At 38.9% G+C, this 122019-nt stretch overlaps 2 protein-coding genes and 1 long non-coding RNA gene across 4 annotated transcripts; 2 read left to right on the forward strand and 1 right to left on the reverse strand.

Moving 5' to 3' along the window:
* The first annotated feature begins 3940 nt into the window (after nucleotides 1-3940).
* On the forward strand, nucleotides 3941-26884 carry CNRIP1 (cannabinoid receptor interacting protein 1). The gene is made up of 3 exons (XM_007189765.2): nucleotides 3941-4135; nucleotides 6229-6379; nucleotides 25879-26884. Exons 1-3 carry the CDS (start codon nucleotides 3957-3959, stop codon nucleotides 26041-26043), a joined length of 495 nt encoding a protein of 164 aa, XP_007189827.1. The 5' UTR covers nucleotides 3941-3956; the 3' UTR covers nucleotides 26044-26884.
* Nucleotides 17324-24376, reverse strand: LOC103003164 (uncharacterized). Of its 2 annotated transcripts, none has more exons than XR_003624068.2 (4): nucleotides 24145-24376; nucleotides 21305-21484; nucleotides 17698-17834; nucleotides 17324-17411 (listed from the first exon to the last, which is right to left on the reverse strand). It is a non-coding gene; the product is annotated as an uncharacterized LOC103003164 (long non-coding RNA). The 2 variants fall into 2 exon arrangements; XR_003624067.2 differs by having other exon boundaries at nucleotides 17698-17848.
* A 36060-nt stretch (nucleotides 26885-62944) lies between the features above and the next one.
* On the forward strand, nucleotides 62945-118260 carry PPP3R1 (protein phosphatase 3 regulatory subunit B, alpha). Its single transcript, XM_057558802.1, has 6 exons — nucleotides 62945-63368; nucleotides 90669-90708; nucleotides 107125-107301; nucleotides 108402-108461; nucleotides 110058-110242; nucleotides 116124-118260. Exons 1-6 carry the CDS (start codon nucleotides 63366-63368, stop codon nucleotides 116169-116171), a joined length of 513 nt encoding a protein of 170 aa, XP_057414785.1. The 5' UTR covers nucleotides 62945-63365; the 3' UTR covers nucleotides 116172-118260.
* The last annotated feature ends 3759 nt before the right edge of the window (nucleotides 118261-122019 follow it).

Genomic DNA, 122019 nt, shown 5'->3' on the forward strand with positions numbered 1-122019 from the left:
TAGGTTATTCATATTTCAGTCACAATTTTTTAGAAAGATTTTATTTAACAAAATTATCAGAAAAAGTAGAAAGCCATCTCTAAGAAATCTAGTTGTAATGGAATATTTATTTACATTTGTGGAGAAAAAGTGAGTACTGTTATCCCGATTGTTCACAGATAACATCCATGGCAGGAAAGGGCAAGAGTTTTACTCGGATGTAAATTTCTATGCTAAATTGGTCCAGAACAAATGCAAGCAAGAATCGGGATTACGATCACCACCGCTGAGCCAGAGTCTGCCTTGTGACTATGTGAGTAGGTAACCATATTCCCCCAAGAGTCTAGCAGACAAACAGGAGTCTTATTGCTCATCACCAAGGCTACAAAATCTCTTGGGCCTAAGGCAGGACCTGGATTCTTCAGAATTGGTCCAGGAGGATGGTTTTGTCTTCAAGTCTAGCAGATGAAGCTAGGAGAGGGTCTTAGTATAAATGTACAGTGATCTGCTTGAGATCTCTGATGCTGAGGCATCCTAAGGCAGGAGAAGGGAAGAAATCTGGCACATTAAAACTGATTTTTAAACAAAAGAAAGAAAGAAAGGAATAGGTCCAGCAGATGTTAAACTGTACCTTAAGATAGATTGTATGAAAAAGACAGTAGTTAAGTGTGCTGGGACTGAATTTTATGTTTATGTGTATGTACACACACACACACACACACACACACACACAGAGCTATGTCCAAAGTCGTAATGCTGATTGCTTTTGAAGTCTATAATATGAATTCAGCACAGATACTGGGACAGTAAACATGAAATGTTGTTAGCCCAATTCCTCTGCCAAGCCCACCATCTACTTGGGCTTTATTCACCAGTTTCCAGAAGAATGGTAATAATGGTTGCCTTGTTGATAGACAATGTTTAAGGTCATCAATTTGAGGTAGTAAAGCCAGACACCTTAAACTATAGTAATATATTTTCAGATAAACAAAAATAGCTATAATTTATTGTGTCTATATGTGATGGATACTCTTGTGTGTTTTATATAATCTCATTTGATTCCATCATTGAACAAAAAAAACAAAACAAACAGAAAAAAAAACAGGGCTCTGAGAGGCTAAGTACCTTGGTTTGTTCAAGGTCAGCCAGCTTGTAACTAGCAGAACTGGAATACAAACACATCCATTAGACTCCATACCCGTATTCTGTGCACATTTGTATCAATGATGAGAAATTTTCCTGTTACTTTGACATTTATTAATTCCATTTTAAGTTGCATTTTATCTTCTGAAAATGTTATTCCTAATGCAAGTCGCCCAGCATTTATAACACCTCATATTTGAAAAGTAATTTATTTTTTCAAATGCTTTCCATTTTCTCATTTAAGTCTCACGACATTGGGAAGGAAGTGTTTTAAAAAATAAAAGTCGAAATGCAAAAATTCCAGTGCCTTGCATAAAGAAACCAATTAGCGGCTGAGCCAGGATTCAAACTGAAGTCCTCTTACTCCACGTTCAACACTCTCTTCAATACACAGGTGGAAGCTGACCAGAGACTGTGGGATTGTTGAACAAAAAGTTAAGTGAAATTTCAAAAAGACTTTAAAACAATTCCAAATGGGTATCATCCTCTTTCCAGCCCCCAACCACCAGAGTAATTAACGTTAAGTTTGCTGTATACCCTCTAACTCTTTTTAAAGTGCTAAGAAAACATATACAAATTTATATGGTTTTAATTTTTTAGTGTTTTAAAATACCATGATACTACAGATATTATTTGCAATTAGATTTTTTTCTCTTCACATTATTCCAGATAAATCATATGGACGTAATTACTTTTCAAGATAGGGAAAGAAACACATAAGGACATGTTTAAAACAAGGACAGAAATTCAATTCAACAAATATTTACAGAGCACCTACTATGTGCCAGGCACTATTCTGTGTATTCTAGGGATACAGCAATGAATGACACAGGCGAAAATGCCTGCCCTCAGGCTTCCACAGTTTGCCACTGTGTAGCTGCCCCAATTTTATCATTAATAGTTTTAAATATACATGTTTGCCAATAGAACATACAATTTATTTTTAACAGTGGCATAAATCCTATAGTATGGGTATATGAGAACTTTTCCACTCATTTATTCATTGGTTAGCATTCAGTTTATGCTTGGTTTTGATTTTCACAATCAATGCTGCAATAAATACCCATGTTACAATTACATGTATCCAATTATATACAATGTAATGATGCCTTTATTTCTTTTGAAGGGCAGGTTTTTTAAGGTAGGATTTCTGACTCAAGATATATAGAGAGATAGATAGACAGATATAGATATATACACATATATATGGTTTAATTTAATTTTAATAAATTCATCAGATTACTTCTAAGAGGGCTGACTTCCCTACATCTTTACCAACACTGAATTTTAAGTCTTTTAAAATTGTGCCAAGCTGATAGGCCAAATAGTTTGATATTACTGATTCAATCTGCATTCCTCTGGCTCTTCTACTAGAGATGGTGAGCATCCTTACGTATGCTTATCGACCATTTGCCTTTCCACCTAATAATCATTGCTAATATTAGAGTCAGGCACTGGAATGTGCATTCTCTCATTTGATTCTCACAACAACCCTACCAAAAAAGATAGCATCTGCTTCCCCCCCCCCCTCCATTTTACAGATGAGAAAACCATTTCCAAGAGACAAATCACACCTTCGAGATGATGCTATTTCTAAAGAAAAGTAGTACTGCCTTGAGTAAACAAAAATCACCACATTGACGCATCCCTACCCATTCGTCCTCACGAACCCCCAGGTGTGCTCACCGGCCCTGGTACTATCCACCAGGTGGTGCTGAAGCAGGTGATCACGCTCCACTCTCTGAAGTCATTCCCAGTGGAGCCATAACACCCCTGGTTTCCCCTTGTCTCCAAAATCGCGAGCTGTCAACTGACTTCATGCTTAATATGCAAATCTAAACTCTGCGGGTGTCGCATCGGGTGCCCTGCCATTAATCTTTTGACCGATTCCTCCCCTTGGCCACTCTCACCACCTATGTATGCCTTAGAGCTATGCCAGTTACCTGTGACGGGGTTAATAGCTCATCCTACAAGATCTGTGTAAATATATGTGATTCATTACGCGGCGTCATTCTTGAGACAAGGATATGCATAATGGAAATAAACACCCACGAGAAGATGTAGCTCCTTGACTATATATTGGTTATTTTCTGTTTCTTGCACATATTCTTAGTTCAGCATGGCGTGCAGTCCACATTAGATGGAATTGCGCCTTCCCTCAGCCATGTCCCCTAAGCTTTGGAAAGACATGTTTCCTGAGATTAAAATCACTGGCTAACGGTTTCCTGCCCCGCTTCCCGGCTCCCTTTTGCCTCTCAGCCTCCTCCTGCCTGGCTGGGGCTCGATCTGCGAGCAATGGTATCCGCAGTCCTTCGCTGACCGAGGGGGTGTCCAGATTCCGAGGTCTCGCCCTTTGGTGTCGTGCCACTTAAACCCAGGACCTACCCCCTCCCTCCCAATCCTCTCCTCCGCCCGCCCCGCGCCGCTCTAGGAGGAGTCAAAATGTCCTCTTCCCCAGCTGGAGGGGATTGTAGTGCGTAAACAGGATTAACTCTCTCCCACCCAGCTGCGCTGAGCAGCCCGCGGCCTGCGGGCCGCAGCGATCCCCCTGGCGCGCGGAGGGTGAGGCACGGGGAGCGGGGGATGGTGGAGCTCGGGACCTCGGAGCTGTCCCTGGGGCGCGCTTCCTCGCCGAGGGGGGCGGGGGGTCACCGCCTCGGGAGCTGCTTCTCGGAAGCCGGGGCTGACGGCCGCGACGGCTCTGGCTCCTAGCCGCAGCCTCTCTCCACCACCTCCCTCTCCCTCCGCGCGCTTCCTCTCCGCCCACCGCGCTCCAGCCGCCGGGTCGCAGCCAGCGCAGTCCTCCGCCCCCCGGAGCCGCCGCGCCCGCAGACATGGGGGACCTGCCGGGCCTCGTGCGCCTCTCCATCGCGCTGCGCATCCAGCCTAACGACGGCCCGGTCTTCTACAAGGTGGACGGGCAGCGCTTCGGCCAGAACCGCACCATCAAACTGCTCACGGGCTCCTCCTACAAGGTGGAGGTGAAGGTGAAGCCCACCACGCTGCAGGTCGAGTGAGTGCGGGCGCGCGCAGCGGCTGACCGGCCCCACTTGGGGTACGCGGGGTGGACCGAGGCCCCCCGGGACAGCCGGAGCCTCTCCTGGGCACCTCTTGCCTCGCACCGCGCCCAGCGTGCCCAGGAGGTTGGCGGGTGGGGGGGGGCGGGTATGAGGTCAGCTCCCTGTACCCTAGGTCCCCTCCTCTGCCTTACGCTACTCTCTCCGCTGTTCTCGCTTCCCTCCACGCCTCGCGGGGTGGGATGTTTAAAACAGCGACAGAAAGCCAGGGGTTTAGGGGCTTTTTCTTTCCTTGTAAAATTTTCATCCCTTCTGTGCAGCCATCGGCGGGGACCCGCAGGCGGCCGGGGTGGGGCAGAGGGGAGAAGCTCGCCGCGGGGGTTCTCTTACCGCAGCCCCGGTCCTCCTCTGCCCCGTTCTGTGAGGCTGAAGGAAGGAGAAAGGCTGAGGAATGAGGTGTAAAGTCGGGGGCGGGTGATTATTGGGGCTCCCTGAGGGATGCTCCCCACTCCTCCATCATACCTTATGAGCCTGGGACCCCGGGGCTGGAAGAGCAAGACGGAAGGCAGCCTCCACTGCTTAGGCCTAGTTTCCCGGTTTTCCCTGCCTGGTGTTTTTCTTTTTCTCCCGAATTGTCTGTTCAGCCTGGTGATCAGCAACATCCTTACAACAAAAGGGTGGTTTTTTTAATACTTATTTATTCGTGGCAGGGTTTATCTCTTCTCTGCTACCAGAGGTTGATGTATCCAGTAGGCTTTGGCTGGAAAGTCGGTGTAGGAGGGTGCAGTAGCTTATGGGGAAGTATCCAGGGCTGGAATCCTTTACCTCTCAGCTTCCACGTTAAGCATGGTGTGAAGTCTAGTGTGGAAAGAGGAAATAAACCATCCTGTACTGTATCTACCATTTGCTGAGCTTGGGAGGTGGGGTGGAGAGGGCTTTGAATCCACCTGACACCTTTTATAGCTTAAGTGTCCTCCAGTAGTTGTTAATTCAACAAGCTTGTATTGGCCTTCTAGGTGCCAGGCTCCAACTGAACGACCTAGAATCAAACCTGAGTTGTGTCTGATGCGCTTGGTCCATTTCCTTGTCCTCATCGCTGACAGCTCCAAGCACCCATTATCCTCACATTCCGCGGTGTTCTGTGCATCTGGTGATAATCCAGACTTTTTCTTTCCCTTCTTTCCCGGCAACCCCTTCTACCAAGTTATCTGCTCTATTTCCTTCAGGATAGTTCTCTATTTTTCAAGTTAATCTAAAAACAAATTTGAGTTAACGATAAAACTGTTTTTTTGTTACACTTTAATTTTATCAAAGTTTTTCAGTGCCCTGACCCAGTGATTCTCAAACCTGAGTCTACATCGGAATCACCTGGAGGGCTCGTTAAAACACATACGGCTGAGCCCCATCCTAGATGTAGTAAACTCTAGTTTACTACATCTAGAGTGGAGCTTAAGAATTTGCTTTCTGATAGGTTGGCAGGTGATACTGATACTGCTGGTCCGGGGATGACACTTTGAGAACCATTACCCTAACATGAAGAAATGATGCCAGTGAGAATTTTTGGTGTGTGGCTGGCTTGAGGAAGAATACCCCAAACTATGGGACCCCCTGATTGTTGGAACAGAAGAAAAAACCATTAGAGAAGTAGTTCAGTGGTTCTCAATCCTACCTGTGCATTAGAATCACGTATGCAACCTTAAAATAAATTTTCTAGTGCCCAAACCACACCCCAGACCAATTGAATCCTATTCTCTGGGGTTTGAGATGGGCTGGGTATAGGTAGGTTTTTAATAGCTCCACAGATGAGAAACTAGAGAGGAAGACCATTGACAGAGTCTAACTCAGCCTTGTGCAAGTACTTTGGATGAGAATACTAATGTCAATCCAGAGAGATTAAGTAGTTGATCTAGGGTCACATGTCTGGTTAGCTGGGGAAGTCAAGCCCCCTAAACTCTCAGAACTTTCTGCCACACCACAGTGTCTCCGTTAGCCACACCCTATGGGGTTTCTGCCTAGAGTTGTGGTCCAGACCAGGGCAGGGTGCCTAAGCTAATTCCTACCATATGTGGTCAACTCAAGTCCATTGCAGGAACATTTCCATTGGTGGTGTGCTTGTCCCGCTGGAACTGAAGTCTAAGGAGCCTGATGGGGACAGAATCGTATATACAGGAACATATGACACAGAAGGTGTGGCCCCAACCAAGAGTGGAGAACGGCAGCCCATCCAGATCACCATGCCGGTAAGGCCTACTTGGGATTGTTGGAGTGTGGTGCCAAGGCAAGTGGAAACCATGGAAAAGAAAATATGAAACATTATTTCAATTCATGGTTTCATATGTGAATATATTTGTTCATAATGTCCAAGTACAATTAATTAAATGATCCATGCTTCTCCAGTGATCAGTTTCATAGTAATTTCTTATGTGGCAAAAATTTAAGTCTCTCCCTACATTTTTGTAATCTGTTCCATTGATCTGTCTACACTTATGCCAAAGCTGCATTGTTTTAAATACATTGCTTTTACAGTATGTGTTTGTGTATTTTGTAATTGGCCACCTTACTGAACTTGCTTACTAAAATCCTTCATTCGACGATCTTGGGTTTTTCAGGTAGACAGTCATAATCTACATATAATTGTGTCATTTTTTGATTTTTTTTTCCTGGCCTTCCTGCATTGGCTAATGTTTCTAGAATAATGTTGCCTACTAATAGTGGTAATCCTTGTCTCCAAGGTTTCACTGTTAGATACAATGTTAGTTTCAAATATTTATTATGTTAAAGCATCCTGTTTCTAGTTCACTAAGAGGTATTTTTTTTAATTGGGAGGTGTGTTGAATTTCATCTAATTCCTTTTCCCATCTACAGAGATAGTTTTTCTCCTTTGATATATTAATGGAATTAATATAAAATATACTTTGAAATACTAAACTTCCCTTTATTTCTTAAAATAAACCCTACTTAATGTCATTTATTATTTGTAATATATTACTACATTCAATATGCTAATATTTCATTTAGGGTTTTTAATTTTTTGTTTGTTTGGTTGATGTATCAGCAAATATATAAGGATTTCCTATATATATCAGGCACTGGGAGAAGAGTGGTGAACAAAATAGATATCCCTGGCTTCATGGGGCTTCTTATCTAGAGGAGGAAAACATACTTTATACATGATTATCAATAATAAAGTAGATAATTGTTATTATACAAAATGTAGTGAAAAAGTAGTGGTACCCTTGGGATATATACCAGGGATCTTAGTCTACCTCAAGATTTAGGGGATGGCTTTCTTGAGAAAGAACTAAAGATATGTAAGACTTGAGGGAAGAGGGAGCACTTGAGGGAAAAGGAGGTACAACGATCAAGAGCTGGGGCAGAGCAGGATGTGTTTCAAGGAATGAGTAGAAACCCTATATAGCTGGAGCAGACCGTGAGGCAGAGACTGACTCAAGATTAAGATGGAGTTAACACAACATTGTAAATCAACTATACTCCAACAAAAATTTTAAAAATTTAAAAAAAAAAGGATTAAGCTGGAGAGGAAAGTAGGGGTTCGATGTTACAGGACCTTCTTTCCTTATCGAATTTATCTTAATGCCTGTGGGAATTCATTGAAGGTTTGTAAGTCAACTTTGATAAGCAATTTACATATAAATTGTATGTAAATACATTAATACACCAATTTAAAGTATTCAGTTACATAGATTTTAACTACTGTATAATCACCACCCCAACAAAAGTATAGAACATTCCTATCATCCCCAAAAATTCCTCCATGCCCATCTGTAATCGATGCCCCCAGGCTTAGCCCTCTCTGACCTTTTTGTCTCAATAACTTAGTTTTAACAGTTCTAGAATTTCATGTAAATAGAATCGTAGCATTGTGCCTGACTTCTTTCACTTAGCATAATGTTCTTGTATAACGTCGTTGTAGCATAATGTTGTCACATAAATAGTTGGTTCCTTTTATCACTGAGTAGTATTCCTTGGGAAGGATATACTACAGTTTATTTGTCCCTTCACCAATAAATGAACAGCTGGGGTGTTTTGAGGTTATGAATAAAGTTGCTATGAATATTTGAGTATGAGTCTTAGAGTGAGAATGTTTTCATTTCTGTTGAGTAAATACGTAAGAGGAGATTTGATGAGTCACATGGTAAGTACATGTTTAACCATATAAGAAATATCCAGACTGCTGTACCATTTCATATTTCAACCAGCAATGTATGAGAATTCCAGTTACTTTACATACTTAATTATATATCAATCTTTTAAATTTGGAAATGCAAAAGACCTAGAAGAGCCAAAACAATTTTGTTTCATGATCTATAATGTAGTCTTTAAATCAGATAGCCTAAATCTTCCAGCTTTGTTTACTCAAAGTTATTTTGACGATTCTAGGCCCTTTGTATTGTTATATAGATTTTAGAATGAGCTTGTCAATTTCTCCAAAAATTGGGGTATTAATTGGGTTTGCATTAAATCTATATGCCAGTTTGGAAAGATTTGACACTTTACTATTGAGCCTTCTGATACATGAATATATCTGCCTATTTAGGTTTTCTTTACTTTCTCTCTATAATGTATTACAGTGTTCCCTGTACAGATTTTATACGTACTTTGTTAAATTTATCATTAAGTATTTCATATTTCAATGCTACTATAAATGGTGGTTATTACTAGTATATAGAAATAAAATTGATTTTTTTCTATATTCATCTAGAATCCTGAGGCCTTGCTAATCTCCCTTATTAGTCCTAATAGTTGTTTGGGATTTTCTTTTGTAGAATCCCTAAGCTTTTCTATGTATGATACTATTTTCTTTTTTTTTTTTTAATATTTATTTATTTTTGGCTTCATCGGGTCTTAGTTGTGGCATGTGGGCTCTTCGTTGAGGCTGGGCTCTGTAGTTGTGGCGCACGGGCTTAGTTGCCCCATGGCATGTGGGATCTTAGTTCCCCGACCAGAGATCAAACCCGCGTCCCCTGCATTGGAAGGCAAATTCTTAACCACTGGACCACCAGGGAAGTCCCTCATTAACATTTTATTGAGGATTTTATATCTGTGTTCCTGAGGAATATTGGTCTATGGTTTTCTTTTCTTGTCATTGTCTAGTTTTTGGTATCAGAGTAATAATACTAGCTGCATAAAATTATTTGGAAAGTTGTTCACTCTACCGTTTTCTGGAAGAGTTTGTATAGAATTAATATTATTCTTTTTTAATGTTGGATAGAATTCACCAATAAAGGCATGCATTTCACTTTGTCTAAAGGTTTTTAGTTACAAATTCAATTTCCTTAATTGATATTGGGCTATTCAGGTTTTATTTCTTGAGTTAATTTTTTTAATAAATTTATTTATTTATTTTTGGCTGCGTTGGGTCTTCATTGCTGCATGCGGGCTTTCTCAGTTGCAGCGAGCGGGGGCTACTCTTCGTTGCGGTGCACAGGCTTCTCATAGCGGCGGCTTCTCTTGTTGCAGAGCACGGGCTCTAGGCGTGAGGGCTTCAGTAGTTGTGGCACGCAGGCTCAGTAGTTGTGGCTCGTGGGCTCTAGAGTGCAAGCTCAGTAGTTGTGGCGCACGGGTTTAGTTGCTCTGCGGCATGTGGGATCTTCCTGGACCAGGGCTCGAACCCGTGTCCCCTGTGTTGGCAGGCAGATTCTTAACCCCTGTGCCACCAGGGAAGTCCCTTGAGTTAATTTTTGTAATTGGTCTTTGATATCATTCACTTATTTAATTAAATTGTCAAATTTGTTGGCACAAAGTTGTTGGTAATAATCCTCCACCATCCTTTATGTCTTAGGATCTCTAATGATGTCCACTCTTTCATTCTTGATATTAATAATTTGCCATTTCCCCCCACCACCCAGTCTAGCTAGAGATTTATCAATTTTATTGGCTTTTTCAAAAACCCAGCTTTGTTTTCATATGCTCCACTGACCCATTTTTCTGTTTCATTGATTTCTGATCCTATCTTTTTTTTAAAGTTAGTTTTTATTTGTATGTTTGTTTGTTTGTTTATGGCTGTGCTGGGTCTTCGTTGCGGTGCATGGGCTTAGTTGTGGTATGTGGGATCTTAGTTCCCCGACCAGGGATTGAACCCAGCTCCCCTGCATTGGGAGCCTGGAGTCTTAACCACTGGACCATCAGGGAAGTCCCCTGATCCTATCTTAATTATTTATTTCCTTCTTTTGTTTGCATTAAGGTATTTTAATTGAGGCTATACACACACATACATACACACAGAGTAAAATGATCTCTTTGTATATTGTACAGTTCGGTTTTCCATAGTTGGACTATATGCACCTAAGTGTGCATTTCTTTGAATCTTTTCTTCTTGGGGCTCACTGAATTTCTTGAATCTGTAAGTTAGTGTTCTTCCAAATTTGGGTATTTTTAACTGTTATTTTGTTTCAAATTTCTTTTCAACTTTATTCTTCTTGTAGTTCCTCAATTACACAGTGGACAGCTTGATATTATCCCACAGATCTTTACAGTCCTGTCCAATTTTCTAAAAGAAAAGAAAATTGGTTCTTCAAATTAGATAATTTCTATTGATGTATACTCAAGCTCAGTGATTTTTTTTTCTTCTGCCATTCCCAGGCTACTCTTGTGCTTATTTTCTGAAATTTTTTCTGTCATTGTATTTTTCAGCTCTAGAGTTTTTTATTTGTATTTTATATAGTTTCCATCGCTCAAGATTCCCTATCTGTTTGCTCACTGAGACCATGTGCCCCTTCTTTGAACATATTTATAATTGCTGATTTGAAATACTTGTTTGGTAGATCCAGTATCTGGCACCATTTAGAGTAGGAATGACTTTTTTTTCCTGAATGTGGGTCATGCTTTCTTGTTTTGTTACGTGTTTGATAATATTTGATTAGAAACTAAACATTGTAGATAATATATTATTGATTCTAGTTTCTTTTATTCTTCTGAGGATTAGTCTCTTTTTAAATTCTAGCATGCAGTAACATCGCTGGAGGCAAACTAGAAATTCTGTCTTCTCAGCAGGGCAGCAGCTGATATCTCTGCTTAATTTTTTTCAACTTCCAGTTGCTGCTTTTCTAGCCTGGTTCCCTTCTTCCAGTGGAGTTTAGCAGTCAGCCAAGGAATTGGACAGTTTATACTAAGATTTTGGGATCCATCCACCCTGAGGTTCCTCTAAATTTCCAGCTGCTCTGCCAGCCCTGAGCCCTTTGCTTTGACACTTTCAAACCAGTAAGACTCCAACTTCTCAGGTTTGGGAATGCATTCAATTAAAAAAACAAAACAAAATACAACAAAAAAAACAGTGAACTTACAAATCTTATTCAGCATAATTTTCTCTTTCAAGAATAAAGTCTTCTCTTAGATGAAACCAACCCTGCTGACACCTTGATCTGGGACATCTAACCTCTCAAACTGTGAGACAATAAACTTCTGTTGTTTGGAAAAGAAAAAAAAAAAGACTCTTTACTGGTTTGTCTGCTTTTTCAAGCAGAAAAAGCCCCCTCCCACCAGCCCATACAAGCAGTTAGGGAAGAATTATGGCAGAGTTACAGTCAGATTTTGGGTCTCACCTCTTCCGTAGCTCTCTCGTTTCCAGGATTTTCGCCCTAAATTTCCAGCTGCTCTGCCAGCTCCGAACACTGTCTTCTGCCGCTTCTCGCAGATAAAGCTGCCATTTACTTGGGCCGGAACTGCCGGGGGATTGGGGAGTACCCTCAAGCAAAAAAGCCACACGGACAATTCTTAACTGTTATTGTTGAGATCTTTCAAGTGTAACTCTGGTTTCTGTCCTGCTTTTAGTTGCTTTTTTTTTTTTTTTTTTTTTTTGGCTGTGTTGGGTCTTCGTTTCTGTGCGAGGGCTTTCTCTAGTTGTGGCAAGCGGGGGCCACTCTTCATCGCGGTGCGCAGGCCTCTCACTGTCGCAGCCTCTCTTATTGCGGAGCACAGGCTCCAGACGTGCAGGCTCAGTAGTTGTGGCTCACGGGCCTAGTTGCTCCGCGGCATGTGAGATCTTCCCAGACCAGGGCTTGAACCCGTGTCCCCTGCATTAGCAGGCAAACTCTCAACCACTGCGCCACCAGGGAAGCCCTAGTTGCTTTTTAAACCCTTCAAATAGTTTTTGTTTATATTTTGTCAGATTTTATAATTCTCTGTGTAAGTTTCACCCACCAACTCCCCATTTTTAAAAACATTTCAATGTAGGACTTCCAGTTCCTGGTAATGTGACAAGATTTGCGTGTTGTTAAAATCGGTCTAGTAGCAATATGTAGATTGGAAGGGGAGATAGGCAAAGGACAATTAGAAGGTTCTTCACCGTTGAAGATGTGGTGTTAGGGTTAATAACTTAATAAAATGAATTGGGCACATTTTCATAGTTTGTGCTCTGAAACAATTTACATAGCATAGGATTTAGCTGTTATTTGAAAGTCTGACAGAGTTTCCCCATAAAAGTCAGGATCCAAAATAATGGTATTTGGAAGGAATATCCCTAACTTTCAACTTAGTCCATAATGTTTGCCTTTGGGGGGCTTTGAAGATTTTATTGAGTCAATTTTAGTTGTTTTTCTGAGGAAATCATCCATTTCTACAGAAACACATTTTGAAAGGTATTTTTAGACTTCTAGGAAAATATTTGAAGATCACACATCCAACAAAGGGCTGGTGGATCAAAATAAATCTCTTTTAAATCAAATAAGTATCCTTCTACTGTAGTGTATCGAGAATAGCATATGTAATTAGAGTTGAAAGGAAATATTAACTCGAAGCAGAACTGCAAATACTAAAGTTATTAGGATTTTATTTTTGTTTACTTTTGAAAATTTTATTGAAGTATAGTTGATTTACAATGTGTTGATTTCCTCTGTACAGCTAAGTGACTCAGTTATACATATATAGAGATATATATATTCTTTTTCATATTCTTTTCCATTATGGTTTGTCACAAAATATTGAATATAGTTCCCCGTGCTATACAGTATGATCTTGTTGTTTTTCCATCCTATATATAATAGTTTGCCTCTGCTAATCCCAAACCCCCATTCCTTTCCTCCCCTACTCTCCCTCCCGCTTGGCAACCACAAGTCTGTTCTCTATATCTGTGAGTCTGCAGGTTTATAGATATGTTGATTTGTATAGTATTTTAGACTCCACATATAAGTGACATCGTATGGTATTTGTCTTTCTCTTTCTGACTTATTTCACTTAGTACGATAATCTCTAGGATCCATGTTGCTGCAAATGGCATTATTTCATTCTTTTTGATGGCTGAGTAGTATTCCATTGTGTGTATGTATGTATGTATGTATGTATGTATGTATGTATATATATATATGTCACAACTTCTTTATCCATTCCTCTGTCGATGGACATTTAGGTTGTTTCCATGTCTTGGCTATTGTAAATAGTGCTGCTATGAACATAGGGGTGCATGTATCTTTTCAAATTATAGTTTTGTCTGGGTATATGCCCAGGAATGAGATTGCTGGATCATATGGTAGTTCTATTTTCAGTTTTTTGAGGAACCTCCATACCGTTTTCCATAGTGGCTGCACCAATTTACATTCTCACCAACAGTGTACAGAGGTTCCCTTTTCTCCACACCCTCTCCAGCATTTGTTATTTGTAGACTTTTTAATGATGGCTATTCTGACTGGTATGAAGTGGTCCTCATTGTAGTTTTGATTTGCGTTTCTCTAATAGTTAGTGATGTTGAGCATCTTTTCATGTGTCTATTGGCCATCTGTCAGAATTTTAATGAGAGCCCAAGGGCCAATGAGCTAACTTTAAGTTGTTCATTCTTTCACTGAACTGGTACTGAGCACTGGGTCAAGTGCAGAGGTGGTCACCATAGATGAGACTGTACCCCATCTTCCAGGTGGTCACAGAGCAGGAGAGCAGACCTCCCCACCTTCTCCCTTGAGCCAGTATGGGCTGAGGGGACCAGAGGTATAACTTCCTCTGGTTTTAGAAGGGTGGAGTCATACTTCTTTTGCTATAGGTGTAAACAGAACGCTAGGGAGGAAGATTAACTTATTTTAGAAAGAACTCAATTAAACACTTCTTAGTTGGATCTGTAAAGTGAGAACTTCTACATTATTTTGAATGAGAATGAAACACAGGTGTTTTTTTTAATTAATTTTTAAATTTATTTATTTATTTATTTTTGGCTGTGTTGGGTCTTTCTTGCTACACGCGTGCTTTCTCTAGTTGTGGCGAGCAGGGGCCACTCCTCGTTGGGCTGCGCGGGCTTCTCACTGCGGCGGCCCCTCCCGTTGCAGAGCACGGGCTCTAGGCACACGAGCTTCAGTAGTTGTGGCACGCAGGCTTCAGTTGTTGTGGCTCGCAGGCTCTAGAGCGCAGGCTCAGTAGTTGTGGCGCGCGGGCCCAGTTGCTCCATGGCATGTGGGATCCTCCCAGACCAGGGCTCGAACCCGTGTCCCCTGCATTGGCAGGCGGATTCTCAACCACTGCGCCACCAGGGAAGTCCCACAGGTATTTTTTTAATGTGAGAATGATTTAGACTGAGTCATGAAACGAAAGATTTTCTTACTCACCATAAGTCTGGATTGTCTATCCAGGCACCTGCTAAAAGGTTGGAGAGCCTTTAGATGCTTTGGAAGGATGTTGTAGTGACAAGGATCTCTACGCTGTAACTAATGAATCCTGAGTCCCAACAGTAAAGCCTAGATTCTTCCATATAATTTCCACTCTAGAAGAAGCAGGTGATTGATAGTTGATTGTTCCAACAATGATCGCACAGCGTTTGGTTTGAGCATTGGCCATGCATTTGTATCGTATTTGTAATAGGCTGATTCTAAGGAAAACAATTGAAATTAGAGGTTTCTTGATCATGTCAGCAGCTCTTATGTTAAATTCAAATGTTCATTCTAGTGGTGAAGCTTTCAGCTAGCCTTCATCATTATCCTACGATGTTTTTAAGTTACCAATATTTCAAACTTAAGTTTTAAAAAGTATGGGCATACCACACTCTCACAGACAACACCAAAACATTGAAATATCCAGGTAAATGCAATCAATTAAGCAGCAAGTTCCTGGATTATTAAATTTACATTCTTCACCAAGGAAAACATCAGTGGTATGGGTGCCTGAGGAAACGTCTAGAACGTCAGAATTAGAACTGGAAGTTATGAAGGTATTGGGATGTCATCTACTTCTGTAATTAACTGTGATCCCAGGCAAACCTTAATTCAATGGGCCTGTTTCCTCAATGCAAATAGATGGATTCCACTACCTGATCACTAAGACCACTGTCAGCCCTAACATGGTGTGAAAATTACAAACTTACCTTTAGGGGTGTGGTACTAATTATTTGCTGAAGAAAGTCAGATTCTCAAATACTGTCATTTAGGATCACACCAAATAGGACTGAAATCCCACAAATGTATGTAGGGTTCCTTTCTTGTCGGGCACAAACACACAGAGAAGTGTGGGGATGCATCCCAGCATTTCAAGGGCTTTGCATGAATTTTTTAAAAAATTGTAAGATACCATGACAAGAAATGTGCATAAACTTTTAAAGCACCAGTAATCCCTACATTTTGATTTGGCTCATTTTCAGATTACCTTCCACATATATACATTTTATAGTTGCAATCATTTTTAATACATATTTTGTACAACTTTCTACATATTCATTTTTTATAATTTTAAGGGTAATATAAGACTCTATCACAATATATCATAATGATTACACTCTTACCCAGATATTAGATATATTGATTGTCCCATCATAAAAAGTGCTATAATGTAAAGTTTTGTGCATATAGTTACCTCAATCTGAGTAAAAATATTTGGTCAAAAGAACTGAATCTTTATGGCTGTTCCCACATATGGCCTTTTTGGTGTTTTGTTTTGTTTTTTTTAAGTTGTACATACTATTTTACAATGTTACTAGCAACAAAGAAGTCTACTGGCTTTGTTAAAATTATGACATCATTGAGAATTACTTTAAAAAAATAGATTTTCTAATTTACTTTTCACTATCACAAGAATGAACATTTCTACATGTTAATTTTGTTTCTTCTTGTGTATGTTATTCTTTCATGTTTCATCAATACTTGTGTTGGAAATCATTTTTTTTAAAAATCACAGACTCCTAATAAAGGTAAACAATCTGTCATATCTGTCATATTTCTCTCACTATTGCTTTATTTTTATTTTCCATTGTGTAGAAATATAATTACGTTAAAAATTTTCATTTTCTGTTATGATTTCTTCATTTATTTATTTATTTATTTATTTATTTATTTTTTAAGGATTTTCTTTTTAATTAATTAATTTATTTATTTTTGTCTGTATTGGGTCTTCGGTTCGTGCGAGGGCTTTCTCCAGTTGCGGCAAGCGGGGGCCACTCTTCATCGCGGTGCGGGGACCGCTCTTCATCGCGGTGCGCGGGCCTTTCTCCATCGCGGCCCCTCCCGTTGCGGGGCACAGGCTCCAGACGCGCAGGCTCAGCAATTGTGGCTCACGGGCCCAGCTGCTCCGTGGCATGTGGGATCTTCCCAGACCAGGGCTCGAACCCGTGTCCCCTGCATTAGCAGGCAGATTCTCAACCACTGCGCCACCAGGGAAGCCCGATTTCTTCTTTTAAAATGAAGACGGTTATTTTTTCCATAGAGTTGACACTGTATTTTGGTTTTCCCATAGTTTTGGATTTTATGAGATTTAACTTTCCTCTTATTCAAACTTGATTTATATGTTTGTACTGTACATCATTTTCCAAAAGATTTAAGCTGGTATTTAGCATTTTATGAGTCCCAGCAGTAAAGCCTAGGTTCTTAAATATAATTTCCACTCTAGAAGAAGCAGGTGAATGATTGTTCCAACAACAATGATTGTTCCAAGCTGTGATCGCACAGCTTTTGGTTTGAGCGTTGGCCACGCATTTGTATTTTATCTGTAATACGTGATTCTATTACAGTTGAAATTAGAATTATTTTTTTAAATTTTTATTCATTTATTTATTTTTTGGCTGCATTGGGTCTTCATCGTGGTGCGCGGGCTTCTGATTGCAGTGGCTTCTCTTGTTGTGGAGCACGGGCTCCAGGTACACAGGCTTCAGTAGTTGTGGTGTGCGGGCTCAGTAGTTGTGGTGTGCGGGCTCAGTAGTTGTGGCTCGCAGGCTCTAGAGCGCAGGCTCAGTAGTTGTGGTGCATGGGCTTAGTTGCTCTGCAGCATGTGGGATCTTCCTGGACCAGGGCTCGAACCCGTGTCCCCTGCATTGGCAGGCAGATTCTTAACCACTGCGCCACCAGGGAAGTCCTAGAATTATTATTAATTGAAATTAGAGAAGGTTTCCTGATCAAGTCAGCAGCTATAATGTTAATTGAAAATTTCATTCTAGTGATGAAAGCCTTACATATGCTTTAACACTATTTTATGACTTTTGTCAAGCTTAAGTATTGTAAATTACAGACACAACCACTTTCACAGGTAATAAGGAAGTCTTGAGATCCCCAAGTAAATGCAGTTAATCAAGTAGGTGAATCCAGCAAGGGAAGCTGAATTAAAGGTACACCAAAGCAACTTCTTATGAGTCTAAGGTTACCTCAGAGTAGTTTATCAGATTTTTATAAATCATTGGCTAAATGATGCTAGGATAATTGGCTCTTTGGGGGAAACATCACTGCTGTTCTTTCCAGATGCCATACTTCAAAAGATACTTCAGATGGATCCCAGGGTTATCTGTAAAAAGCCAACTTTGTAAAAAATCAAAGTGAAAAGAATTAATCTAAACCTCAAAGAAATGGAAGAAATCCAAAGGTGAAAATGGAAAACTTTGATTACATAAATGTAAAATTCCTGTTAAGCATTGTAAACAAAGTTAAATTTTCCTTAAAAGGCAATTTCAGTTAAAAGGCAAATGATGGTTGGTGAAAAACTTATTTGTAACATGGATGGTTAAGCTGTGTTGCCTCGATTTGCCACTGCCCTTGCAGACACTGCTGCAGCCCTGAAGCTGAACTCAAGAAGTAGTCAAGTGCCATCTGACTTAGATCAGTGGCAGTGATCTCTCTATTCACATGATTCCAGAGGCCCTGGTACAGGGAGTTAACGATACCCAGCTCTAAAAGCTCTCCACCCACACTTCAAAGAGCAGTGCTGACTTGTATTTTAATGTGACTAATTCTCCACTCAGTTCCTCCAAGGAGAGAGCCCAAGTGGAGATTCTGTCTGCATCATGGGAGTCATTATGATAGTCTCTTTAGTAGGCAACTGGGGGGAGTTTAGAGGAATAAGGCAGGGAGGTACATGAGCTTGTTGTGAGTCTGTGTTTGCGCAGGAAGGTGGCCTTACACATGCATTCCCAAACATAAACGGTATTCCTCATCTCAGCTCTTTCTAGTATTTTGGCACAATCTGTAGCTTAATATATAAAGAATTCTTAGAAACCAGTAAGGAAAAGAACCATAGGACATGGAAAATTGAAAAATAAGCAAAAAACATAAAGAGGCAATTCACAGAAGAGATACAGATGATCAGTAAATACATAAAAATAGCTTAATTTCAAAGCTGTTTTTTAAAAAAATATATAAAATACAGTAAAAAAAAATACAAATATTGCAATGCCAGTTTTCACCTACAAAATTAGTCAAATATTTAAAAGTAATACTAATTGTTCAGTGCTAGTGTATTTCTGAAATATAATAATTTTTCTAAATTGATTTTTGGATCCTGCAAGCTTGCTGAATTCACTTATTAATTGCATAGTATTTTCTGCAAACAGTTGTTTATCTGTGAATAGAAAGTATTACTTCCCTTTTTTTTTTTTCCCCTCTTGCCTTAAGGTACTAGCTTAAGACTGCTAACACAGTGTTGTACAGGAATAGTAAGAACTGCTCTCAGTGCCTTATTTCCATCTTATAGAGAAAGGACTCAGCCTCTTACCATTGAGGGTGATGTTAGCTATAGGTTTTTTATTGGTGCCCCTTAATCAGATTGAAGAACTTTCCTTCTGTTCCTAGTTTGCTGAGAGTTTTTATTATGAATGGATGTTGAATTGCCAAATGCTCTTTCTGCATCTATTAATATGATTACATGGTGTTTCTCCTTTATTTTGTTAATATGGTGAATTACATGGATTTTCAAATACTGAACCATCCTTGAGTTCTAAGGATACATCTCTCTTGGTCCCAGTGTAATATCCTTATTATGTATTGCTGGATTTTATTTACTAATATTTCAAACAAAAATTATAAGCAAATTTTATGCATAAAACCATGAGGAATTTTTGTCTGCAATTTTCCTTTACTCATAATAATATCTTTGTGAGGTTTCAGTATCAGGGTAACAATGGCTTCACAGAATGAACTGAGAAGTGTTCCTTCCTCTGTTACGTAGAACTGGTATTTTTCCCTTAAATGTATGAATTTATCAATGAAGGCATTTGGAATCTTTCTGGGAAGATTTTAAACTACAAATTCAATTTCTTAAGTAGTTAGAGATTTAGTGATAGCTTGTGTCTTTCAAAGAATTTGTACATTTTAAAAAATGTATTAGTATAAGTTTGTTCCTCATCTAAGGATCCCACATTGTTCCTAATATAGGATCAATTGTGATAGTATCTCTTTCATTCCTAATACTGGTAACTTGCTTTCTTTTTCCTGCTCAGTTTTGCTGGGGTTTATCAATTTTAAAGACATTTTCAAAAAAAAAAAACAAACAGATTTTAGTTTCATCAGTTTTTCTTTACTGGTTTTCCTTTTTCTGTTTCATGGGTTTCTGCTGTTTATTGCCTTTCTTTTTCTTACCACTAGACGGGCTACAATTAAAAGGACCTGCAATGTCAACTTTTGGAGAGTCTGTAAATCAACTGAAACTCTCATATTGCCGGTAGGGATGTAAAATGCCGCAATCACTTTAGAAAAGTTTGAGAGTTTCTTATAAAGTTAAGCATACTTGTAAGACCCAGAACTTTTAGTCCTATCTATTCAGCTAAGAGAAATGGAAAACATGTATTTACTACTAAAACTTCAAACAGTACAGGAATAAAGAGTCTTGGAATCCAGTAGGAATTGGTAGGTCACACCACAGTAAAAGTCATAGATGCTTATTTATACTGATTTTATTTATTAAGGAAATAACACCATGTCTCTATCAATATAATAAGCTCATTCTGTGCTCCCAAGTCAGTGGATTTCTAAGTGACTCTATTCTTGATGAATTTCACATGTCTCCAGTGGATTTGGGTGGAATGGTGAGTAGAGAGAAGTACTCCGGGGATTCTAGGGCATCTGGTTCTAAGACCACCATGGAAAGTGTTTAAAACAAGTTCTTCAGATTCCTCATTTGTTACTGAGCACAACAAATGAGTCTCCTCTCTTTGGAAGCTGATGGGTTCTCTTTCACATTGGTTGTGAAATAAAAGTGTACCAAGTCTTGCAACTTGTAAGAACACTAAGGCAAATAAAACATCCAGGTACTTAGTAGAGTGTCAGTTTCAGAATAAATAGACTGGGTGGCTTAAACAGCAAATATTTATTTTTCACAGTTCTGGAGGCTGGAAGTCCAAGATCAAGGTGCCAGCAGACCTGGTATCTGGTGAGAACACTCTTTCTGATTCACAGACAGTTGCTTTCTTGCTGTGTTCTCACATGAAGGAAAGCAGAGAAAGAGAGAGATCATCCCTTTCATGTCTATTTTTATAAGGACACTAATCCCATTCATGAGGACTCCATCTTCACACCCTAATTACTTCTGGAAGGCCCCACTTCCAGATACCATCACATTGGGGATTTAGGCTTCAACATATGAATTTTGGGGAGCTACGAATATTCAGTCCATAGTAGTGTCCTAAAGCACTCTACACATGACAGTTCATAGATGTTCTTCTCACTCAGGGAGAAAAAAGAAAAACCGTTCAGTACCTTTTAGCTCATTTGCTTATATAAATAATTTGGTACATTGATTATAGTTTCTAGATAGGAATTAGGAAACCTAACTTCTTGACCTGCTTCTAGCATTAGCTGGCCGCACAATGTAGACCCTAGGCCAACTCCCTTAACCTCTCTGAATATTAGTTCTTTCATCCTTAAAATGGAGATGTTAAAACCAGTCACAACACCAATGTGGAATGACATATGTGAAAGTAATTGTATTTAAAAAAAGAGAGAACTATTAAATGCACAGAATTATACCATGTATAATTGCATTACCTGGGAGCCTGCCTGGGTAAATTTTCCTTGGAAGGCACAGATGGGTTGGAAGGGAATGGAGAGCTTGTAGTTGCTTCCTCTGTTCTTCAAGAGGAATGTCAGCTTTGGATAGCACATCTGTTCTTAGCCAGAAGAGAAGAAATCCTGAGTTAGGTAGAGAGATGCCCAGGAAATAGAACTCTAGAAGGAAGAATAGGAAGAAGGCTAATGGGAAGTTAAAACAACTAAGGTGTGGGAGAGAGGAAAACATATGCCTATTTAGCAGCAGTTAAGTTTACTTTAATAAGACCTTGGGTCCAACATTAATAACAGAGAAACAAAGTAGAAGCACCTAAACATCCCATATCTTTAGCTGTGACTTGCTGTCAACAGACTTCTATTTTGGTCTCCTGTGTTACTGAGAACTCTTAGATTGACACTTTATTAATTTTAAGGTCATTCAGGTGTAAGTGTAGTGCCTTAAGGCTTTTTGTTTTTGTTTTTTGCCTGTGGTCATGATCATCTTTGTTTGTTTTTGTGACCAACTTTTATTTATATCTGTTTCAGAAAAGGTATTGTTTTTCCCACTTATCTAGCCTGATTTCAAGCTGCTCCCTCAAAAGTTTAGCTGGTGTTTGTAAAATATTTTTATAACTTAATTTAATTCAGTTGCACTTAAAATGTACCGTGTCCTGTGCTGGTCAAAAATAATAAGTCATCTTGGTGATTTGTAAAATGAGATAGCAGTTTCTTATTACCACCAGTACCCTATTGTAAACAAAGTTGTAATATTTTCATTAGCACATATGTATCCTTAATAGAATTTATTAAATCCCTAGGGTTCAAGGGATATATATGCTAATTTTTCAGGGGTGATAGATCCATTTCACCACTTAAAATATTCTTTCTGATTATAAAAGTAACATATTGGGCTTCCCTGGTGGCGCAGTGGTTGAGAATCTGCCTGCTAATGCAGGAGACACGGGTTCGAGCCCTGGTCTGGGAAGATCCCACATGCCACGGAGTGGCTGGGCCCGTGAGCCACAGCTGCTGAGCCTGCGCGTCTGGAGCCTGTGCCCCGCAACGGGAGGGGCCGCGATAGTGAAAGGCCCGCGCACCGCGATGAAGAGCGGTCCCCGCACCGCGATGAAGAGTGGCCCCCACTTGCCGCAACTAGAGAAAGCCCTCGCACGAACCGAAGACCCAGCACAGCCAAAAATAAATAAATAAATTAATTAAATAAATAAATTTAAAAAAAAAAAAAAAAAAATCTCTTTCTAAAAAAAAAATAAATAAATAAAAGTAACATATTTATTGCAGAAAATCTAAGTAGAAAAGATAGAAAAACAATTTCTTAGAGAGCTATTGTTAATATTTCTTCATTTTCTTTTCTCTATACATCTTATTGTGTGTATTTGAACTCATAATGTATATAAAGTGTTTTAATATTTTTTCTGTTAACATTGTAATCATTTCTCTCATCATTAAAACTAAATTCCTGTTTAGTGATTATATAAATTCATAGTACAGATATTCCACCATTTTCATAATAATTTCCTAAAGTTGGATGCTTAAATTGCTTCTGGTATTTGGAAATGTTTGCTAAGTTGATAGGTGAATAATATCTCTGTAAAGTATGTATTTCTTTAATTACTAATAATATTACATTTGAATATTTTTCAGATGTTAGCCAATTTTTTAATGAACTGTCCAGTTTTATCCAAATGTTCTTAGTAGTTCTTACTAGTTAATTCATATAATATTTTATATTAAGGATATTAGCTATTTGGTAATGCTTGTAAATACTTAAAATTTGGCTTAACATTTTTTCTGATTATAAAAGTAAAATTCAATCATTAAATTTTTAAAGTACAAATAAGTACATGGAAGAAAATAAAACTTATTCCATCAGCATTAACATGTGTAATTTTAATGGAATTAACACTAGACAGTCTTGTTGGTACTCTGCTTAGTTCAGGTGACAATATAGAATACTAGAAAATTTTTATTAAATATTTACATTTAGAATTGTTACATAGTATTCCACTATACACATATGCCATAATTAATTAAGGATGGAAATTTAGTGTTCAATTTTTCACTACTCTAAACCCTTTGGTATTCTTAAGATAAATTATAAGTGAAATTACTGGACCCAAGTATGTTCACACTTTTACGTGATAAAAATTACCCTTCCAAAAGGCTGTGTAATTCAGTTCCCATTGGTACTATTCAGAATACCTGTTTCCTTGTTGCTCACTAAAAATCCATAGTTCTAATTTTTAATCAACTTTGTTGTATAGTTTACATATAATAAATGTACCCATTTTAAGTATACTGATTAATGAGTTTTAACAAACATATACATATACTCTTGTAACCACCACCCCAATCAAGATGTAAAATATTTCCATTACCCCAAAAAGTTCCCACTTGCACATTTTCATCAATCATCAATTCCCTTCTCCTACCCCAGGTAACCTGGGTAACCACAGATGTTTCCTGTCAGCATAGATTATATTCTATCACTATAAATTATATGGATATATATATATATATATATATATATATATATATATATATATATATATAAATGGAATCATATAGTACACGTATTCTTTGGGGTCTAGATTCTTTTGCTCAGCATGTCTTTGAGATCCATCACTGTTGCTGCCTGAATCACTAGGTTCTATTGTTGAGTAAAAAGCCATTTTACTGATATACCAAAGTGTGTCTATCACCAGGTGAATGATGAAACATTTGGGTTGATTCCAGGCTGGGGCTTTTGTGAATAAAGCTGCATATATGTGCACAGGTCTTTAAGCTATGACTCTCTAAAAGGAGATCCTTCATTTTCTTACCTGGGAGAAGATTTGTGGACTCTAGGTATATCACCTACTGTTTCAGGTCAAGCAGATTTCTCAAAGGCAAGCCAAACCTTGTTTTAGGGTCCGATGAGCAGGATGAGGCAATGGGGCAGGATATGATTTTGAGAGCATCTTGGAAAGCTATCTGGGGAGCACCTGATCGCCCTCCTCCTGTAGCAACCGCAAGCATAAGGCTCCCATTGCTCACAGCCCTCCCCCACAATGTCTTCTGGCTCCTGACAAGTCTAAGAACCCTGCTAAGTCAGGCCTGGCCTCCTCCCATGACGGTGGGTGGGTCAGAGGAGAAAATAACGACAGGCATCATGCTGTTTACTGCCACATCCCCTAAATAGCTCCAGGAGGCAGTGGCAGGGTCAGGCTACCCTACAGGCCACTTGAGCCCCTGCCCAATGGCCTCTAGGGTATTCTGTGCCCTCCTCAGCTACATGAGAATTGTGTGCTCATGACTCCATAGAATTCCGTGCAGTGTGTGCAGGGCCTACCTTCTGGAAGTAGAATGCAAACTTCTTGAGAGCAAAGGATCACACCTTATACAAATTTTTCTATGTACGAGGCACACGGTAGGTACTCAAATAGGGTTTTGGGTAATGTAAAATCAGAACCTGAGACATGGGCACGGCTTATAAACACTCAATAGTATTTGAAAGTTAAAGTAGGGTCTCTAACAAGCAAATGCTTCCGATAACATAGTTTTCCCTGGAATTGAAATTAACGATGGGAGGGCAGTTGTAGCTTTTGTTTCGTGTTGTTGTGCACATGTTATTTTGTACAGCTATTTTTCGAAAAAGAAACCAAAGACAATCATTAAACACCATTCCCTCTCTTCTCTTCCCAATCTCCCTTCTGTGGCAACCTCTGAAATTCTGAGATTCTAAGAGAAGTTTCCAGAACTTAAAAATGGGAAACAGCTACATTTGGGGAGTTATTTGTATTAAAGGCAATATGATAACAAATGCCATGAGTGGGATGGGAATAAGATTTTATAGAGAAATAAATGGTTTACAGACAGCTTTTCAGGAAAATCTCTCTCATAATAAAGGAAGATAGTGCGTTAGAGTAAGGGCCTAAGCTTTCAGACCACAAGAGCCTGGAGTGATTACACAGATGACACCTCATTACACAGTACATCTGTTACTAAGTCTAAAGTCATTCTGCTCGCTGCATGACAGGCAGTAAATCGGGAGACAAGTTATTGGGGGAACTTTATCTGGAAAGACAGCAGACTGAGAAGGTGGCCGACTAATGTCCTAGAGAACCATCTTACCACAGTCAGAATTCAGGCTTCTTTTATACTAAAAGGTGAGGGGCAGGGGGTGAAGGGGGGAGTTGGTTGTTGTAAACTTCTTGGTGCAGGAATCCTTTGTTCTTGCAGCTGTCCACATAGGTCAGGTCAGGATGTTCCTGTAAACTTCCAACAAGACAAATGTTATTCTCTGTTCTGCAACTTTTTATCTTTATATGAATGGGAAAGTGTTGTACTCTTAAAGGTCAGAGCCTTGAGAATGGGCTGTCCTGTATATTGCAGGCTATAGGCAACATTCTTAGCTCAAAGCAAAAGCAATAGAATACAAAGGTTGAAGTAAAAGAAACAGATCTAATATGGAGTCAGATTTGTTCTTCCCTATTACATCTCTTTCACGAACATCAACTCTTATATTTGCTCATGGCAGAATGAGGTTTTGATGGGGCGTGTTTCTCTTCCCTCAGTTCACTGACATTGGGACCTTCGAGACGGTGTGGCAGGTCAAGTTTTACAATTACCACAAGCGAGATCACTGCCAGTGGGGAAGCCCCTTCTCCGTCATTGAGTACGAATGCAAGCCCAATGAGACCCGCAGTCTCATGTGGGTGAACAAGGAGTCCTTCCTCTGAAGATGGCGCTTTCTGATGCTGTTGGACAATGTCTTCAGAGATCCACTTTTAGATAACCCAGCACAAGCCTTCACCAAGGCACACCACTCCATTGCTGTCTCCCATTGGGTGCCAATTATCTACTAGCCCTGATTATTCTGAAAGTGTAATTCCCCTCTGATGCAATGTCCCTGACATAAAAGATCATGATGTACCCTGCCCGAGAGACTCCCTTTCTGTATTCTGTGTTGGTGTTCCTGCCTCCATTTGTTCTTGGTCACGCTGGTGACCACTTGGAGGAGCTCCGTGGAATCCGCAGGCTGTGTCCCACACTTACCTTTTCCACTGAATGCTGTTTTGTTTCCAAGTTGAGTGCTTCCCTCTTTTTTGTTAAATGTTAAATAAAAAATAACAATGTGCTTGGGTTCCATCCCAAGTGTGCAAGGGTAACATGTAACTTGGGATGTTTTCCAGCTGTGTCAAAGTAGGCTTTGTGAAAATATGATGCAAACAGCAGTCAGTGGGACTCAAGTGTTGTGCTTTCTATAAACAGCTCAGCTATTTCAGGGAAGAATAATGACGAAAGAAAAGGACAAATATTTAAGAAGTGTTTATAACGTATTACAACTCAAATAATGTAAGGTATTGTGCTGTGGCCTAGTGGAAGTGGGAAAGAGCCTTGTGTGGACCACTGTTAAACAAGGTGACCAAAGTGACAGGGTTAACTCTTTGGCAAGTGACTGTGGTGTCCAAACAGGCATGCTGATGGCCTCCCTACATTCCCCTTCACTTGAACTTTGTAAAACTGTGTATGGAACTATAATCAACTTTTGATATTTCTTAATAAAGGCATTGAAAATCATCCCTGACTTGCCTTCTTAATTTGGGCAATATCTGTCTAGCAGGTGGACCTCTGCTCCAGGCCAGCTCTACTAAGATTGCTACTGAATCCAGGCTGGTACTGCTCACCACACGACAGGCCAGTAAATCAAGAGATGAGGTGAAGGGGCACAGAATGACGACTGTATTCGGAAAGCCAGCAGACCAGGAAGATGGTGGACTACTGTCCCAAAGATTAGAATTCAGGCATCTTTTACATTAAAAGGGGAGGCAGTGTGGCTGTTTGTTGCAAACTTCTTGGTGCCGGAATCCTTTGTTCTTGCAGCTGTCCACATAGGTCAGGTCATGATATTCCTGTAAACGTCCAACAAAACAAATGCCATTTTTCTCTTCTGCAACTTTTTAATCTATATGATTGGGAAAGTGTCACACTTTTAAAGGTCAGAGCCTTGAGAATGGGCTATCCTGTATATTTCAGACTATAGGCAATATTCTTTTACCAAAGGTGCAGAGCCAGCATGACAAAGCACAGGCAACAGAGCACAAGGATTAGAGCTAAAGGAATAGATCCAATATGGAGTCAGGTTTGTTCTTCTCTGTTACAAGACCACCATCTATGTTGCAGGGTGAGGGGGATATACCTGGAGTAGAATTAGCACCCTTAACTCATAGATCAATTCTGACCATTAAACAGGGAATACTCTACCGGCTGCAACAAAGCTAGCACAGGCTCGGGCTCTTGGAGGACAATCAAAAAATGCTTGTCCCTATCCTCTCTCCATTCTTCCTTCCAGGGTGACCCCTATCAGCCAGTTATGTAGCTGAGCAGCTTTAGGATGTGGTGCTGTAACAGTGCATGTGCATCAGGATGGAGACCTCCTTGCCTGCTTCCAGGCACTGCAAGGTACCTGGCACAAAGCCTGTACTCCATGTAGATTGAGGATGAATTCCCTAAGAAGCAAAGAAACATTCTCTTGAAAAGTAACAATATTGTGATGTTCACTTGGGAAGCACAAATCCTATTGGGTTGGAAAAAGTTAGTTGGGGATTTGTTTTTTTGCTGCCTGTGAACGTTCCATGTAAGAATATGCAAGGTTAATGGGACTATTGCAAAGAATCAATTTCTTGTGGAAATGAATTTGGAAGGCTGGCCTCAAACCCTCTGCACCTTTGTTACTTACCTGCAATGAGGCTGTGCTGCCAGCAGGGCACAGTAATGCCTTGGATTTGGGCTAATCAGGAGAGGTGTTAAAAGAGAGAAGTATGCTTCTCAAGTCACTTGTTTTTCCAAAATGATAGTGTCAGGCTTCCTTGGTGGCGCAGTGGTTGAGAGTCTGCCTGCCAATGCAGGGGACACAGGTTCGAGCCCTGGTCTGGGAAGATCCCACATGCCACGGAGCGACTGGGCCCGTGAGCCACAACTACTGAGCCTGCGTGTCTGGAGCCTGTGCTCTGCAACAAGAGAGGCTGCGATAGTGAGAGGCCCGCACACCGCAATGAGGAGTGGCCCCCGCTTGCCACAACTAGAGAAAGCCCTCGCACAGCAACGAAGACCCAACACAGCCAAAAGTAAATAAATAAATAAATAATAATTAAAAAAAGAAAAAGTGTCTATTAACTGCTGCTAAATATAAGCACGAATCCATTCCTAATTACTGTATTTTAAAAGCCAACACTCTTCAAACACTGAGATATTTCAAGCAATGGGTTTACTATAGACAGAGGCTTAAGTTTTATTCCAGAATATCCAGTGGAAATGCACTTATTAGAAGGTGGGGAAATGTGAAAACTACATATCTTAGCCTATTGAAACATTTGATGAGTAAATATTTTCATTTGGGAAACAAGAACTCTCAGGCTAGTGACTCATCCATCAGAGTCTTAGTATTTGCTTTGAGGGGTGGAAGCAATATTGCGGCTTTTGCCCGTTTCCATTTTTGAGTTGGGAATGACTTAAGACAGGGCTGGGGGAAATATGGCCCATGTCACCGGACACACCCTCCCACCGAAGAGCCCCAGCCCAGAAGCTGGAGCATCGAAGTCCCAGAGACACACTGGGTGAGTTCAAGTGCTCACCATCATTCTGCTTGTGGCTAAGATGACTTCGGCCAGTGGACTTCTAAAGCACATTAAGGTTTATGGTTTGTACCCCTACTTTATTCTCCTTATTTTGTTCAAATGTGTGTGTGTGTGCATGTGTGTATGTTTCCCTCGAGGCTAAGAGGTAAGGTTGAATCAAGGGAGGTGGGGAGGAGGTGGAGATGAAGTAAACAGGAAATCTTAACAGCTAATCTGCCACGTTAAGTGATCTCTCCTGGCATCTACTGTTCTACTTATGATTGGACTCAAGCCCAGTCTCTCTGGCTACTTCTCAGCATAGCTCTCCTCCTACTCCCAGATTCAAGTGCTCAGCTATATCAAGCTGCTGAGTTGTAACTTTGCCCCTCAGCCATCTGGAAGGCTATTTTTATACAAGTTGTAGCCATGTCTCTCTACTTCTAAGCATCGGTGGCTACCCAGGAGCTTGAGGAACTAGGCCATCCTTCTAATTATTATGATGACTGAAACCCTTTGGAACAGGTGGGAGAGTAGAAATGCCTTGAATTTCTATTTTGTGACACCTTGCTTATTGAGAAGTCACTTATCCAACCATCTAAGCCATCCAGATCCCAGTTGAGAACAGAAAACATGCCAAAAAGTAAAGATCTCTGTCACAGATGCCACCAAGTCCATCCACTAAAGGCTTGGGTCTTCTCTCAAAGCCTCATGACTCATATTTTAAAGACGGTTCTAACTTATAAGGTGATCTAGTTTCTGGCTCTTAGGAAATTGGAAGCAGAATAATTAGAGGAAAGAAGGCAATCTGTAGAGACAGATATACTGAAAATAAATTTTTTTCGCAGAGGACCAAGAAAAAATGTTGAAAGAAGATAAAATAAGTCAAAAACTATAATAGATAGGAACATAATCCTGAATTAAACCACAATAGTTTCTGTGGATATCAAATAACAATTGATATACATAATCATGACTCTTATTTAGGAAGATTATCCATTATTTTCAGAAATGTTTCATCATGACCCAGTGTTTAAGAGTTCAGATTCTGGAGCCAAGATGCCTCAATTCAAATCCTTATTAACTGTGTGACCTTAGACAAGTCACTTAATATCTCTGCGCTTACATTTTTTTAAATTAATTAATTATTTTTGGCTGCATTGGGTCTTCATTGCTGCACACTGGCTTTCTCTAGCTGCGGGGAGAGGGGTTACTCTTCATTACGGTGCGCGGGCTTCTATTGCGGTGGCTTCTCTTGTTGAGGAGCACAGGCTCTAGGCACACGGGCTTCACTAGTTGTGGAACACAGGCTTCAGTAGTTGGGGCTCACGGGTTCTAGAGCGCAGGCTCAGTAGTTGTGGCGCACGGGCTTAGTTGCTCCGCGGCATGTGGGATCTTCCCGGACCAGGGATCGAACCCATGTCCCCTGCATTGTCGGGTGGATTCTTAACCACTGCACCACCAGGGAAGTCCTGTGTTTAAAGTTTTTCATTTGGAAAATGGAGATAATAAAAATATTTACTTCAAAGAGTGGTTGTGAGGATTAAATAAGTTAATGTATATAAAATTAACTGTGACTGGCATGTAACATTATTACTTGGTACATTTTGTTTAAAAAGTCAGAGAGGACAAAATACATTTTTAAACAAAAGTATTAAAAATGCAAAGAGGAAAACTGAAGGTGTTTAAAAGAATATTCCATGCATGGATAATGGCCAAAGCTTGTGCTCTGGTCTTATACAAAAAATGAAGAAGAAGAAGAAGATGATGAAGGAGAAGGAGGAGAGGGAGAGGGAGGAGAGGGAGAAGGAGGAAGAGGAAGATGAGGGGGAGGAGGGGAAGGAAGGAGAGGAGGAGGAGGAAGAGGAGGAGGAGGAAGAGAAAGAAGAAGGAGAAGAAGGAGGAGGAGAAAGAGAAGGAAAATAAGAAGGAAAGAGAGGAGGGGAAGGAAGGGGAGGTGGGGGAGGGGGAAAAGAAGGAGAAGAAGGAGAAGAATGCATGTAGAGACAATATTTTTAATTATTTAAAAATAAATAGCTTGGGGCTTCCTTGGTGGCGCAGTGGTTGAGAGTCTGCCTGCCAATGCAGGGGACACGGGTTTGAGCCCTGGTCTGGGAAGATCCCACATGCCGCAGAGCAACTAGGCCCTGAGCCACAATTACTGAGCCTGCGCGTCTGGAGCCTGTGCTCCGCAACAACAGAGGCCGCGATAGTCAGAGGCCCGCGCACCACGATGAAGAGTGGCCCCCACTTGCCATAACTAGAAAAAGCCCTCGCACAGAAACGGAAGACCCAACACAGCCATAAATAAATAAATAAATAAATAAATAAATAAATAAATAAATGGATCATCACGTTTAAAAAAATTATAATAATAAAATAAAATAAATAACTTGAAGTAATGTGTTTTAAGCTATGTTAGGGAAAGACTTTCTCCACAAACAGGCTTCATAGAGTCTCTTTTACAAAGACCCAGTTCTTAATAATATGCAAACATCCAGACAGAATCAGAGAACTTAAAATCTGATAAATGTCAAGAGTGATGTCAAAAGTTCTATTTGTTATTTCTTCTTTTTTTAAAAATAAATTATTTATTTTTGGCTGTGTTGGGTCTTCATTGCTGTGCACCGGCTTTCTCTAGTTGCAGCGAGCGGGGGCTACTCTTCGTTGCGGTGCACGGGCTTCTCATTGTGGTGGTTCCTCTTGTGGAGCACAGGCTCTAGGTGCGCGGTCTCAGTAGTTGTGGCTCGCAGGCTGTAGAGCACAGGCTCAGTAGTTGTGGCGCACGGGCTTAGTTGCTCCGTGGCATGTGGGATCTTCCTGGACCAGAGATTGAACCGTGTTCCCTGCATTGGCAGGCGGATTCTTAACCACTGCGCCACCAGGGAAGTCCCTATTTGTCATTTCTTTTAATCCTCCCAACAGCTCTGTGAGGTAGGCAGCGCATGTCATATGTCCGTTTTACAGAAGAAAAATGTCTCAGATTTTGAAAAATAAGGCTCAAGTTTTAAACAGCTGATTTTACAAGAAACGACTTTATTTGATCCTCAGTTTTCTCATTTGTGAAATGGTGACAATACTATCCACTTCACAGAGTGTGTTAGGATTAAATAATATGTCACAAGCAAAACACCTTTCTTCTCTTCTCCTCATCACCCTCTTTCTGATGCATTTTATTTAAAACGACTTCATCCTGTGCCCACACTCCTGCCGTGTTTGTTTTTTTAACTGGTGCTTTTGCCTTCCTTTATTTGCAGTCTAGTAGATCAATGTCTTTCCCCCCCAAATTACTGTGAATAGATTAAGTCTATATAGATGACTCTAAATTATTGTCAATAAATAAAAGTATTCCATTTCTAGAAACTCTGTTTTCAGTTAGAAACCTATAGCTCTCTGCACAGCAAATTACTTGAAGAGGACCTTGACTCTTTGAAGTCATAGGAACTACTGTTAAAGCACTAGATAAGACTAATTCTGTTTTTTTCTTAGCAAGTATGGTATTTTATTCCCCATTTACTGACCAATGAAAAATATGACAATATTTTTGGCCTTACTCTCGTGCTGGAATAGCAATCCTGACAGGCACTCTAGCCTCTGGCCACGGTGGATTTCTGATTCTCCTTCAGGTATTCAGAGCTGGGACAGTCTCCTTGACACTGCACAGCCTGTACCCTCTGCTTGGAATGCCCTGCTCCATTTTCTTCCTAGCAGATGCCTTCAAGTGCCAACTTAAATGTCACCTCAGCTATGAAGTCTTTCCTGACTCCTCTAAAATGTGGAGTCAAGAATAATTTTGAAATCGTGTTTATTCAAATATTTTCTTTGATGAGCCCGTTTCTGAAAAGCGTCACCAGCTTCCATGTAACTTCTGCCTTTCTGAAGTTCTCTGGATGGCTTCCACGTTTTCTGACTGACTCAGTGAGAATGAGCTGACTCAATAAAAAAAAGTGATGAGATTCTAGAAAGAGCTAGCTGGCTGGCTGACTGGCTAGAAAAAAAAAAAGCCAGCAAGGAGTTTGGAATATATTAGTCTTTAATGGGTTAGTTCTGCTCCCTTTAAAGGCGACTGAAAGAAGGCAGGTAGATGAGTAAGAAAAAGCATCTGAGTTTTCTCTCTGATGTTTCTTGAAGTGAATATGCCTTTTCATGTTAGTATTATTAATGATGACGGGGTTAAGGTGTGCAGTGCTTTGAAGGAGTCTATTTATGTCAGGGTCGTCATTTTGTGCTGCCCACAAAATGTTTCCAGCCCTCCCCTGCCTAGGCACATGACAGGACTGCACTCTCATGACTGAGGTAGGACCATGTGAGAGGAGCTCAGGCCAATGAGTTGTGAGCAGAAACGATGTGTGTTGCTTCCAGGCTGAAATAGCCAACCGCCTGTGCAATACCCAGCAGAGCTCTCTTTCCCTTTGCCATGGCAACCGTCTGCTTTCAAGATGATCCATCATCCTGCATCCTGGAGTGAGAAGACATGGAGCAGAACCCTAGCCAACCTTTACTGGACCTGGAGCATAAGTGAGAAATAAACTTTTCTCCCTAAACTTTTATTGTGAAAAATGTTGAAATAGGCAGAAAACTTGAAAGAAGTGTACAACAGAAATCCACATACCCATCACCTGGATTTTATAGTTAACATTTTGCTATCATTGCTTTATCACTTATCTATCCATCCATCCATTCCTCTATGCTACATCAATCCCTCTTTTTGGAGGGGGGAAGAATGAGAAACTATTGTAAAACACTACTGAGATTTGGGGGTTGTTTATTATCACAACATAATCCAGCCTTTCCTTCTCTACAGCATCTGAGTTGCCCTGGCCAGCTACTCTCTTTTTCTGCTGAGGACCCTATAGTGGAAGTACTCCAAAAAGAAAAATTGTTTTAAGTTGGTTTTAATTGTTTTAAGTTAGTTCTAAGAAATCATTTCCTGCCAGGGAAAGTTAAAAATCCTGGGATGAGTTAGGAGAAAGATTAAGCCATCTTTTTTCTCTTATGGGCTTAAAAATAAGATAAACTCTGACTGAGCTAGTTTGGATAGGGCTCTGTTTAGAGGCGGGTTGGGGGGGATGGATTAAATGGGGAAAAGAAACGCAAAAAATCACATTCACTGTGCGCCTGTTTTGTGGCAGATATTCTATGTATAGGATCTTGTGACATCCTTCAAACCACCCCATAATACACATAAGATTTTCATTGTTAACATGAGGATATTAAGCTCAGAGAGGTTAGGCAGCCTGCTCAAAGTCACACAGCTAGTGTGAGTGGAAGAGGCAGAATGAAAACCCAAATGATTCCAATACATTTATCCTCCACTAGAAGTCAAGGAGGTATGGGGATATAGGTATATGTATAGGTGATTCACTTTGTTATAAAGCAGAAACTAACACACCATTGTAAAGCAATTACACTCCAATAAAGATGTTAAAAAAAAAAAAAAGAAGTCTAGGAACCCTTGATCTCTGACAGCCCCAGAAACTGACATTTCCCGCCCACTGAAAAGGCTGTCCACAGAGAGACATGGCCCATGAGCTAAGTAACTCTTGCTCGTCTGAGTAGGAAGGGAGAGCTGAGCCAACTTGCTTGGGAAGACAACCTAAGAACCCATTTAGAACTTGGGATTGTGAGACTCTGTCCTCATCCTGTAGAAGTAATTCAATCCTGAATGACCATTACCTTCAAATATTGAACACAGGTTATCTTCTTTAACTTTGCTATGGAGTTTAACCTTTCCCTAGTGATCTTTATGAGATTTAAGGCCTTAAAATAAAACTTGGATACTCAAAGGGACAGCATGAGGGAGTTTCCTAGGTGATGGAATTGTTCTATATCCTGGTAGTGGTGGTATTTGCATGAATCTATAAAGGTGTTAAAACTCATAGAAATGGACGCAACACACACATACATACACAGAGTTAATTTTACTGTATGTTTACTTTTTTAAAACCTGAAGACACTGATGCAAAAGGGCCCCTGACACTAGAAATCAAGCTGTCAGGGTCAAACCATCTCCACAAAGCATCAGGGAATAAAATTTCAGAGGGCAGACCACTGAACAGACTTCCAAGGGGTAGGTGCCAGTGCAGTCCTCTCCTCTTTCCTTCATTTATATAAATCGTTCCGGAAAACTGACAAGTCAAATGTTCCTCATAAACCATCGGAGAAGAGTTCAATGTTTTCCACAGATGGTCTGCTGATCCTCTGTGTGTCTTCATCGAGGCTGGAGTCATGAGGCTGAAGACCAGGCAGGCCAAGGAGGCCATGCCTGAGAAGGCAGGACCTAGCAAGTGTGGGTCAGAGAAGAACCTAAATCAGAAACTGGGTTAATTCAACTGGGTTAACCTCAGCGGATCTGAGGAAATCAGAGTCTGTAGAGCTGAGAGGCGTTTACCAGAAGGAAAGTCACGGGAATGAGAAGTCAGGGTAAGTCTAGACAGATCCACGTGGCCAAGGCTGGAACGCCTGGACTCCCGGAGAACTGGAGCTCCGCCCCCGGTGGACATCTGCTGCCTGAAAGTCCCACCTCTGCACAGGAGCCGAAGCTGTGTCCACCTCTGTCTCTGCAAGAGCCCTTTGGTTAGTGGTTTCGAGCCTTCACTTTGGCCGAATACATGTGGTCCTTGGCAGTCCCGCACAGTCTAGAGCCTGTGAATCTTTTCGGAGCTCATTTATCTCAGGAGGGAAATTGCCTGAGCAGACTTGAAGGCAGGGCTAGGAGCCACCTGCTGAAGACACCAGGGAGCATTTGGCAGGGTGGGTGGGGAAAGGAGACGGAACAGAGGAGAGGGGGCTGGGAGCTATCCCACTCTTTCCCTCCCTCCTGCATCTGGTGCCCCAGGAGCTGCTCTGAGCAATGCCTCTCGAATGCGTTGGCGTGAACTTGTACTTGTTCCTCCCTCAGGGAATGAGAGAAGACAGGCTGAAAGCTGCTAAAATGCTTGGAGAACATCCAAGGAGAGGCTTGTCAGAAATGCAATATATTAATGAAAACAGCTTGGGCCTGGCTAAATAGTGACTCTCGGAACAAAACAAACAGATGGGAGTTGACGACAATTGATCTGAAAAAGAAAGAGTCCAGCCCTTGTATACATAGAGCCTGGTGCTTCATGAGAGTCTTCACGGAGTTCACTGCACCCTGGTCTTCTTCAGCTTAGGCCAGTATTCATTTATTCTCAGGAGTGCCAACAACCACTACATCAAGGCATCCCTTATGGGCATAAGCACATTCTCCAGTGTCTGCCATCTCCAGGAACAAAGGTTCTTTTCTTTTTCTTTTTCTTTTTTTTTCAGATTATTTGCTTTGCATTAATAATCTGCAAAGGGCCTCTCACAGGCCATCGGAGTGATTTCAGATGCTTGTTAAAATGTAGATTCCTGAGCTCTGCATTTTCACACCTGACAAATTAGGTGGACTCTCTGAGAGTAATTCCAAAGCATCTGCACGGTGGTTACCAAGGGGGAGGGGGTCGGGGGAGGGATGGACTAGGAGATTGGGGTTAGCAGATGTAAGATATTATGTATGCAGTGGATAAACAGCAAGGTCCTAGCACAGAGAACTATATTCAGTATCCTATGATAAACCATAAAGGAAAAGAATATTTTAAAAAAGAATGTATATATATATGTATATATAAAACTGAATCACTTTGCTGTACAGCAGAAATTAACCCAACATTGTAAATCAGCTATACTTCAATAAGAATAAAAAGCATCTGCATTTTAACAAGCACCTTCATGATCCTTATCGCAGTGAAGTTTAGAAACCACTGCCCTAAGGTCTATTGACTGTAGTCCTTCTCTTTCTTTAATGTTCATTTACTTGTTCAACAAACCTTCATATGCCATCTACTCTGTGGGACAGGAAATGGTGAGGGTACTACGATAAATATTCCAGTTGCTCATCGCCAAATAGTTATAATTAAATGTGGTAGACGCTCTACTGGAAGGGGATACAAGATACATGAAAGGATAGAGGAGGAGCCTGCAGGAGTTGAAGGCGGCTTCGTAGATGGTATTTGAGCTGCATCTTGACAAACGATTCTCTTCAGGAGGATGAGAGAAAGCACATCTGGGGCATAGAGGGGGTGTGACAGGTGAAGGCATATGATCCGCTCCAGAAGAAGGGATTCTGGAGCACAGGGAATGGTGGAGGAGGAAGGAGGCACAGCCCTGACTGTGAGGCGCTTTGCACAGATGCTGAGCAGCTTTGGCTTTGCCCAGGCCACAGGATGAAGAGGTAGAGGGGCTGGAGCTCAGGACAGGGAACGAGGTTGGTACACATTCAGCAGGGCACGTGATAATGGCCATTCTGAGTCAAGAAGCTCATCCAAGGGAAGGTACTTTCAATGCTCACATAACTCCTCCAGCTCAGAATTTGAAAGCCAACCTGACACCGGAGCTTGTGAGCATATTGTCATGTCTGGGCCCTTTGGTGATAGTTTCTGCTGTGCTAGGGAATAGGTTTAAAGATATCTGGTAAGTCAGACAACAAGGTCCCACTGTATAGCACAGGGAACTATAGTCAATATCCTGAGATAAACCATAATGGAAAAGAATATGAAGAAGAATGTACATATATATATGTATAACTGAGTCACTTTGCTGTACAGCAGAAATTAACAAAACATTGTAAATCAACTCTACTTCAATTCAAAAAGATATCTGGGAAGTGGAAAAAATCACCCCATAATATTTAGTTTGATTCCATTTCTGTTTTTAAAAACTAAGTGCAGGGAGACAGACAGATTGGGAGAGAGACAGAGAGAAGGAGAAGGAGAGAGAGAGAGAGGTCGGGATTTGAGGAAATACATAGCAAAGGCAGGTTACTATTAATAAGGAAGAGCAGTGGGGTTGGGAGAGGGAACAGAAGGACCCTTGACAATTTACTCTGAATTCTTGCGCATTTTTAAACTGTTCTTAAAAGTGAGTTCTTACTCTGAATTCTTGCACATTTTTAAACTGTTCTTAACAATGAGTTCTATTGATGTATGCTTTTTGTAACTTTTTACAGCAATTTTTTAAAAGATACTTACACATGTTCTTGGCTGCCACTAGGTGGTACCGGCGGCAGGACAGCCTGGACGACCTTGAAGCTTCTTGGGCTCATCCATGACACCTGAATGTGGGTCTAACTTCCTAACTTCAAAGAGTGAAACAAATTAATGCACCAACTATTAGAGCTCAGGGCTCCAAGCCCCAGACTTCCCTCTTATTCCTCTTTAGATGTGAGAAGACGATTTTCTATTTAATTGGTATAAAAATATTTTCAAGTAAAAAAAAAGTTCTTTCCGTATCAATCTAAGTTGTACACAGTTTGCTTCACATATATTCAGTTCATCTCAAGATCTCCACCATACAATGATATTCCCAAGTCAAATCTTAATCAGATGCATAAAAATAATCGAACTCTTCTCTGTGATGCAACCTCATTACCCAAGGTTCCCTAATTCCAGAACCAGGCCTTTCTTTCCATCCACTTACCCTTAATTCTCTTGGGCAGTCACATCTTCCATCACCTCAATTGATGTGGGCAGGAGACAGAAATGTTACGCTTATCTTCTTTCTCCATCCCACGATAACACAGCATTTGTGATTTCAACAGGGCTCTTCAGCAGGGCTTATCTCCTCTCCTATCCTGGACTGGTCTGAACTAGCTAATGTTTTGTTCTTTGTTCTAAAGCAATATTACATTCCAAAACCACGTGCCTAAGATTCCCAATCCCCAAGATAGCGTAGCCTAGCAGGAAGCAGTGAAAATACTCACGTGCTCTCTTCAGGACACCAATGAGGCCAGCCTGGCACACAGAAGCTACTCAGTCCCAAAGGGTGGAATGCCAAGAGGTGTCTGCAGTGGCTCTCGCTTGGCTAAGGCATGTTCCTGGTCGTAATCCCCACTGCACCTGGCATGATTTTTCACCTCTTTACCCCCAACTCCCACCCCATCCTTCCCACAGGGGCATTGTGCTGAGTTGGTCTCTGGCTAAAACCCAAGAAGAAGGGCACCAAGGTTACAGAGTTGTACTTGACACTCCCTGTGTGGCCAGTTGAGCCACAGATAAATACCAGAGGGCAGAGTCAGGAACATTCCATGCAAAGGACACTAGATATTAAGTGAATATTAGCCACTATCCATCATTAATAATCGTAAAGACTACTATTCATTCGAGTTCTTGCTATTTGCCAAACCCTGTGCTAAGTATTTCATACATTTCATCTTTTTTAAAAAAATTTTTATTTATTTATTTATTATTTTTGGCTGTGTTGGGTCTTCGTTTCTGTGCGAGGGCTTTCTCTAGTTGCGGCGAGTGGGGGCCACTCTTCATCGTGGTGCGCGGGCCTCTCACTATCGTGGCCTCTCTTGTTGCGGAGCACAGGCTCCAGACGCGCAGGCTCAGTAGCTGTGGCTCACGGGTCTAGTTGCTCCACGGCATGTGGGATTTTCCCAGACCAGGGCTCGAACCCGCGTTCCCTGCATTGGCAGGCAGATTCTCAACCACTGCGCCACCAGGGAAGCCCCATTACATTTCATCTTATTTGATTTCCTCAACCACCCTGTGGTTGAGCATTATTGCTCCATTTTACAGATATGGGAACAGAGACTTGGAAACTTTCAAGCGACAGACTCAGGTTCATCTATTTTCAAAGCTTGTCTTCTTAATCCTTATCCTGTTCTGAAGCTAGTGAAGGGCTCTGATTGTTCAGAGATCTGTTTACACCCCATTTGAGAGACTACTGAGAACCCCGAGTCTTCCTCTTCCCGACCCTGCAGTTCATTATCCTCTCCAAGGGGAGAGAAAATGTCAAGGCGAGAAAGTGAATGTAAACAACCACATGCTTTGTACTAATATTTAGACTTCGTCATACACTTTTTAAAGGTAAGAACTATGCTTTTCCGTTACTTCTTGTCTCCCCTCGGCACCTCCCAATATGCTCCACCCACAACAGTTTTTTAATACTGTGTTGCCTCAGGGACTGGCTTGCCTCTTGTTCACATCTGGGGTCAAGAAGGTTAGTGATGGGATATAACTCAAGGTTTGTGATTTTCTGTGGCTCAAGATTATTTTCCCCATCTGTTTTCCCTTACCATGAATCCTTGAAAATGAAATGTCATTTGGTTTCCAAATTGAAATATTTCATCTAATCAGATGAGTCTAGTTTCACTATTTTAAGAAAAACTTATCAAGTGTGGTTGGTTGAAAGGAGTAAACAAGAATAAATCTACCACTACCTTCTCTTTCCTAGGAACTTGGAGCTGGAGCTTGTTTTCATGATATAATTAGGCAGGGACTTCTGTGACTTAATTTAAAAGCCTGAAGAGTATAATCACCTTTTTTGTTTTGTTTGTTTCAAAACAGTTTTCTTCTCTGCTACCCCCGGGTGAACCTGACTCTGCTCTTCCAAATTCAGGGATGTCAGGTCAGCAGGGAGCAAATTTGAGACTGTACAATTCCCATCAGCTATTAGCTGGGGACATCTTTCTGTCCCTAAGGTCTAAGCTAGTTCTAAAGGACAGGTTCTCTTTTCAACAAATGTGGTTATCCCTATTAACGGTAATGGGTGCTTCACGTGAATGGGCAGAAGACTCCGTACCCCTAAGTTTTTCCCAAGCGTGAATTACGTGAGGCCAAATTAAACTCAGTTTGGATCTTTGGCTCCGTCCTCCTTTGTGTTCAGATAAATGTTGATACTCAAGTAAGATTCTAAGTAATGAAATGCCAACACATGTGGCTTCTGCATCTGTCATCTGAAGGATGTGCCTTTAAAAATGGATTCCTGGGCTTCCCTGGTGGCGCAGTGGTTGGGAGTCTGCCTGCCAATGCAGGGGACACAGGTTCGAGCCCTGGTCTGGGAAGATCCCACATGCCGCAGAGCGGCTGGGCCCGTGAGCCACAACTGCTGAGCCTGCGCGTCTGGAGCCTGTGCTCCGCAACGAGAGAGGCCGCGACGGTGAGAGGCCCGCGCATCGCGATGAAGAGTGGCCCCCGCTTGCCACAACTGGAGAAAGCCCTCGCACAGAAACGAAGACCCAACACAGCCAAAATCAATCAATCAATCAATCAATCAAACATACGCATCTGATTCAAGATCCTCATTAAAAAAAAAAAAAAAAAAAAATGGATTCCTTTCTTCTCTGTTTAATTCTTGGCCTGGTAAACCACTGTAACCCTGCGAGAGAGGCAAGGAGACATTTCTGAACAGTTTTTATCTGCTCCAACATCAAAAAAAAACTTGTGCCAGTGAGTGAGATATACCCATTACCGCATTAACATCCTATTCTGAAATGCTTGTACCCTAGGCTACCTCCATTGATTTGATCAGTATCAGATACTCTGACGTCATAAAATGAAAAACCGGCATGAAAAAAAAAAAAAAAGCGACTGAAATATGAATAACAAACTGTTCAAGAGGAGACAGCCAGTTCTAGAGGGCTGGCTCCACTCGCTTGGAGGTGTGTACCAACGCCAAATAAGACGAAATAAGAGGCAGACTTGTTTGTGTAGTACTTAATAGGCCCCAGAGGGGAAAGGGACAGCTCAATGAAACAATCTTGCCTAATTTTTTCTTAGGTTCTTTACTCTATTGCATGTAACTCATGATTTAGAAAGGCCTCTAAAATATGACGGTTGTAAGAACATCAATCGGCCAAGGCTCTTAAAATGTACGTTAACAGCTTTGACCTCGTTGTCTACGAAGCTATCTATCGAAGCGATGGCATTTCACATGTATTTAAACTCAGTAACGTCTACAAAGGAAGGCCTTTACTGGCATTTATAAACTCTTCACCGGAAAAAAAGTCGGAAATAATATGATTAATAGTGAGCTGAAGACTTTCATTTCTTCTGAAATTATTTTTAAGGATATAAACAACTCACCCCCTTCTTTGCTGGTATTAACCTACAAAACACAAAAAGTCAACTTGTGGTTATTTTTTCATGACGGTTGACCTCAATTCCTGGCTCAGGAGACAATATAAAGCAGTTCAACTGGTTTTGTCTTGTTTGAGAAACTAAAATTAAAATCTCAGGAGTTATTTATTTTAACCCACAAACAGGAAAGAAAGCGGTCTGTGAGAAAAAGTCATAAAGACAATTTCCCAAATGTGTGGATCTTTTTAACTTAGTACCAATCTAAAAAGAAAAAAGTGCTTTTTAAAAATATTTTTAATGTGGGTTTTTTATGGCTCTCTCTAGTTGCAACTGGACACTTTAGGTTTTATTCTCATCTTTCAGCTACTGGCATGTCATAATCTACTCTAGGGAATAACTGCTTAAATTACTATATCCATAAATATTCTAGTGGAAAACATTTGCAAGGCTTATTTTCAGAAGTTTGCTGCAGTACCTCGACGCTGAATCCTAGCTCATAAGACCAAATTCAATAAATGAGGAGGAAAAAAAAAGACCAAATTCAATTCTATTTTTCTGTATTATAGTCAACAATTTCCAGGTGTTATTTTGAACATGGAAACTCCAAAAGTATAACAGAAAAGAGTTATATGGATGCAACATAAACCAATATTGCAGTTTATTATGGAAAAAAACCTACCCAGTGATGGTGATTTCCATCTTTCATAGTACCCAATACTGATGATCAAGTACCCTCTGTTATTTACTCTTGGCTAGGATAAGTGATTTTTTGGAAAACAAAATTTGGACAATGTATGTTTTTCTGACTCTTGACACATTCAATCTCTTTCTGTTTTTAAAAAGTCATAAATCAGACTCCTGTTGTCAAAGTTTTAGCTTTTGAAGAAGAAATCGCACGAGGTATTTATTTATCAAAGTTAACTGAGCTGAAGTCATAATGGCTAATTCTGGCTCATTCTAATCACAAATTACTTGGTTAAACCAGTAAATGTGCTTTATTAATTGAATATTTGAATAAGTAGCTGTGTATACACTCTGTTATCAATTATAAAACTTTCTATACTAGTCACTGGTTGATCTATAACTGGGAGGGGTATCTGTGTTTCAACCAATAAGTCTTTATTGAGTGCCCTTTAAACACTCAGAAGAGGAGATTGTAAAATAATCTGTGGGTTACCTTACAAGTTACAATGTTGAGACAAAAATGTAAAAGTAAAACCACAGTAAACAAGTAAATCACTTATCTGCTTAGGGAGAAGATCTTTTATTTTCTTTGTTGCTTTTGATTTTTATTGTTTTTATTCAATTCCATTTTTAATCCATTTATAGGAACAAGTTGAAATTTACTAAGTAAATTTAGATCTCAAAGTTGGAAGTGTTAGTACTACCAACACATGATTTGTGATTGCAGGTCCTGGAAACAAATAGCTAACATTTTTGAGAGTCTCAGGAGGACACATAAACCACTCTCCCTCAACTATATCAATCTAAAGAGAAGCAGAAATGTTTTTTATATATAAGGAACGAGTCTCTTCTTAAGTTGTAAACACACAGGGCTCTGATTCCGACCTTCTCTGATTCCCTTTTCTGGCTGGGCAACTTCTTCCACATATCCCCAGGGTAAGTCATTTGGCCTCATGGAATCTTTGTCTCCCTGCCTGTTAAAAGGGGAGGAGGGGTAATAAAGCTGTTACCACAGGGGGTTGGTAAAAATTAATTAATATTTATAACGTGCTCCATTAATGTCCTCAGGTAATTCATAACTCAGAATTATATGGCACTTGATCACTGCTTAAAGTTTTTAAAACCGTCCTTGGTTTTTCGATTCAGGCAAAAAATATAACAAATCTTTATACTTCAAACAGTAGGATTAAGTGTAGGAACATTTGTCTTTCCTAGGAACAATTATTTTCCTGAGGTGAAAATATTAGCATGTTACAAAAGCTTATTTCCTCAGCTTTAGACTATGAATAGAGTAGCTTTCATTTATAGTTGATAAAAGCCAAAGGAAGAAGGTTTTTTTTTTTTATAAAACCCATTTTTTAATAGCTTATTCTGCCATCTTTGGGGATGTTTTCAACTACTTACTATTGAAAGGGAATTGGTTCATCTATTTTACGATGATTTAAGTCTAGCATTTAAAGGACATCCAAGGGGTGGTTTGGTTGATGTCTCCTGCCTGCGGTAATGGTATTGAGCACCTACTCTGCAAAGCCACATTCTCATATTAGAGATGAGGAAACCGAGGCTCGGTGAGCTTAAATAACAGAGCAGAGATTGAAACCTGCACAATTGGACAGTCCATGCTCTTTTCACTACCTCAAACAGCCACTTCCTAGAAGTTATACCAAAAGCTCCCCTGCTCTGTACAGACATGCGTTTCTTCTCTGTCCCCATCGTCTCTCTGAACTTAAAAATTAAACTAAGATATTCTAACAGAACTTCAATCCGATCCCCAGAGAGCCCAAGAGCACCTCCAAATCATGTGGTAAAACTTATTTTGAAGGATAGACAGTTTATCACTTTAAAAAAGACACTTTTATAAATTTTTATTGGAGGAAAAAAAAAGCTACTTATATCCTTTCTTGAGAATTGACTTAGTTCCCTCAGTCTTAGTAATTTCTTATACCGAATCAAAATGCATGTTATATTATCAAAGTCTTTAAACTTTGTACTGAAGTATAATACACATATAGAAATGAAGTATACTTAGTTTTTGAAATGTCTAAAACCCATCCCATCTTCACCTTGTGAAGACAAGATGCCATTTCACATCTCAGAAAAATGTATATAAGGAATAATGAGCTCTAATAATGTATAAATTACCTCATATACCTAAGAGTGCTTTGAAAGGTTAAGCTCATTATTTATATTAAGGCATTATTGGTAAAGCATTATTATAATTGTGATTATCACTTAAATGATAATAATATATTTTCTTATGTCTTTGGACAGCAGGCAAGACAAGATAAAGATAATTAAACAGTTGTAGGCACACTATCACTATCTTTAAACAGTGATTAAAAACCTATACAATGTATAAATATGCACAAAATTTATTTACCTCCACATAAATGGAATAAATCATCTTCATTGCCTATTATTGGAATGATATGGCCTTAAGGTCCAGAAGTACCTAAGCATTTGAATAGCAATTGAGAGAAGTCAGTCTTAAGTAGATATTCATCTTTGTCCTTTCATTTTGACTCATATTCCTGTTTAACATTCACTCACAGTAAAATGGGTGGAGAGCCTTTATCAAACTCACATCACTGTTCTAAGCTGGTAAATATCAGACCCCCAATTAGGGAGACTCAGTGATGCTCCTGGGCTGGGAACACATATTTATTGAAAGATTACCCATGAGCAGAGGTCTTTTATTGTAGTTGGTTGCACTCTTCTTTTCTCTAGACAATGAATCAACTCAGCCCTACCTTTAACTTACGTAGAAGGACATAGGCCACCAAATATCCTGCCCTATGCCAAGACTCAAATTAAATGAAAACAAAGTAGCCATTCCCCATATATTACCTTGAAAGATTGGCTTGGACTTAATCCCTATTCTCAGTGTCTATTGTGGCAGGTACAACAGCTAAGCGGCCCTCTGGGTACCACGCCTCAGCTGTGCAGCTCCCTTCTGGTCACGGGGCTCTGGCACCATTAGCAGAAAACACCCCGAGGAGATGCCCTGAGGGCCTGAATTCAGCTTTTGTCTGCCTGGTGAAAAACATAATTCTTCTCCAACAATTCCCCTAGGGTTTTCCCCAGGGAGTAACATATAACACTAAACCAACTCAATTTGAAGGACAAGTTAGCTAGATGAGAAAGAAAACAATGTTCCATAAACTCACTGACTGAAACCTCAGTAGTTTGAATTTAACCTGCTATTAGAAGTTGATTAATTATACTCATAGCACTAAATCCTGGCTGTAAGATTTCAGGGGAAAAAAATCATATTTTTAAAGAGTATTAAATATAAATGCAGGTATTTAAAAGATCATAAAAACTTTTTTATTTAAGAGCTTTGTTGGGAGTAACTTATTTATGAAATTTATAGTCCAATATAATGACTTATTTAAATCATTCGATTTTCTAACTTCTCTTTAGAGTTGAAATTTTTACACTGTTTCAGTTCCCCCCAAAATGTATTTATATAGAAATAGGTTTGGGACTTCCCTGGTGGTGCAGTGGTTAAGAATCTGCCTGCCAATGCAGGGGACACGGGTTCGATCCCTGGTCCGGGAAGATCCCACATGCCGCGGAGCAACTAAGCCGATGCGCCACAACTACTGAGCCTGCGCTCTAGAGCCTGCGAGGCACAACTACTGAGCCCACGCGCCACAACTACTGAAGCCCGCGTGCCTAAAGCCCGTGCTCCGCAACAAGAGAGAAACCACCGCAAGGAAAAGCCCGCGCACCGCAACAAAGCAACAAAGAGTAGCCCCCGCTCACAGCAACGAGAGAAAGCTCGCGCGCAGCAACGAAGACCCAATGCAGCCAAAAATAAATAAATTAATAAATTAATAAGAAAAAGAAATAGGTTTAAAGGTCTTCATTTTGTAAATATTATATGGTCGAAGAATTTAAAAAATAAAACAAATAGCCAATTTAAAAAAGAAGTTACGGGGTGAGGGGTGGAGAGGAATTAGAATTAATCCATTGGTCATATAATACGTCCTCCTGCTAAATCAGACAGAGGAATTCCAGGTCAGTGGATAAAAAAGCTATTCCAATTTCCCTTATAAATGCTTGCTATCACTTTAACAAACCCCATGGTGGGTAAGTGCTTTCAAGTATCCAAAATCAATGATCAAGAATGAGGGGTCATTATCTGCAAAGAAACACTGTATTTTTGGTACAATTAACTCAAAAATGAAATTCATAAAGAAACTAAAAATAAATAAATAGAAAGTCTTTATGAATCTATTTCAGAGACAAGTCTTTTGACTAATTCAGAAAGTATTGGTCTTCCCTCCCCTTCCAACACTCACTTGATTTCCTTAACTCATCTAGTTACATAACTGATTCTAAGACTTGTAAACAAACAGCCCCATTGCTTGACAATTCTGGATCTGTGGGTTTGTACTGCTGTTTCCCTGTGGAGGTTGAGAGCTGCGTAATGATTTATTCTTTCCCCGCCCCTGCCTTCTTTTCCTATTTTGCTCCCTTTTTTTTTTTTTTTTTTGTCAAAGTAGGTTAAAAAAAAAAAAATCCAGGGGAACTAAGTAAGTGTGAAAACAAACCCTGGTGCTGTAGGATTGAGGCCACCAATTTAAACACCCTAGGCGCAAGGAATGCAAAACGTGAGGGTCTCATACTCAGATGAGCTCCCCAGAAAGAGACTACTAATATGTAGTATTTTTCAGCATCCCCTGGACTCCAAAGCATATGCTTTTGTATAAGGCAGCTTTGATTCCCCTGATTTTCCACGCATGAAGCTCTCACAGCTTCAAAGAGAGCTCTGCATGCAAAAGGTACATGGGGGTGTAGTTCAGGAGGAGAATGGGGCTAGTAGGCAGAACGTGGGTGAATTAACATTCGCGTCTATGCTTTAATTCCAGTGCTACCTTCCAGTGGTGTACCTCAGTTATAACACTGACTGCTGGCAAATTAGAAGTTTTTTATTTTGATCATTAGACCTAATCAATTACCTGGAATTAAAACACACCTAATTCCACCATAAAGAAGTGAGATTCCAGATTGGTTCTTAGGTTGTGGATTCGATTTATTTTTGATAGCCTAGATTAAGAACAATTTATACTATGGCATGTGTGCCATGCACACACTGTGTCGCTGATGGAATCTTCAGGAAACATTTTCATTGTGTAATAATTTAATACAGATAAAATAAATACAGAATAAATTATTCTGAGTTTTTAAAAATCTAGAAATGTATGTGGGCTTAAGTGAAGGAAGACAACGGAGCCTTTAAATACCTTAAGTGATTACATGAAATTTTAACTAATTCTCCTTTTGTGTGTGCTATTTTAGGAGATCTTTATTTATAAATAAACAGATTTTCAAACTGTTTTCTCTCCCATTTATCACCTACTCTTCTAGTAGTACGGGCATTGTAAATTATTTCTACGCCAAAGATTCTCTTGGAACATTAGAGTCTAATCTACTAGTAGACTTTCTTCTTTAAAAAAGCTCCAGGGGACTTCCCTGGTGGTGCAGTGGTTAAGAATCTGCCTGCCAGTTCAGGGGGCCCAGCTTCGATCCCTAGTCAGGGAACTAGATCCCACACGCCACAACTAAGACTTGGTGCAGCCAAATAAATAAATAAATATTTTTTAAAAAAATTATTTTGTCATGGGAACTTTCTTCTATCAGTATATTCCCTAGCTTTAGTTTTAAAATTTATTTTCAGGTGTATATCCTGAATAAGAATGCCTGATTCTCTCTGACTTTGATCCATGTGATCCTGGTTGAAATGAAAGTGGCAGGTCCCAGTTTTGCAGCCGCTAAAATGAGATTCTGAAGTGAAATAGTTACTGAGCCCAAGAAATGAAGAGGAGCCTCTTTGTTCTCTCAGAGGCTGCAGTTGGAGCTTGCTGGGTTTTGTTCTGGCAGGTTCGCAAGGTCTGTTAGAAACAATGGAAGCATAGACCTTTAGAGCTGGAAGGAATGAGGCTTAGTCCTCATTTATTCTAAATCCTTCATGTTAGAGATGTGAAAATGCATCCCAGATAGGAATTGTGATCTTGAGAGGCATGTTTTCTATTTTTATTTTTCTAAAGCCATTTTTAAAATTCCAGTTCATTTCAACAATATCTATACCCTACTAACACACAGGGACCCCCAAATTTGTTGTGATTACTCCATCCACATGGTGGAGGAATTGGAGGGAAGGACTATTTTGCTCCCCTGAAAAAAGTGAGCAAATGCAGAGCAAAACTCTGGACAAAACTTAAGGACCTGGATCTGATTCACCAGCCTCCATATTAATAAAATACACTCTCTGATGTACTTTATATAATCACAAACTCCAAACGTGAAATATAAAAATAAAACAGTATTATGGAGGACAACATGTTCAAGCAAGGAAACCATAGCTGGGTTTAAAATGAAAAAAAGATAGTTTAAAAATTCACTTTCTTCATATATCTGCTTCCTGTGTATCTTGGAAACACATTTATTTACTGTATAAACAAAGTTGTAATTTTTTTAAAGTTTACTGTTACATATGATTATCTAATAGGTAGAAACACTAGTTGAGAAGACAGTGGAGAAGATTATATTTCTGCTATTTCTACATAATACCCCATTCCAAATAAGAAAAACATTCCAAATGAGAAAAAGTTGGTGAGTCTGTGGTCATGAATGTTCCCAAATGTATCCATGATTTGGCTGTTTTCACAAAGACAGAGAAGTTGGACCATTGTCTTTCCCCTCATCTCAACTTCTGGGCTTGCTATCTGACAGACTAAAGGCTCAAGTCATTGGTAGCTCTAGTATGGTCTTCTGGGATGATTCTTTATGGAGAGAATTGACCTTTGTTTAAATATGCTTCTTAGGCTTAGGGTTGGGGCCCTGGAACCATTGTTACCAGAGCTCTCCAAAGCCTAGTGTGTTACATGAACAAAAGAGTTACAAGAAAGAATGACCTTATTTTATTTGATTATTATTTTTAAAATTTTTTATTGGGGTATAGTTGATTTACAATGTTGTGCTAGTTTCTGCGGTACAGCAAAGTGATTCAGTTATACATATACATATATCCACTCTTTTTAGATTGTTTTCCCATATAGGTCATTACAGGTATTGAGTAGAGTTCCCTGTGCTATATAGTAGGTCCTTATTAGTTATCTGTTTTATATAAAGTAGTGTGTAAATATCAATCCCAATCTCCCAATTTATCCCTCCCCTCCTTTCCCCACTGGTGACCATAACTTTGCTTTCTATATCTGTGACTCTATTTCTGTTTTGTAAATAAGTTCATTTGTACCATTTTTTTAGATTCCACATATAAGTGATATCATATGATATATTTTTCTCTGTCTGAATAACTTCACTTAGTATGATAATCTCTAGGTCCATCCATGTTGCTGCAAATGGCATTATTTCATTCTTTTTATGGCTGACCATTGTGTGTGTGTGTGTGTGTATATATATATATATATATATATATATATATGTAGACATACACTGCATCTTCTTTATCAATTCATTTGTCAATGGACATTTAGGTTACTTCCATGTCTTGGCTATTGTAAACACTCCTGCAATGAACACTGCGGTGCATGTATCCTTTCAGATTACGGTTTTCTCGGATATATGCCCAGGAGTGGGATTGCTGGATCATATGGTACTTATATTTTTAGTTTTTTAAGGAACCTCCGTACTGTTCTTCATAGTGGCTGCACCAATTTACGTTCACACCAACAGTGTGGGAGGGTTCCCTTTTCTCCACACCCTCTCCAGCATTTAGATCCTATTTTATTTTATTTTTTTGATAAATTTATTTATTTATTTATTTATTTATTTATTTATGGCTGCGTTGGGTCTTTGTTGCTGCGCATGGGCTTTCTTTAGTTGCGGCGAGCTGGGGCTACTCTTCGTTGTGGTGCATGGGCTTCTCATAGCGGTGGCTTCTCTTGTTGCGGAGCACAGGCTCTAGGGGTGCGGGCTTCAGTAGTTGTGGCTCGTGGGCTCAGTAGCTATGGCTCACGAGCTCTAGAGCACAGGCTCAGTAGTCGTGGCGCACGGGCTTAGTTGCTCCGCGGCATGCGGGATCTTCCCGGACCAGGGATCAAACCCGTGTCCCCTGCATTGGCAGGTGGATTCTTAACCACTGCACCACTAGGGAAGCCTAGTTACTATTTTATTTTAAAAGGAAAATCAAGCACATAAAAGCGGTGCATGTGTGCATACACACACACACACACACACACACACTCACACAGGCATACACCATGGTTATGCACCAAACAGCAGTATAACATAGTGGTGAAAAGCTTGAGTTTTGGAGTCACACAGACCTGAGTTCTACTTCCAGGCCCAGAACTTAATCTCCACTCTTCTTAGACCCACAAAATTATTTTCAGTCAACTAAAAAGATTAAAAATATGGTACGAGTTTCAAAGTGCTTAAGTTTGTATCTTTATAAATTGTTCATACTCATTCCCACGCCCTTCCAGTAACACCTGTGATTCTCTATACCCTGCTAACCAGCCAAGCTCAGATCCCTCTTTGCTTCACCAACGCTTGGTACTGGAGCACTCTTTTGGGGTTCACAGTTCTTAAACTCAGTCTTTATAGTGCCTAATCCTTCCACCCACCATTGTGTAAACATCCTGCAGACCCTGCCTGTCCGATGCCTATTCACTCTATGACAGGAACATGCGCACTTCAGCCACTAGTTGATTTGAGTCTGCTGAGCCCCCTTTCCTGATCTCAACCCCCTAAGTCCTTACTCTTAAACACACACCCTTTGATCACCAGGATCACTTGTCTTCGTCCTCCAAAGACCAGTCTTTTCCTCAAGGCATCTGCTAAAGGCAAATGATGAATTTCAACATCTCTGGTGTCCCAATTAATGAGGTTTTATTCTACACTGAAAATATCCATTACTAATCAGATCTTGAACATGCACATATTTAGCTAACTTAAAATGACTACTATGATGCAAAAAGTTTTCATTTTATCAAACCTTTCTTTATCCTATATCATTAAGAAGTTTCCTGTATTGCTGCATAATTTAGAAAAGGTAAAAATGAGAGATAGAGTCATAGTTTAAAAGGACCACAGGGTTTCAGACTTCTCTGTTAGAAGAAAGTCTTTCTTCTATAGCATCAAGATCGTTTTGTAGTGAATAGCAGATTAAAATATATCATGATGGGTTGTGCTCTTACTTTGCAATTTATTCAACTGCATGACGGACAGAAGGAGGTTCTGTTCAGTTATAGCCAAGTATTTCCCCAGCATTTAGACATCGCAATCAATTTTAAATAACTTTCTGTAACCTGCTTTCTGCAAATAAAACCATCCTTTGGCTCTTGGGTGGATACATTCTAATTGCTAATTTTTGTGTTTTATAGAATCCCATCAAAGGAAACAAGGAAACAGGGAGACCCAGGGACTGAGCGTGGGTTGGAAGAGAGTATAAGGTGAGGATATCAAAGCTCAGAGCTTGGGCTTCCCTGGTGGCGCAGTGGTTGAGAATGTGCCTGCCACTGCAGGGGACACGGGTTCGAGCCCTGGTCTGGGAAGATCCCACATGCCGCGGAGCGTCTGGGCCTGTGAGCCACAATTACTGAGCCTGCGCATCTGGAGCCTGTGCTCCGCAGCAAGAGAGGCCACGATAGTGAGAGGCCTGCGCACCGCGATGAAGAGTGGCCCCCGCTTGCCACAACTAGAGAAAGCCCTCGCACAGAAACGAAGACCCAACACAGCCATAAATAAATAAACAAAACAAAAACAAAAAACAAAACAAAAAGCTCAGAGCTTGAGATTAGTGTAGGGGTGAGAAAGGAGGGGTGGTGATCAGGAAGAGTACAATTAGAATCTGGATTTCTGGGTGGACCTGGATGCAGTTGTTATGCTGGACCGGAGGCTCTACTGTTTCCTCCTTCTATTACCCTTCACTGTTCCCCATTGCCTTTTGCAGAGTCCTTTTGTTTCTTGGCAAACTGTGCTTCTAAGGCTACTGATGCTGACACTGGGAAAGGACAAAGGTCCTGCTAATTGTAAATGCTTTGATAGTGAAAGAGAGAGTCTTCTCTGCTGAGAAGTAATTAATGATTATAGTAGTGTCTTGGAACTAATATGAGCAGCTATTTAAGAAAAAAAAAATGGAAAAAGCTAATTGATACTAAGCACAATCATCATTGACAAAATTTGTGGCTAAGGTGGAATGGGCCCTGAAACTCAATTGCTTCTGGGCAAAGGTGATAGGCTTGTATGTTTTATAGCTACTTTATTTATTTATTTATTTATTTATCTTTGGCTGTGTTGGGTCTTCGGTTCGTGCAAGGGCTTTCTCCAGTTGCGGCAAGCGGGGGCCACTCTTCATCGCGGTGCGGGGACCGCTCTTCATCGCGGTGCGCGGGCCTTTCACCATCGCGGCCCCTCCCGTTGCGGGGCACAGGCTCCAGACGCGCAGGCTCAGCAGTTGTGGCTCACGGGCCCAGCTGCTCCGCGGCATGTGGGACCTTCCCAGACCAGGGCCCGAACCCGTGTCCCCTGCATTAGCAGGCAGACTCTCAACCACTGCGCCACCAGGGAAGCCCTAGGCTTGTATGTTTTTTTGTTTGTTTGTTTGTTTTAAATTTTTTATTATTCTTTTTTTTCGAAGTTGCTTTCTTTTTTAATTAATTAATTAATTAATTAATTTTATTTTTGGCTGTGTTGGGTCTTTCTTTCTGTGCGAGGGCTTTCTCCAGTTGCGGCAAGCGGGGGGCCCCTCTTCATCGCGGTGCACGGGCCTCCCACCGTCGCGGCCTCTCCCATTGCGGAGCACAGGCTCCAGACGCGCAGGCTCAGCAGCTGTGGCTCACGGGCCTAGCCGCTCTGCGGCATGTGGGATCCTCCCAGACCAGGGCTCGAACCCGTGTCCCCTGCATTGGCAGGCAGATTCTCAACCACTGCGCCACCAGGGAAGCCCCTGCTTGTATGTTAACATCTCTCTTCTTTTTGATCTGTCACTCAGAGTGGTTAAGAGAATGTTATCAGATTTTAAGATGACCTGAAGATGCTCTTTAAAATCATGAAAAACAGAATTCACTGGACGAAACTTATTTACCAAACATTTCAGCCTTACTCAAAAATATACAACTTTTTAATTAAAACACTTTCTTAGAAATACAATCAACTTCCCCAATCTGACAAAATGCATAAAATATATCTACACTGCAATTTCAAGCTATGACCTTGAGAATTTTAACACTATTGCAATTTGCCAATTTTACCGAACAAGTTCTATTTATAGTATTATAAATTTTTTGTATCTCATATATGTTTATAAATTCTTTTCAAAAGAGGAAATTACTTTTTAAAAAGCATACTCAATTTTAGCGATACAATCTTGAATATGCAGGCATGGTTCATTTACTGAATATTCTTAATTTACAACATTATATTGTATATGTTTATTTCCACAAGTATATTTCTTTAAAATATGCCTTTTTGTTTACTCTTACATTTTCTGGAAGAACAGCATTATAGAGAATATGCTAGTGAAAAATTCAAATTTTTGTTCCAACCAGTTTGCCCTGAAAAAACGAATTTGTATGATAAATTAATCATTACAAGGAAAACTGATATAACTAGTCAATTCTTTTTTTACAAAAAAGATATTTCTTTTTTAAAATTTTTATTTATTTGCCCGCATTGGGTCTTAGTTGTGGCACGCGGGATCTTTCGTTGGGGCGCGTGGGCTTCTCTCTAGTTGTGGCGTGTTGGCTTTAGAGATTAGTTGCCCCGCGGTATGTGGGATCTTAGTTCCCCGACCAGGGATCGAACCCACGTCCCCTGCATTGGAAGGAGGATTCTTAACCACTGGACCACCAGGGAAGTCCCCAAAAGATATTTCTAATTTAAAATATTGTACAAGGAAGAACCCATTCCAGCAGAAAAACAGAATGTGAATTAACTACCCAGAATGGATCTTGGGCTTATGACTGTATTTAGTTATGATGTTACTTTTGTTGAAGCAGATTGTTTTCATGTATTCATAGAATGTAAATGTAGAGGAACTATGTTGCAGTTACATTTATGTACAAATAATAGGCTGATTTAATTTTCTGTAATTTACCTTACTTAGGATACCATGGAGAGAAAGAAAAATATGATATACATTTTTGTGTAATTTTTTGAGTAGTGTATGTACTTGATAGAGAAAAAACATAAAGTAACGTGTATCACACATACCATTTTATAACCATATACATTGTATAGGCTATGTGTGCAACTGATACAAAATTATGACAAAATAACGCACACAGTTGACCCTAGGTCATTGACAATTTCAGAAGGTATCTTCAGCTGTTTTCAGTCTCTGAAGATTTAATTTTTGGTTGCGTGTGTAGTTCATTACGTGGCTTTGATTCAACATTTTCATACATTACTTTCCTCTTCATTGAAGAATATGATTGACAGATCAGCTTTGCTTCTCTTTAAGGTCAAATGAAGTTTTGAATGAATTGGATTCGCTATTCAATAGAAAACAGAGTAAGTAGCCACGGTCAAGTCAGCCTTAATTAGCACATACTCTGTAAGTAAATAGTGGTTGGTAATTTACTAGATAGTCTACCTTCCAGTTTAACCATTGAATATATATTCTATAATGTTCAGCATAGGAGAGATAGATTAATTATATGAAAAAAGTTCTTACTTAACTAGAAGGATATTTATGTATTAAAGGTATGAACTTTTTAATTGTCATCCATATGTTATTTTCCCCCCATATGCAGAATGGAAAAATAATCTTTAAAAATGCCACAAGTCAAACTACAAGCTTGGGTGACATCATCCTAACACATGATAAGGGGATCATATCCTTAATATACAAAATGTTTTTATAAATCACTAAAAATGACAAATTTCCCCAAGAAAAGTGAGCAATGAACAGGTATGTCACAGGAATATATTCTCAGCAGTTGAGTTAAAAGATCAAAACTTAAGAAAAATGTTCAATAGTACCAGTAAACTAAGAAATGCAAATTATGATGAGGTGCCAGTTTTTTAGAAACCTACATTTAAAAGAAATCTCAATACATAGTTTGTACAGTTGTTGGGAAATATGCACTGCTGGTGGGAGTCTACAATAAGTACAAACTTTCTTGAGAGTAATCTGAGACTCTGTCTCTCTCTCTATATACATATATATGATACAAAACCTTTAAAATGTTTATACCCTTTGGTTCTATAATTCCACTACTACGAATGTATCCTAAAAAAACAATCAGAGATGTGCACAAAGATTTACAAAAATGTTTAATATACTGTTGTCTGTATAGGAAAAACTGAAAACCAAAATCAAAATTAAGTTATAGGAGTCATTAAATAAATTATGGCATACATTAACATTACTGAATATATAAAAATTAAAAATCACATTCTTGAAGAATGTGTATAGGTGTGGGAAACATTTCCAAAATAGTAAGTAGAAAAATATGTTATAAGACAGTAGGTCCCAATTTTTAACATATATATAATATACTTATATATTATATATTAATATATTATATACATTTATATATTATATATACATAATTTTTTTCCTGTGTATATACATAGAAAAAAGATTGGATACACATCCAAATATAAATAATGATATCTCCTGCTAACATGATTACAGATGATTTTTCTTTTTTGTAATTTCCTGTATGTAAAATATTTTCCATAATAACCATGTTACTGATCCAACAGTTTTCCCCCAAGGGCCCTTTCGAATTAAGCTCTTCCATTTATGTCACTAAACAATTACCCAGGGGTCCAGTGTCACGCGAAAGAGAGAACCAGGCTTGCTCAAAAGAGGAACGTTCAGAGTAGTTCCCTCTAGTGGAAACAATGGAGGTAAAGGACAGGTTACTAATGCCTCGTACTGAGCTTCAGAGTTACCCACTCTCCACACATCCGTCTAGAAAATGCCATCCTAAGCTATGACCCAGTTATGGTTTCCGTAAGGGTATGGTTTTCCCTTAATGGTACTGCAATGGCATTGCATTGCCTCCTCACTCCCAAGAGAAGTCTGGGGGCACTTCTGAGATCTGCCATCTAAAATGAGTAATCCCTAGCACCTGTGGGTTATAATCTGCAAAACACTGTTCCCTTTTCTAGGGCTTAGCCTGATCCTTGTGTGACTACCTTTTCATATATCAGCTGGGTTAAGTCAGTGAATGGACATTCTATGCCAAACCAATCTTGTTTTGCCAGTTTACTCCTTTCCTTTCCTTTGGAAGCCAAGGTCTACCTTGAAAATTCCCTGAGAAAAACCCTGATCATTGAAAGAAGAGGATTCAGTATGCTGTATGCTCAAAGTCCTGATTCAGCACTAAGGAATGTTATTTTTAGATGGAATATAAAACTGAAACCCCGATCCCTTATTTACTAAAGATCTCTTAGGAATCTTTGTGAGATGACAGGTTTCATACTTTATCCCTTATACATTCTCTTCGCATTTTAAAACTTCTCTATAGTGTCCTGATTGCTACTTGAAATCTGAATTAATGCTGTGGGTAAAATATGGAAATCAGATTACAGTAAAAAATAAAACTCTTTTGGGCTTCCCTGGTGGCGCAGTGGTTAAGAATCTGCCTGCCAGTGCAGGAGACACGGGTTCGAGCCCTGGTCTGGGAAGATTCCACGTGCCACGGAGCAACTAAGCTCATGCGCCACAACAACTAAGCCTGCACTCTAGAGCCCGTGAACCACAACTACTGAGCCCATGTGCCACAACTATTGAAGCCCACACGTCTGGAGCCTGTGCTCCACAACAAAAGCCACCACAATGAGAAGCCCGCACACCGCAATGAAGAGTAGCCCCCGCTCACCACAACTAGAGAAAGCCCGCACGCAGCAATGAAGACCCAACTCAGTCAAAAATAAATAAATTAACTAATTTTTAAAAATGTCTTTAATGAAAACAAAGTAAATTCACTATTAATTCTATGCAGTTGCTAAAAATATTTTTATAACTAAATTTTTTATTATGTTTGTTGCAATACAGTTAGATGTTGAAAAAGCTACATTAAACATTTTAATATAGAATATATGCATTTTTTGTCAGTAAAAGTACTGACAATAATCTTTAAATTTTTAATTTTTCAGTCTCTCTCTCTCTTTCTAATATATTCACATTGCAGTTTTTTCCTGAGATTAGTACATTTTCATTTGTTCAGATATACTTTTCTGTTTTGTGTGTGTGTGTGTGTGTCCATTACATGTTTGTTCAAATGCCAAGGGCACCTAAGCTAGTTTCAATTAACTTGTTGTATTTGAAATTTGCTTACCCTCATAATAAACAAACATTATGTTACTGGTTGGTGATGAATATTTTCAGGTAAAGGACTTTGATGAGTGCTGTTCAATAGGACTTTTTGTGATGGCCAATATGATAGCCCTTAGATATACAGCTATCAAGCACTTGAAATGTAGCTAATGAGACAGAAGAACTGAATTTTAATTTTATTCAATTTTAATTAACTTAAATGTAAACAGCCACAGGTGGCTGGAGGCTACCACACTACACAGCACAGACTTAGATTTAAACAACTATCCAAAATTCATAAATGGAAAATTCATAATTCATTCAGAAGTGTACTGGAGCCAGAGGTGGGATTAGAAGTAGGGTCTCACTCTAGTGCTACACATTGCCTTGTGTGGAGCATGTGGGGATAATGTGAGTGTGCAAGTATATATGAGAGTTAACAAGTATGACAAACAGGATTTCTCTAGTGTTATATCTGTTTTTCATTTAAATCATATTTTCTGTTATGTCTAGGTAAATACTGTTTAGGTAAATGCTATAAGGTAAATACTCTTCGTAAACTAGTAAAATGGAAATACTATCAGAGTCCAAATAAATGGCTTTTTCTTGGTCCTCATTTTTATGTGTAAGAGAGCAAAGAAATAAGTGAGAATTCTAATTCAGAAAAACTATTTCAAGACACACTCTAGGACATCTCAATGGATATGTATGAATGTAAACCAATTGCCTGCGCTACTCCATCTGTCTTGGTCCTCTTTGACAACACTGCTGGACCACGCCTTTCTCTTGAACCCCTCTCCTTCGGCTTCCTGAGCTTCCTTGCTGGGTCTCCTGCCCTTCTGCCTAGTCGATTTTCTTTTCTGTCACTTCTTTCTCTTTCAGCCACTTAAATGTAGATGTTATCTTTGGTTCTGCCCTTAGTCTGGCCCTATTGCTTCTATGCTTTCCGATTTCTGTCCTCTCTCTCATGGTTTCAACTGTCATCTTTATGCAGACAATTACTCAATTGTAATGTACTTATCATATAGAAAAATAATCAGTATAGAAATATAATAAAGTGCATCATGTAAAAGGTGTTAACATATTGCCTTTAAAAACACTGTGGATTTTTTGTTCAGCACATGGAATTAGATGTGGATTTAAGAGGTTCAGGAATAAATCTCAGGAAGCTCCTTCACCCCCTTTTCTTTTTCGCCCAGTATATAATACAGGAATAACTTATATAGCCAATTTACCACATAATTTTTGGAAGCTTTTCCTAATTAAGAAATATTTCTAATCTGGATTTCATCTGAAAAGTAAATGATAGAGAAGATTTTATTTTGAACAGATTCAATATTATTAATTCTCTTTACGGGAATTAGAAAAGTTGCATACACTCCATAATTTAAAAAGTAGTTATGCTTAAAATTAAAAAAAAAATTCCATCCATCACTTGGTATACATTTCCCTCAAACTCTTTAATTCATAAAGCTATATATTTTTAACAGCACTGTTTTCTATCATTGTGTTTTTAATAGCAAATACAGAGTTTCAGCTACATTATAATTTAAGTAGGCTTTTGTAAGAAGGCCATTGTTTATAGAACTCTTTGTGAAATGGTTTCTATGGAGAAATGAGTTTCCCAGATGGAACTCAGAATCCTTGGCTCATACCTCTGCTGCTTAGCAAGAGGGGAACTAGCCACTTCCCTGCCATCTCAGGTGCCAAGGAACCTTTGCTCAACCACACCTTGGAGCAGGGGGCTAGCTGGCATCCCTGCTTTCTTCTCAGTATAAAAAGGGATTCTGGGAAAGAGGGTGATTTCTTCCCCATGCAACCTTGGTGCCCACAGCAAAGAGAATTGTGCTTGAAACTAGGTGGCAGAAAGGTACAAAATATTCTTAAATCTTGGTTTCTTGAGCTGGGACATATATATTTTATCTAGGAGGAGAGGTAGACGTTTCCTCTAAATGTATGTTAACACATGTGTACTAAAAAGGAACAGACATTACTGATAAGTTGTTTTAATTGAGTCTCTTTTTCAATTGGCATTTTCTTCCCACGTACGCGTATAAAATTAAATGTGGTTTCTGGTTGACGTTAGTCAATATAATCATGAATGAAAGTGGGTATTTTGGGGTAATACTGCACTGGAATGTCTTAAACAACGACAGAAATGGTAATTTAGCTTTTCTGCCACTTTTATATATGATATATACGTAAATAACAGCAATCAGACCTTTACTATTAGGCAGATTTCTGGATATCACAATGATCTGGGTAAACTTACCTGTGACGTATCTAACTTCTTAAAGATAACCATGAAGATACTGAAGCCTGAAGCTGCTGTGGTCAAATATGACTGTAAACATTACCCTCTCTCTTCCTTAAAACTTAAAAATTTTTTTTCTACTTAGCAGCTTTATTACGATCTTGGGGTCCTTTCTTTTTCTTATCACTAAGTAAGGGGACATTTGAAGATTTCAATTGCAATCTCTGTTTTTCAGTTGATTCCCACCTCTCTCTCCCTTTCTACCCTGCACCTCCGGCTTCTTTCTACTTGGGTGCTTCCACAAAGATATCTCACCAGCAACACAAATTTAGCATTTTAAAATCCAATCTCATCTCTTTCACTCAGCAATCAAACTCCTCCTGACTTCTCTATTTCTCTCAATGGTAACACTATTTTCTGTCATCCAAACTAAAACTAGTCATCTTATATTTCTCCCTCTTCTTGTTTCCTACATCCGCTAAAAGTTGCATAGTCAGTCCATTTTTACTCCATGTCTTTCCTATTGACCCCTTCCTTTGTCCACCATTGGTACCTCTCATTACTGCATGCCTAGCTGTTACCATTCTTGTAACTGGTATCTCTATCTTAAGTGTCTCTCCTTCCAACTCACCTCCGTAATACTTCCCAAGAATCATCTTTTGGTTGCTAAGCTTTCTAGGAATAACAATCCACTTATTAGATATGTCCTTTGCCTCTTCACTTTTCTAATTATTTAAAAACATGTGCGTTTTTGGCAGGGCTATTTGGTACCTGTTGCCTCAGTGGAAAATGACAAAAAGGAGAATGATTATTTATCATACTTCCTTTTTTGACCTCAGGGGAAAAACATGGATATTAAAGGTGCATTTTGGATTTACCCCTCTTAATGGATTCCGAATAATTTGTTTCAGTGTCAGAGATGTTACCTGCTACGTGTCTGTATTTTATGCAGTATACACAAAGCTGGGAGAATGTAAGTGGTGAACTCTGGTACATTTGCAGGATGGGAAGAAACAAGTGAACTGGCCTTGTGTCCCTTGCTTTCATCAGGCACAGAGGCTAACCAACCTTTCACAGTGCTGAGCTCCTGAATTCCTGATTTAGGTTCACAATAGATATCTGTTAAATGATTATACTCTGAATTGGCTCAAATCATGACAAAATTATGGGTTACTCTAAACCTACTGCATCCCGTATAGCTCAGATTCCTTCTTAGTATTTAATCCTCAGTCAAAATGATAAATTTGATTTTCACTAAATATGTCCGAGGGACACACACACACAAACGCAGTTACAGTGATTATATTATCTCTGAGATGTGGAGCTGAGGGGGAGGAATGCTTAAAATATTGCACTTAAAAAAAATGAGCCTGTCTTAATTATATGATGAAAAACTAATTAAAAATAATATACCTATAAAACGTAAACGACAATTTGCCTTAGGGATTTCCCCCTGTTTTGGAATACATTTCAGAATCTAAATAGCAATATATCTAAGTCAAGACTCTTAAACGGTGGAAGAAACAGGGTCATTTCTTGGTCTTTCCTTGATACATTCACTGTGTGATACAGCTTGTCATCAAAGTTACTTTTCCTTATTTATTCTGACAGGGAAACAAAGTAGTTCTTAAAGAAACGGGGGGTGGTGGGGAGACCTAGCGCACATCACTGAGCTTCTGTTACAAAAGATGAGTGCTTATCACAGCGCATAAGAATAAAACTCTCACGTAAGGAGCTTTAACAGACTGCCTTTAAAAACACTATAGCCTTTTACAAAACTACTCAAAAGGATTTGTCGATAAGGAATTTCTGACCACTCAGTAAACATCTCTTGCTCTCTTTCACTCACTCACACACACGCACGAGATTATCCAGACTTGAAAAGGAGTTAAGCGGTTAAAACTGCTGCAAAATGTTTTCTTCGTTATCTTTATCACACCTCTCCTGCAGCTTTTTCATAACTTTCCTCCTTATGCTTTTCTGGACTCCATTTCCCACCGCTGTCTGAATTTTCCGGGAATGGTAATTGCCACCAAAGTGGAAACAGCCCGACTAAAGGGACAAGTGGTCAATCTGTTTTATAACGTTTTTCCAAAACAAACAAACACTGCCTCCCCGCGTCAAAAGGTAGCCTGGAGGGTTTAAGGAAAATCCAGAGCTGGGTGACAAGGGCTTTGCGGCAGTGGGAAGCAGCCCCTCTACTCGGTTGTCCTGTGACTCCCCGCGCCTCAAGCTGCGGCCAACTCTGGCTCTTCTCCTGTCTTTCCAACCCGGCTCCTGACTGCCAACCCATATTGGAGTGTGGGCCTGCGGGTGCTGCACCGGGGTGACAACTGTCTAGATGCGACATGCATTCTGTAGGGGGTCCAAGCCATCACATTGGTGCAAAGATACCTGTCTTCGAGTGCAAACTGATTCCCTCTAGCCCCAGAGCCGGAATTGCCCTTTTTTTTTTTTTTTTCTTGGTGAGGAACCTGGGTGGTTCCGACCTTAAGGCCGCTCATCTGCTCCTCCTCCCCGACGAGGCTCCCATTCCAGGGTCCAGGGCTCCCTACGCCCGGTGCTCGCGCACCCCTCGCATTTCCTCCCTCACGGGGCACCCTCGTATTTCCTCCTTCCCCTCCCGGCCCTGCCTCTCCCCTCTTCACCCTCCCACCCCGCCCGCCTGCAGCCACATGACAGGAAGGGCTCCGCCACACGACGTCACCAACGTCCGCGCCCCCGCCCCCGCGCTCCCCCCGCCCCGCACGCAGGGGGCGACCGGCGGAGGGGCGAACGTGGTCGGCGCGCTCCGAGCTCCCCAACCAGAGCTCGCCAGAGCGCCGCCACGGCGGCCGCCGCCGAGCCGGCGCGCGGGTTCCCGGATGTGCGGCGCTCGCAGAAGCCCCGCCCCCGCTGCCGGCTCCGCGCGCGCCCCCGCCCTCCGCCCAGCGCGCCGCTGCGCTCCGCTTTCCCCTCCCTGTCCCGCCCTCCCCCTTTTTCGTGCCTTGAGGTTGCGGGTCAGCGCGAGCCACTGCAGTGAGTCCGTTACGGCTCCTGCGCGGGCGCGAGCACGAGCGCGAGGCTGCAGCCCCCGAGCCTCCTGGCCCCCTTTCCCCCCCGTTTCTGTCTCTCCCCCTTCTCGCCGTCTCTCCTCCCGCGCTCTCCGTCTCTGAATCTCGACCTTAATTTCTCTTCTCCCTGCCCGATCCCGCGTGCCCAGTCACCCGGCCGGCGCGGTCCCCGCGGCGCCGCCTCCCCTCCCCCAGCCCGCACCCCCTCCCCCGCGGGCGTCCCGAGGGCCGCAGCCGCCCCAGCCGACCGTAGTTGGGCCGCCGCCGCCGCCGCAGCTTCCTGCGGGAGCCAGTCTGAGCGCCGACACTCCTCCGCGCGAGCGAGCCGCCGACCGCCCAGCAAAATGGTGAGCCTTTGGCTTCCCCACGCACCATCGCTCCCCGCCCGCCGCTTCCAGGGGCGGGGGCGGGGGCGAGTCCGGACGCCCCGGGGCGGCTTCCCCCAGTGGAAAATTCGAGAGACCCGAAAGAGCCCCAGCGGCCCGGGGGCGGCGGGCGGCCTATTGACAGCACGGCGGAGCCCCCGCCGCCCGCCCCCGGGCCTCCGCGGGGCGCCCCTCCGCACCCCCCCCCCCACGCCCCCGGGATTCCGCCCCGGCCTTGACCCCCCGCTGCCTGGGCCATCCGCTCCGGACAGTCCTCAGATCGGCCTGCCTTCCGTTTCTCCGGATCCTCTTCCACGTGGAGCCCCCCCTCACCCCCAGACTCACTCTCTCAAGTTCGGGGAGATTCCGGAATCATATGGAAATCATGTGTGGCAAATGGCCCTTTATATAAGACCCAGTTTCTCTCCAGGGCTGCTCTTTCTCCCACTCATACTCTGTTTTCAAGCAACGAGCCTTGGAAGGAATCCTGCCTTACTTCCCCCTCTCCAGGTCGTGTTTATTTCACTGCTGTTTGCAAACGTACGAGGTTTTTTGTTTCTTGGTTGTTTTTCGCTGCTGCTTTACTCTGCAGTGGCGAACCGGAGAGGTCTAAGGTGTAGATTCATGAAAACAAGTCTAAACTCGGTTTGTGATAAACGGAGATACTTGTTTTTTAGTGCTTACTTACTGCCAAGGGTTTTTCGTTTTCTTTGTTACCTTCCTAAGTCTCTCCTGTGCTGGTTGTTTTTGAATCATGGCGATTTAAATTTGTCTTTCCTTAGCCTCACATTAATCCCTAGGTAGAATTCACTGCTGTAGTGTTTCCGACCGACGCTAGGGGTGTGTCTCCCGCCTCTGTCACTGTAGCCAAGAAATCAACGACACTCTTTTAGCCTGTTACCCTACCGGTTTTCTCGCTCTGGCTAGCCGGTGCAGTTTCCTCTTTGTAATCAAGAATTGCATGCATAGTAGAAAAAGTTTGCAGTGCTTTTTCATCTATATCAGATATCCAAACAGGTGATTTGGTCGTTAGGCTTTTTCTATAAGTCTTTAAACAGTTGTCCGAAGATTTTTCGACGGATTGCTTGGCGTAATGTCTTGCACCTTGTAATTGCATTTATTTCACCTTGTATGTAGAATTTAAGCATTTCAAAATAGAGCGGTGGGTGAGTGAAGAGAGAAATTCTGTGGACTTCAACTTGGGATCAGTTTGTGTGATTGGGGGGGAAGAAAGTGACATTAGTCAAGTAAGTCAGCTTTTATTTTAAAACAGGACAAATGATTAAGTGCACCTATTAGTGTCCTTAAAATTCAGATTAGGAGCAGACTTGATTAGTGGTTTTGGTATGTAGAGGAAGTTTTACCCTGCCAACTTTGGAGGCAGCTCAGAGACGATTTTGGCCTTCAGAGTCAAAACTTAGGCTTTTCGAGACTTACAGAAAACAAGTTAGAGCGGAGCCATTCATAGTGCAACCTTTTTTTTTTTTTTTTTGCATAATCTTTTGGAGTTATGAATTGAACTTTAGTGCTTTAATGCAACTTCTTTATACACGTATTTTACCTGAAGGTCCAGATATTGAAGATCTTTGTCCAGTGTTTTTACCTTTATTTATAAATGATACATTTTGAGGAACAGTGACCTAGTCTTGTTGTTTATGCAGTGTATAGCAGAATGATCTGCTTTCCAAATAGTTTTTTTTTCTTGAACAACAGGCTGAATTTTGAAAATTCTCTTTTAGGTCTTAAATTTATCTTCCTGATACTCAGTGTTCCCTTATTTTTCAAAAATATTTTAAAATCACTGTATGAGATTTTTTTCTTCCAGGTCATTATTTCTCTCTTCTTTACAGTTTCCTTTTTAGTATTTATTTTCTGATTCACTCTTGGCTTTTTTTTCCTACTGTCCTCTCAATAACATTTCAGGACATAATTTGTTGTGACAGTGGCCCCTCAACTTTCAGGATTATGTTGGTCTGCTGAATATAGCACTGGTTCGAAAGTGTCAGGACCGTAGCTCAACTCTGCCATATGGAATATTGATTAATTCAAATAAATTGGACTTTGGAGTGATCTGGTTCATTTATCTTGTTAATTGGGCATACAGTTCTGAAAACTTTCATTCCCTTTGGAAAATCTTTATAACTTTTACTAAGTATTATGGGCATACATTTTTGTCAACAGATTTTAATTTATGAATATCAGTGATTAATTCAAGTAAGGGGAAAGTAAAAAGGCTTAGAGATTGAATTGAGCTTATCAAGAATCTTTTTTGACAGGTATTAATTTTACTTGCTACCTTAAAAGTAGCCTACTTCTTTTTTTTCCTGTTATATCCCTTCATCTCTATTTGGGTCTTATTAAACTGTTGAGCAGGTGGGTTGAAAATTATGCATATGCATATAAAAATGTGAGTACTGAGCTCCAAAGAATTTTTCTTCAACCATTAATGGTCAGTTGTCTGTGATTAAATAAATAAATGGATGTTTGTTTATTGAAATAAATATATCATCACAATATTTTCTGTAGGTAGGTATGTATAGTTTTAGATAGAGTACTTCAGTGTTACTGACACACAGAGGTAAAATAAGAATAAAATAATCGAGTAGAATGTTTAGATCGGTGTGATTGAAAACAGTCTCTCAGTAATTTTTGAAGGAGTAAATTTTGTAGGGGCATTTTTAGAAACAGTTAACTTTTTATGTATCAGATGTAGTTTTTACTATATCATTAGTGTAACTCAGAAATATGACCAGGTTTTTTGGTATCTTTTTTTCGTTGGAATAGGTAATATAAATTTTGTTTTAGATGCATATATGAACATAGTGCATAAATAATTAGCTGTTCTTTTAAGTTTTGTTTCTTAGGCCAACCATACATTTCATAAGTGACCTTTTTTATGTTTTTGTGTTTTCAAACTTTGTATTACAATTATCTCCACCATCTGTAAATAGAACCAAAAACACATTTATTGCTGTCTACAATAACTGCACTTGGAGTTGTACACAGCATATTTTAGTTTGGATTCTCTGACCAAGAAAGGCTACTTGAGAAAAAAGCAAGCAACCTGTCTTATGGCCAGCAGAATTAAAATTCACGTCAGTCATAAAGAGAAAATTTCTCCATTTACTATGTCCCATAGTGGTTAAGAAAATAAAAGGGTTCAGAGTACAAGGTAAAGAAGCTGACTAAGGGTCAGTCAGCAGTGAGAGAGGGACAGACAAGTGTGGGAGGATCAGGCATCTGTCACAGGTTGTAAGGCAAGCAAAAGTACAAGGCAGTGTAAGAAGTCAGCTTGGGCCAGGAGGATTAAGTGAGTCAGACAGACCCTGGGCCCAGACTCGGGGCAGTTTGCAGGGATTCATTCAGATGAACAAATACTTGTAGATTTTGTTTGCATTTCACTGGTTACCCTGCCAGGTTGTGGAGGATATCAGAATGATTAAGGCAGGTTTCCTCCCTTCATTTAAGTAGAGAGCATAAGACAACTGCCAATAGGTGTGAAAGAAAGTTAGCATGTTATCATATGAATAATATGTACAAAGCTGGACAGAAATTGAGGAAAGCGCAAAATCAGTTTCTTTTGGGATTAGGGGAAGTTTTATGAAGGAGGTGACAATTGAGCTGGGTCTAAGAAGGTTAGCATTGCAGGAGGCAGAGTTGGAGGTAGCTAGGAAAAGACTCTAAATCCTGGAGCTAGGAAGAGACAACACAGATTTGGAGCACTGACACTCAAAATGGGATGCCTGGACAGCATCTGCATCATCTGGGAACCTGTTAGGTACCACCCTGAACCAGCTGAATCTATAACTCCGGGGCTGGGGCCAAGCAGTCTAGATTTATATACCTCTGGGTAATTCTGATCTATGCTAAATTTTGAGAGCCACTGTTTAGAGAATAGCATGGAATGTATTTATTTAAATTTTAGTTGAGTGTCTGTTAATATACCTAGCATTGACTATACAAACAGAAGACATAATTATAGTTTCCAAGGAACTTAATCGACTAGGTGAGCAAGACAATTATTATGCAGTGTGATATGTGCTATTAACAAACTAAACATGGGGTGCTGTAAGAGCACATGGCAGGGGAGAGGTGTAATGCAAACTGAGGTGGGGATTGGATGGAGAGATGAATGAATGTCACTTGAAGAAAGCTTCATGGAAGAGATGGTGCCTGAGCTGAGGCTTAAAAGGATGAATATTTAGCCAGTGGGAAAGACACTCTAGGTAGAAAGCTTTATGTTTAAAGCCACTGAGGCATGAATATATAAGCCAATTCAGCATGGCTGGAGAGTAGGGGGGTAGGGTGGAATGGAGAGAGAGGGTGGTCAGGTAGATTGATGCAGGATCCTAGAAGAGTTTGCATATTACATGAAGGAATTAATTTTTTTTCCTTGAAGCCTGTGGGAAGTTATTGTTTTTAAGCAGAATGACATCATCTCATTTACTGTTTTAGAGAGATCAATCTTATGGTCATGTGGATAAAATAGGATAGCTGATTGTAGACATGGGGACCAATTAAAAAATTATTACCGTAAAGTGAGATATTAAGGACCTGAAAGAATGTAATAACAGTGCAGATGGAGAGGAGGGACCAGGTATGAGACACATTTAGGAGGTAGAAGATAGGACTTGGTGTCTTGGATTATGGGGAAGGAAGGGGTGAATCTTGCTGTGGCTTCTGGCTTGGGTGACTGGATAGATAATACTGCCATCCACTCAGCAAATATTTATCAAGAGCCTATGTACTTGGGTAAGATTTGATTCGAGGGATACACTAGAATGCTATTCCGCCCTCAAGAAACATCCAGCTTTCTGGGATGACTGTTGTTTCATCTCTAGTCTTCTCTTATCATTTGGTAATTAATGCTTAGAATGCTATGTTGCAAGAGTCTAAGTTCAATAAGATAGAGTGTTGTGAAATATGAACAGTGCCTGCCGCATAGATATCATGGTCTAGGAGGTAGCAGAAGGAACCTGACAGCCTGGAGGTAGGAAGAGGCAGCATATGTTTGAGCAGTGATTCTCAGAATATGGGTCCTGAACTAGCAGCATCCGCATCATCTGGAGCCTTGTTGGAAATGCACATTCTCTGTCTAGGAGACACAGGAGAAGTAGATCTGGAGGAGTGGTGATGATTTCTACCTTGCACATGGTGAATGTAAAGTAGTCATGGGGGGGCTTCTCTGGTTGCGCAGTGATTGGGAGTCTGCCTGCCAATGCGGGGGACACGGGTTCGGGCCCTGGTCCGGGAGGGTCCCACGTGCGGTGGAGCGGCTAGGCCGGTGCGCCACGACTGCTGAGGCCCGCGCGCCTGGAGCCTGTGCTCCGCAGCAGAGGAGGCCGCCTCGGTGGGAGGCCCGCGCACCGCGGCGAGGAGTGGCCCCCGAGGAGTGGCCCCCGCTCGCCGCAGCTGGAGAAAGCCCGCGTGCACCAACGGAGACCCAACGCAGCCAAAAATAAAAATAAATTTATTTAAAATAAATAAATAAAGTAGTCATGGGTCACCTAGGTGGATATGACCAACAGGTAATTGGCTATATCTGGATCTGGAAGAGAAATCTGGGCTTATATTAAAGATTTGAGTGTTGTGTGTATTTGTTCAAGGTAGTAGTTGAAGCCATGAAACTGAATGAAATCCCATAGAGAAAGAACATAAAACGATAAGAGAAGAGGACAAACCCTAAAGAACCCTGCATTTAAGAGGCAGGTAGAAGATGAGGAACCCGTCAGTGTTGTCTGAGAATAAATAGGTAGTTGGAAAATTAGCAGAGTGATGTCATATTTAAAGGAGTCAACAGTGTCTAGATTTTGCAGAGATCAGGAAAGTCCCAATGTCAGTATTCTTTAGAGTTAGACGAGAAGCCGGGAGAGGGAGCTGTGAGGAAGAGGATGATTGGTGGAATGAGCCCTAGAAGTGGTAGAAAGAAGATGGATAAAAGGAAAGGAGGGACATCAAAAAAGAGGGAAAAAAACAAGGTGAGGAGAGTAGGCCATGACGACAGGTATGTTTTAATAATGGAGTTCAAACTAGGTGACCTAAAATCACCTCAGCAACTGGGAATAGTTTGAGGCAAGATCATCTGCTGAAGTTGAGACTGAGGCTGAGGTGAATGAGGTGAGGTTGAGGGTGAGGAGTATGGAAAACGATTATAATATAGATTTTGAAAGATTTGATAGGCAGTTAACAGGGTATTAAGTAAACCTTATTAAATAGTAGGTGGACCCAGGACCTAGGAAATTAATCTAGGAAACAGGAGTTTTAACAAGAAAAGAGCTTAATACTTTGTCAGTCTTTGCGTTAGTAATTTCTGATCAAATTACATAGTTCTAAAAGGAACTGTTTTCTGAGTTCAGGTTTTATGGTAAGGGGAACATCTGGTTGAAGATTAATACTCTTAAAACTTTTTAAAAGTTCTAAACACACAAAACTTCTAAACACACAATACATTTGCTTAAAAAATAATACCACACTGAAAGGTATACAATGGAAAGTCTTTCCTGGCCATCCATTCTCCTTGTGTTGATCATTGTTAAGTTTCTTGTATATTCTTCCAAGTTTTTTTTAGTGGGTTCCCCCCATCCTTTTTTTTTAAGCTATGCCAGTGTGTGGATTTATTAATTTTTTATAATTTTGCTTTTGTTAAGTAAGATTACAAAGGTCAGACTTAAAGAGATTTTTAATGATGTCATGCTCTAGTTTACAAATTACAGTCAGTTTTATTCCAAAGTTTTGAACCATCTTTGAAATGTAAGCATTGAGTCAAAAACAATTCAGCATAATTTTTAAAATTAGTTAGCAATTTCATAATGGTTGAGGTTGGTACTTCAGCTAGGGTCTGAACTATGTCAGTATTCTTATGAAATTACTCTAGGGAAAATACTATTTTACTAGAACATTTTTTGTACTTATTTTCCCACTTAGCACCTTATTAACAACATGGGTAATGATTTTTTAAATTAAAAAGAGAAAATGATCTCTGAAGTGTAGTGGAGAAAGCATCTATTTTATTTCAAGCTTGCCAGATTAAAATTTCTTCACTTTTGCCCTTCCAACTAAACTTTTTATTCAACAGTCCATATTCACTTTCTCCCTTTGCTGATTTTTCCTTGGACTCCCATGTCCACTTTGTGGTCACGGGTTGACAGTACTTGTAGCTAATGTATAGATCTGGTGCAGGAATGAAATTTTGAAATGAAATGTGACTAATTAATGTTTCTGGGTTTGTCTTTGGTTTTTATAGTCTTGTACTGTAAAAATATTTAAAACATTTGAAGATTTCTATAGGAAATCCTTTAAAGTTTAGCACAGGTAATTCAGCAAGTCATAGGTTCTTATAGGTTACTTTCTCAGAGTATTGTTTTGTTAGTTAAAGCCCTTTCTTATCAGTATCATCAGGAGGGCCACGTGGTAGCCCCATTGCTATCCCAGAAAACATTTCTGTAAATGAGATAGCACTTTGACTTGTGTTCTAGGAGCATTATTAAATTCATCTGTGCTCTAGCCAGGTCTCTCTTGACTTTTGTGAACAATACAGAGAATTCATTTTTACTTGTATGTTAGAATTAGGTATGCAGGACTTCCCTGGTGACGCAGTGGTTAAGAATCTGCCTGCCAATGCAGGGGACACAGGTTCAAGCCCTGGTCCGGGAAGATCCCACATGCCACGGAGCATCTAAGCCCATGCGCCACAACTACGGAGCCTGTGCTCTAGAGCCCGCAAGCCACAACTACTGAGCCTGCATGCCACAACTACTGAAGCCCGTGCACCTAGAGCCTGCGCACCTAGAGCCTGTGCTCCTCAACAAGAGAAGCCACCGCAATGAGAAGCCCACGCTCGCCGTAGCTAGAGAAAGCCCGCGTGCAGCAGCGAAGGCCCAATGCAGCCAAACATATATACATACATACATACATACATAATTTTATTAATTAAAAAAAAAAGAAGTATGCAGTTTAAAACCTAGGGATGAGAGTGTGAAGCACAGGCACCTACAAAAAGAGTCAAGCCTTTACCATTGGCATTGTTAGAGCTGTCTGTTCGCACTTTTATTTATTTATACTTTATCTAGTTTCAGGGATGGTTTTCTTTCATATGCTCCTGAGTGCAGTGCCACAAGCAACCTCCTATTATAGGCATGCAGTAAGCTGGCATCCAGCTTATTGCATGCCAGCTTGTAAGGCAGTCTTTAATTATTTGCTTATAAGGTAATCTTTAATAAAAATTAGAATGTCAGGAAAAACAAGGGCTAATAGGCAAATAAGGGAAAGCTGTGATTTTATGTGTGCTCACGTTGCAACTGTTTTCCTAATAAATAGAATTTCATGAATTATAAACTAGCTCATAGTAATCTTTCTCAAATAGTGAATTTATGAATGACCACGTATACTTCAGCTCTGCCTTCCTGTCTAGCTGTCATTCTTTCTTTACCATCATACTTTTGACTCATCTGTATTTGCTTATTTTCTTGTTTTTCAGTCTGCTACAGTCTAGATCTGTGATGTCCAGTTCAGTAGCTGCTAGCTATGTGTGGCTATTTAAACTTTAATTAAAATGAATTAAAATGAAATAAAATTGTGAATTCAGTTCTTCACAGTATCTACGTTCCAAGTGCTCAGTAGCTGCTTGTGGCTAGTAGTTACTGCATTAGCGCAGATATAGAAGATTTCCAGCATTGCATGAATGTCTGTTAGATAGCGCTGGTCCAGAATGATTACGCATCTGCATTTCACTGAAACTTTCGATGTTGGCAGTACTCTTCTAATTATCAGCATGAAGTTGGGAGTTGGGAAGATTTGACTTTATTTTCTGGTTCTGCCATTTTCTAGCTAAGTGACCTTGAGCAAATGCTATAAACTCTCTAGACCTTGTTTAGTACATGTGTAAAATGGGAATCACAGCACCTGAGATAGTGGTGACAATAGAGAGTGTCTGGAAATCACTCATTAAATGTATTTGGTTCTTCATTCTTCTTACTTGACTTCTTTGTTATGTTGGGCCTTGTAGGGAACTCTTCAAATTCTCTCCTCTTTTGGCTTTTGTAATGTTTTCTGCTAGTGGCTCCTCTACCTCTCTGACCATTTTTGATCTTTGTTGCTTGCCTCTCAGCTTTGGTCCAGGGCCCTCTTAAATATGATTGTATCACTTTCCCATTTAAAATCTCATACATTGTAGAGACTGAATCCTTAATATGATTGTATCACTTTCCCATTTAAAATCTCATACATTGTAGAGACTAAATCCTTAGCATAGCCTGTAGACTTCATTCATTCTACTTGCTGTTTACTTCAGCTTCTTTCACCATGTTCTGCTTTCTCTCTATACTATAGCCACTTAAACCTTACATTTATTCAGTATTTTATGCTATGTTTGTTCTTCCATCTGTTTATTCTACTCTGAGAGCCTTTTGCATGGACTATGTTTGGAATGCCTCGAAAGTCCCTCAAGTAAGTGACTGAGTCTCCCACCCCCGTGCCAGGTCAGGCCATGTTCCTGTGTTATACTCTTTTAGTACCTTTTATGTCTTTGTAGCACATGATTGATTAGCTCTATAGGTGTTTGGCTGTTTTCTGTCTCCCCATGATATAATGTGAGTTCTGTGGGAGTGGGCATCATGGCGGGCTTGTTCTTCCCTCTTATGCACCCCTAACTGCCAGTGTAGGCGCGTATATATTATATAAATAGTTACTGAATGAGTGAATTGAGTAAATGCATGAATTCTTTGTTTATTCTCAAAGTTTCATCATCTCCTGTGTACTGATGATTCATATTTTCAGCCCACATCATTCTCTTCTCTAGTCCAGAGTTCTAACTGCTTACTTGATATTTATCTAAATAAGGATGTCTGTAAGACGCCTCAAACTCAGCGTAACGAAAACCACATGCATTATATTATCTTCATATTCATGCTTCATTATTCCCTAATTTTTCTTAACGGAAACAGTATCTGTCCATTTACCCCTATATGGAAACCTGGTATATACGTTTTACTCCCCTTCACTACTACCTAAAGCAATCATCAGTTACAGTCTGTACTAAAATTATGACACACAACACCTCCTGACCTGGTTTGGAGGTGGGAGGCTTAGTCACTCACTCGAGGGACTTTTGAGGCATTCCAGTCTGGCTCACATACTGTCCATAAAGAAGAAAATGTACTTAACAACGTTCCCAGCATATTAATGCTTCCTGCCGTAAGCAGTGGCAGCTGAATCTAAAATACACTAACACAGCTGAAAGCAGCAAGCTACTGAAGAACAGAGTTCTGTATACTCTATCCATATACCACATTCTTCCTCTTGACTGATTTTGGCCATTTATCTGTGTTGAAAGAATTTATTGCGCATTTCCCCCAGATGTTTGTGCATTTTTTCTGTTTCTGTAACTTAGCTTCAAATACCCTTTACACTTTTTTCTATTACGTTTGATCCTCGAACAACGTGGGCTTGAACTACGTGTGTCTACTTACTTAACACGCGAATTGTTTTCAATAACTACAGTACTGCGAACGTGGGGGTTGGTTGAACCTGCTGATGCGAACCGCGGATACCAAGGGCCGACTATGGGGCTGGAGCATCTGCGGACTTTGGTGTCTGTGGCAGGTACTGGAAGCAATCCCTGTGAATGCTGAGGGACAGCTGTACTTTGTTTGAGCTGTGCCTTTAGAAAGTGCCAGGCTTATTAGTTACTTAGCACATCTTTAACTATGTTAATATGCTTATTAGGATTCTTGTTGGTTTTGTTAATACTCTGGTTACAGAGTTGCACAGGTTTCGAGTGTCTGGCTTCCAACTCTTTTCCTTAAGCCATGTTATTTTTAATGTGCGATTGTTTGTTTTAATGTGTAGTTTTAAGAACATGGAGATTTTTCAGGAACATAAGTATCATGTTATGGTAAGTGTGTCCTGTCATTTAGATCCCCAAATATCTCTTGAATCAAACTCTTCTTTATCCCCGCTGCCACTGGCATCATTGCAGTTTCATTTATTTCTTACCTGGACTATTTCTATAGCCTACTTGAGGCTTTGCTCTTTTTACCTCCAAGTTCTTCTTCATTCTGTCTTCCATACTGCCACTAGTTTTTCTTCTGAAAAGGAAATCTAGTGTCACTACCTTATTTAAAAGTCAGTGACATCTTCAGAAATAAACATTTAAACTCCTTTTCATGGCACTCATGTTCTGATCCTTATTTCTAGCCAGGCTTATGCTATAACCAAGTCAAACTACTTGGTTCTCAAATGCCTCATCATTTTTCACTTATTGGTGCCTTTGTATGTACTTTTTTTTCCATCTGCAATGTCCTTCCGCTTGCTTTCTCTGTCTGGCAAACATCAAGATCCTGTCCCAGTTGCATTTCCCAGCTCCTCCAGGCAATCAGTGGCCGTTTGTAAGTAACTGTCGTTATAGTACACCCCATATTTCATTGTGTTTCATTGCCTCCTCTCCCAAGCCATGGGCAGAGCATGCATTTTTATTCATCTTGGTAAAGCCAGTTCCCTGTGTAGTATCTCTCATGGAATGTAAATGCTAATGCAGGATGGGTAGGTAGGCACTTGTCCTGGTGGCTTGGGAAGCTAACTGAGGTGTAACTGAATTAGTTATATCTGTCGTCTAGGGATAGGGAGGTCTTTGAAAGTCCTGTGAGTAAACAGTTAGAAAGCACAAGTGTGTTAGGCACAACGGGAAAGCTACCACAAAGGAAACTGCTGTTGATTCTAAAAGTTATAGGACTCTTTTATGCTTTAAGATTCTTCTTACATATCTGAGTAAAGTGTCAGTTATATGTGAGAGTGTTACTTTCATTTGTTAAATGGTAAGCAAACTTTTTCATAAATAACTCTCAAAATTTATAAAGAACGTTTAATTTTGTTTACTTAAACTGATTTATCTTAACATTTTCTAGATGTATTCTAGAACAGCTGGTAAAGGGGGACTGAGACTCTAAATCTTTGATTTCTTAATTTAGCAAACATACTACACATATCAAACACAGTGTTAGGTGCAGAGATGTCAGGAAAAAATAAATAGCCCCAAAGACTTCACAGCATAGATTGAGTCAGGCATGTAGAGGGAAAAGTTTTAATACAATGTAAGTGCTTCAGTAGAGCTATTAGAAGGTGCTAGATTTCTTCTGGTCACTCTGCTTGCCCAATTTAAACTTAACATATAGCAGCTCTTTGGACATTTTATTATTCATTTTAGTCACATTACTCATGGAGTTGTATAATGTCAAGCAGTTATTTAAGTGCTGAAAGAATACTGTAATCATTTTGTTGTTGATTATGTTGCTTTTTTTTGAAGTGTAGTTGATTAACAGTGTTGTGTCACTCTGCTGCACAACAAAGTGACTCAGTTATACTACTCATGTAGACATTCTTTTTTAATATTCTTTTCCGTTATGGTTTATCGATTATATTGCTTTTAATGCATTATATTTGATACTATGAGACATACTATGATGTGGTGGAACACACATGGGATCTAGAATTGGAAGACCTATACTGGAGGATTATATATATATGTATCTGTAAAATGGCCACGAGACTGCCTGATTTAGAGTTCTGGTGGGTATTGGGTAAGTTAGTACCTAAGATGCTTGATAAAGTGCAAAATACTGTTTACATTTTTAAAAATCAAATTACTGAAAACTAGTATGTAGTGTTCTAGGCAGTTCTAGCTTTCATAATCACTTCATTCTAATTTCTGTATAGCTCTATCCAGTAGTGTGCTTACTGACAAAGTAGAAAATGTATCAGAATGTTTTGGATTACAAGTAACAGTATCCTCCCATCTAAAAGCGGCCTAAATAATAAGGAATGTATTATTTCACAGAATAAGAAGTCCAGAGCCAGACAGTTACAGGTGGTTTAGCAGTTCATCAGTTTCATCAGAGACATAGGTCCAGTGTACTTTAAAGCTCTGCATGTCAGGAGAGGGCTGTCATAATTTGACACTACCATCTGGCTGAAGAAGAGCAGGGAACACTTCCTCAAGTTCTCTCTATTAGAGAGGAAAAACTTTCTTGGCAAGTCTCATAGCAAGTTCTTTCTTAGGTCTCGTTGTGTTTTTCATGTTTCTTGCATACCACAAAAAAGACCGAATTCCTTATTCAGGCAGCTGAGCTTTTTTTAGCTGGCTAGCTTACTTTACATCACCAGAGGACAGGCCTTATAGTACTGAAAACAGCCTCATCAATATTTTATTTGGTACTCTGAACAAAAGTCGCAGATTTTTGATGGGAACATTGGCAGTGAGAATTATATCTGGCTTCTGATGTTATACTGTACCTCTTCCCTCACCAATACATAGCTGTCACCCCGTGTTGTCAGCCTCGTTAACACAGATATTTTCTGTACCAAGTTTACCATAACCAAAATCGTAGATCTGATAAGATACTTCTACCCAGAATATATAACAAATTCTTAAAACTAAACAATAAAAAGACAGCCCAACTAAAAAATGGGTAAAGGATCTGAATAGACATTTCTCCAGAGAAGACAAACAGATGTCCAGTAAACACATGAAAAGATGCACAACATCATTAGTCATTAGGGAAATACAAATCAAAACCACAGTGAGATACCACTTAACACCCCACTAGCACGGCTGTAATCAAAAAGACCAGGTAAGTGTTGAAGATGTGGAGAAATTGGAACCCTCATAACATTGCTGGTGGGAATGTAAATGGTTGTGGCTGCTTTAGAAAACAGTTCCTCAAAATGTTAAACACAGAGTTGCCGTAAGACCTGGTAATTCCATTCCTAAGTATATACTCATAAGACATAAAATGAAAAACATGTACACAAATGTTCCAGAATAGCCCCCAAAATGGGAACAGTTCAAATGTCCATTAACTGATGAATGGATAAATAAAATGTGGTATATCCATACAACGAAGCATTATTTGGCCGTAAAAAGAAATGTATTGATTTTTGCTTCAACATGGATGAATCTTGAAAATATTCTGCTGAGTAAAAGAAACCAGTTACAAAAGAACACATATTGTATGATTCCATTAATATGTAATATCCAAAATAGACAAATATGTAGAAGAGACAGAAAGTTAGATTAGTGGTTGTCTATGGCTGGGGTGAAGCTGGGAAATGGGAGTGACTGCCAGTGGATATGGACTTTCTTTTTGGGGTGATGAAAATGCTCTAAATTTAATTGTGGTAATGGCTGCAGAGCTCTGTCAATGTACTAAAAACCACTGAATTGTACACTTTAGATGGTTGAATTGTATGGTATATGAATTATATCTCAATAAAGCTATTATTTACAAAAAAAACCCTTACAAAGCTGTAGTAATCAAAACAGTATGGTGTTGGCATAAAAACAGACACATAGATCAATGGAACAGAATAGAGAGCCCAGAAATAAACCTATGCATCCATGGTCAATAAATTTATGGCAGAGGAACCAAGAATATAAAATGGGGGAAAGGACAGTCTCTTCTGTAAATGGTGTTGGGAAAACTGGACCACTATCTTACACCATACACAAAAATCAACTCAAAATTGTTTAAAGACTTGAACATAAAGCCTGAAACCATAAAATTCCTAGAAGAAAGCATAGGCAATAAGCTCCTTGACATCAGTCTTGGCCATGATTTTTTTGGATATGACACTGAAAGCAAAGGCAACAAAAACAAAAACAAGTGGGACTACTAAAAAGCTTCTGCACAGCAAAGGAAACCATCAACAAAATGAAAGAGACCTACCAAATGGGAGAATATATTTGCAAATTATGTATCCAATAAGGAGTTAATATCCAAAATATATAAAGAACTCATACAACTCAATAGCGTAAAAACAGTCTGATTGAAAAATGGGCAGAGAATCTAAATACACATTTTCCCAAAGAAGACGTACAGATAGCCAACAGGTACATGAAAATATGCTCAACATCACTAATCATCAGGGCGGTGCAAATCAAAACCATAACGAGATATCACCTTACACCTGTTAGAATGACTATTAGCAAAAAGACAAGAGATACCAAGTGTTGACAAGGATATGGAGAAAAAGGGACCCTTGTGCACTGTTGGTAGGAATGTAAATTGTTACAGCCACTATGGAAAACAGTATGGAGTTTCCTTAATAAATTAAAAATAGAACTACTGTATGATCCAGCAATCCCACTTCTGGGTATTTACTCAAAAGAAATGAAAAAACTAACTCAAAAAGATATATGCATCCCCATCCATTGTAGCATTTACAGTAGTCAAGACATGGAAGCAATCTAAGTGTCCATGGATGGATGGATGAAGAAATTGTGGTATATATATTTGTATATGCAATGGAATATTAGCCATAAAAAAGAAGGAAGTCTTGCCATTTGCAACATTATGGACAGACCCTGAGGGCATTTTGCTAAATGAAATAAGTCAGAGAAAAACAAATACCGTATCTCACTTATATGTGGAATCTTAGAAACAGAAACAAAACCCCAAAACCAAACTTATCAGTAACGGGTAACAGTTGGTGTTTGCCAGAGGCAAGGGGTGGTGGGTGGGGGAAATGGGTGAAGGTGTCAAAAGGTACAAACTTCCAGGTATGAAATAAACAACTCATGGGGATGTAATGTACAGCATGGCAACTATAGTTAATACTGTGTTGCATATTTAAAAGTGGCCGGGAGAGTAGATCTTAAAAGTTCCCATTATAAGAAAAAAAAATTATTAACTATGTATGGTGTTGGCTGTTAACTAGACTTATTGTGATCATTTTGCAACGTATACAAATACCAAATCATTGTGTTATACACCTGAAACTAATATAACGTTATGTGTCAATTACATATATCTCAATTAAAAAAAATACTTGAGGTGGTAGGCCTGATTTGGCTACCTAACAGATTATTACTTCTAATTTCTCCTGGAAAGTCATTTCTTCTATCTGACTGCACCTTCCTTATTTCTTCTCATTTTTATCATCTAACATCTTTCTGGATACTACAGTTTTTCATTCAGAATTTAAGTACCTGTGTCATATTGTCCCTCTAGGTTCCACTATCACTTTGTCTTCATGTAAACCCTTGCTTTAGCAACATTAATCTTCTCCATAACCCCATATACTTTCTCTCTACTAAAACTATATCCTATGGCCATAGGCAGGGTGGTCTCTTACCATAATCCAGAACTCTTCCACAGCTAGGACTTTATTTCCTCTGTTTTGAGATTATTTTCTCAATTATAATTATTGAGAATGCTATGACTTCAGAGTTTTCTGTTTTGGGATTGTGTGTGTTTTTAAATTAAAATATAGTACCAAATTAGTATTGTTCTCTACAAGAAGTTGTTGGACAGTTTGTTTCCATGTCAAGAATTCCATCCCTTTACTCCTCCTCTTCTCAGCTGTCTCCACCTATCTCACACCCTCTCATTGTCATGTTTCTGTGATTGTTACTACTGTGTTAGATATATGCACAACACATTTTTAAATGGCTATGTGTGAGTTGTCAGCAGCAAGCCACTTGAATTTAAGTGTTCTAAGTAGCGATGAAAACAGTTTCACTAACTTACTTCTTCTCTTGTATAATACAGAAAGGGTGTGGCTTTATGATATATTGGTAAGAATACTATGGGAATTATATTAGCTTGAGTTCAAATTTGATCTCTACTACTACCAAACCATGTGACCTTGTGCAAACTGTTTAACCTTGACATCCCATTTACCCAGAAGATTGTTCGGAGGATAAATGAGAAGGTATATAAAGTCTCTAACAGAGTACCCAGCACATAATACTTCTTTTTTTTTTTTTTTGTATTCTGTAATGTTAACTTTCCTTTTTCCATCCATGTTTATGTTCACAAAGCTAACTTTTAAAGATTGTTTTCTAGATCCATCAGTTTTTACCTTTAAAAAAATCCATTAGAACTCGACAGAGTAACAACATTTATTGTATTGCATGTTTAGTTTGTTTGTTTGTTTTCATGGAAAGACATTTTATTAGCAGTGTGTACATGTCAATCCCAATTGCAGGGACCTCCCTGGTGGTGCAGTGGTTAAGACTCCGGGTGGAGTTAGGTGCAGGATGTAATTCACACAGAGTCAGAGTGTTAGAGGTTAGCTTTGTGAAGGACAAATCTAGTTACAGATAATACAGATTAGTAACAGTTACAAGATAACTAGGATTGATTAACTCTTTCAGGCCAGTTTATGCTGCTTCCCTAGCCTGTTCACTACCCCCTTTATTTTCCTTGTTACCAGGAGAAGAGAAACCTCATTTCTATTTTTTGTTGCAACAGGAGCATTCCTTCTTCCATAATGTTAAATGTGTAACTTGTAACATGTGAAACATTTTTAACAGTTTTTCTCAAAGTTTTGAAACACTATTAGCCGGGATCATAGTGCAATAAGATAGAATGTTATTCCTTGAAAAACTTTGTGTGTGTGTGTAGAGTTAAGAAGCAGTTGTACTTTTATGATTTAATAAAATAATTCTAAAGGAAAAAAAAAAAAAGAAGAATCTGCCTGCCAATGCAGAGGACATGGGTTTGAGCCCTGGTCCAGGAAGATCCCACATGCTGTGGAGCAGCTAAGCCTGTGCGCCACAACTACTGAGCCTGCGCTCTAGAGCCCGCGAGCCACAACTACTGAAGCCCGCATGCCTAGACCCTGTGCTCCGCAACTAGAGAAGCCACCACCATGAGAAGCCTGTGCACCGCAATGAAGAGTAGCCCCCGCTTGCCGCAGCTAGGGAAAGCCTGCGCGCAGCAACGAAGACTCAATGCAGCCAAAAAGTAATAATAATAAATAAATTAAAAAAAAAGAGAAAGGTATCACCATAGACCCTGCAGATATGAAAAAGATAATAAAGGGAATACTATGAACAACTCTATAAACATAAATTTGACAACTTTGATGTACGGACCGGTTTCTTGAAAAATACAGACCACCACATCTCACCCAATATGAATTAGGTAGTTTAACTAGCCCTATTGCCTTGATACAAAAAAAAAAAAAAAATTCCAAGAAGAAAATTGTAAGTCAGTATTACTATATCAATGTAGATGCAAAAGTCCTTAACAAAATATAAGCAAATGGAATTTATGGCTCATTGCAGGGATGGAGCAGGGCTGCTTCACTATTTGAAAATCAACTAATACACCGTATTAACATGCTAAAGAAGAAAAATTGCATGATCATATCAGTTGATGAAGAAAAAGCATTTGATAAAATTCAGGACCCATTCATAATTTGAAAAAAAAAAGTTAGGGAAAAGATACTTAGGGGGAACTAACTCAGTTGGATAAGGAACATTTATAAAAACCTACCTTATCCTTAATGGTATATTGGGAGACTCAAATTCTTAAAATTTCAGTTACTAAAAAACTTTAGATTTTTACTTTCCTTGATGCTCACTTTTATCTTTTAAGCATTTATGTGCACTTCAGATAAGGAAGCAGTTACTCTTATTACTGAAATAATATTTATAGTTCGCAAGGAGAGTCTATAACCAAATAAGACAATGCTGTCACTTCTTAAAGTCTGCTAGATAAAGATGAATGTCTAAATATTCTGACAGCATGCCCTTTGAAAATATTCGAAACTTTACAGTATGCATCTATAAAATTTATTTTTGTTTTCTCACATCTTGACACTTTAAGATCAAAGAAACTCTAAACAAAATGAGATAAAAGAGATCCAAAAATATTTTCTTCATTTCTTTGCCAGAAAATTTCTTTAGAACATTATTTTCATATTCTTACTGATTTTTATGTATACCAAAATTGATAAACATAATAAATTTATTTTTAAAATGCTGAATAATATGGACTTGAGGAAGAAGTTAGAATCAGTCCAAATGTCTTTATTTGCTGAAAGACAAAGCTTGCCAATTTACCACAAATCAGTTTTTTTCTAGGATAAAATCAGACCATCTTAGTAACTTCTAAAACAGATATTCTTTATTCTCAGAAGTATAAGACAAGCGTTAAATCTTTTTTATAGTCCCACAGTTCTCTGAGGCTCTGTAGATTATTTTTTTCAGTCTTTTTTCTTTCTGTTGTTCAGACTGGGTAATTTGTTTTCCTCCATCTGCCAGCTTACTGACTCTTTCCTCTGTCAGCTCTATTCTGTTGAGTTTACTCACTGCGTTACTGTATCAGTTATTGTTTTTCAGTTCTAAAATTGCTATTTGGTTCTTTTTAATTTCTTTACTGAGGTTTTCTATATTTCATGTTTCATGTGTCAGTTATTTTCCTCAAAGTGACAGGCTCACTGTTCAACACATTGATGCTTAAAATTCCACTTAAACCAAGTTCCTTAAGGCTATGTAGATTTTTACATGCACCTGTAAAACTCTTCCTTCAATAAATTTAGGATAATATTAAATCTGGCTAGGGATATAAAAAGATAATAAGAGATTGTTGCCATCCTGGACTTTATAATCTGAGAAAGGGACTAAGTAAAGAATGAAAAAAATTATAAGGGTCAAGATTACTAATAAATAGTTTCTGGTTCCTCATGATAATACAACATAATCTGAAAAATATATAATTTGCTATCTTGAAATGCATATGTGTCTTATAAAAATAAAGATCCCATATGGTTTTGGAATAATAGCATGACAGGAAACTATATTATTATTTTTTAAGAAGTGATAAGATTTTTATCTTAACTAGAGACTTAAATTTATGTGTTACGAAGCAATTCCATTATACCTGGGACTCCTTATTAAGTTTTAAAAATCAGCTTTATTGAGGTATAACTTGCCATATAATAAAGTTAACCAATTTCATGTGTACAGTTAATGTGTCCTGATAAATGTATATAGTTTTTTAAGCATCACCACAATCAAGATGTAGAACATTTCTGTTACCCTCAAATGTTACTTGGTACCCCATTGCATTCACCCTCCGATCCGTGGCAACCCCTGATCTTTCAGTAACTATAGTTTGCCTTTTCTAGGCTTTATAAATGGAATCATGCTGCATGTAACCTTTTGTATCTGGGTTCTTTTAACATAACTTTTGAGAATTATCTATGTCATGTGTATCAGTAGTCTTTGCCTGTTCATTAGTGAGTAGCACTCCATTGTTTGGATACACCGCAGTATTATCTATTTGACAGCTGATGGACATTTAAGTTGTGTCTTGTTTAGGCTATTAACAATAAAGCTTCTATGGACATATGAGTGCAAGTCTTTGTGTGGCCATGTTTTCACTTTAGTTCCCACCAGCAATGTATGAGTTTCATTTTTGGTTGACACTTGATATGTCAGCATTTTCCTTTTAGCTACATGTATTGTGTGTCTGGGTGTTAGTTTTCTATTGCTGAGTAACGAATTACCAAAAACCTAGTAGCTTAAAACAGCACCTATTTACTGTTTCATAGTTCTGTAGGTCAGAAATTTATCATGGGGTCTTCAGGGATCACAGGGCTGAAATCCAGATATCCACCAGACTGAATTCTCATCTGGGGGTTTTGAGGAAGATTCTGTTTCCAAGCTTATTTACGTTATTGGCAGAATTCAGTTCTCTGCCGTTGTAGGATTGAGATCTTTGTTTCCTTGCTCACTGTCAGCTGGAGGCCACTCTCAGCTCTTAGAGGCTCACTCCATCTCCCTGGTGTTGAATTCTTAGGCTTTGAATCTCTGACTTCCCCTCTCTCTCTTTTTTTTTTTTTTTAAATTAATTAGTTTTTTAATTTTTGGCTGTGTTGGGTCTTCGTTTCTGTGCGAGGGCTTTCTCTAGTTGCGGCGAGCGGGGGCCACTCTTCATCGCGGTGCGCGGGCCTCTCACTGTCGCGGCCTCTCTTGTTGTGGAGCACAGGCTCCAGACGCGCAGGCTCAGTAAGTGTGGCTCACGGGCCCAGTTGCTCCGCGGCATGTGGGAATCTTCCCAGACCAGGGCTCGAACCCGTGTCCCCTGCATTGGCAGGCGGATTCTTAACCACTGCGCCACCAGGGAAACCCCTCCCCTCTTTCTTTTTAAAAGGCTCTTATGACTAGAACAGATCCACCTGAATAATCTTATCCTAAGGTCAATTGTTTTGGAACCTTAATTACATATACAAAATCACTTTGCACCGGTACCTAGATTAGTGTTTGAATAACTGGGAGATGTTTATATACCAGAGGCTGGAAATTTCAGGATATCCTGGGATTCTGCACAGCACACAACCATTTGTTCTACATTTTCAGTAACACTTGGTATCTCTGTTTTTAAATTTTAGCCACACACACACACACACACACACGCACACTAGTTGCACATATAGTGGTATCGCATTGTAGTTTAAATTTGCATTTCTCTAATATCTAATGGTGTGAAACATCTTTTCATGTACTTATTTGTTATGTATATATCTTTTGTTGTAAAATATCTATTCAGATCTTTGCGTTTTTTTTTTTCTTTTTTTTTTCTTTTGTATACTGCTGTCCATTTGTTTTAGCATCACTTGTGCAGAGGTTTTCCCCCATTGAATTACCTGGACATCTTTGTCAGATATCACTTGACTCTGTGTGTTTATGTATTTTTTTTTCATTTTATTCTGCTCCATTGAACTTTGTCTACTCTTATACCACTGTCACTCTGTTGATGACTTTAGATTTATAATAATTCTAAAAGTCAGAGGGTTTTAAGTCCTTCAACATTGTTCTTCTTTTTCAGATTATTTGCTGTTTATATCCTTTGCATTTCCATATACATTTTAGAATCAGTGTATTGACTTCTATAAAATATTTTACTGGGATTTGAATTGGGATTGTTTTTTATCTGTTAATCAGTATGGGAAGAATTGCCATCTTAATGAGTCTTCTGATCTATGCACATGATATAGCTTTCTGTTTTTTCAGATCATCTTGAATTTCTCTCAGTTATGTTTCATGGTCTTCATTGTACAATCCTTGCACATATTTTACTAAATATTTTGTATTTTTGATGATTTTCTATGTGAACATGATCCTAATTTCATTTTTCATTGCTTGCATAGTGTAGAAATACGTTGGATTTTATATATTGACCTTGTATCCTGTGACCTTGTTTCATTCATTTATTAGTTCTGATAGTTTTTTTGTAGTTTGTCTAGGATTTGTCTACATGTACAATGATGTCATTTGCAAGTAAAGGCAGTTTAACTCCCTCTTTCCAATCTGTATGTCTTTTATTTCTTTTGTCTTGCCTTATTGCACTGATGCAGATAACTTTATGTTGTTCCTGATCTTGGGAAGAAGGCATTCCTTCACGATATTAAGTATGATGTTAGCTGTAGGCTTTTTGTAGATAGCCTTTTTATAGACTGAGGAAGATTCTTAGTTTACTGAGTTGTTTTGTTGCGAAGGGGTACTTAAATTTGTCAGATGCTTTTATTCTATCTGTTGAGATGACCATAGGTATGGTATTTTTTATTCTGTTATTATAGTGAACCATGTTAATTTTGAATATTAAACCAACCTTGCATTACTGGGATAATCCTCAGTTGGTCATGATTTTTATTCTTTACAATTTTTTTCTGGATTTAATTTGATCAAATATTGTTAAGGATTTTTCCATCCATGGTCATGAAGAAATATTAGAGTATAGTTTTCTTTTTTGTAATGTCACTGTCTAATTTTGCTGTCAGGGTAAGCTGGCCTCATAAAATGAGTTTAAGAACTATTCCTTCCCCTTCTGCTTTCTGAATGAATTTGTATAGGATTGGTGTGTTTTTCAGACTTTGAATATATGATAGAATTGACCAGTGAAGCCATCAAGTCTTTAGTTTTCTTTGTTAAGAAGGTTTTGTGTGTTTTTTTTAAACTCAAATTCAGTTTATTTTAATAGCAATAGAGCTGCTCAACTTTATTTTTTTCTTGAGTCAGTTTTGGTAGATTTTATTCTTCAAGAAACTTGTCCATTTCATCTAAGTTATAAAATTTATTTTCATACTTTTTAAAAATATCCATTTATTTTTCTTTTAATGTCTATAGAATCTCTAGTGATTTGCCGGGGGTGTTAGTTATTGACCTTTTCCAAAAAATGAGTTTTGGTTTTACTGATTTTTCTTTCTGTTTGTCCATTTTCTAGTTCATTAATTTCTGCTTGTTTTCTCTTTCTCCCCTTGCCTTGGGTTTAATTTATTCTTTTTCTAGCTTTTTAAGGTGGGAACAGATCATTGTGTTTTGGACTTCCCTTGTAATAGCGTTTTCCTCAAAAGACTGCTTAACCTGCATCCTTTAAATTCTGATAGCTTCAGTTTTTACTCTGTTCAAAATATTTTCTGATTTCTCTCATTTCTTCTGTGACTCATGGGTTATTTAGAATTATGTTGTTCATTTTCAAATATTTGGATGTTTCTAAATACCTCTCTTGCTTAATTCCATTGTAATGAAACAATATATTCTGTATGATTTCAAACTTTTAAAGTTTATTGAGACTTTTTTTGAGGCTCAGAATAATGTCTGTCTTCGTGAATGTTCGTGTGCAGTAGAAAAGAATATTTTGTTGTTTTAGGACATCTTGGTTGATAGTGTGTTGTTCTGATCTTCCACAACTTATTTTTTCCTTTGGTCAGCTTCTTTTTTGTTACTTACTGTGAGAGAAATGTTAAAATCTCCAAATATGACTGTCTGTTTAACTTTCAGTTCTCTGTATTTGACACATTTAATTTTGAAGCCCTGTTATTAAGTATATACAGTTGGCTCTTGAGCAACAGATGTTTGAACTGTGTGAGTCCACTAATACAGGGATTTTTTTCAATAAATACTGTAGTATCGATACTACATGATCCAAGTGAATCCATGGATTTGGGTATCTGCCAGGGTCCTGGAACCCATCCCCTGTAGATACTGAGGTATAACTATATATGAAAGGGTTCTGGGACCCAGTTACAATGTATTTTTCCCTACACATCCACAGACTTCTCAGATAGCAGCTGGGTGTCCTACAATTCAACTCAGTTCTGACACTATCTAGAGATAGCATCAGCTTCCGCGGGTTAAGGGCTCAGTCCTACAAGACTGCCCCCTCCCCCCGTCCTTTAGATGCGAATTGCAGGTCCAGGTTGTTACCTGAAGTTCTGACCAACCGGTTATAGATTGGAGGTTCCAACAACCCCCACCTTGAGTTTGAGTAATTTGCTAGTGCCACTCAGAACTCAGAGAAACATTTTACTTCCTAGATCACTGACATATTATAAAAGGATGTAACTCAGGAACAGCCAGATGGAAGAGATGTCTAGGGCAAGGTACATGGGAAGGGGTGTGGAGCTTCCATGCCCTCTCCAGGTGCTCCAGTCTCCCTGCATCTCCACATGCCCCCCAACAGAGAAGCTCTCCAACCCATCCTTTTGGTTTTTCTGGAGGCTTCATTAGATAGGCATGATTGATTAAATCACTTACCAGTGGTGATTGAGCTCAATCTCCAGCCCAGCTTAAATCATTGGCGAATGGTTTAACCCCCAGCCTATCTCTCTTCCCTAGAGATTGGAAGGTGGGACTGGAAGGTCCAACCTCTAATCACATGATTGGTTCTCCTGGCCACCAACCCCTACCTTTAGTCCTTTCCCATAGTCACCTCATTAATATAACTAAAGAAATCTTTATAGCTCTCGTCACTTGAGACTTTCTAAGGAGCTCTTGTGCTAGAAATGAATGAGGACCCAAGGATATTTCTCATTATATATCACAATATATTTAGGATTGTTACATCTTTCTAATGAATTGACTCTTTTAAGGTTATGAAATAGTCCTCTTTATCCCTGGTAATATTCCTTGTTCTGAATTCTACATTGTCCAGTATTCCTAGCCACTGTATCTTTCTTTTGATTATTACTTGTGTGGTATATCTCCTCCTGTCTTTTTAGTTTCAGCCTATCTGTAAAGTAGACTTCGTGTAGATAGTATATAGTTGTATCTTCTTTGAATTGGAGTTATTAGACCATTTACATTGAACGTAATTAATATAATTCTCAAAATGCTTGGATTTAAATCTACCATCTTGCTAGTTACTTTGTATTTTTTTCTCATTGGATTTTTGATCCTTGCCTCCTATTTATCTGCCTTTCTTTGGATTATTTTTATGATTCATTTTTATTTTTTTATTAGTATGGATTGCTCTAGGGTTTACAATATGCATCTTCAACATCATGCTCTACTTTCAAATAATGTTGTAATGTTTCCCTCACATTGTAGGATCTTGACAAATATATCAATATTTCTGTCTTACATTTGTGCTGTTTTTGTCAAACCTTTTACTTCTACACATTATATACCCTACAGTTTGTTATGTTTGTGTTAAATAGTCAATTATATTTTAAAGATATTTTAAAATGAGGAAAATGTCTTTTATATTTATCTACATATTTACCATTTCTGGTAATCTTCATCCCTTGGTCTAGATCCAGATTTCCATCTAGTATCATTTTTCTTCTGCCTGAAGAATTTTCTTCTGACATTCTTATAGTGCATGTGTATTACAGCCTAATTTTTTTAGTTTTTGGTTATCTGGGAAAAACATTTTACCTTAATATTTGAAAGATATCTTTTCTGGGTATAAAATTAGACAGGTTAAGGTTGAAATAAGTTTAGAAGAGAGATGAGGCATTCATTGTTGATGGAAAAGCCCTAAAGCCCTAGCCAGATTGGTCCTTGGGTCTTCTGGATGTTAGCTAGCAGGGAGTGATACAGGTAGAGGATGGATGTTATCATTTATAAAGAATTGATAACACTGTAAAGGTCAGTGGGCTGAAGAAAGAAGGACCTGGTTTCAAAGTCCTCCCTGAAAGTACCACATAACCCTTTTTCCCTCACTTATGAAACAATTACAACATTATTAAAAAACAAACAAACAAACCTCACAGTGACAATTTAGGGATCATTATACTTTTTTGAGAGCCTCATAAGAAACATACTTAATTGTAAGGTAGACTGGAATAATATTTTTTAAAGGGTATTTAAAAAATTTAGACATGAAAGAATATGTGAGACAGTAAAAGATAGGAATCATGGTAAGATTCTTAAGGTCAATTAAGTAAGGTGCAAAATAAGTAGAACTCCATCTCTGCTAATTAATAATGTCATTTTTATTAATGTTTGCTACTCCTGTCTCTATTTTAATATATATTTGATATTTAAAGTGACCTAAAACTAGATTAACCAGTTAAATTATCTGCTATAATTTTCAAGGAAAAGACTAATTATTCTCAGCAAGATAAGAATTAAAGATGCTAATTTACTGATAAACTTTTCTCAGACCTTAAGTTTACTCAGAATAAGAGATACTTCTAAGAGTTTAAAAGCTAGCCAGCCACACTAAAATGGTACTTCTTATTTCAGGCTGCGCTCAATAACTTCTTAGGATACATAGGTATATTCAAATATCAATATTTAAATGTTAATCCCATTGTACACTTGCTGCTAGACAGGGTCAAGATTAGATAGATGGGATATGGGATGCATGGTATACTCAATTTATTGTTGAACTTTAAAAATTCAATTTGTATTACTTTAAATTCTGTAGACTTTTAAAAAGATTTTCTTCATGATTTTTACTTCGTGTGAGTCTGTTATACTTGGAATTTTTACAGTTTTAGATTTAGAACTACTTCTGGTTCCATTGCTAATCAAATGGTGTGATCTTTCACCAGCTTACTTGACCTCCCTGGACCCAGTCATCAAGAATTTTAAATGTAGGCATTGGGTCAGGTCTGTAGTTTTTCTAGAGCACTTTTTTCCTTAAATAAACTTCTTGTAAATTAGGAGTTCAGGTGAATTATATTGGAGTTTATCCATGAGGTAAGACTTCTCATGAAAAGAAAAATTTGGAGTTCAAGTGGCTGGCTGTCTTCCATTGGACCTACCTTCCTATTAATATTTTTCTTATTTTTGTTGCATAGCGTACAGAAAATTCTGTTTCAATGCAGGTGTAAAAGGATTTTTGTTTTCTTAACAGCTTTGCAGTCTCAGTAAACTCTTCAATTAAATAGAAATGGCAGGAGAAGCTTTATTCTGAGCTCTACCCAAAAATGAGTTCATCCAGCAAGACAAGTTAGAGCACTGACAGTGTGTAGTGTGTTAAAATTTGATATACAGTATGTATAGGGTGTTAAAAATATTTAAAATAAATTTTAATCAAATCTTCGCCTAAGTCTTAAGTGACAGGGCCACAACTCAGGCCTGTTTGATGCAAGAGCTCTTTCTATCATACTGTATAATTTTTTTATCAAAAAATATTTATAGATCTAGACACATTCGTTTATGGCTTATTTCCCAATGTTTTGTGACTCAGAATATTTAAGTTCAATCTTCTAAAGACATTTGTGCCAATTTTGTGACTAATTATTATTATTTTTTTCCTCCAGGGAAATGAGGCAAGTTATCCTTTGGAAATGTGCTCACACTGTAAGTCAAATATTCTTATCAAGAACTTCTTTTATTTTCACATTCTATATATGTATGTATGTAAATCTTTCGCCTCTATAAATTTATATAGCAAAGTTAGCCCTTAACCATTTTAAATGGCAGTGAATTTGACTTAGAGTCTTTCTGAGTTACCAGAATAGGGAAAGATTTTTTTATAGACCTCTTTATTATTAGTGTCTGCACTATGTTGTAATTACAAATCGACCCTCAAATCTGAGTGGCTTAACCCAACTGAAGTTTTTCAGATTAACAAAGCTGCAAGTAAACCGTTAACTTACTTAACTTGTGGTTATGTAAAATAAAGTGCTTATTGAAGGCAAAACTGATAGACTAAGGGGCTATATCGTACAAGACATTTCTGGGGAGGATGAGGAGTATAAGAGGTGTGGGTGGGCTGGCTATTTCTGACTATACTGGAGAACATAAAGAAAGAAAATGACAATCTTAGAAATTCTTGATTCAAGGATCAGAGGACCCAGGGAGCTTAAATAAAAATCAAAAGGTCTCTTGTGTGGAAGTACAATGATTGGGGAAGAGGGAGATCATGAGAATTGGAATGGGGACACTGGTAAATTTAGATACCATCCTGAGGTCCCAGAATTCCCAAACTCTTCTGAACCTTCCTTGCCCTTTCTGCCATCCCTGTTTGATGAAGCTGGTCCTGCCTTGTTTGGAGACATCTTACTTTGCAATGAGATGTCTCTTCTTTTTTGTCTCATTAAAACCATTTCCCCATTGCTCATTGTTTCATTAGTCTCCTTTCTTTTCCCAGAACACTTGTCGGTTTCTTTCATTCTCAACACCTTTGCTTGCTTATGAGCTCTGGATAAATGCTTTTCCATCAGCTCTTTTCTTGAGCGACTTCATCGTCTTTCAGATCTCAGCATAAATGTCCCCTATGAAATGTCCCCTCTTTGGAGATGCTTTCTCTTTCTCTGCTCTCTTCAGATTCTCTCTAACATGGGCAGTACCCTGTTTATTTTCTTTAGAGCAGTTACCATAAGCTTAAATTACTTGTTTATTAATCCATTTTATTTTCCATTTTGTAATTTCTACAATTTTTTAAACTTTTTTTTAATGGTGATACTCTATGACCAATGACCCATAGTTTGGCCATCCCTTCTACTATTTACATTCTATTTTACTGTTTCCTCCCAGGCTTTCCTTTATGAATTTCTTATATAATTTTGATCATATGTAGGTGTGTATTTCTGTTTTAAACATGAAGATAAAATGTTGTATCCAGTGTATTGTTAGAATTGACCAAAACCAAATCTAATTATGACTCTCTAGACCAGAGGTTGGTAAACTACTGCCTACCGACAGTTTTTTTAATAAAGTTTTATTGGAACACAGCCATGCCCATTTGCTCACATTGTCTATGGCTGTTTTTGTTTGACCTCTGAAATGTGGTCAAGATAGAGTACTTACAGACTAGTGCTCCGAGTGTTATCTAGATCTATAATTCTTGTCTGTGCCATAATTGACATGTCAGTTTTATAGTTTCTTTAGAATTGAAAGAGTCCTGCTCAGAATTGTGCCTTGCCACTGACTGTTCAGCTTGAGCCTGTGGTGTTTTCCTCCCGTTGCTAGTGGGCAAGAAGGAGGTGTAGAAGCCTGTAATTAGCTAGGATTCAGGCTGCAAATAGAGTTGGGGTAGGCTGTTGGGAGTACAGCTCTGAAAAGTAAGTATGAGGTACTAGGAGGTTAGTTTTTGTTTCTTGGTCAGGGAACAGAGGTCCTAAGGGGGCAAGACGTCCCAGGTTCTTACCTTCTGCACTCCTTTAAAATCTGGGACTGAGGGTCATTCACCTGATTGCAGAGAAAAATGTCCCAGGGCAAAAGGCAAGATGGATGTTCCCTTCGGTACATCCAGGATGGTGAAAGCCAAGTTTTTTTAAATACTAAGTATTTGAAATAGATTTCATACACTGTTAAAAGCTATCTCTTTCAGTTTTATCTTCAGAACTTAGTAAGTCTTCTTTCTTATGACTTCATCTGTGCTTTGATGAAACTTAAGCCTTGTCACTAAAGATCTGTACTTGTCAGTGATTGTTCAACTAGGTATGAATCTGTCTGAATTCTTCTGTCATCCAGTAAAAATGTAGTTTTCCTCTATTTTCTAATTGGTTCACTAGAATATAATATATTTTATACATGATTTGGATGAATTTGAACTTATTCACATTAAAACCACCACTTTTTTCCCCACCCACACATTGTAGTAAGTCTTTTTTTGCTCATTTGCAAAACTTCTTTATTAATGGGAGAGCTTAGTGTTATTTGTAAACAGCTGTTAGTGTTTAAAATGTTAAAACCAATCCTTGAGGCACTTTACTTTTTACACTTCCCCTGTTCAAGTTGTGCCTTTTCTTCCCTTCCAGACCTAGCTCAGGTCTGTGTTCTCTGTGAGGCCTTCAGTAGTCCTCTCACCTCTTTAGTAAGTTAACTGTCTCTTTTGTTCTTTTAGTATTTAAATTATGCTATTTTTAAAAAAGGTAGTAAGATTCTAAATTGTATGCTGTAAAGTACTGTTTTTAACCCTGTGACACAGAGATAAGTACCCACAGAATGCTTACAGTCTAGCTACTGGGAAAAAGAGAAGAAATGCATTAATTTTTACAGTGGAAACAAACCATTATGAGCAATAAAAGCAAAGGTTCCAAGGAGGGAAAATTACCTTTGGTTAAGAAAATTAAGAAAAGCTTCATGGAAGGGGTGCTGTTTGAAATTGTTTTTTTGAAATCTACATAAGATTTGAATACTGATTAATTCTTTCACCTGTCTGGTCATTTGTCCCTTTCAGTTTCCTTAAATTCCATCCAGATCTTCAATATTTTATCTAACCCCCTTGCATAATTCTTTCCAGTACCCTACTTTTAATCAGTGATTTTCGTCTCCTAATGCTGAAGAAAACCAAGAACATTTTTAAGTGTTAGCCTCATTACTTCCCCACCCCATCACCCCCTGCCTGCCACACACATAGAAATTTTCCCATTTTCCTACTCATGCTTAATAGCTCCTTCCTTTCAATATCAGAGTTTAGGTTATACCTCTCTTATTCAAGGTCAACCTTGGCACTTATGCTTTTGATCTCATCCCCTCTCATCTCTAGGACCTTACGTTTTTAGTTTCTCTTTGTTTTTACCTGTGTCTCAGCTTCTTCATTTTTCTTCAGTTTACAAACATAATCAACTCCCCTTTGGTCCTGATCCTGCGTGTACCTCCCAGTTCTTCTCCTTTCTTTCTCATATTTGAGCTTTGCCTGAGCATATACAGTGATCTCCATTTCCTTATTTCTGCCTGCTCAAATCTGGCTTTCATCTCCTACTACTTTGCTGAAACTGTTATTATTAAGGTCACCTTCATTGTATTTATTTATTTTGTTATTTATTTATTTTTTGGCCACACCGTGTGGCTTGTGGGATCTTAGTTCCCCGACCAGGGATCGAACCTGGGCCCTCGGCAGTGAGAACACAGAGTCCTCACCACTGGACCGCCAGGGAATTCCCATGGTCACCTTCATTTTATTGGCACATTGCCTAGTTGCTAAATCTGATGGAGTGAAAAAACCTGTAAAATAATTTGTGCTATTTGGGAAAATTTGAGCACTGATTATTTAATATCAAGGAATTAATTATTAATAATTAATGTTTTAGTTGTAATAATATTGTGGTTTAAAAGAATACCTTAGAGATAGATGATAAATATTGAACAGTTACAAGGACATGGTACGTCTGGGTTTCGCTCTAAAATAATTGAAGTGGGTGTATAAATAAGATTTCTAATGTGTCAGTGGTTGAAACTGGGTGATAGATATGTGGGATTCATTATATGAGTCTCTCAACCTTTGTATGTGTTTGAAAGTTTCCTTTATAAAGTTGTTTTTTTTTTTTTAATGAGTGGAAAAAGGAGGCGGGAAATAACTAAGAGTAATATCAAGGAGAAGTAATTATTTAATTATAGTTAAGTATGGCATGCAGCACAGCAAGCCTTAATAATAAGAGGCGGTTGAGCTCATTTTCACCCGTAAAAGAATTGAGGTATTGACAGTGGAAGTGGAAGTGCGATGCCTGGCATAGAGCAGATACTGAGTAAGTATCTGTTGACTGAATAAGCTAGTAAGAGCTCAGAGCTGGACTGTAGAGACAACTAGTTGGATAATTTTAAAGGCTGTATCTTTAGAAAAACCCAGTAGTTACCAATCACCCCATTTGTTTTCATAAATAATAACAAGTACTTACATGGCATTAGCACATGCCAGGCACTGTTCTAAGCATTTCACATACATTTATTTACCTTCTTAATCCTCACAGCAGCCTCATGAAAGAGGTATTGTTACTTTCCCCATTGTATAGATGAGAAAACAGGCATCAATAACTGGCCTAAGATCACACAGCAGCAGGTAGAGTAACAAAGCCATGATTTGATCTCAAGCAGTCATGCTCTAGAGTTTTATATATATATATATATATATTTTTTTTTTAGAGTTATATTTTTAATCACAATACTGTACAGCCTCTCTTATAGTAACTCTTACAAGATTAATGTTATGTTTGTCTACATGAACGATTTTAGGCAAAACTGGACTTGTCTAAGACATAGTTAGGTATTCTCTGATTTTTTTTTTTTGTCTCTTAATTGAGTGTTTGCTTTTTGTTGAGTTAAATTATTCTAGGCCATTGTGACTTTGTTTCTGTCTGTTGGCTGACCTGTCTGGAGTAGGAAATGTATACTCTGTTGGGGTGATTCGCTCAAAGTTAAGACTGTGGTTGTAACTTGGCATGATAATTTGGAAAAGTGGCTGAGTGCAAGATACTAGGTTAGATAGTTCAGCAGAGGGCTAGATTGGAGCACAGGAGGAAGTGTGAGTGGAAAGTCAGATTCAACTAATATGTTTTTACTGTTGATAAAACCAGTATAATTCTGAATAATTTTGATAAAATTGGTGAACAGAGGGCCTATTTTGTAGATTGAATGTAGATGAAAGACTAAAACAGTCTTTTATCTGAAGAGCTTTCTCAATTTTCTTTCGGTAGAAGGTGACCCAAGAGGAGCTTGGCAGCCTCTGAAGGAACGTTTCCCTTTGCATAATGAACTGTCTGTAGAAACCTTGAAGACACCTTTAGCCATTAGGACACTGCTCTCATTTTGAGTAAACAATCTCATATTCAATCAGTTTTGTTTCTGGTTTAAATACTTACAAGTGACTTGAAAACGTAGAGATATTGACTTCAATTTGTGCTGTTAATTTCTGCTCACAATCAGTTGTCTCAGCGAGGTTTACATGTTCATATTCTTTGCTTAGACTAGGGTTTTTCTTTGTTTTGAAAACAAAACTTTTTCACAGAAAAGGTTAATCTAAAGTTAATTTGATTTCCTCCTTCATTTCTGCATTCTTTTGTTTCCTTTCTTATATGTACTAGCTTAACTCACTTTAATTTTTTTTGTTGTTGCTGAAATGATTTTAATCTATAGGTGAAACACTCTTTAAATGATACTCAGAATACATTACAATTTGGTTTTAAGATAGATTTGAGTTTAAAACAGGTCTTATTACAATGATTCCAGTAAATCAAGTGCTCCAGAACACAATTCAGAGATGTAACAATTATGTGATGACTTCTTAAATGTCCAAGGGGATAAAGATCTTCTTCAAATATGGAAAGAAATTAAATCATTCTATAGTACTAACCTCCAAGAGTTCTTCTCTTTTATAGACTACAATATTATTGTCAGTTTCATATACTTTTACTTTATGAAGAACTCCCGCAGGAAGAAATTCCTGAAGGTCTTCCCAGATATAAACAGCTACATTTTCTGTCGTCTAACGACATCTGCAAAATACGGCACATCCAGATCCAGATTCTTATGATCAAGGGGCTTCATAATTGCCTCCTGTGGAGCCGATGGGTCGCGCTGAAGGAGAGCAGGCGGGACACTCGTGCCCACCATCGAGGGCCAGAACCCGCTTTGCTCATGGTTTTGCAGGCCCACGTCCCGCCAGCGCCTCCCGCCCTCCAGTTCACTTTAATTTTTCAGTGATGTGTGTTCTAAAGAGTAATTTCTGGTTTACTCCCAAATCTTTATTTATCATCTCAGAAATCTTTGGAGGAAACTTTTAATATCCATAAAAACTTCATGTCACTAACTTTGAAATTGACTTGTACACTTGTTACTTTAGATTTAAATCTTCATAAATGTATCAAATAATTCATGCTTTTTAATCTACCAGCCATGATTTATCATTTACTTAGCAATTAGTGATCCTGAACTCTAATTTATTTCACCTAGTCCACTGAGAATTACTTATATTCTGTTTTCTTTCAGTAAAGCTTTATTGCTGAGTAATGAAGTATAGTGCACAAACTTGAACGCCTAGGCTTGAAGTTGCTACCTTGTTTTGCCATCACAGTACCTTTTTAAAAAACAATGCCTGGATTATTTACTATATTCTAAATATTTCAGGTTTTTAGATGAGTAGTCTTAAGAAAAGTGAAGTGCTAGCTCTGTTTTCTTTATGCATACTGTCAAATTTTGGCATCATGGTAGCACTTAACAAATTTGTAGTTTCAGCAGTGAAGTCCATGGCATGTAGTAATTTCATAGTCTACCACAAAATTGAGTAATTTTGTAGCTGGTATGTAGAAGACAGTTACTTCAGCTGGTTTAAGAAAGCCTAGCTAGCCATTTAGCAAAAGTATAAATTCTTGGATCTCCCTCAGAATGTTAGAGCAAAAGAGATGGAAAAATATGCAAGAAAAGAGGAACTTGGAGAACAAATACAGAGTGTAATAGCATCTGTCTAAAAGACATCTCAAAAGTTATATTACATGAAATAAAAGCAAAAATAATCAGTGAAATAGTAGGAGAAAATTTTCTTCACCTAAAAAATCGTATCTTCTGATTGAAAGAGCATTCTGATACTCGGGAAGTTTAGATGAAAAAAGATCTCCATTTGGTGTCAACCTCTTTTGTAGTTTTAAAAGTCCAAGAGCAAAAAGAAAACCCTAAAAGCTGCTAGACAGGGAAAAGGTTGGCCTCAAAAAGAATAAGAGTCCACTGGCATTGGATTTCTTAGCAGCAGCAATAGATATTAGAAAGCAATAGGGCGGTTAATTCAAAGTTCGTTCTGAGTTCCTAAATCTAGAATTTGATAGCAACCAAATGATTACTCAGGTGAGAGGCCAAATTAAAGACATTTCCAGAAATATAAGGACTTGGGAAATTTACCTTTCATACGTTCTTGAATATGTACCCAGAAAAATGAAGGAGAAGTTAGAGAAAAAAAACGAAACAAGATCCAAGAAACGAAATCTCTTAAGACACCAGTGAAGATCCCGGTATAACAACTATGCCAGGGACCTGGAAAGCAGGTGGTTCAAATTAGAGCAAGAAGCCAGAATTGTCTGTGGAAAATGTCATCAAGAAGAAAGTAGAAGTCATTATATAAATTGTATGCTAGAATTTCGTGATGTTAAGGTAAAAGGCAAGGCAGTAAGAAAAAAAAGCAGAGACTGGGGATGCAGTATTACATTCTTGGCGATAAACCAGATTGAGCTCTTGAGAAGCCATAAATAAGTCTTTTGACTAAACGGTGCTGAAAGTAAAAGAAGACTCTTGAATATGCATGCTTTTGTGAAAATACCATATTTGGGGGGGGTTGGTGGTGGGGACTGATACAAAGCTAAAGAAAAGTCAACTAATATGTTTAACTGCAGCATATCATAGGAAAAGATAAAAGAAAAGCTTGGAGAATGTGATATAACGGGTTAGGGTTGGATTTGACGTACAAAAACAGTGGAACTCTTTGAGAGCCACATCTTTTGATTAAGATGTGTTACTGACCTACACAGTATACTTAGGTTAAAAGAAAAAAAGAGTGTGACTTTCAAGCCAGGGTTATTAATAACTTCGTGAGAAAACTTGAAGATGTGTTTCTATGATCTTATAAATATATGCTTATTGCATATTCTCATTTGAACCACAATGTAAATAAACCAAAAGGAGAAGAACAACAGCAATACAAACACCTTCAGCAGGAAAACCAGTAGTACACCAGTAGGAGAACATCTTAAAAATATGTTGTTTGATTTTTATCTACCTGAAGTGGAAATACTCTTATATTTTCTCCCTTTTCTCCATACTTGGCCCAAGAGTGCAGGTTGAGGAACAACAGTGTTTAGTATCTCTTAGCCTAACCTTCTGTGTTGACTCTTCTGATGTAACTAACAAGGAAAGAAATTAGATCGGAAAGTATTTCAAGAAATCCCGTCACCCAGCTTTTGCCATCAAGCTTTACAGACTGAGCAACTTACTTAACTCTCTGGGTCTTTAGCCTCATCTGGAGTTTTTCATCTCCAAGCTTTCTTCCAACTTTTTACATTACAAGGCTTTTCTATTACAGATTTTCTTCTGAAACTCAGTGAGCTTTGAAGACAATTGTAAGAATGTATTTTTAGGATTAAGTGTGTAGCTTCTTTTGTGACATCTTTGGACAATATTCATTTGCCTTTGTGAGTTTTGAGGTGGTGAATCATTTTTGACTTTATCTTTTACGTAAGGTAGGAGGAAGTTAGTGGTACATAGCATTCACATTTTGAAGGAGCATTCTAGAAGAAAGAAAGAAAACACAGTTAACAATATTAGTAACGAAACAACTGAAATCACTTACAGATCCTACAGATGTTAAAAGAATAACTAGGGAATTTTATAAACAGTTTTATTCCAATAAGTTCTACACGTTGGATGAAACAAGACAAATTCCTTGAAAAAACGAATACAGGCAGACCTCTTTTCATTGTACTTCATTTTATCGTGCTTCACAGATACTGTTTTTTGTCTTTTGGCTTTTTAAAAATTTTTAAACAAACTGGAGGTTTGTGGCAACCCTGTATAAAGCAAGTGTATTGATACCATTGTTCCAGCAGCACTTGCTCACTTTGCGGCTGTTTGTCACATTTTGGTAATTCTCGCGATATTTCAAACTTTTTCACTATTGTTATCATATTTGTTATGGTGATCTGTGATCAGTGATCTTTGATGTTTCTGTTACGACTTGCTGAAGGCTCAGGTGATAGCATTTTTAGCATAATTTATTAAATTTAGCATAATTTAATTTACCTTTAAATTAAGGTATGTACATTTTTTTTTAGACAATGCTGTTGCATACGTAATAGACTACAGTATAGTGTAAACATAACTTTTATACACATTGGGAAACTAAAAAATTCATGTGACTTGCTATTTTGCAGTGGTCTAGAACCAAACCTGTGATATCTTCAAGGTATGCCTGTTCCTAAAACTGACTCAAAAGGAAATAGAAAATCTTAATAGCATTATATCTATTAATGAAATTGAATTCTTTCTCACAAAGAAAACTCCAGGGCCCAGATGGCTTTACTGGTAAATTCTAGCAGACATTTAATGGAAAAACATAAAGAATCCTTCAAAAAATAGAAGCTAGTGTTATACTGATAGCAATACCAAAGACACAGAAAACTGTAGACCAGTATTCACCATGAACATATGTGTAAAAATCCTTAAATATTTGTAAGTCAAATCCAGCAATATGTAAAAAGGACAATAAAGCATGGTCAAGTGGAGTTTATCCCAGGAGTATGATTTTATCTAGAAATATCAATTAATGTAATTCACTATTGACGTAATAAAAGAGAAAAAACATCTCAATAGTTGTAGCAAAGTATTTGTTTGACAGAGTTCAGTAGCCATTCATGATAAATAGTTTTGGCAAATTAGGAATAGAAGGGAACTATATCAACCTGATAAAGGGCACCTACCAAAAACCTATAGCTAACATCATACTTATTTAATGATGAAAGACTGAATGCTTTCCATGGGGAAAAAAGTAGTTTTTCACTCTGACCAGTTGTAGTCAAAATTGTACTAGAAGTTCTAGCCAGTACGTTAAGTCCAGTAGAGGAAATGTAATACATTCAGATTGGAAAGGAAGGAGTAAAGTTGTCTTTATTCTCAGATGACATGGTTGTGTATGTAGTAAATCCTGTTCCTAGAAATAAGAAGGGAACTTATTAGCAAGATTGTAGGATACAAGGGCAATATACAAAAAGCAGTGGAATCTCTCTATAGCAGCGGTGAACAATTGAAAAAAAAATGAAATTGACAAAAATACCATTTATAATAGAATAAAAACATTGGGATATTCAAGTGTAAATTTAACCAAATATATGTAAGATCTATACACCGAACTATGAAACATCACTGAGAGAAACTTAAAAAGACCTAAGTAAATGGAGGGAGGTACCATATTCATAGATTGGAAGACTTTGATACTGTTAAGGTGTATCAGTTCTACTCAGATTGATCTGTAGATTCAAGACAATCCCAATTCATTTTCAGCAGGGTTTTAATAAAAATTACCAAATAATTGTTAATTCTATAAGGGAAAACCCAGGTCTTAGAAGAGCTGGCACAATTTTGAAAAAGAACAACAAAGTGTGAGGACAGTGTTCCCTGGTTTAAAGACTAAAACATAAAACTGTGGTATTGGCATAAGATAAATAAATCAGTGGAACAGAGTAGAGGGTATAAACCCATGTGTGTTTTCGATTGATTTTTTTTTAAATAACAAGTCTTTTATTCAGGTATACTTTAAAAAAAATTTTTTTTTAATTTAATTATTTATTTTTGGCTGCGTTGGGCCTTCATTGTCGCGAGCGGGGGCTACTCTTCGTTGCAGTGCACAGGCTTCTCATTGCGGTGGCTTCTCTTGTTGCGGAGCACGGACCCTAGGCGCGCGGGCTTCAGTAGCTGTGGCACACGAGCTCTAGAGCGCAGGCTCAGTAGCTGTGGCGCATGTGTTTAGTTGCTCCACAGCTTGTGGGATCTTCCCAGACCAGGGCTTGAACCCGTGTCCCCTGCATTGGCAGGCGGATTCTTAACCACTGCACCACCAGGGCAGTCCATTGATTGATTTAAAAAAATTTTTTTAATTGGATATTTGACGTGTAACATTGTGTAAATTTAAGGTATACAACATGTTACTTTATACAGTTAATTGATTTTTGACAAAAACATCAAAGATACCATTGTAAGGGGAGCCTTTTGAACAAAATAGCTGGAATAAAAGTTTACCCTTACTTATGTACAAGAAACATGGGTCATAAATTTAAACATAAAAGCCACAACTATGGAACTTCTAGAAGAAAACATCAGAGAAAATCTTCATGACCAGCATAGGCAAGGATTTTTAGTTTATTTGTAAAACATGAATCATAAAAGAAAAAAATGGGTTTCATCAAAATTGAAGGTTTTTGCTCCTTAAAGGCAGCTTATACGCTGGGAGAAGATACTTGAAATGCCTACACCTGACAAAGGACTTGCACCAATCAGTATAAAGAGAGAATCACACAACTCTTTAAAGACAGCCCACCTTTTAAAAGGGTAAAATATTTGAAGTCACTTAAATGAAGATACATCAGCTGCCAATAATCCCATGAAAAAGATGCTCAAGATAATTAATCCTTAGAGAAATGCAGGTTAAAACTATAATCGCATACTGCTGCCACCCAGCAGAGTGGCTAAACTTAGAAAGACTCACAATTTCACGAGTTGGCAAGGAGGTAGAGCTCCTGGAATTCTCAGGTATTGCCAGTGGGAGTGTAAAATGGTACACCACCTTGGAAAACTTTTTAACAGTTTCTGAAAGTCAAATGTATGCTTACCCTATGACCCAGCAATTCCAGGAAAACATTTGTTTACAAAAAGACTTAAGTATAATAGTCTTAGAATCTTTATCCCTAATAGTCCCAAACAGGAAACAGTCGGAATGTCTGTTAGCAGATGAATGCGTAAACTGACTGTAGTGCAGCCATACAATGGACTATGTATACACACTACTGCGCCATAAAAAGGAAGAAACTACTGACGTATGAAACAACTTGGATTAATGTCAAAAACTTCATGAGAAAAGGAAGATGGACACAAGAGTACGTATCTATGATCCCATTTATGTGAAATTCTAGACAGAATTTAGTTACAGAAAGCAGAACAGTGGTTGCCTAGGGTTGTGGTGGGGAGGGGGTGCGGTGTGTTTGTGATTGACTGGAAAGGAACCGAGGAAACATCTTGGGATGATAGAAATGTGCTTCTTTTGTCTTGATTGCAGTGCTGCTTACGTAGGTGTATACGTTTGTCAGAACCTGTAGAACTATATATTTAATAATGCGGTTTTGGAATATCAGCTATTTCCCAAAGTTGGTTTAAAATTTCTTCTTAGCGTTTTGATTACAACTTGATAATTCTTTTATTGGTGCTGATGTGTAGCTCTTGTATATTTGATAATTAATAATTTTTTAAGTGTGTAATAACTTTAATCTAGAAACACCAAAAGCATGTGTTGCCTCTTGCATTAGAAAATTAATGATATACCTCTAGAATCTAGACCTTTTAAAGTGGATGAGTTTTTCATTTGTAAGGAAAAGACACAGCACAAATATGTCCATTTTTCATAATATGCCTTTTTGATTCTCTTTCAATATTAATAGGGAGCTTTCTTTGCTTTGTTCTGTTAAAGTATTCTGTGCAGAATATAAATATTAGACTGCTAGTCTAATCACAAGGTTGTTATAAAATTAGGCGGTTTTTTGGAGCTGCTTATGAAGGTTTTATCTGCGCCCCCTGGTGGTTTTGATTTCTTATTTGGGGTAACATTGGAAATACAGTCATTACTTTTGTAGAAGATGAATTTTACAGACTTTAAAACTTTTAAATTAATCTTTATGTTGAAAAACTACCCAATAGCTTCTATTGACAACACTATAAGGCTTTATTCTTGGGGTAGTCTTTTTTTTTTTAAATAGCTACTTTCTTTCTTTTCTTTCTTTTCTTTCTTTCTTTCTTTGTTGGGTCTTCGTTTCCTGCGAGGGCTTTCTCTAGTTGCGGCAAGCGGGGGCCACTCTTCATCGCGGTGCGCGGGCCTCTCACTATCGCGGCCCCTCCCATTGCGGGGCACAGGCTCCAGACGCATAGGCTCAGTAGTTGTGGCTCACGGGCCCAGCCGCTCCGCGGCATGTGGGATCTTCCCACACCAGGGTTCGAACTCGTGTCCCCTGCATTAACAGGCAGATTCTCAACCACTGCGCCACCAGGGAAGCCCTCTTGGGGTAGTCTTTACAAGGTTATTCAGTACATGTTTCTCGGGACTTCTGGTGGCATAGTGGTTAAGAATCCGCCTGCCAATGCAGGGGACACGGGTTCGAGCCCTGGTCCGGGAAGATCCCACATGCTGTGCAGCAGCTAAGCCCATGCGCCACAACTACTGAGCTTGCGCTCTAGAGCCCACGAGCCACAACTACTGAGCCCGCGCACCACAAATGCTGAAGCCCGCGCACCTAGAGCCTGTGCTCTGCAACAAGAGTAGCCCCCGCTCGCCGCAACTAGAGAAAGCCCACACGTGCAGCAACGAAGACCCAATGCAGCCAGAAATAAAAATAAATTAAAAAAAAAAAACACATGTTTCTCCATAGGTAATTTTATCATATCTGATGGCTCTTTCCACAGTACCTCTAAGATCCCATATTAGGGATCTATAGTTTTCATTCTATAGTATAGTTCTAAATATCCTGCCATACAAACGAGATAGGGGCATATGTTCTTAGAAATACATAGTCAGGATGAGACTGGAACATTTTATGGTGCCAGAAAATAAGGAAATGCTCAAATTGGGGATTGTTGAAAAGTCACACAGGAGCCAACTAGAGGTAGTACCTAAAGAACAAAGCTGGAATAATTTGGTTAACAGGTAATGACATTGGATTTTAACCCATAAGATAAAGTAAGTACCCATGAATCCATGCTGATACGAATAATTGAATAAAGAAACAAATAGGGAAAGGGGACAGGTTTGTTTTGTTTTGTTTTTTGACAGGAACAGTCCAGTTAATAATGAGGGAAAAAGAAAATCATTATTAGGCAATACCACAGTAATAAAATTTTGCAAACAAGACCTACCTAGATGATGCTCAAATTAGAGTTTGAGGAGAAAGTAGGATATTTGAATAGTCTCAGAGTATTCCCCCCCAATATTTTTTAATACAGAGGGAAAGATAGTAGATTTATAGTGGAGACATCTGGCAGAAACCACCTTGGCCAAGTGATCAAAATTAGCATCACTAGTGAAAAGACATGTTGACATCATGAACCCCTTGATAACGATGCACTGAGAAGGACATATCATTTCTATGGTATTCTTGCCCCAAAGGATTCTAATCATGAAAAAACATCAGCAACTCACTCTGAGGGATATTTTACAAAATACTGGATCAGAAGTTTCAAAGTCATGAAACACAAGGAAAAAATTGAGAGTTGTTACAAATTGGAGGAGACTTAAGGAAAAATTTCAAAAATGTTACAAAAATAATAGAGTTTCCAAATATCACTCACCCAAGCTTCCTCTGATGTTAACATCTCACAGACTTAAAGTGCAATTATCATTATCAAAATCAAGAAATTAACATTCTTACAATACTGTTAAACTATATATTTTAGTGAAAAAGGAAATTGTGACACTGGAAAGTTTTTCTTTTCCAGGATTCTATTCAGGATCCCACATTGCATTTAGTTGTTTCTTTGAAGATAGTATTATCACTAGGAGGATTTGATAAGACTTGCTTTATTTTGTTTTAAATTGTTAATGGACTAATAGGTAATAAATTATTTATAAAGTGGCTATTAAAAGAATTTCCTGAAGGAGTAGTCTTGTTGCTACTTATTACTGTTTTACAAATTTGGGGAATTGGCTAAAATTTGAGGAAAGTTTATTTTTCTACCATTCTGCTTATTTCTTTTCCTTTTCATTCTGAGAAACCTCAAAATCACCTAACAGTGGAGTAGCAGCTTGGTGTGTGTGTGTATAGTAATAACAGTGCTTGACGAGTCAGAGGCCTACATCTCTTTGCTACTGTTGGGAATCTTGTACATTCTTTTTTTCTAAATGATGAAAAATATATGTATAATAAAGAGAGATGGTTAATGTTTCTTCATCTGAGAAGATGATGAATGAATAAGCAACCTTTCTATCGCTATTAATATTATATACTCTCTAGCGTTAATATGTCCAGTTGGAAATATTTATTTAAATTTACTGTAGCAACATGAGCTCTCTAAAAGCAACTTCTTAATTATTTTATGTGGTAATATTAATAAGATTCTTGAAATCACTTGTTAAAATAGGTAACCATCTAGATTTCACATTTATTCCTGAGTATATTCAAGGGTGCAGTGATCTGGGTATGGTCTCAACAATTTAATTTGCTGTTTCCCATGTAAACATTCCATAGTAATACCTATATTATTATAATATATACCTATATTATAAACTCAGACTAAAATATCTAAGTTTTTAATGTCTTAAATTTTAGAGACATACATATATGTATGACTATAAGATTAACCATTACAATACTTTGTATAATATAATGTAAATTGAATATGTAGGCACTTCCAACTACTAAAAAAGATAGTCCTCCCAAAGGTATCCTTACAAAAAGTGGAAAAATAACATGAGTGTCAGCTTGGCAAAACATATGAAAAACAGTATCTCTGAGTCACAAGATGAGTCAAAAGGGTGAGGTTTGTTTGTTTTTCCTTGTTCATTTGTTTTAAGGGAGTATGATCCCAAGTAGCGGAAAAAAATCTTTGATGAAAGTTGGTGCCAAAAGTTGGAATTCTTTATATTTAGCTTGTACGAAGTGCAGAGCTGAAGCATTTAATGGTGCTGCCAAGGTGGGTTTGATCTGTTTTAAAGATCTGTGCCTGATTTTTAGGATATTGGTAATAACTGTAAATGGAAAGTAACCTTTAAAAATTTAACCTTTATAAAATTTTTTCTTAAAAAATTTAATTAAAGAATTAAAATCGAAAAATGCTGGGTTTTCTTTGCTCATACTTGCAAAGAATATCTTTAGAAGAATATTCAAGAAGCTGGCAACGTTGGAGGGAGGCTTTGAATATTGAACTGTGTTCAAACCATGTTCAAATTTTGAACCATGAACTGCTAGAAATAAACTAAATTAAAATTTTACAAGATAAGTGAAAATTAGAGTGCCTGGTACATAGAGATTGATTTAGTCTGCCTGGTAAGAACCACCCGACTTCCATGATCAGCTTAGCATTGTTAATCCTGTAATATCTTACTCAGCATACAGTTGGTTGTATGTTATGGCAGGTGCAGACAAACAAAAGGGTAACAAAAAAATTTTTATGATATATTTTCTTTGTTATAAGAAATTAGTCAATCGTATATGCAACTCTTTAAATTGGAAATTAAACTCTTGGATAAGTGGTGAATTTTTTTCCTATAATTATCACAAAATCGTTTGGTAAATCTTGCTGCCTCTTTTTGTTTGCTTTTAGTTGACGCTGATGAAATTAAAAGGCTAGGAAAGAGATTTAAGAAGCTCGATTTGGACAATTCTGGTTCTTTGAGTGTGGAAGAGTTCATGTCTCTGCCTGAGTTACAACAGAATCCCTTAGTACAGCGAGTAATAGATATATTTGACACAGATGGGAATGGAGAAGTAGACTTTAAAGGTAAGGAAGTAGTTTTTTTTAAAACTACAAGTTAGATAATCTATGATTAGTCTGACAGCTCTGTGTACAAAAATGTCTGAAAAATTTAGTTTTTCTTCAATGTCTTTGTATTACTGGTTTTCTTATAAAGATAGATTACGTTCAAACCTCAAAATCTGTGATATATGAACCTTAATGGACTAATAAGATCTTTTACTTTTGGGGTCATAAATGATCAAATTACCCTTTAAGGTAATCTAAAAAAATAGGATTTACTATTTCTTTTGTTGTTAGAAAATTAGTCTCACTTTAGGGAAACTTATAATATTAGAAGCTACATTTTTAAAACCTTTTATAAAAGAATGAGACTTAATACTAAGTCAGCAATAAAAAGTAAGCTGAAGTAATAAAGATATGAGTATTACCATAGAAAGGATTAATTTAGTTAATCTAGATGTTACAAAGACAGTAGTGCTTTTGCTAATATTAACCATTTGATTCTACACTTTAAAGTAAATAAACATTTCATTTCACCAGGGAATCAACAGATTTTGTTATTTTAGTTTGAGGAATTGGATTATAAGTGAAGGGCTTTAAAACTGGTTATGATTTAGTGTTCATCAGGCAGTGAAGAAAAATGACCATTTGTTATGAAACTTCCAACAGTTTATTTAAATGATTCTGAATTTTGGAACCAGAAATCCAAAATTATTTTTTTTCTGCCAAACAACGTAAATTTTTTTTAAAGCCCCCTTTTGTCATATTCTAAGAAAAAAGAGTTAAATAGCTTAAAGAATATGTTTTTGAGTGTTATGCTCTGTAGCGTAAGTAAATATTTGTTTAAATTGATTTGACTTTAGAGAACTCCAAGTTCAGATTAAAATGTATATATATAGAACCTCATTTGTTGCGAAGTTTCAAATTTGGCTTTTTCAATTTTAAACACCGCTAGTAATATTTTCTTTTGCAGCAAGAAAATATCTTTTTGTGAGCATGTAGGGGTTTGTGTGTATGTGTGTGTGTGTGTGTGTGTGTGTGTGTGTGTGTGTGTGTGTACGTATTGTTTTTCTTTGTAAAAAATTGAAACTTCTGATTTGTAAACACTTTTTATTCTTATTCAGAGTTCATTGAGGGAGTCTCTCAGTTCAGTGTCAAAGGAGATAAGGAACAGAAGTTGAGGTGTAAGTATTTCTCTTCACTGAGTTCATTCTCCCTCTTAGACCACTACCCCATACTGCATTATGACCTCCTTTTAAAATATTCTAAAAGATGTCTTTTATTCTAGATCCTTAGTAAACATAACAAAAATTTTACATTCTGGAGAAAATCCTTTCTGGACATTTGCAGTTTGCATTTTTTAATGATGTGTCATTGTTGCTTTTAGTTGGATAGAAGGAAAATAGAATTTCCTTCTACAGCCATATGAATTACATGTCTTAGATAAGAGATTTATTTTAATTGAAGTATAGTTGATGTACAGTGTTTTATAAGTTACAGGTGTACAATATAGTGATTCACAATTTTAAAGATTATATTCCATTTATAGTTATTATAAAATGTTGGCATGAAAGTGAGAAGAAATGCTCTAATGTGATTAGGTTAACTTCATTTACACTCGTATTCAGAATTATTTAGCCAGAAGTCCACTATTTTGGTTTACGTAGGCTGCCTCTATCATAGGGAACATCTGATATCTTTTTCAAGCATTCAGCTCTTTTTTTTTTTTTAAAAAACATCTTTATTGGAGTATAATTGCTTTACAATGGTGTGTTAGTTTCTGCAGCTCTTAACTAGAGAGATGTTGTATTTAATAACAGTTCTCTGAGGTGCTGGCTATATGCAAACATCCTTTGCAAACGAACTCTTTTTGATATAAATGAGAATAATAGTAATAACAGTTGCTGTCTTTGATTGTATATTATCTCATTCAGTACTGTAAAGAACCTGGGAGGTTAGAACTATTATTAGCCCCAATTTTATATGTGCAGAAAATGAAGCTTAGGAAGGGTAAATAACTTACCTCTAGGCTACACTAATTGGCCAAAGCAGTCTTGACTCCATAGCCCATATACTCTCTTTTTTTTTTTAAAGATTTTTTTTTATGTAGACCTTTTTTTTTTTTTAATTTTTGGCTGCATTGGGTCTTTGTTGCTGTGCGTGGGCTTTCTCTAGTTGCGGCTAGCGGGGGCTACTCTTTGTTGCAGTGCATGGGCTTCTCATTGTGGTGGCTTCTCTTGTTGCAGAGCATGGGCTTTAGCACGTGGGCTTCAGTAGTTGTGGCGCACAGGCTCAGTAGTTGTGACTCGCGGGCTCTAGAGCGCAGGCTCAGTAGTTGTGGCGTACGGGCTTAGCTGCTCCGTGGCATGTGGGATCTTCCAGGACCACGGCTTGAACCCGTGTCTCCTGCACTGGCAGGCGGATTCAGGGAAGCCCAATGTGGACCATTTTTAAAGTCTTTATTGAATTTGTTACATTGTTGCTTTTGTTTTATGTTTTGGTTTTTTGGCCGTGAGGCATGTGGGATCTTAGCTCCCCAACCAGAGATCAAACCTACCCCGTGCATTGGAAGGTGAAGTCTTAACCACTGGACTGCCAGGGAAGTCCCATAGCCCATATATTCTTAACCATTTTCACCTAAAGACATCTCTGGGTAGGAAGGAGCTGTCCTCATAGTAGAATTCTAATTGTTTGGCAGCTTATTGTTCTCTCTCTCATTGAAAGTATTCGTTTGTGATTGCCTTTGATTTTGCCATTGATTTTCCTTACTCTCTTTTTAGTTGCTTTCCGTATCTATGACATGGATAAAGATGGCTATATTTCCAATGGGGAACTCTTCCAGGTGCTGAAGATGATGGTGGGGAACAATCTGAAAGATACACAGTTACAGCAAATCGTGGACAAAACCATAATAAATGCAGATAAGGATGGAGATGGAAGAATATCCTTTGAAGAATTCTGTGCTGTAAGTACTTTCATTAGTTACGTTTCATGAAAACATTTTTAATACCACTTAATAGAGAATTCCTTTATTTTGCCCTAGACATTTCTATTTTTGATTTTGCCTAATTGCCCCATATTCAAGGTTTTGAAATGTTCTTTGTTGTAATTGTTACTAATTTTATTCTCAATAATTAATATTCTCAGTGATTGTCTGATAAAACACCACAAGAATGGTACTAGTAACTTTTACTTATTATTGGTAGCCTCCCAAATGAACAACTAGGTTGTTTGAAAATACTTTTGTGGGAAATATGAGTTCATGAGTTTCAGCTAGGAATCCAGAGGCTTGGTTTCACGAGGACAACAGAAATGGAGTCCCTGTCCGTCTTAAACTCAACAGCTAAGCATTGTAAAAAGGTGATTTTATTTTTCTAAGCTACTGATGGGTAGGTAGTTCTTGTAATCTGGGGCAAGGGCTCCACAGAGGCGGGGACTACAGTTGTGGGAAGGCCTAGACAACTAGCTCTAGGTGGAAACTGGGGGCAACGGCTCAGCTTCCATTTTACTGCTTCTCTTCGTTACTCCTGCCCCTAAAGCAAAGATGCTAACTTTTTTTGTGTTAAAAGCAGTTTTAACTGTAAGCTAGAGATACTGGACAATGCAAAGGAACGGCAAAGATAACAAAGAAAAATTTTGGGAAAATTTCAGTCATGACTGGGAAATCTTTCTATAAAAGATTTTCCTCCTCTTCTTCTTTTCATTTTTTACTTAGACGACACCAGGGAAAACAAATTACTTTGGTTGTGTGTTATATAAGGACTTAAGTATCTACTTCAGCATTTAAGTAGAAGTTCATCTGATCCTTTAAGGATCTTTCTTCACCTCAAGGGAATACTATCTTTGCAGTTTGTTTCAAAAAGTAGGGTGGTGCTCTAGTTTAAAGAACACTCTAGGGGGCTTCCCTGGTAGCGCAGTGGTTGAGAATCTGCCTGCCAATGCAGGGGACACGGGTTCGAGCCCTGGTCTGGGAAGATCCCACATGCTGCGGAGCGACTAGGCCTATGAGCCACAATTGCTGAGCCTGGGCATCTGGAGCCTGTGCTCTGCAACAAGAGAGGCCACGATAGTGAGAGGCCCGCGCACCGCGATGAAGAGTGGCCCCCACTTGCCACAGCTAGAGAAAGCCCTCGCACAGAAACGAAGACCCAACATAGCCATAAATAAATAGATAAATTAATTAATTAATTAAATAAAATAAAAAAATACTAACTCTTTTTGGAAGAGAGTTAGATAGGCTTGAGCCTTGAGATTTGGAACCCATGCCAGGTGGTACTGCTCTGTGTCCTGTTCCTCCGTTGTGTCTCCTCCCTCACTGTTTTTTAATAAATAAATTAATTTATTTATTTATTTTTGGCTGCGTTGGGTCTTTGTTGCTGTGCGTGGGCTTTCTCTAGGTGTGGCGAGAGGGGGCTACTCTTCATTGCGGTGTGCGGGCTTCTCATCGTGGTGGCTTCTCTTGTTGCAGAGCGCGGGCTCTAGGCACGTGGGCTCAGTAGTTGTGCCTTGTGGGCTCTAGAGCGAAGGCTGAGTAGTTGTGGTTCACGGGCTTAGTTGCTCCGCGGCATGTGGGATCTTCCCGGATCAGGACTCGAACCCGTGTCCCCTGCATTGGCAGGTGGTTTCTTAACCACTGCACCACCAGGGAAGTCCTTCCTCCTTCACTGTTGCCAGCACTTGCTGAAGGACTCCCGTGGACGGGCATCGCATTGTGTGTGACATGAGACCATGCTGGTAGTGGCATCATAGGTAGCAGCCAGTTTTCGAAAGAAGGAAAAAAAAATTAATTCCAAGACTTGAGGGAACAAAACGAGAAAGGGAAACTCTTGACTGGAGTGTTAATGGAAGGGATGTATATAAGTGAAGACTACTTGCATTTAGTAAATATACACTAAAACTTACATGTAAATCACTTAGCAGTGAAAGGAAATTAAAATACATCCGTAGGTATAGAAATGATACTAATTACACTGAAGATACAAGCTAAGCTTTGAGTTTGTTTTTCAGCATTTTGTGATAAATTGCCTTTACTTGTATTTTTGGAGGGCATAGTTCAGGAATGAAGAAAAATGTTTTGTGTATTAAGCCAACTTTTTGGAACATTTATCAAGCTCTTAACTTTGGCTTCATTGATTTCTCTTTATTCTGATTTCTTAAGCTATAACAGTGAAAGAGAAAGGACAGTTTATGTATGTATGTATGTATGTATGGCTGCATTGGGTCTTCATTGCTGTCCACGGGCTTTCTCTAGTTGTGACGAGCGGAGTCTACTCTTCGTTGTGGTGCACGGGCTTCTCATTGCGGTAGCTTCTCTTGTTGCAGAGCATGGGTTCTGGGCGCATGGGCTTCAGTAGTTGTGGTGCGTGGGCTCAGTAGTTGTGGCTTGTGGGCTCTAGAGCGCAGGCTCAGTAGTTGTGGCACATGGGCTTAATTGCTCCGTGGCGTGGGATCTTCCCGGACCAGGGCTTGAACTCGTGTCCCCTGCATTGGCAGGTGGATTCTTAACCACTGAGCCACCAGGGAAGTCCCAAGGAAGTTATTTTAAAAGATCACATACTACATATCTACTTTAACATTTTTCAGAATACTTAACCATGCACAAATATTATAAATGATTAGTGACAGGATTAAAGTTGGTGGATTGAACACATGTATTTAGTTTTGCTTCCTCTCATAACTCCACTGAAATTAAATGGGTTAAAAAGAAAAGGTTATAAACCCAGAAGGACCAAGTGAATAGCAGAGAGGATAGTAACTAGATTTGGCAACTTATAAAGTTGAATGGTTAATTGGTTTAGCAGACAGGAGTAAAAATTCGAAGCTAGAAACTTGGAAAGCTGAGAAGCAACTTGGTTTATAAGGTGGAATCCCTGAAAGGCTCAGAAAGCGGTGATACGATGTAACTGAAACTGGGTGTGAAGGTGAGGCTAACAGGAGAATTGCTTAAAAGTTTAAGAAGCAATTAGAGCAACTTCCCTGGGGGTCCAGTGGTTAAGACTCTGCGCTCCCACTGCAGGGAGCATGGGTTTGATCCCTGGTCGGGGAATTAAGATCCCGCGTGCTGCACGGTGTGCCAAAAAGTAAAAGAACAAAATAAATAAGTAAAAAGAAGCAACTGAACACAAGGTCTCCTTCCGACTCTGTTTAACTTCTCCTGCACTTTAGTGCGAGATTGGAGAAAGTGAAATAGGGCTGGGTGTGTGCGTGCGTGTGTGTGTGTGTGTGTGTATGTGTATGTATTGGGGAATCAAGTGAAGATAAGCGTATTTGTATTTTGACACCTCCAGCCTTCTTCTTCTTCCCTAACCTGATTCCCTGGCAGCTAGACTTGTACCCTCCAGGCAAGCGGTGGGACAGCCCTCTTTGGGAAGTCTGATCTCCAGAAATGGTCTTACCTGATCACTCAAAGCACAGCCCACAGTCAACAGCCCCATTTTGTATGTGGAGGCTCTAGTGCCCTTTCCACAGGAGCAGAGAGCCACGGGTCATCAGACATTCAAGGAAAGCCTCTAATATGGATTATAGAGATGAGATCAAACCTGAAAAAGAAGCTTGGAGAAGCAGGCTATGCAAGGCCAGTAACAACTTTCAGAGTAGAACAAAAATCTGTCATGGTTATCCTCAGGGATATAATATATTGGATCTTTGAAACAAAAATTGGAGAATATATAAAAGAGCTCTCGGACATTTAAACTTTGAAATACATTCTAGGAGGTCTAACACCCAGATGCTAGGGTTCCAGAAAGAAAATGCAGGGAAGGAAATGTCAAAAATGAATCAAGAAAATATGTCAGAATCAAAAGTAATTAGCTTCTTTGACCCAAAGGACTTACTAAGTACCCAGCATAGTATATAAAAATAATGTGGGCCTAGGCACGTTGTCATGAAATTTTAAAACAGATGGTTCTACAAACCTCCAATGAGCTAAAGTAGAGGGGTAGGGGAAGGGTGTCATACAAAGATTCAGGAATCATAATGGTGGCAAATTTCTCAGCAGAGTTGGGAACTAGAAGACAACGGAAGCATTGCCTTCACCATTTTGAGGGACAGTTATTTCCAAGTGAGAACTCTCAATAAACTCAAACTAGATGGGAGAAATAAAGACATTTTCAGGTATGCAAGGCCTCCCTTTTTGGGAAACTACTAGAGGATGTGCTCCCACTATAAAAAGGTTATAAATCAAAAAAAGAAGACAATGTGGGATCCAGGAAGCAGAAGGTCCAACATGAAAGAAGGAAATCTCTAGGATGATGGTGATGGCCTGGATTGGAGCAGGTTGGAAAGCTCTGGGGGTGATTTCAAGACAGTAAAATTGATAGAATTACATAATATATTTAAGTGCGTTTAGAGCAAAGTTTAGGGTTGAATTAATGATAAATACATAGAACACCTGGCAAAGAAAAAGATCAGTTATTAACTGTAGCAAAACAAATGTGCAGGAAAGAAAAAGTAACTATAGTACACAGTTCTCTTCTGCTGTAAGTAGTATTCTATATAGTCATAAATAAAATGCTGAATTTCTGTCTAATCAAAAAAAAAAGATACAACTGTTTGAAGCGTGGGAGAGGTGGGAAGTATATGGGGTAGAAGACAGAAGGGAGAGGGGTGTGTGTGAAAGTCTAATCTTCATCTTCTGTGGTGGGAAGTCAGCGGGTGATGCCTAAAACTTTGAATCCAAGAAAAAGCAATGTAGGGGTGTTATTTGGAGACCTGTAGGTGAATACTGGGAATCAGCTGAAAATTCTAAATGATTGCCTCTAAGTAAAAAGAAACTTGAGGGCAGGATAGCAAACTGCTGTTTTCATAACAGAAGTTGTAGAACTAGTTGGCTGTTTACGCTTTCTTTTTCAAAAAAAAATTTTTAAGGTTTAAAAATAATACAGACGCAGCTATGCACAACAACGTGGATGAATCTCACAAACGTAACATTGAGTGAAACAAGCCAGACACAAAAGATTTCATTTATAAAATGTATAAAAGCAGACCAGAGAAACCTATGGTGTTAAATCATGGTAGTGCCCACCTCTGGCGGGCGGTGGCTTGGGAGGAGGGGGGTGGCCAGTGCGGGAAGCGGGCCACGGAAGAGCCCCGGTGATGCCCTTCCTGGCTGCTGTTTTCTTGGGTGTTCACTCTGAAAATGCGTCAAGCTGTGAACATTTATGGTTTACTTTATTTATGTAGGTTATACTTAATAGAACTTATCCCCCGAATAATAAGACAGGTAATTGCACTTCACGTGGCCATGTCGGTATTCACTGAGGTGCCTGCAACAACTTTACAAGCATTTGACTCCATGGGAAAGTCATGTGCAGAAAATTTTATTCATTTGTTGCCTTTTGATATATTCTAGAACAGACTGACAGTGAAGCCTGCATTTGGTTTCTGACAGGTTTTATGGTAACATCTGGTTATCATTTAATATTAAATTACTAAAGGCCATGTCGAAACGACAGACGAAAGAATGGGCCAAATCCTGCATGTGGCCTGTTTTGTATGTTTTTGAGCTAAAAAAAGTTTTTTCATTTTAAAGTGGTGTTTAAAAAAAAAAAATGGGAGAAGAAAATTCAAGAGAAACTATACATGGCCTACAGAGCTTGAAATATTTACCGCCTAGCCCTTTACAGAAAATTTTGCCAGCCCTAGTGCTAGAACACAAGAAAATGTTATCCTAGGAGAAAGAAGCCATGAAAGTTCTAACAAAAGGCAATGCAGGTTTTTAAAAACAACAGCTTCTGGAAATGGCTAAAGTAGTATGCTTTTTAAGCTGTAGTTTTGGTAAGGTGGCTAGATTAGTACAAAGGAGTCCCTCGAACCTGGTCAAGTTTGATTTGTTCTGTCTGTTGCAGGTTGTAGGTGGCCTCGATATTCACAAAAAGATGGTGGTAGACGTGTGACTCTTCTGTAAAGAGTACCACCCAACACTTTTGCTTTCTTCTCCATCTCTGAAGATCTGCTCAAGACGTCCAGCAATGCTCTCTGTGTATTTAAATGGAAGTATTTTTCTCTGTGAAGCCACATTTTCCAACATGAGCCTCATGAAGCCAACTAAGTGTTATTGAGCTCTTATTCTCTCAATAACTCAGTGTAGCACTTTAAAGCTGAAGGACAGCAGCATGAAAAGAGCATATCAATGTGGTGAAGAAAGGGAAGGGGTTGGCTTTTTAATTTATTTTTCTTCATCTTTTATAACAAGAAAGTATCTATATATACATATGTAAATATTTATATATAGATATATGTAGCTTTCTATATGTGTAGTAGGTTGGCTTTAATTTAATATACTTGATTCAGAAACAAAATGATAGAGTACAAAAGTGCCAAGCAGAACATTCGACATCCTCACTTTTATTTCACACAGTTTTATATATAGATTGAAGATTGTACGATTTGAGCCGGGTGTTAGGCCAGCTATTTTCCTTTTCCTGCTCTTTCTCTTTTGAGAGATTGACAAAGCATTTGTTAACATCTTATTCTCTACCTTGATTACATTTTTGTAACAGAGGAGTTTGTAACTTTATTTATACCTATGATATGTTTCCAGGGACTGTGTCTCGTTGCTGTGCAGCTTTGACGACACCTGTGCTTGAGCAGAAAGTATAGTTCAGGGCTGCTGCTCTTGTGTTCACATAGTAACAGCACAGAGCTTACGGCCCACCTCACTCTGTTACTTCATAACTAGGAGCCGTTACATTCATTAGATGTCCCTGAGTAAGTGTCAGTTTGTTGTGATTTTATTCGTAAAGGACAGAAGCGATCTGAGGCAATCCTGATTTATCTCAGGCATGACTTATTGAAGAGTTCCTGAAATAATCATGTTAACTGCTTAGGATATCCGTTTATTTGTTTCATTACATGGGTGGTAAATTGTCATTAAACTTATGTTTAAACCATAAATTTCCTTTCTCTGTTTCAAAAGACTTGCAGCTGATCTAAAACTGGTGATATTTAATGTGCATGTGTGTATCTATACACCCACATATACTTATTTATGACTTACATGGGAGAAACCTTACTAATCTATATGCCACAGAAGAGCAAAATTATATCCAAATTTATACCTCTTAAATTTCTTTACCACAAGGCATAGAGAGTGCATGATGGTGTTCTTGATTTGCCCACATATGTAACAGGTAACTTAATAAATTTGTGTGATATAAAAGTAGTGTACCATGTTCCACCACTTGATATTATCCCTTCCCTTTTCTGCGAAGGTACTATTGGCTGGAAGAAGACATTCTGGTTAGCTTTGTAGGACTGTAGTCTTTCCCTATATAGTTTTTCTAGAAAACTGGTTTTATAATCATGAGTGGGAAAAGGCAGGTTGAATCAAGAGGAAAGAATCTTAATTTGGGCACACCCGCCTGCCATCGCTGTTCCTTCAACTGAGTGCTGCACGCCATGGGCTCTGTCTGTGAGAGAAATCCCGGTGCTTGGTGTCCTTGCATGACATGGAGTTTTGCATGTAGATCGATTTAAAATATGTACCTCTTGTTTACATAATTTGCATAATTTTAAAACATAATGTTGCCAAACTTTGGAAATGTTAATGTTCAAACTGAAAATCTCCACTACATGTAACTTTCTTCCTCTGGATCAGTACGTGGCTTATAATCCCAGCCAGTGGTTTGATCTGTTCCAGTGTCAACTGCCATGTGCTCTGCTTCAAGGGGGGAACTAGTCTTTTGTGAATTTTTTGTACATAAGTATTTGTTACAAATATTTTAGCAAATGCTTTCTATTTCTCTTGCTTGTGCATATCTTGGCTGGCATTACAGAAAAATAGTGCAAACATTATTTCCTTACTGGGGACTGAGGGTTTTTTCTTTCTTTCTTTTTTTTTTTTTTTTTTTAGCGTGCGTGGGTCGGGGGGTGGGATGGTTTATGTTGAATGTTTAGTTTTTCTTCTGCATGAGACATCATGTTGTGGGATCTTTAGAAAACTTCATACTGTATGAATAAGAAAATAAAATATTTGAAACTTGATTGAGTGTATTCACAGTGGTCTTCAGGCTTTCCCAGCCATTGGATAGTCTTTTTTCATTCTTTCAGATTTTTAAAAAACTCTAGTAAGTTGACATTTGATCTTTGACTATGAGCCATAAGTAAGTCCGCTCTGTCACTGGGTGAAAACACAAGTCATCATAATGACCTGCAGAACCCGGTGTGTCACCCTTCCTCTGCTTCCAGCCTCCTTTGCCTCCGTGCTTCCCCAAGCCTTTGGCGTGCTTCCTCTGTGGGCCTGTGCACCATCTCTTCCCCCCCCAGGCTACCCACAGGGAATGCTTCCAAGGGTTTCAGCCGTGTCCTGGTTCAACAGGAACTCTCCTGGCCACCATTTAAACACACTAATACACCTGATTCTCCTTTACCCCACTCTTTTCTTCCATAGCATTTAACCTCTTCTGACATGATTCACTTAAGCATTTTGTATTTGTCTTCCCCGGTTATGGAAATGACACGAATGAAAGCTCCCCAAGGGCAGGGATTTCTGTCCCTTGTTCACTGATAGACCTGCTTGTCTAGATTCTGCCTAGTTCTTAGTGTTTAATAAATACGTAATCAATGAATTAGGTAATAGGAGACACCTTGTTTCTACAGGTTGTGATGTTAAATTCTATCCACTACTTTCTCACTCTTCAAAAAAGGTAAGCATTAGTATAATTTTGAGACTTACTCATTCAACAGCTCTGTAGGGTTCCTACGCCATGCCTGCGCTGTAATAAGCACTTGAGGTTCTTGTGACGGGAAATGATGTACCTGGCCCAGATGAATGATGGGCTCTTGGTGTTCTATACCCAAGACACCCATATCGTCAGGCATGCACCAGTTATGAGATACTATGCACTGGATTCCTTGGCTCTTTGAACTAGGAGTATAAGTTAGTTAGGCCTAAACCAATAGTTAACATTTTAAACCCTAGGTCTCCCTTTCTTTACCTAGTTCTAATGGTCTTAAGAGTAGAAAAGATGACAAAGTGAAACAGCAATGCACGGAATGGGAGAAAATATTTGTAAATCACGTATCTGCTAAGAGATTGCTATCTAGAATATGTAAAGGCTACAATTCAAAAACCACCTGATTAAAAAGTGGGCAAAAGGACGTGAATAGATTTTTCTCCAGAAAGATACACAAACGGCCAACACCACATGAAAAGATGCTCAATATCACTAGTCACTATGGAGATGCAAATTAAAACAAGATACCACTTCATACCCATTCGCATTGCCATTAGCAAAATAAAAGTGTTGGTAAGGATATGAAGCAGCTGGACGGCTTGTGCATTGCTGGTGTGGAAATCAAATGGTGTAGTCATTGTGGAAAAATGGTATGATGGTTCCTCAAATTAAACACAGATTTACCATATGACCCAGCAATTCCACTTCAGGACACTTGCCCAAGAGAAGTGGCAGTAGGGACTAGAAGAGGTGTTTGCACACGCATGTTCACAGCAGCATTATTCACAGTAGCCGAAACTTGAAAGCAACCAAAACACCCATGACAGATGATGGATAATCAAAATGTGGTATACACATACAATGGGATGTTATTCAGCCATGAAAGGAAGGAAATTTTGACACATGCTGTAACACGGATGAACTTTGAAGACATGCTAAGAAAAAAGAGCCAGTCACAAAAGAACAAATACTGTATTTTTTATATAAGTTCCTGGAGTTGTCAAACTCAGAGAGACAGAAAGTAGAATGGTGGTTCCCAAGGGCCAGGAGGAGGGGGAAGTAGGGAGTTAGTTAGTTAGTTAGTGTTGAATGGGTACACTGTCAGATGGGGAAGATCAAAGTTCTGGAAATGGTGGATGATGGTTGCATGAGAACGTACTTAGTGTCACTGAGCTGTACAGTTTGAAATGGCTAGAATGGTGAATCATGTATATTTTACCACAGTTTAAAAGAAAGAGTAGACAAGATGGTAGAAATCTTTCTGGATACTTTCCAGGACTCAGAAAGAAATGCTGTTCAAGCTCACATATGTCTTGAAACAATTTTTGTTTTTTTGTTTTGTAGAATGGATTTTTTTTTTTTTTTTTTTTTGGCTGCATTGGGTCTTCGCTGCTGCACGTGGGGTTTCTCTAGTTGCGGCGAGCGGGGGCTACTCTTCGTTGCGGTGTGCAGTCTTCTCATTATGGTGGCTTCTCTTACTGCGGAACATGGGCTCTAGGCGTGCTGGCTTCAGTAGTTGTGGCTCGCACGCTGCAGAGCACAGGCTCAGTAGTTGTGGCGCACGGGCTTAGTTGCTGCGTGGCATGTGGGCTCTTCCCGGACCAGGGCTCGAACCGGTGTCCCCTGCATTGGCAGGCGGATTCTTAACCACTGCGCCACCAGGGAAGTCCTTGAAACAATTCTTAGTCTTCAAAAATTCCCACATGCTCAAAAATCGCTCATTAAATTAGCTCACATTTTAAGCTAAAGTCCACTGCCACTTCAACCTTTTACTAACCTTGGGCATTATAAATTTATCAGCTAACCAGATCAAACTAGTGAGTCCTTGCTCTCCCAAACCTCCTTCAGATTACTGGTGTCTTTGAAGATTTCTGATTTCTTTCACCAAATGAGTAATTAACATTTGTATAATACAAGTATTTTGCAAGTTGTAGGATGGTTATGTAATGTACACTGTCACCGTGTACTCAATAATCTAACATTAAGCATGCTGTCCCATGGCTCTGGAATCAGGAAAATCAGGTCTCTTTCCCAGATGCTCAATGAACATGAGCTTTCTTCTGTAGATAGAATGAGAATTGGAGTCCAAATCTTCTGGAATGACTAGGAAGAAACACCAAGGTCTCTTCCCTTACCGGCCACTGAATATCTAAGAAAATACTCCTCTTTCATGCCCATTCCCCAGCCAAGTAGCAATTAATATGTTAATAAACTGTTGTTTATTATCCGAAATTGTACTAAATACTGAGAATCTAAAGATCAGAGGCTTTAGGGTGGGAGGCAGACACTTAAATAATCACAGGATAGCATGACAGATGCCATAGAAACATGGATAAGCATTGCTAAGGTTTTCGGTATTAGATTTCATGCCCAAGCCTTAGAGGAGAATTTGAAGAAGTGATTTGATCCAGGTCAAGATCAGCTCCCACTGCAACTACCACCGTGATGCAGTCAGATTTATTACCTCTATTTTTTCTTCATTATTCCATTCCAGGAATTAGCTGGGTTTCCTCTAACATTTTGTTTCCCTCTCAAGCCCCAAGCCAGTGCTGATTCCCTGCGGGGTGGGGACGTTTGCCCAGGGAGAGGCCCAAAACTCAAGACGGTAAAAGTTCAGTATCCCAAATTTTAGCAACTGCCAAAGAAATGTATTTGCTCTTATATTACTGACAGTTCTAACTACGTAAGAAATCTTCAAAAGGAAGTAAATGCAAACAATACCAAAAGATTACTTCACTTTAACATAGAAAACCCGTGTTTTTCCAATCAAAATCATGCTCTTTAAGAATCAACACAAAATGTTTATGGTTACGTAGTGATGGTTCATCTCAGCGAAGCGCTTTGGAAACCTGATTAAAATTGTGGACCCATTCCTTAGAAAAGTACACCCTAAGTACTCATAATTTTGCATATAACTTCCTGGACAAAGCGTGGGGGGTAGGCGAGTACCTCCTGAAGCCTTTGCAGGCTCCAGAATAAGACAGTCCCAACAAATTCCTTTTCAAAGGGATATGAGTAAAATGATATCAACATACACATACACTCTCCATGCTGTTGTGTTGCCAAA

Source organism: Balaenoptera acutorostrata, chromosome 12, assembly GCF_949987535.1.
Source record: "Balaenoptera acutorostrata chromosome 12, mBalAcu1.1, whole genome shotgun sequence".
Classification (NCBI taxonomy): Eukaryota; Metazoa; Chordata; class Mammalia; order Artiodactyla; family Balaenopteridae; genus Balaenoptera; species Balaenoptera acutorostrata.

Coding starts and splice junctions, on each gene's coding strand:
- PPP3R1 (XM_057558802.1), top strand. Junction 107,302..108,401: donor TGGAGAAGTAGACTTTAAAG/GTAAGGAAGTAG, acceptor ATTCTTATTCAG/AGTTCATTGAGGGAGTCTCT. Junction 108,462..110,057: donor TAAGGAACAGAAGTTGAGGT/GTAAGTATTTCT, acceptor CTCTCTTTTTAG/TTGCTTTCCGTATCTATGAC.
- CNRIP1 (XM_007189765.2), top strand. CDS start 3,957: ATGGGGGACCTGCCGGGCCTCGTGCGCCTCTCCATCGCGCTGCGCATC. Junction 4,136..6,228: donor CCCACCACGCTGCAGGTCGA/GTGAGTGCGGGC, acceptor AGTCCATTGCAG/GAACATTTCCATTGGTGGTG. Junction 6,380..25,878: donor CCATCCAGATCACCATGCCG/GTAAGGCCTACT, acceptor CTCTTCCCTCAG/TTCACTGACATTGGGACCTT.